Below are 121,309 nucleotides of genomic sequence, written 5' to 3' on the forward strand. Positions count from 1 at the left end.
CATGTAGCTTAAGTGCCTGAGTTACTCAGTAAACCAAGGGAAAAACATGCTTCCTGTATGAAAGTGGCAGTGTTTTTTGGCTCCAGGTCATATGAACCTAATTTGTACCTTGTGCTGCAACTTTTAAATAAAATTTAACTAATTTTCAAGGTAAAAATATATTATTATGAGACAGTACAAGCAATTTCTTCCTCTTCCAATTTCTATGACTTACTGTTCCAAACAGACACAAATTATATAAAATACATCCGAATTGTCAATCTCTCTCTTCTATACTGGATGGCCCAAAACTTGATAGAGAATTCCAGATATGGTCTCCCAAGTGCCAAATAGAGGGAAGTAATAATTTGCCTTGATCTGCTGGCTCTGTCTCGCTAACGCAGCCCAGCCTGTTAGCTTTCTGCTAGCTTTCCTCGCTGCCAGGGCCCTTTGCTGATTCATGACTTGTCCATAGGACCTCCAAGCCCTTTTTGCACAGCTGCTATAAATCTGTCTGCATCCTGTACTGATTCATGCAGTAATTCTCTCTCAGCTGCAGGACTGTGCATTTGGCTTGCTGAATTCTATGATGTGCCCTCCAGCCTGTTGAGGTCCTGCCTTGCATTTTGGGTTGGACTGTTATTCTGCTTTTAGCTTTTCCCCTAAAGATCAGCCCACTCTCCTGGGCTCCTTTGCACTTCAGGACAGCCTCCCAAGACATCTTGCCTACCAGAAGCCAAAGTCTGCTCCTCTAAAGTCACAGCCTTTAGTCTACTACATCTCTTCCTCACTTCTGTAACAGGAAGGCCTGTTTGTGAAACATGTTCTGCTTGGCTTGCACCCAGACACCATAGAACTGCTTGATTCAAAGTAGGAAATACTTTGTAACACCTGTTTGCTTTCCTTGTTTGCAGGAAGACCAAGAACTGAAGGCAACAGTGATTATAGCCAGCAACTTAGCATCAGGCTCATAGTATCATATACCTAATAAGGCTTGACTAATGTTTGATTAATGCTTAATTTTTAGTTAGTAACAGATGGATTACTTTGTGGCTGCAGCATATATCGATGCTTGTCTACTTGAGGTTCACTTGCTGTATCAGAAAAATTCCAAACATGGCAGCCCCTCTTCCCCAGTAATTACACCTGCAGCCTTTCCTCAAGTCTCCTAAATGCTGCTATCTCAGACACTGCAGCCAAGGCTGCCACTGACCATCAGTCCCTGATGAGCTCCCTCCTGAGTCTGAGTAGCAGATCCAGGAGAGTACCTCCTGCATTCAGCCTGTCCAGTACCTTTGTGAAAAAAAATACCTCGATGTCCATAAAATCTCCTGGATTCCTTGTGCCCCCTCTACATTGCTGTGTCAGATCTTGGGGTTGTGAAGTCCCCCACAAGAATCAGGACTTGCAATCATGAGACAACTTCTCCATAGTGGAAGGGGGCCTCACCTGCCTCCTATCCTTGATGAGGTGGCCAGAGTAGGCACTGATCAGGATGTTGCCATTGCAGCCCTCACTGTGATCCTGACTATGAAACTCTCTAAGTCTTAATCCACAGGACTATGTGCATCCCTTTCCATGGATGCAAAACTAGCCCCAGCACTCACCTTTGCTGTCTTTGTGAGAGATCTATGCATTGCAATACATCCTTCACCCAAACTCTCCCATTATGTCTTTAATTCCCAAATCACCACAAATCTTCGACTGCACACGGATACATAGTTTGTCCTGTTCATTTCCCAAACTGCACATGTTAGAATACAGGTTCTTGAGGCAGAACCCTTGGTTGTCCAGCTCCCCTGAGTGGAAGAGAAGCTTCCCTGTTGCTCTGTTTGGTGTATGGTTCCATCTGTGTTCAACAGCATCTATCTCATGAAAAGGGCTATTCATGTCTCTGGATTGGTGAAACAAGTACCTTGTATTCTGAGTCACTGCTGGGGCTCAGTCTCTCTATCTTTTTCTTCATTTTACAGCTGAGCTTTCCCCTCAGCTCTCTCTCCCTATTTATTCCCATTTTGTCCCGTAAGTCATGGTTCCCTTGGGAGTAGTGCTTGGCTAAGAATGTTTGGAACCTCCCACGTTACACCAGTCTCTTCATTCACATCCTACATCACTTCCCATGCAGCTGTCCAGACAGCCAAACACTGAATGGCAATCAAAATCAATGAGGGTTAAAAAATACTCCTGAGGAAAAAAACGTTGAAGTGCAGAGTGTTTTCAACCTGGGCTAATTTTCTGATCCAGCTTTGTGTAAAGGCCCACTAATTATCATATTGGACAATGAAAAATGGCAAAAATAGAGAAGGAAGCAAAAGGCTGAGGGTGGAAACCAACTCCTGTGCTGAGCAAGATGCCTACAGAACTGTGTGGCCTCAAACACAAACCCTGTGAGGAACCCAACTGGAAGAAAAGGAAGGTATTCTGGAAGTTATAAATGATTTTTTCCTCCTTCCTCATACCCTATAGCAGAATAAAGCTGTTCCACCTCACTTTAATAAAGAAAAATCTTGTAATTTTTCAATATTCACTCACCAGTGTCAGTGCAGAAAAGAAACTGCCCAGCTAGCAGTTTTATGCCAGTTTTTATATAAACTGTAGGCTACTGAGCAGAAGAAAGCCATGTCTGAAGGCAGAAATGAACTAGGTAGTAACTCCAGCTGCTGTTGTTGAACTCTGTATGGACACATCCACTGCAAAACAAACATTTTGGTTCAGCTGCAGGAAACTATTTTTTCCCAATGAATCAGAAATGTGCAGCTAATTGCTATTGTGTATTGTAGTCACAAAGAAACACATTCCATTGATTTCTCACCCAGATCTCAAACTGGTTTTAGCTGTTGTACTTTTTCACTTTGCAGTGCTACCCCAAGTGAAACAAAAACCTGAAAATCACATGAAAAGAATCATTAGTGTTAAACTCTATGGAAGGATCACTTAAGCTTCTGTGGGGCTTCTTCCAGAAAGAACTTAGAACTTTGTGGTGAGTATGGTTTTGCCTGTCCAGTAGACAATGGGATCTAAACCAAAAGGAACTACAAAATTGTCAACAGTTAACTTTTAATTGTCTCCTAACAGCTTCTCTCACATCTCTGATCAGAGACTCAATCCAAAAAATGTAAAGCTCTGATTTAGAGGGGAGGAAGACAACTTATCTTGATATTAACAGAAAAAAGTTCTCTTTCAGTGGGATTACTGGACTTGGTTAGATTTTCAAAACTTTGTTGAATACAATGATCAGCTTTTGAAAACATTGCTGGCCAAAAAAAAAAGGGTGACTTTTCAATTTAAAAAAATCTTCAGCATTTTTAACTTACAGTTGTCTTTTCCATAAACACATATATTTTGTTCAAAAAAAAAAAAATCAATGTTTTATGCTCTTAACTGCATACATTGGACAATCACTACTTACATTGGAATACAGAATTCTGCATGACAGCACTTGATTAGAGCTGTCATCTCAAGTGAATTGCAAAATTGACTCCTTGCACAAACAGACAGAAGACCAAGTGATACCAATTCAAGAGAACACAGGAATAGCACTTAAATGGAAAAAGAAACATAATGGGGAAGCTCAGAGACTTGCCACACCTTTATTTCTCTGAAATGATGCTACGGGAAACAGAATGTTACTTAAGAGGGTGGAGAACTCAAGTTTAGAACTTCATTTCCAAGATGACCTTAGTCAGACATTTCCTAGAGCTCCAGAAAAGTCCTGGCTGGCTGTCTTTGAACCTAAGCCTGGACAAAACCAAGGTAGCTCTAAAAACTCACTTGGCAAGGCCACGTCTAAATAGTGATTTTCTTAAAGCAGAGAAGAACGATGGCTTTGGGTGACTGAATGGACATGAGTTCTGGATCTGTTATGAGTTTGAAGCAGGGAAGTTTGGAGTCAGAATAGCAAAGTGGTATTTACTACAGAAAAGTGGCATTTAATGTCCCGTATCTAATAGCACTTGTACATGAGCAGGAATACAATGTCACTCTGGTTGGAAGGAGTTATTGCCATCACAGCCAGTCTCTGCCATTACAGCAATTACTTCCTAATCTGTCCATCAGTACATACCTCATACTTTTGAAGTGTTATAAAGAGTAATGCTAGTAACCCTGTCCCTTTGTGCTTGACTGACTGCACCCATTTACTTTATATCGGCCTGTGAGCAGCCATCAGATATTAATGACTTTCAGTTACCATTTTGAAGCAGACAAAGTAGGAATAATCTGTCCTCCTGTTATTCTCCTGAACTATCATGATTCCTGAGGTCTTTGCTGGTGTGCAGCTGCTACATTTCCCCTTAATCAACAGAGTGCCTTTGTGTTATAGGTGGAAAGATCAATTGTCAGGACTGAGGTGATAGGAATCATCTTAATGCCGTGTTTTGTGAAAGACACTTAAAGCTAGTCAGGTATGGAGCAACAGTTTAGGCCGAAGAGAGATGTGGTGCTACTCCACTGAGAAATGCAGTCCAGCTAACTTTTAAAAAGCAAAATTTGGGTTGGTTAGTTGGTTTGGTTTTTTCCTTTACAAGACTGCAGAAGGATAAATTGACAAGATGTAGGTTTCAGTTTCAGCTTGTGACAGAGCACTGGTTTGTAGAGAATGAAGAGGGTGGTGGGTCTCCGCCCTGCGGAGAGACCTGCGAGGCGGTGGCGGGAGCTCGGTGGCCGCGGGAGGCCGTAGGGTACAGCCGGGGAGCCGCAGGCCCCCTCGTCCGGGGGAGGTGACGGGCCAAGCCGAGCCCCGGCCCCGCCGCCAGCCGGCGGCACCACCCCTTGTACTTTGCGCCTCTGCGGCCGCGGGGCAGCACCAGCCCCCGGGGGGAAACGTCAAGGTCCTTCACGGTTGAAGGCGAAGCAAAGAGCAGCCGCGCGTTTTAGGCCCGGAGAGGAGGCGGGAAACGGGGCTCGGGGTCACCTGGAGAGAGGACTTGGGTCTCCCCTTCTTTTTTTCGAGAAAGCTCGTGGGGAAGAAGATGGGAACTTCCTCTGCTTCCCTGGCCTCTGAGGTGACTGGTTCCTACTTGCCGTCTCCAAACGCAGGCAGCACGCTGTGAGCAGTCACTGCTGCCCTCCACTTCACCTTCCTAATCTGGACCCTCAGTTTTCGTCCAACTTCTCTCATGAGAGAGGAAAGAGCTTCTACCCTCAGGCTGCGAATTGAGCCCTGAGACAAATGGGGACAGTCTGCCTGATAACATCTGTAATATGGAACACAAATGTTGTGTTGGAAAGGTCTCCTTGGGCAAAGATGAGACCTGTGGAGTAAGAAACAGCAGTCTGCAAAACCACATCTTATCCAGACTGGTCTCTTGGTTAAATCAATCATCCATATACAGTCCTCTTGTGAGGCCCATATGGTAGTGTTGGCCCACTAACTCCTCCATTTGAACTCTTCTGTCCCTTTGAAGACATTCACCCTCAAGTACTGGTACTTCTTGGAAACCTGTGACCACAAGATTATTCTTGATACAATCAGATACGACATGCAATGGGGAAAGATAACTTCTCTTTCTCAACAGTCTTGCCAAAAGTGCTCAGGAAAAAAAAACAAGTTAACGGTCAACAGAGATGCCCAGTGTGCATATGACAAGGCCACCTCTAACCACGTAGCTGAGACCTCTGAAAAAAGAAATGAGAATGAAGAGGAGGGAAAAGCTTAAGTACTTCAGTCTCAGAAGCTCTGAATATTTGTCAACTTTATCCGAATGATAATCCCAGCTGTTGTTGGCTGTATCTGCAAAAAGCTGATTATTGTCAGGAGCTGAATACCACAATCCCAAAACAGACTTTTCCCATGCAGTAGCAATACTTTAAAGTCTTTCCTGATGTAGAGAAGAACACGAGGAAACAGGTGTAAGAAACAAACAGTGACAAGGTATACACCTCATTTCAGAGCTCCATGAGAAACGGCAGCCCTGGTGATGGTAATGATGTAGTAGAATTGCTAGTGTCATCCAAATAGATGGAGTCATGTAAAATTTATAAGGCTATGGAAAAGTGATGTCTTCTGGTCTTAATGCTACTAGCAGTTCCTCCAGTCCTTAGCTTAGTGCCAGCAAAGCCAAACTGGTGAGAAAATGGCTGTTATTTGTAACAAATATTGTAACAGTTTTCCTAACCTTTCCGACATCCAAGCCCTTCTTCAACTCCAATGCCTCAAAATAGAAGCATTAAGCTTCAAAACTAAATACAAGCTTAGGGTTTAGTGTCTAGATAATGAAAGTTGATGCATCTGGATTAAAGGGCAGTTTTGCAGGTAAAGGTAATGGGGACATGTGATGAAAAAGGTGATGGTTTAAGTATTTTACAGAAGAAGCTAGAGACATGTACCTTACAGACTCTGGAACTCAAAGGGAAGACAGGCAGATAAAGCTCTGGCAAAACCCAAACTCTAAATTGAGCCCTGTATTGGTGTCTAGCTCAGGTCCTGGTTTTGTTTTCTAAAGTCTTGTTTGGAAGGTATATAGTAGTTTCTTTTGAGGATCAGGTGCAAGATCAAGTATAAGGAGACTGAAGTTGGTTTCAAGGAAATCTGTAACTGGTTTGTAGAGAATGAAGAGGGTGGTGGGTCAGTGGTGCTCTGAACTTCAGGTATAGTAGTTTCATATATGGCATGTGTGTTGTGTGGCCAATTTAAAAGATCAGCTCTAAAAAAATAGACTTTTTGACTGAGTCAATGCACACACATTGCTAAAACTTTTAATAATCTAACTCCAAGAACCTTTTTACCCCTGATGTAATTCCTTTGTGGTGATGTCTGTCATTGCTAAGACAACTTGGCTATTCATTTTGCCTTTGCAGCAAGGTCAGTCCATACCAGTGGCACTCTCTTCCTGTCTTCCCTTTTTCATTAATGAAGCCTAGGCTTACAAACTCATTAACTGCCTTTCTTAAAATGGCCATTTTCACCTGCTGGCACCTGTTATCCTTTGTGAAGTCTACATCACTCCTTCATGAGGATGGTAATTTTATGCCAGCTTCTAGATGAAACTCACACTGAAGGATGCAAAGTGCTGCCATACTGTAAGTTATGTAGCACAATCTCTGTGGCAGCTACTAGAAGATTTAAAATTATCTCATTTAGCAATTTTATTCTCTTCTCCAAACTTGTTTCTCACAGCTGCTTTACTAAGTTACAGGGCTGGCCAGTTGTTGCAGTGTGTGAATAAAACAACTGATAAAACACTTCCTTGGTTGTCTCTATGGACCACTAGTTCCTTTAGCTTTGTATCCAGGCACTCTAATCCAAGCAGAGTTATGCAGGCTGCATCCCAGGAAAGACTGCTGTGGGCAAGACAATAAAACAGGCCTTAGTAAAGGGCTGGGAGTAGTAAATATTTTAGGGTGTTGTGTCAGCATTAGATGATTTTACCCTTTTCAAGAGTGGTCTGCTATATTCACCTAGCTTGCTGAGAACCACAAAATCAAAAAGTTAGGTGGGAATCAGCTGGTTAAGGGCCTGGCTCTGGCTCTGAGATTGCTTTACTAGTGCCTTGTGCTTTCTGCAAAATTTGTATCATTCTTATTTAAACCATAGGGTTTTGGTTGGGTTTGTTTTCTGTTATAAAGGAATATATTTTCTCTGTGGAAGTGTTGCTCAGCATCCCAGCGATGGTTGGAGAGTTCTGAGACAGACCTTTCAGGTGAGGTACAAACAAAGGGAGTGTACGAGCAAGCAAATAATTGTATTCCTTGAATTTTGGGGGGGGTTGCATCAAGGATTTCCCTGTTAAGAAATCTACATACAAAGCCAAAACAAACAAGAAAAACCTTCACTAGAACTCAGTCTCAGGTGGGAAGGAAATTTAGTGTCAAAAAATCTATCACCCTGAATAATTCTTTTAATTTTTATCTACTGTGATATTATTGGAGTTGTTGTCAAGTGAACAACTACTCCCCTAATCAGAGGGCTGACAGACAATGGCCTGATGTTTAACTCTGAGTTATTAATCCAGCTACATACACCTCAGTTTCTTCAATGATAGAATGAGGGTAATAATGAAAACTATCACAGGACAATATAAAAATAAATACATAGATAGATGTTTTGGCAGTGAGAAATAATGTGTGAGGATATTCAAACAGCTCAATTGTAAGGCAGCATAATAAAGATGATTCATGTGCCAAGTATGTTCATTACAGATACTGAAAAATATGGTGTGAACCAGAAAAAAGAACAACTGTAAGCTCCATGCAGGGAATTCATATCCTGTGCATTAATTGTATTGGAGAGGGATAGGAGTACAGATGCAAGCCAGAAGGATGTGTGTCTGCTCTTGTCTCAGCACACCACAGGTAGACTCCCTTTACGTTGAGCAGACAACTTGTGCATGTCAAGATGGGGGGAATCACCTACACCCAGGAAGGGGGATTTTCAATCGTGCAGCAGGGGGGTGAAGACACTTGGTAGTTTTTGACTGCAGAAGGGTGCTGCTGACAGGAAAAATCATGGAAAATGAAGCAAGAGGCAAGAAAGCAGCAGAAATGGGCAACTTTCCTCCTGAGCTGGTGGCAGAAAAGGGTGAAAGGACGTTGTAGTCCCTGGGCTTTGCCACAGGGAAGCAGGACAGGTGTTACAGCAGCCCTTAGTCTACCTGTGGTGGTGGAACTGAGCCATTTGGAGTGAGTTTTGTCCTTCCCTGAGCAGACTCAGCACTGCTCACCAGGCAGGGCTTAGGAGTGTCACCCTTCCTTCCCCAGCACACGCCTCAGTGGGGAGATGGGCCAGGGCCTCCTGCCCAGAGGACGGGCACTGGCGGGAGGTCAGGCTGTGCACTGGGCAGCGGGTGCGAGCGGGGAGGTGGCGGTGAGGCTGCGTGTCCCTGTGCTGAGACTGACTGCCAAAGAAAACAGGGTGTCCCTTTCCCGCCCGGCGTGACTCTAAGAGGTGCAGGTGAGCACCTTTGTTTGCTTTAGATCGTTCCCAGCCCGGCTGTGCTGCTGTGGGCACCCGAGACACCCATCCCAAAAGCTTCCCCATGGGTTTACCAGAGCTGCTGTTGGCAGCGCAGAGTTGGCAGGGACCAGGGCAAGGAAAGCAGGCAGGAGGGGGATTTGAAGAACAAAGGGATGGAGCCTTAATCCGAGGGTGACCCTCCGGAGCACAATGAGCACAGTCACAACAGGCTCCGTCTTCCTTAACCCATGCTCAGGTGTCTCGAGTTTGTTTACACTAACCACCTCTCTGTGGCAGGACTCTGATACGCCCAGAACTTGGAGAGACAAAGGACTGTTCAAACACTCACCCAAGGGAGGGCGATGGTGCCAGTGAGAAGAGTTGTCAGGGCCTGGAACAGGCTGCCCAGGGAGGTGGTTGAGTCACCATCCCTGGAGGTGTTTAAAACCAGGGTAGATTAAGTACTTAGGGATATGGTTTAGCATGGGATGGGAACGGTTGACTAGATGATCTTAAAGGTCTTTTCCAACCTTGTGATTCTGTGAGTTGCCCTGGAGAAACAACAGAAGTGCTGCATCTTGCTAACCAAAGGGGAGACTTCCTTGGAAACTGAGATTTCTGTAGAACTTGTATAACCATAGGATAGAAAACCACCATTGTATCCTCTAGAGAGATGGAAATATGAGGCAACTAACAACTCTTTTAAAAGCAAAACTTCTTTGCTGTATCCAAGGAAATAGGATCCTTCCTAAGGACTGCAGTAAAAGCAGTGTTGTTAAATTCAAGTTCCCTTCTACCTTTCTGAGAAGGAAAACCTACTTACCAGTTTGGTAAGGTCGACAGAAATCACATGAGAGTTCCAGTTAATACACCATGCATCCTTAGCTTCTTGCACTCTTAGGGTGGTTGCTACCACCCTCAATATCGGATGTGACTAGTTGAAATTAAATCTCTTTTTCAGTTGGTTGATCTTTAGCCACTGGTACAATTCAGACCTGCATAAATAAAAGACCAGAGCTGTTTGTTGGTGGATCCCCATATTCTTGTATTTGTCCCACCCCTACTTGAATCAAGAAAATTCCTGCCTTGCATCTCTTTTTCCTGACACTGAAGGGTAGAAAACCGCGTTGCAGCCACTCCTTTGTAGTGTAGTGTACTTTCCTTTAGCTTTTAACTTACTTCATAGTAACTGTAAGAGAACAAGACAACGTGAAAGGTCATTTTTCTGTAGATGCCTGCTAGCACCAACAGCCTCTCCAGCCCAGAAGTTACTTTTCATTCCAGTTCCCTAAATCACTAATCCACAAAAATATACAGCTCATCCCCTATTTCCCTGAGAGCTACATAAAAGAGAGTAAGAGAACTGAGGACTGCATCCTCAGGAAACCTGGCAATTTTGGCTACATCTTCTACTGTCAACATTACACGCATCAAGCAGTGGCTCATGTTCTGGGACTGCAGAGATCGTCCTTCGTGTGTTTAAAGATACCATAAAGAATAAAATTTCAGATTTTTTTTTTTTCCTATTGTAAGCTATAGCCCTTTTACTACTGCTTCTCACAGCAGGTAATATGGCCCTAAATTATACTCTCCCTGTTTCAGAACAGCTTGCAGCAGCTTTTATTTACTTCAGACAAAACCTACTTCAGACAATATTAAAACTAGTCATTGAGATCATTCTGAACTGAGAAAACTTTTATCAAAAGCCAGCCAGCTAAAGTCATCTGACTGTACATCCATACTCAGCATGAGTAAATGCAAGAATTACATAACACTGTGCTAGAAGGTCTAAATTAAATAGAACTGGGTTTATAGTTCCTGAGCAACCACATGAGACTATGTTGTCTTCACAGGAAAATAGAAGAAAATAGGGGCTGACTCAAAATAAATGGAAGAACAATACCTTGAAATGCAGCAGTGATAAAACTAAAGGCAAAACCTTACAGTTTAATATGAAGTAACAGCCACAGCATCAGGAAGGGTTTGAGTTGAACTGGCTACTTTGCATGTACACATAGAGGAAGCAGGCAAGAAGTCCTATCCATTTTGATTCTAGTCCAAGGTAGGAAGGTTCCCAACATGCCATTACAAACCATCCACCTCTGGAAGCATTTCGATATCCTTCACATACTCAGCTGAAAGCTCCATTTAGCAGGTGTGAAAACCTCACTTCCAGGAGCACTCACTTCTCTGGGAGCACACCAGTGCTGCAGCCCGTGCTGCCCTGCGTAGGATTCTCACTGGCATCCTACAGTGGGGTCTCTACTCATGCATTAGCTTCAGGAGCTGTTCTAACTTTAGGATTTGCTGTCAGCAGCAGTCGCTTTGGTTTTCCCCAGTGTATTTCCTACCACCATCCACTTCATAAAATCCAAGAAAGATCTGCTCTTTAGAGAACATGTAAAATCCTTAGTGTTGAAGTGTGCCTGTGCAGTGCCCAGCGTAGCCAGTGATGGGTTGGACAAGTCTGTTTGCGCATGACTGCTGGCCAGACTGAGCAAAACTAATTCAAGAGGGAGATAACATTCCAAACTTGAGAGCACAGAGGAACTCCCTACAGCTATTCTCTGTGATCCTCTGAAACATGTGCTGTGGAAGTTACTGTCCGTATCAAGGATTCCAATCAAACCTTACCTACTTTCCCATCTTAAATGGGGCCTTTCTGTCCTTGTTCAACAGACAGAGCAGCAAAGCCCCAGAGATAGGCATGCATCCTCAGGGCTGTTCAGTTACAGATTTTGCAGTCTGGGTCTTCACTAACAGACTAAAAAATAGAAGAGCTCCATGAACATTGAAGCCTTGCTGATAGCTGTACCAGTCCTTTCTTAAACACAGGTATCCAGGGAGAAAGTGACCCCTGGGTGTTTTATTCTCTGGGAAGAATATAAAATAAGAGAAGTGAAGGATTTGCAGATCCTCTACAGAGTACGTGATGACCAAATACAGGAATGCAAAAGAAAACCCTAACTGGACTGTGTCTGTGGAACACATGGGGCTCATCGTTCTGACCAGCAAGGAAAGAGGAGAGAAGTTTCATGAGCTTTGCACGTAAGAGACATGAACTCATCCATCCACGAGAGAAGATGTTTTGATTTCACTTTTGGTAGGAGGAAGCAGGCTCTACGCCTTTTGGAAGGTAGTTACCTATATTTAGAGCACACTTTTTACCTCCCTCCTGCCCCTGAACAAAGTGACATCCCACTGCACTGCTCTCTTTCCCCAGGTGACCACTGGGAGGGAGGGACTTGCTTGGGAGAAGGAGTGAAGGCCATAACCCTTCAGGAGGACACATCACAACCTGCCTGCTGGCTCACCACCCCGATGGAGAGCCCCACAGTGAGCACCAGCACCTAAACTCCACTCCCTGCCCCTTTGGAAAAGGCCCCAGGCCGCCCCACTGGCTCAAGAGAATGCCAAGAAACAGCTGCCAGGACCTCCCCAGCACAGGGATGTGAATTCACCAGGGAGGGAAAATGCTGCCGAATGAGGTGGGTGTCCTGGTGATGGAGGATGCAGAGAAGGCAGAGTTACTGAAAGCCACCTTTGCTTCAATCTTTACTGCTAAGGCCAGGCCTTTGGAATCCCACACCCTGGAGGTAAGAGAGAAAGTCTAGAGAAAGGAAGACCTTCCCTTGGTCAAGAAAGATCAGATTAGAGATCATTTAGGGAAACTTGACACCTGCAAATCCATAGAACCTGATGGGATTCATCCATGAGTGCTCAGGGAGCTGGGAGATGTTAAACCACCCCCTCATAATCTTTGAAAGGTTGTGGAGGAGAGGGGTCTGAGGACTGGAGGAAAACCAGTGTTGTTCTGGTCTTCATAAAAGGCAAGAAGGGCCCAGGAAACTACAGGCCCAGTCAGCCTCACCTCCATCCCTGGAAAGGTGATGGAACAGCTAATTCTGGGAATCATCTCTGACACCTGTGGAGGAAAGTAAAGTTCTGGGAAGGGGTCAACATGGATTCACCAAGGGGAAATCATGCTTGACCAACCTGACAGCCTTCCAATGTGGAATGAGTGCCTGGGTGGGTGAGGGGAGAGCAGTGGATGTTCACCTCAACTTCAGCAAGGTTTTGACACCATCTTCTATCAAATCTTCATAGCCAAGCTTAGGAGGTGGACAGTGAGGAGGATTGAGAACTGGCTGAATGGCAGGGCTCAGGGGGTTGTCCTAAGTGGTGCAGGGTCTAGGTGGAGGCCTGTGGGTAGTGGTGTGCCTCAGGGGTCATCTGTGAGATGATGAAGGGATAGAGTGTATCCTTAGGAAGCTGCTGATGATACAAAGCTGGGGGGAGTGGCTGTTAGCTGGAGCCCTGGAAAATCTCACTATTGCTTGCATTCTATACCAAGGTTATACAAGTTCTGCAGAAATCTCAGTTTCCAAGGAAGTCTCCACTTTGGTTAGCAAGATGCAGCACTTCTGTTGTTTCTCCAGGGCAACTCACAGAATCACAAGGTTGGAAAAGACCTTTAAGATCATCTAGTCAAACGTTCCCATCCCATGCTAAACCATATCCCTAAGTACTTAATCTACCCTGGTTTTAAACACCTCCAGGGATGGTGACTCAACCACCTCCCTGGGCAGCCTGTTCCAGGCCCTGACAACTCTTCTCACTGGCACCATCGCCCTCCCTTGGGTGAGTGTTTGAACAGTCCTTTGTCTCTCCAAGTTCTGGGTGTATCAGAGTCCTGCCACAGAGAGGTGGTTAGTGTAAACAAACTCGAGACACCTGAGCACGGGTTAAGGAAGACGGAGCCTGTTGTGACTGTGCTCATTGTGCTCCAGAGGGTCAGCCTCGGATTAAGGCTCCATCCCTTTGTTCTTCAAATCCCCCTCCTGCCTGCTTTCCTTGCCCTGGTCCCTGCCAACTCTGCGCTGCCAACAGCAGCTCTGGTAAACCCATGGGGAAGCTTTTGGGATGGGTGTCTCGGGTGCCCACAGCAGCACAGCCGGGCTGGGAACGATCTAAAGCAAACAAAGGTGCTCACCTGCACCTCTTAGAGTCACGCCGGGCGGGAAAGGGACACCCTGTTTTCTTTGGCAGTCAGTCCCAGCACAGGGACACGCAGCCTCACCGCCACCTCCCCGCTCGCACCCGCTGCCCAGCGCACAGCCTGACCTCCCGCCAGTGCCCGTCCTCTGGGCAGGAGGCCCTGGCCCATCTGCCCACTGAGGCGTGTGCTGGAGAAGGAAGGGTGACACTCCTAAGCCCTGCCTGGTGAGCAGTGCTGAGTCTGCTCAGGGAAGGACAAAACTCACTCCAAATGGCTCAGTTCCACCACCACAGGTAGACTAAGGGCTGCTTTAATGCCTGTCCTGCTTCCCTGTGGCAAAGCCCAGGGACTAAAACGTCCTTTCACCCTTTTCTGCCACCAGCTCAGGAGGAAAGTTGCCCATTTCTGCTGCTTTCTTGCCTCTTGCTTCATTTTCCACGTTTTTTCCTGTCAGCAGCACGCTTCTGCAGTCAAAAACTTTCAAGTGTCTTCACCCCCCTGCTGCACGATTGAAAATCCCCCTTCCTGGGTGTAGGTGATTCCCCCCATCTTGACATGCACAAGTTGTCTGCTCAACGTAAAGGGAGTCTACTTATGCTTTTGGAAAAGCCTCTTTATCACAACATAACAAAAGGGCAGCGGTTTTAAGGACCTCCAACCTCCCACGTGGTCATCTGCTCTGACCCTTTTGATGCCCAGGACTATGTCCAGATGGGTTTTGGTTTATCTCCAGAAATGGAGCCTCTGCAACTTCTCTTGGCAACCTCTGTCACTGCTCAGTCACCATCACAGTGAAAAAGTTTTTCCTCATGTTCACAGGGCAGGTCCTGTGTTTCCATTCCTTCCCATTGCCTCTTGCCCTTGAACCGGTCACCACTGAGAAAAGCCTGGCTCCTTCTGCACGTGTTTCACATGCATTACCATTCCCCAAGGCTTCTCTTCAGGATGAAGAGTCCCAGCTCTTGCAGTCTGTCCTCATAGAAGAGATGTTCCAGTCCTTAATCCAGTGGCCCTTCACTGGACACTGTCCAGTCGTTCCATCTCATACCTTTTCAGAGTTTACAGCTGAGTACTAACAGAACAGATGGTGTTTAGCAGAACATCTTCTAAGCCTGTCCAGCACAAGCCCAGATGACACAGAAGTCTTGAGCAGTTCGAGTAGGACTGGTAACTCCTACCACTGATCCAGGCTACGTGCTGGTTGGTGTCAACAGCTGAGCCTTCCTCACAAATGCCCACGGATGGTTTGAGGTTTTCTCTGTACATAACCTGTAACACTGAGATCAGAAAAGATCTTGCTTTTGTGTCCTTCCAGCCCCTTCTCAGGACACATCTTTCTGGAAATCACTTTACAGCATTTAGGGATACCGGAAAAATACAGAGTGATAAAGGATGATTAACATACTTACTTTGATAAATAAGATTACTGATGCTGAATGCAATCAGCTAGTGTGAGCTGACCCCCTGCTGTGTGCTCGTAACAGCAAGAGATCACCAACATATTTTCTATGGAGGGATCATAATTTTCTCACTGTCTCTTGCGGCAAGAACAGACATCAAACTAAGGCTAAAATTGTTCCAGGCCAACAAATCCCCCATCACTCTGTCATGACACCCTCACAGAAAGAAACCAATAAACTCTCTCAGATCCAGTGTATTTATCACTCTGATTTGAGGTTCTGAAATTCTCTCCAGAGTCACAGGTTTCACATAGGGCACCTTGAACTGTAGTTCCAAAAGGCATTTCACATGCTCCAGTGTTTTTTAACTCTCCTTTTTTGTTGTTATTTAGTGATCTGAAGACTGAATAGGCTAAAGCCTTCTGTGAATCTCATTTATTTGTTCCAATCCAGATGTCATCAGTGTTAACCAGCATTAAGTACAAATCTAGGAAACATGCAAGATCTCATTGCAAACTACAAGAGCATCTGGGGTATTTACCAAACTGATTATCAGCTCAATTTATTCATATTTAATTTGTTTTCAGATACTAATTTAGAGAAGAAACAGGAAGTCCTTGACGCCATTGTGACTAGGTTTTAGGATGAGTCACATCCAGCTACGGAGGTGCATACACCTTGTGTTCCAGCTGGAATCTTTTTGGCCAGGCTTGTATTTGCACCCCACACCTGCATCCTGGGCGTCCTACGCTGCCCACAGAAGACCCAAGGGCAGAGAACACCGGTTGTGTCCCCACACTCCATGTCATATTAGCAGTTACAAGGCAGCAGGAAAAAGCAAGACAAGAAATGTAGACCCCACACCCTGAACAGCTCTCATTAGCATAGATTTAGTTAAATGACATCTCACCCTCGCAGTGGGCATCCACACTAGTGGAACTGCTAATAGTAATTCTACTATCACTGACTCCACAATGGTTCAATCACAGCTGGAACTGTTAGTCTGACTGTTAGAGCATCCTTATGAACTCAAGACTCTCCCTCCACCCCTGTATCTGCCAAAAGGCAGCACTTGTGAAAGGATTAAAACCAGCATTCTTTTGGTGTATCTTCTCAGGTTCTGGATTAGTAGGGTGGGGAGTTTTGAGATCTTCAAATTTAACAGCTATTGAAGGATCTGCCTTCCCTGGAAATCCCATCCCTGTTTGCAGTTGTTTATAGATTTGGTTTCTAGCACAGCCCGTGGCAATAAATTCCAAAATTAATTATGTGCAATGGGAAAATCCTTTTGATTTAAAACTGGTACCTGATTTCATTGTAGGTGGAGGGGAAGTTACCAGTAACTTTAGAAGCACCTTCAGTACAGTCTGTCACTTTATCATTACTGTTGAAGGCATTCAAGAGGGCTGATCTTACCATTTATGGATTTAAATATTCAACTCCCTGATGGATGATCCCCAATAAACTGTGGTAGTAAGTGAGCTCTCGTTCTGCTGGGTGTTGGTGAGCACCTGGAGATAAAGGGAACCTTGGCAAGCAGTGAAGGCTTTTTTCTGACAGCCGTAACCCCTGGAAGGAACACAGCTGACTGGGATGGGGTCTGTAGCCATACAAAGACATAACTAGCTCCAACTCTTCTTTCTCCAGTGCTGTGTACCATTAGCCTTCAGGGGAGAAATCCTGAAGCTGTTTACCTGAAACTTAAGGGACTTTGCAGTGCTGCTGAAACCTAAATCAAACAATAAAGTACAACTGCAGCTTTTTTAATTTTAGTACTTCATTTCCAGCTGGCAATAAAGGACATTTCCCAGCAAGGCTAATTCATAAGATGTTCTGGTGCCCCCAGGAATAATCTGTCACATATAATGTCTGCAGGCTGCTGCATACCCAGGGGAAAATTGGGAGCTCTCAGAAGTCTGACAGTTCTCCTTTCTCACTTGGCCAGTAGCAGGCTATGGGTTACTGGGCTGTGGTGGGGTCAGCATTACCTACTTCCTCTTGTCATGAGGATGAGAGTAGAAGCATGTTGACTTCATCAGAGCGTGAGCCATTCGAGTATCTCCTCTGGACAGCAAGCTTTGCCACAGGATGCAGCAGACCTCCCAGGCAGCAGGCAGCACGTCAGCAACCCTCACCAGATGGCAGCACGTGCACACAAACACACCAGGACACACCAGCTAGAAAGTTTAAAAAAAAACCCACAACAAAAACACACAAACCAAAAAAGCCCCAACCAAACACTATGGAAAATACACTCTGCTCCTCTGACTCAATTTCAGTGCTGCTTATGAGCAGTCATGGGTAAGTTAGACTGTTTAGGAGATGCCTTTTGGTTTTAGCAAGTCACCATTTCCTACAGCAATCCCCATCAGTAACAGGCAAAGATTTGGCGTTCTGCCTGTCATCTGCCCCCAAAGCTGTTTCGCTGCAACACTCAGTCTGCACACTCAGCTGAGAAATACTGTTGTCTCAGCTGCTTGAGATGCAGTTTGCCTATTAAGCCTATCTCACTACAGAGAGTGTGATGGTTTACAATTCACAAGGATTAGGAAAAAAGGGTCTGAGGAAGTACTGCTTATAATAAGCCACCAAAATTGCTTATTATCCAGTTGTCCATCTGCTTAAGTACAGTTTAAAATAATTGCTTAGTTTAAACATCCCCATATTTTCCCCAAATTGGCCACTTTTTAATGGCTGCAAGTGAATCTGTTCTTCAGACAGGGTATTACATGATCTTCAAATCACTGAGTGAACAGTGAAAAGATTAGTATTTTTCCTTATACTGTTTTTGTATTCATGTTTCATGAATGCAATCACACAGCACTAATAACTACATTTAGCTTTCAGTGAGCATGACCACACAACAGAAGAGACAAATACATTTTATTTCACTTCTGCATTTTATTCTGAAACCACTGACCTCATTTTTTTTAAGGACTAAAGATCTCACAGGCAGAAATAACAGGAAAGGATGAAACAAAGGTGCCATAAATCAGTAATTAGAAAGCATTCTTCTGCCACACAGGAAATGAAGCCATATGGTATATTTTGCTGCATGAAAAAAATAATGAAAAAACTGTACCCAGGAAATGAAATTCAATTTTGGATCAGGACAGTTTTGATCAGTTTACTCTGGCCTCTAGTTTTGGTTAAGGAGAACCCCAAAGGTCGCTGGGGCTTTCTGAAAAACTAATGACAAAACAGGAATGTGCAGCTTTCAGTTAAAGGCAAAAAATTTCCTGCCCTGTGGCTGATGAGATTTTAGACAGAAAAGGAACAGCTAAGCCTGGGTTTGCTTTGTCTTCACATGTACCTTTCCATAAACCTGCTCAGAAGGATCCTCACAATGAGTAAATTTCTCTGCTGTAGTTCAGCAAACCTTACTTTTTAAACATTAACACATTCCAAACTGTACTTCAGTACACTTACACTAATCTTATGAACAGCCTTGCACAACAAACATCCAAGGCTTATCGAGAAGACAAAAGTAACTTTTCAACTAGTGGTAATACCTCTTCTTCCAACAGACTTCTAGGAACACTTAAGCATTTAACAGAACAAGCTTATGTGGCTGATAAAGGCCATTTCCTTCATTGTCCTGGTTTTCAGACTGCTCAATGATCAGATGAAAATCCACCTAATGGAAAGAAGCAAGGTGAGAGTCAGAACACAGCTTTAGTACTGTTTTCCTAGGTCACACAGGTAAGGAAGAGCGTTGCCAGTTTCAAACCATGCAGGCATTTCAGTTCCAGGGGGAAGATCCCAATCCAAGGCCTATACATTAACCTGTTGTAACAAGCATAACTGAGTAAGAGATTCTCATCTCAATGCCAAGGATAACTGAGTGGAACAGGAAGACACTTTGCCTCCAGGCAAGGTGTGACACCACGCTCTAACCCCGCAGCAAATGCCTACCAGAAATAGGTGCCCTAGTGCCCATTCACTGTTGTCACTCTTTTCAAGAAGGCACCCCACAACCCCTCATTTAGACGCCTCAGGGTGGGAGAGGTACAGGGAGGAGCACACTGCAACTGGTAATTCCTGGCCCCCTTTTAGTTAAGAAAATGCCCTTGTTTGTCAGGAACAGAAAGGAGTGTTGGATTGCTGACAGAGCAGGATGCCAGATCTTTCAGCTTTACAAACCCCTCCTGGATATAGAGAAAACTGCCCTGCTATCTGACCCCACTGCATTCATCCCAAACAAACCACAGCTCTGTCTGCTTAAAAAGAGCAGACACCGATAGCACAGCAACCCCCAAACTGAGATGTGCTGCATTCAGATAGACCCCAGACAAGAAAAATACCATCACGCTGTCTCTCAGGCCACAACTGCTTAATAAAAAGAATGCAAAATTTCAACTTCCAACAAATGTAAAGTTGCTTTTGCAACCTCATTCAACTTAGAAATCATAGAATGGCATGGGTTGGAAAGGACCCAAAGGATTATAGAGCTCTAATCCCCCTGCCATAGGCAGGGCCACCAACCTCCACGCCTGGAGCTACACAAGGCTGCCCAGGGCCCCATCCAACTTGGCCTTGGACACCTCCAGGGATGGGGCATCCACCACCTCTCTGAGCAGCCTGTTCCAGCCCCTCACCACTCTCCCTGTAAAAAACTTCCCCCTAATATCTAATCTAAACCTTCCTTTAGCTTTAACCCATTCCCCCTTGTCCTGCTAGTGTCTACCCTTTTAAAAAGTTGATTCCTCTCCTGTTTGTATGTTCTGGAAGGCTGCAATGAGGTGCCCCTGCAGCCTTCTCTTCTTCAGGCTGAACAAGCCCAGCTCCCCCAGCCTCTCCTTGTAGGGGAGCTGCTCCAGCCCTCTGATCATCTCTGTGGCTCCTCTGACCCCTCTCCAACAGTTCCACACCTTTCTTGTATTGGGGCCCCAGCTCTGGACACAGGACTCCAGATGGGGCCTCACTAGGGCAGAGTAGAGAGGGACAATCACCTCCCTGTTCCTGCTGCCACCCCTCTGCTGATGGAGCCCAGGATACCATTGGCCTTGCGAGCTGCAAGAGCCACTGCTGGCTCGTGTCAAGTTTCTCATCCACCAGAATGCCAGAAATCATGTGTGTTCAGTTTGAAAAGGCTAAGTATCTCTATGAACAAGGTTAAAACCAAAACACCCTCTCTACAAAATAGGGGTTCAGTACAGGTGGGTGTACACACAACAGTTCTTATGCCTTAAATCCAACTCCTCCTCATCCTTTCAGTATCTTTCAATTCAATACTTTCTAAAATTTTTCTCCCCAGGCTTCAAAAATGCATCTTTCCAAAGGAAATTCTCCCTTTGACCCCCTAATTAACTGTACCAAGGTACTCTTAATTACACTTTTTAAGGGGAAACCCCCCCAAGCCTTTATACTCTTACCTGATTCCATGCATATGGCCTCTTATACCATGTAGGAGTAATCTTATGTCGAGGTTTTGATTTGCAGATTAAACTGAAATGACATTAAAATAGACTTCATAAACACACTTATATTTGATTAATTATAAATACAAAGGAGTTTTTCTACTGGATACAACTGGGCATTTACAAGGTGTCTGTGCTGAAGGGAATTTTACATTTCCTTGTTAGTCTCATCTATTTGTTGTTGCCCTTCTAGTGTAAGTAGTCAAAATACACAGGGACCTTAACTGTAGCAAAATGTGTTTTCTTTTTAAGAAAGGGTTTTTTTTTAATTTACAAAGTACTAGAATTTGCAACTGTTATTTATTCTGTAAGCCAAATGCATGCTCATCCACTAGAAAACATATAATACAGCTATTTTTAGGGTATCTGGTTTTGCATGGCAACTCAATTGCTATAGATTGTCTGTCTGCTCCAGTTATTTCCTCAAGCTGTGCAAAGTACAACAGTAGTAGACTTTAATTAATTCTGTCTAGATGTGTTTTTCAAACACACATTTTAGTCTTAAGTAGTGGTGACATGTTGTAAATACAATTAGCTTTCAAAAAATGGAGAAAGTTATGAAAGACTGCTCAGGGTAAATTTTTACATATTCAATCCTATTAATAAAAGGTTATGGGTTGGTTTTGTTTTCTTTGAGACAACCACCAAATACAATCAGGAAAAAATACTAAAAATGAAGGAAGATTTTACACAAAAGGCATCATGACAATAACCAGACAATAAGAAACAGATTGTCTCTTTCTGCAAAGGGAGAAGACAGAGAAAAAGGTTTAGCCTCAGGGACTTTGAAAAAAGACTCCACAATAAAAATACAGAATAATTACTGAATTTGGTTTCTTGATAGGGTCACCCTGTCCGTTTGCAATGCCTGCTCTAAGCTCCTCCACCTCCAGTTTAGCTGCCTACATGCCAAGGCCCAGCTCTGCCACAGGACGTCTGTGCACCCTTGGCTAAGACCACCAAGAGCAAGCACAAAGGTAAGAAAAGCAGAAGCTCTGAGAGGGAAAGCAATATGACAAAAAGGCATAAATGCTGAGGGGAAAAAAGCCCAGAAGGCTGACAAGAATTCCTGGGCCAGGCAGTCAGCACTGGCTGAGCCGGGGAAGTCTGCAAGGCTGAGGACCTGCACCAAGGCTGCTCCTTCCCCTCCTGACTGAAAAGCCAAACCAAAAAAGGGTCCTGAAACAGTAGCAAGCATTTATGTGTCTAAACAAAATGTTGTGATGTTTCTGTGTCTTGAATTTAGCATGTAAGCACTGGTGTCCAAGTAAGAGCTCCTGTTATCACAGCGGTCACCTCCAAAGAGGTTTTGGGGTTTTGCTTCTTTCTGCCCATCCCACTTTCCTTGGCTTGTCCCTACACTTACTACCACGTGAATCACACAAGCTGTCTTCACTCAGCTTTGAAGCCTAAGCAGGTTACTACATGGCAGTGTCCAAAGGCGATGCAGACACTAACTGGCCTGAGGTACCTGGACACAAACAGGAAATTAAATATTGCATCAGCAGTATGCTGGAGAGCTGGGGTTTTACCAAGAGTTTTGCAGACGTGGAACACAAGCAGCTTGCCATCAGCCTGTACCTGTGCTCCTTGAGTTGAGAGCGCAAGCAGCATGCATCATCTCTCCGTGAAGCTGTGCCACCACTTTCTGGAGGCACAGGCAAACCAATGCAGCAGCTGTCTCCAGGCTGCCATGGCTCAGAGAACAGCAGCTGACCCACTGGTGGCACAGCGTAGTGCCCAAACCAAAACCAGCCACCTTGCTCTCTTGTCGTGTCCAACAAGTCTGCTGGTCAGCCAACTTATAATAGTTATCTCCACATCTCCTGGCAATTGTTTATCATCTTTTAATTTGATTTTCAGGTAAGGCTGACTCCACCCACACTTGTTAATTTAGTATAAAATGCATCACACTGAATTTTCTGCCAAGCTCTGGAAATAAGCAGTGTGGGCACTTGCTTTCAACTGAAGTCTTGCAATAGTTTTTTCACAGCTGGGAAAAAAAAATGATCAACTGAGCCAGTACACACACCTGAAAAGTCAGCATAAACAGCTGCTCTGATAATGGTTTTGATAACCTAGGGTAAGGACAGCTATGCTGAAAAGCTGCTGATCTTTATCAGCACCAGTTTGCTTCACTCTGGCACATACAGTTACTTGAGAACAAGGTCCCATTTCCTAGAGATGAGGCCAATACTAGAAAGCGTAACACAACTCCTAGTTTGTAGCTGAGCCAGAGCTCTTTCTGATATCAGTTCAGCACAGAGCCAGGTAAGGATGAGAAAAAGTCTACTGCTGATACACACAGAACTCAAACTCATGCTACGTGTACAAGCAAGGGAAGATTTTTCACAGCTCAGCACCAGTGGGCATCAGAAGGAGCTGTTACAGGGATACTGCATGGAACTGGCACCCCAAAACACTTGCCAGATACCACAAGCTGAAAAAAGTTCTTGAGATTGCCTGAAAAGGGGCTTCCAGAACTGCTGCTTCAGCCAGGAGAAGCAGGGAGGCTTGCTGGAAAAAAGGCAGGTGGCCACACTACAACTCCTAAATTAACTTGGGACTTCCCAGCAATTAACTTGGCCAACACCCACCCTGGTCTGTTGAGGGACTAAAGGCAGCATACACCATTCAAATTTAATGTATAGGGAGAAAGAATTCTAAATCCTTGTGCACTTCGCCACAGGTCTTCATTAGCTTTGTCCCAGGTGTACAAAGGAAAGATACAGCAGAGCAGGTACCCTGTACAACAGGTTTTACAGTCTAGGTTTTCTGACTCTCCAGTGATCAGGCTTCCCTGCCAAACCAGTGCTTCCACAAGAAGCATGAAGTCATTGAGTACACTGCTTTATAAATAAACAAAGTAAATTAAATGCATCATTAAATTAGAACTTATATTATTTCCCCAAATCCTAATCTAAGCTATGCTTCAAGCAATCATTTATTTTCTATTTTGCTGAGACTGTGAAACAGAAGATCTTATTTCTACAAAATTATTACCAGAGAAGTTTCTCACGAATGTCTTCCTGCAGCTGTGTCATTCTCTCTTGTCCAGAATGCTCTGTACATTCACAGAGCAGCTGATTAATGGCAACCCTTAGGATGTTTATCTGCAAAAATATCAGTGACAGAATGTAAGTTACTCTAAACCAGCCCTAGTTGTGTATTATATTATACTGACATGAAGGTGGTCATGGCACCCACACTTCAACCAGAGTGTTAATGTAAGCAAAAACACCTGAAGCTTCAGAAACACTTCTTCCAGATTCATCTCTGCTGTTCAAAGATATTAATGTTCAGCCACCTGTTAATCACAATCTTTCAAGGTGACTCAGACATGCCAAAAACCATACAGGCTACCACTTGCCCACATCTTTTCCACCACAGAGTTCCTTCTGTAAAAGCTTTACGAATTTTCTGTCTGTCAATAATTTTCACGTGTATAACAGATGGTGTTACCATTCTGGCTCAGGCACCATGAATACAGACAACACACAGAGCAAGTCAGTGTTGTCAGAAAACAGCTCACAAATAAGTGCCCCAGTACATCCACTGTGTCCTTAAAAAGACTCCAGAAACCAACTGGTCATCACTGAATGTACCTGCCCTGTACACAGAACTAATCAGGGCACGAGAAGACCTTCATGGCCTAAAGCATATGAAATCTGAAATGCAAGTCAAATACACCTTACTGTCCAGTGTAACAGAGCTTTAGGTTGGATATTAGGAAGAGGTTCTTTACTGAGGAGGTGGTTGGGCACTGGAACAGGCTCCCCAGGGAAGGGGTCAAAGCACCAAGCTTGGCTGAGTTCAAGAAGCATCTGAACGATGTGTTCAGTCCCATGCTCTGAACTGGCTGGCCCTGTGTGGAGCCAGGAGTTGAAGTCTATGATCCTTATGGGTTCCTTCCAACTCAGGATATTACATGATTCTACAATTCTACTTCCCTCCAATAGATCTCTGTCTGCCAGTTATAAAAAGGCTGTAATGAGGAATGCTGAGGGGTTACTGTTTGTTTGATCTGCTCTCAGAGAAGTACCTTGATATGGGTGATCAGAGCCGTAAATTCCAACTGAAGACTGCAAAGCAGTAATGCCAGGCTGAGCAGGAAAACCAGCAATAATCCTAAGAACATAGCTAACGAGGACTGACATCTGGGTAGTGCAAAATTGATGCTTCTAATTTAAAAAAAACCCACCCAAACAAAAAACATACCAAAAACCCAAACCACAAACCAAAACAACACAATGTATTGTTCTACAGCATTTTATTTTGTTCAAAGTGTATGGAGGGGCAACTTTTTAAAATATTAATAACCCTAAAATATAAACAAGTAGTACACTAAAACCCACCCCAGAACCACATCTTAAACCAAGTTTTCTTATGAACTTTTAAGGGTTAACAAGCTTTGATGCACTGAATTCTACTTAAATCCTATTACACTGAGAACTGTTATGCATGTTTTACCTCTATTATGTCTTCCACTCCAAAATGCACATCAAATGCCAGCTCCATATCATTTTCTGGAAACACTGGAGCTCCATCAGCCTGACTCCAACCCAAACCGCACAGAACACCAGTAAAATACTTCCGACTGTCATCAACCCTACACAAAAAAAAGAGAGAACAGTCTCACCTAGAGATGAAGAACAAGAGCTCACATGAAGACAGGCTTAAATGAATTTGTCTAAGCCATTCTAAGCAAGATACAGCTGTTTTAAAGAACCCAAGAGACATTCATAGCTTGTCATACTGTTTTTTAAATACAGCAATGAAACAAAACTCAAGTCCTGGTTAGGAAAACACGTGAGAGTCCTAAAATACTTTAAAGAACCACCACTTTTTAAAACACTCAAATACCTGAGTTCTATAGCAGGAGCAAACAGCATACTGAGGAGTGCAAACAGGCCAGGAACAGGAGGCATCAAAGATGTTTCTTTTAAAATCACAGTAGATCCTGTCACAAACACACACAAATAAATCTAAGGAGTATCTAATGATAACAAAACCTCAAAAGGGTGTTAACTCATAGAAGTAGTCGTATAAAAATAAAATTCTAGAGAAACTGTCCAAGCATTTTTATTACACATTACCAGTTGCATTTGCTGATAAAGTAGCAGCAACCAAAAACTGCTGAAAGGGATCTTCTGGGGCATCATAGACAACAACTGAGTTGATGCTTTCCTTATGTATATGAACATTTCTGTGCAGGAAAGAAGAATGAAAGTTGTCAGTGTTGAAGAAAACAGAAGCCATACAAACATGTAAAAGAATTACTTTAAATTCACAGTGCAGCCTCAATGGACAGCAATTACTGGGTTTGCATGAATACCTCTTGGCAGATATATATAATAATTAATATATAATCTCTCTGTAAGACATTAAAGCACCTTTAATAAAACTGTTCTTAAAATATTACATAGTAACAACATGCATATTAATGCCATTCCAGCCTGGCTACTTCAGTCTTTCCATTGAATAAGAATTCTTTAAAAATCTGTAAGACCAAATGGAATAGTTTTTTGTCTATTAATCGAAAGGAACAGCTGGGAATATGCCTATATTTTACAGCAAGTCTTCTCATACCTGAACTGGGTTACTCTAGTCATACTGTAGAATCTCACTTCATAAGGACAGAACGGGCCAGAAATTACTACCTTCAAAAAGAGAGAACAAATTGCATTCTAGTTAGCCAGCAGGTAGATCTCTCCAAATCAAAATCCTTCATAAACAAAATCCAAAACACCTTTCAGAATGTGTTGAGCTACACTGAATCAACAGATTGATACAGTGTATTTTTATTTCACTCAACTAAAGCAAACTTTGTTTATTGAGGAACCTGAACAAAAACGTGCATCTCCAGCACCTTTCCTCTGGCTTAAAAAACAACTTCAGACTTCATAGAGCACCTAACAAAATCAGGTAATTTTTGTTTACAGGAGCAGGTCTTTCATCTTGAAAATATCCCATTTTATGAAAAAGTAAGTAGTTACATGGGATTAGTCCTGTGGATAAACTGAGCATGATTAGGTGCTTGAAAGCCTGAAATTTTGTCAGGTCTGAAATGGGAAAAGAATTATGATCAGACAAAACTTAAAATGAAGAACAGGACACATGTTTTCATGTTTTATGTTCCAGCTTAGTACTGACTAGGTATCTCAAAATAAGTAAGTAAAAAGAAATTCTTAAGAACTAGTAGTGAAAGAAAACACCTACAGTTTCATTATCATCAGCTTTGAGAGTGCTGTTTAAATGGTCTGAAAATTTGACAGGATTCTAATCTTGCTTTTTGCTATATCTTATATAGTGAAGAGTACCACACATGGCAACACAGTGTTCAGTTTTTCAACTGTATCTTCCTCCTGCAGTGGTTCAAAGTGCTGCCTTAGAGCATGTGAGAAGAAAGAGTTGGTTCACTTGGCTCTTAGCCTATGCCTCAAAACGTTGTTTAAAGCTGCAGCAGATTTGTCTGCAATGGTGGTCACACCATGGCTGTCTACCTACAGAAGGCAGAATGCACTATGAAAGGCATCAAGTATGCTTTAGTTATTAAAGGTACTTTCATTCTTCCTTTCCATTCTAACAATGATGTAATGACATAACCAAAGCTGAAGTTACCTTACAGGCTGGCACACCAAATTTATTGTCAGAAAATGAGTTTAACAGTCTTTCAAGGACATGCTTTTCTTCTTCTCTTGAGGATGATACAGGCATTTTGACTTCGCTCTCTACTTGGTCCAAAAATAATCCCTTAAGCAAATAATGGCTTTGCTACACAGAAATGGAAGAGCATTAAAACCATGGAACAGCTGCTTGTCAAAAACTTCACATGCAATTCCCCTACACAAAGAACATGCATGCTCACATATGAATACAAAACCCAATGTTCTTATCACCTTTCAGATTATGTAAAACATAAAAACCTGAGACAGTTAAAACTATGAAGCAGTTACGGTTTTTAAAGTTTAAAAAAACCAGAGGAGCAGTTCAATTGATGCCATTATCTCCTAGAAAACATCTCTTTCAAAAGGTGTCTCAAAGCAGCAATGATGCTGGTCAACAGCTCAATAGGAATTATGCACACACACAAAAATATATTGTCCCATTCAAGGATTCATCTTGCCTAATCCTACAGCATCGGTCAAGATTCAACTCAACTTCTCAGGACTTCTGGCAGCCCGAGAGGAACTAAGTTAGTGTAAGCAAAGCAGAAGCAGCGTACTCAATCAGGACATACTTGTGACTCGTAGGATTCTTCTGCGAGTTCAGCATAACTCTCTCCAATAAGCACATCTCGGATGTTCACAAGGTCTTTGTCCCTTGAGTAATGGAAAACATCCACGTACAGAACATCACGCACAAGCGAGTACACCTCCACGAGAAGGGTACAGCCGTTCACCAGTGAGGCAAATCTCTGGCTAGCGCTGTAACTCCACCGCTCCCCGCACACCAGGGACTTGGCCGATGGACGCATCTTGCACATCTTGAATTCTAAAGCCTAGAGCAAAGACATCGGAAACAACACTCGCCTGGGTAGAATCAGCATGAATTACCTTTCATCTTCTCAAACTGTTTGCATTTATAAATGACTTCCCAATTATCACAGTGGCTTATGTAAATTCCTAGGACAGCTGTAAACCTACCAGCATAATTCCTATTCCGTTATTGCCAACGCAGCTACGCATTACATCTCATATCACTTCAGTATCGTACTTAGTTGCTAATGAATCACAGCACACAGAGCATAAATAAAAGATAATTTGGTATTAAATCACCATCCACAATGAAGCCTTAGGAGTGTAGTTATGTGTACTCTGGAAGAAACTTCTCAATCCACAGTTCTTTTCACTGTGAAAAGTAAGAAAAGCTTGGCAAGACCACTACAGCTACTGTGGCCCTGGCGGGCAAGGGTAATTAAGTTCTCATTTAACCCCTTTCCACAATGACTATCTGCGATTAAGCTCTTTGAATTAGTATCCAACAGAAACAGTGGGCTTTTTTCTATCCAGTCATTGAAACATTAGACCTGAAGCAGAAATATATCTGAAGATAACAAAAAAAAATGATGATTTTTAAGGTCCCTCCCAGCTCAAACCATTCTATGGCCCTATGATCTCCTCTGTAGCAGAGCAGGAGCTTTGATGGAGGGAATATTTTGCATGGTAACTGCACACAAGATACCTGTTGCTGCAGACTTGTGCCATCCCGACATGAAGACCTACTATGCTGCCACTTACCTGTCATCTGAGCGGAAAGTAACAGAGAGTCTGTGATAGTTTCTCCTCTTTGGGCTGTTTTCTGGGCTGTATAAGTCACCATCATTTGCTCAACAGATTTTTTTATATGCAAGCAGAGCTTATCTACTGCTCAGCCTGCTACTCCAGAGTCTTACATGTAAGTAGGAAATAAAAGAAACAGAACAAGATTCTCCTTCTAGAGAAAAGTTCTAGTTCTCATAAAACTGACAGACAGCAAAGGAACTGATAACCAAAACCAACAAGCAGCAAAAAGCAGCTGTTAAAGCAATTGCCTCTCTCTCTTCCTCTGATTGCAGGTGGGGGGGATAGATCCCACTTTCTTGCCCCCAGAGAACAAGTTGGCTAAAACCAGGTTTGGTTTTGGTTTTTTTTCTTCTCTAGCAAATGCTCCTGAAAGCAAAAGGCTGGATAACATTTTTCTACAAGTAAAGACAAAGAAATTCAGTTACTTCTCTGTGCATACACATCTGTGGAAAACATGTATTCAGTGAAGGTGGCTTGTAGGTATTCCCATTGGCAAAATACATATTACTTCATTATGACTCTCTAAAGCCTCATCATTTAAGGTACACTTCTGTTTGCCAGAACGCACGTGAATATACCTATTCAGCAGCAACAAATAGAATCACCCCTACCTGGAAAGGAAGGTCTCTAAGACAGCTTGGCATCTCTTTTAATTTCTTTAAAGGCACCTTTGATTTACAGCCATAATCCACAAAAAAAACCTGGAAAAACAATCAAGAGCATCTGCAGAGATTCCAGAACATTGAGAGGGCTACTTTCAGTGGCAAGGAAAGCAACAGCCTAAGTTTAATCATTACAGTACAACACAATCTTCAAGTGGAACACAAGCAAATATCTTAGCTCTAAGATTGTTATCCCAATTACCTCCTACCAATTCAACATGACATAACATATTACCATACCTCAGCAAAGTCTCCACAAACATGCAGAATACGAACTCTATAGTATCCTCTCTCTTCCAGATGAGTGAGTGGTGCCAGACAAATCAACTCTGGATATGGAGACACTGACAGTCCCATCAGGTTCTGGTACTTCGTTTCATCAGTTAGAGCCTGGAGTAGAGTCTTATTGTCTTTACCTGTCCTGTAGCCCCAGAAGTGTCCAACTTCTACTATCTTAAAGTATAAAATTTAGACAGTTATCAGAATTTCTTATTCTTCTTCAACATCAAATATAAACAGCATCTGAATAGAATACACAGAAGCAGTCCTACTCCTGACACACATAAATTCTCATACTGCAATAATTCAGTAAAGCAATTTTCCTCTCATAATTAGCTGTTATTTTAAAATGTGTATTTGCTGTGCAACTGCAATACACTTCCCATCTCAACAGACCCTGTGTGCATCACAAAAATACAGAAATTAAGCAAAGACTGCTTCTGCTTTTCTAAATCTAATGAATAAACAGAAAATAGGAGGACCATGCAGTACTGTTCATCTCATTTCTCACACTACAATTCTTAAAACTGCCAGTTATTAATAAGTAAAATGGTCAAAATACCTACCGATCCTTATTTCTACAGCATGCAAATTCTTCTTACTCTCCCACCAATTCTCTGTACATTCATGCCTATTTCCAACTAACAGTTACTGTCAATGAATCCCACAAATGTCAAGTTTCAATGTTTGACATTTATTTGCAAAATGCAATACTGTTAGGAATCACTAAAAATTAGACCAAGAATACCCTCCATACCTCTTTACAGACACCTCTCATCAGGCTTGATGGGGCTCTGAGCATCCTGATCCAGTGAAGGTGTCCCTGCTTCCTGCAGGGGGGTTGGACTAGATGACCTCTAGAGGTCCAACTGTACACATTCTAAGAGCCTATGATTTTATACCCCTGTTCTAAAAGCATGATTAGTATCCATTCTTTTTACTTGAGGCTTGTCAGATAGTTTTGCAGAGATGAGTATATAGGCACCAATTATTAGTTATGACTTATTTCAGATGTAGAACATTCCTACCTCTGTTATCTTGATTGACAGAAGACAATTTGGGATCACCTTTGACTGGTGTGAAGTACCAAATGAGAACTCCACGGGCTCCACTGTCTGCTTCTGACAGTCCACATTTACTCTACAAAGTTTAGGGAATAAAAGTACTCAACTCACAAGCAAGAAACTCAAGAGTTCTTTTTTATGTTGATGTACTTAACTGTTGTTTAGATATATATAAAATTTTAGAACGTAAAATAGCGATGCAGAACCAGAATGCTACAGAGAAATTGATCAAATTCCATTATAACTAAACACAGGAAAATACATATTGAGAAGCAACTGTGCCATCAATTTATTAGAAATCCAGAAAATAAAGGTTCTGAGGCTTTTTGCTATGGCATGCCTTCTAAGCTGACTTTTTAAAAAGAAATTTGAGTACACTACAGCAAAAAGATAAATTCAGCATTTTTTAAAATTCTGTAATATTCCTTTTACTAGAGAAAAGTTAAGAACTCTAAAATTAGTCTTCCAGCCCAGGAGACTTCTTGAGTCCCTCAAGAATTAACTTTCACAAATATTTCAAGTGCTGTTTTGGGCATGGTGAAACTGCTAAAATATTTTATTAAAAGCTATGTAAAATCAACTGGAAGTGTTCACCTGCAGTTTAACCTTTCCATTTTATTCCCGCCTTCCTATTTTGGATTTTGTATTTTAAAATACTAAAATGGCTGCAGACCAACCAGCAGTAAGGCAGATTAAGCAAGATACTTGTATGACCTGAAGCTGAGAATGACAGACAACATATAACAACAGCAAAACCCACATGCTCTGCGTTTCTAGTAAAGGAGTGTGTAATTGGAGTTGTCTTACACAGTAAAAACCTTGAACTATAAAGAAATATTTAGGATAATCATGTTATTTCTAGTCCTGCAAAAATATTCTGCTTATACAATGTTTACAAATCTGGTTTTCTGAATCCAATATGTCTTGGTGACAGTTCAAGGGAAATTCTCACTGTATCCTACAAATCTTATTTCAACTTTACACTGCAGAGAAACCCATTTTTCATATGCAATACCATTACCTTAAAGATTTCACACTTGCAACTCTCACATCTTCCAATTGCCTTTCAATATCACCTGGATAATGAACATTCAGCTCCAGAGGAATTTTCAGCTGTGACATCTTGATGGACATGTACACTGCAGGAAGAATCTTAAAGCCCTCCATCGGGTTACGGGAGAACTCCACAAAAGCCCTGTTCAAACAAGCCCAGCAAATAAGGCTGCAGTGAATATTTGATGAGGAAACAAAACCCAACAAAAACCTTGCAGAAGCCATCATTTTTGCTCCCTGTCTGTCTTAGAGGGCTGGCAAACAGTAAGAAGTAGGTTCCTCACGGGCTTTGCCTATTACTTTCATGCATGTTAAAACTTCAATAATGATGACTGTTTCAAGAGAACTTCTTAATATTTACTATTTAATATTTATTTAATTTATTTAATATTTACTGAGCATATTTAATACAGACAGAATGTGAAAATACAAGAAAAAAACTTCAAGACTGGAAAAAGCTTAAGAAGGGCTATGTAAATTCAACTTTGGGCAGTTGCAGTCTGAAGTCAGGTAGAAGATTAGCTGAAACAGCCAGTCACGTGCATTCTGTGAAAGCCACTTGATTGTACAAGTAAGCTAAATTCAGCATAGAGCCAGTTAGAAACAAATACAGACAGATCATCTGCAGTTAATATTCACTATTATACCACAGAAGAGACAACACAGAAGACTGCCTCTAACTCCAATTATATTCCATTTATCCAATTGTATTCCAACCACTGTACATCAAACCTCAATACCACCTTTCTTACTCTAGCCAAGACACTAAATATAACATAAACTACAGATTTCGAAGAGGTGACAAGAAAATAAACTCATTTTGTTAGTGGACCACAGAAAGAAAGAAGTTTATTACTAAATTCATAACTGAGAACACGAGAAGGGCAGGATTTTATACATACCTTGATCCATCATAGGCAATAGATTTTACCTGTCCACACTGTCTAAACAGTGACTGCACCTGTTTATGGTATAGATATCCATAAGGAGGGATATTCTTCAGCTGTTAAGAAGTTAAATAAGGATACATTCAATTATTTTAATGTCTTAACAACTTCACTGAAACAGTTAGCTTCCTCTTTCACTTGAGCTGCAGTAGTGACATACAATCTAACCCCTGAATTCTAAAAATGCTATACACTATATTAAACTTGAACATCTCAAAAGTCAATAAAACCAGTTTTACTCCTAATGTTGCCCTGCTGCCTCAACTAGGTAGATACATATAATTACAGATTAATCTGCTTCATTTCTACTTAATGAAAACATGTATTTCTTTGGTATGGTAGCTGGGATCCCACAATCTCCCATCCTTGGAGTGTTTTTCAAACCAAAGCGGAAAATGGCCTAAGCCACATGGTCTGAATTCACTCTTAATCCTGCTTCCACTTCATCACCTGACTAGAGGACTTCATAGAGTCTCTTCCAAATGAATCAGTCAACGTTTTCATTATTTTTCTTGAGTTCCAGTCTTGAGTTGTCTTTTCAAAGGGCTTCTGCTAAATGTAACGTTCTATTCAATCAGCCAGATACCCATTTCTCTACCTTTTCCCTACTCAGTCACATGCCATCAGAGATCTTGCTGTAATACAGAACCACACAGCTCCTAACTACCAAGTTAGAACTTCTGGATTTGTAGCTATTTTTCAGGGGCTATGCAACTGTCTGTTCTCTTCAGCCTTTATAATCTTAGGAAAGACAGATTATTTTTAGAAAAATCTTCAAATGCCTTGAAGTTACAGTACTAACATCAGCTGCTGGACAGAAACATGGTCTAGGTCAGAAACTGCCTCAAGACAAGATGATTTAGAGAGACCAGAGAGTGGAAGAATAATTGTCTTTTGTATCTTTGGCACACACAGTTAGGAGCATGATACAGCTATAAGAACAGTCTCTCAAACTGAAAGCTTGAAAAACTTGCAGCACTTGTTGCCAGGACTTACACATCAGTGTAAATGCAGTGCCAGCATTTACACTGATGAGGACCTCTTCCTTTAGCTAATATATGAGAAGATCAAGAGTTGCATACGTTAAAAGTAAATGGCTCCTCAGATCTAACAATTTAATCAATGTTGCTGTGGCAAGACTACACTTGTCCTTCTTCCACATGCTTGAGTCTAGTCTGTTAAACAGGATTTTCTTTTTTATTTCTTCAATATCCCGAAACAGTCTTCAAAATCATACACCTAGGCAAGCGTGTGAGCACACACAGTGCCATCTCAACATCTCCTTCCATGTGGAACTAGTCACTCTTTTTGGGTAAGCTGTGAAACATGAAAAACATAATCCTTGTCAGGAAGCTTTTATGAGTTTCTCTCCTACTTTTTCATCAAGCTAGCTTCTCTTGTGCCAATACAAGGCTATTATTTGAGGCTCACAGGACTGCAGGCTTGATTCCTTTAAGCACATGTCATGATTATTTCAGCATTATACCTAGATCAGTTGTGTACGAGATATGTGGGGTGTGTACCCTTTTGCAAAATCAACACAGCCATTTCAAACTTGCACTTATTCAATCAGATAAAAAAACATTTCTAAAAGAAGATAAATAGAAAGCAGAGTGTGATACCTGAGTAACATCAAAGCAATGAGCATGTATGCCATACATTACCAAGTCAAAGATTACAAACTATTAACAGTAAAGTTGCAACAACACATTTCATAAATACTCACTAAAAAGTATCCCTGGTAGTCCTGTTCAATTTTTCAAGTCTTTTATTAGTTTTATGGAAGTTGTTTGCCTACTCAAAACTCACAAGTTCACAGAGGCAGTTTTCCGTAGGAATAATTCCACCCAAACAATGTTTATTATATTGGAAGAAAGGGAGACGGGAGAAAACACAGCTTACCAAGTGATAATTACAACTACCCTTGCTCAAAGAAGAACAGACCTTGAAAATACCACCCAAACACTACATCTTTTTATTACTCAATTGTCTTTCATCATTCAGCATCTTCACGTACCAATACAGTGGTTTTTGGATCTTTGCCAGCAAAGTGTCTCACAGCAACTTCTTCAACACATTTTCCAAAAGTAAAGTAGTTTGGATAGAAAGCACCAGCTAGTACAACCTGACATCAAGAAAACATCTTGTAAAACACAGCATATTAAATTTAAGTTTCCTGAAAGGAGATGCATTATCAACATAAAGAGATACAAACAGATCTTCACATGAAGACCAATCACAAGTTTTGGACTAAGCATTAACCCTTATAAATGTAAAAATCTTCATAAACATTCTTTCATGACAAGAGTTCAACTTCTGGAACGACTTTACATTTTAGTATTTTTGTATGCAGACTCGCTCTGTGAGAGCTGTAACTGCTAGCCCTAATTTAATCAGGAGCCTTGATTCTAAGTAAAGTCACATAGAATAGCTACATAAATCATGTTCAAGTTTTCACATAATATTTCACAGTATTGAACAACTCAGCTCATAAAAGTTCACTGCTTACACAGTTAAACAAACCTCCACTGAAACAATAAATAGGTCTGTGAATAGAAAATCAGTACTAATCAGTCCAAATAAGACAAGAAATTTAACTGGAAATTTGTCAAAGCTACAATAGCTGAGAGATACTTCATTTTTCACCCCCAATAACTACCCAAGCCAGTGGTGATCAAACAGCTCACTGAAAACAAATGAGAGCATTGTTTTCAAAACTGTTAGCTCTTCACCTCTCTACACAAACCACCCTTTAGAGGATTTTCATTACTATAACAAAGGTTAGTCTAGTCACGCAGTTTAATTCATCCCATTATACCTGGATTTATTTTGATGAACTGTCAGAAGTGAAGGGACAGTGAGAGGACCCACTTGGTGTGAATTCTGAACCACTAAAAGCAACATTAGTTGCTTTTAAGTTGTCAAAAAGAATTACTTATTTTTAAGCTGCAATCTCAACATCTAGAGAATTTTGAAATATGGGTGTAATACTAGTTCATCAATACCAGTGAATGTTGTAAACATTGCTCTCTCCTAAAGACTCAATAAAGGAATTACCTGCAGAATGAAGCGTTGTTTGTATATATATTCCTGATCCATAGATGACTGAGAATTAACAAACATTTTAAACGCTCTGACTCGCTTTTCCAAGTTCTGAAATAACTCTGCCACCTGAAATTTGAACTTTCAGTTACATATTAAGCAGTTCAAAAATATCCACAAATAAAAATGAAATATGCTAGTAGAAGTCTAAGTAAGTGAGCAAACTCCAGTTCCTTTTTAGGTGACATTAGTATGCATTTCATCCAATACATACACTACCAAACATCTCTACACTTCAGAAAATGGTTTCAGTACTGTGACTGACTCAAGCAGCATTTTTTACCTCTCTTTATAAAAAGTAGAATTTTGTAGGTGCAAAGCAATTTATGCACATATGGTATAGGACAAAACCAGAGAAACAACTGAAATAACCTTTTACAAGATGATATATTGACTCTCACTTGAAATAATTTTGGGTCTCTATCTTAAAACATGCTAAGACCAACCTAGACTTCAGCACTTCACTGCAGCAGTCATCACACATGCTGTACCCTCAGTTCAGCAGACAGCTGTGATGGCTAAGTGAGATCAAATTTACCATCTACAGCAGAACCTGTTCAGTTTAGTTCTCAATCCTAAGTGTTTCCAAGAAACTTCCATGAGCAGCCACTGGTCCTCTGACAACACAGTGAATGCCTTCCCTGCCCCAGCTGATTTTGAGGCAATTGTAGAAAAGTACAGTCCCCTCAGCTGCCACAGGGCTACATTCTCCTTTCTGCTACTGGCAGTTTTAGGATACTAAAACTCCAATTATTTTCCTCACAGAACTACTACCATGATCAAAAATCAGTCTGTATGGCCACCTCAGTTCTGCAAATTGACTTCCACTCAAGGAATTATAAAATTAGTATCTGAAAGTGTGGCAAATAGACACAAATCTTCTTAGCAAGTATTGGTGTAGGTGTCGATTCTAAACTCCTGAAGCATTGTATCATACACAATCCATTCTTGTATTATCTGAAACTGGGCTAAGAGAACACCAACCACCCAGGAGGCTTATCATGTAAGACTGATATTTCAGCTCTCAAGTTTCACTCACAAAACTTGTTTTCTTCCCCTATTTTCCCCTTGACACCAGATATACAAGCTAAAAAACTATCAGCATTTCTTTTCCAGACTGTTGCCTACTATGTGTCCTGGTTTTGGCTGGGATAGAGCTCGTTTTCTTCTGAGCAGCTGGTACAGTGCTGTGTTTTGGATTGAAGATGAGAATAATGTTGGTAACACTAATATTTTCGCTGTTGCCAAGCAGTCAAGGACTGTTCATATGGCATCTTGTCCTGTATGTAACTGGGGGGCTGGCCAGCAGGCAGGGCAGCTCAGGAACTTACTGAGCATCACGCTTTACATGGTATAAATTGGGCTGCTCATCACTTGTTTTGTTTATTACTATTATCTTTCTTCTCTGTCCTATGAATTGGTCTGAATCACCAACCCACAAGCTGTATGTTTCTTTTTTTTATCCACTCCTCCCTCCCTCATCCCACTGGGAGAGAGGAGCAAGCAAATGGCTGTGTGGTTGGTTTAGCTGTTGGTTGGGTTAAACCACAATGCTATGAAAAGTTGGTTTCTTTTTTACCTGTGCTTTTTGAACACAGGACCTACATTGCTCATGTCCAAGTTACAACCTGCTGGAATAATGCCAAGGCCATGATCTGCCATCCACATTTCTTCAGAAGTTTTACTTATTTCCCTTCCCAACTTACCACATTAAATATGAAGCCCTCTGTTGTTGTATCCTAACCATAAGACAACAGTTATGTAACAACAGACAGCAGTCACACCACAACCAATGCATCTGTGGGACCTATAGAATTAACAAATAATACAGGAGGTCTCTTACTGTTTAACCTATTTTTAATACCACTTTGTGGTGGAATGCTATTAATATTTAAGATCTGAGGAGTCTGGCTAAGTAGTAACAAAAGCAAAATTTCTTTTGTTTAAAACCCAGCAGGCTGTGACTGTTACCAACCCCCACTTCTGAACAAGGGTAATACTGGATGTGTAGCTCCTACAGGTTCCACCAAGAGCCACAGTATCAACTCTGGCAGTTAACAAGCTACTTAAGAGTCCATCCCTCCCAGGCATACATATCTGGCCTTATTAACGTAAGTAAATTATTATCCAAAGTCCATTCTTCATAACGATGCACACTAGGCTTTGCTAACATTACAGTGGTTTTCCTCACTTCTTTCCTTTTTTGAGATCATATATAAATCTGTTTCACCTTACCTCTCTGATTTTCTTGATATGAATACCATTTGATCGACCCCACTCAAGTTCTTCCTGGAAAAGAAAGTAAAAAATTCAGACAACAAAAATTGTTAGAAACTTCTTTTTTCCACTGCTAGTAAGCTTTCCCTCATGTTCTTCTGTAAACACAAATAATATATACTGCCATGAAAGAACCTGATCTGATTTCACAGCTTCACATCCCTATCAATTGAGTATTATGACATGTATGAAAATATAAGACAATTATATATTTGACCAATAAATTATCCTTTGATTACCACCAGTGAGCTGTGGGTCATTTATTCATGTAAGTCTAAGTCCAACTCATCTGTGTTGCTACTACAGAATCTGCTTTAAGTTAAGACACTCCTTCTAAAAACAGACACTCATCCAAAACCCAGGAATTCTTTATATGGATGCATAACCATCTGGCCATCATTATACTCAATACATGTTACTGACTGGCATTCATAAAGCACATTATGGTCTAAAAGAAGCAGACAAATAAAGAAAAGGTTTTCTCTTGTGTATACAAAAGAAAGACTGGAGGCAGTTACTGTATGCATACTATGGGTTTTTTTTGACTAATGCACATAAAGATCTTTCTTGCAGGTTTTTCTGGAGGGCAGGGGGAAGGATTTGTGAATTTCTTTTAAGAAGAGAGATACTTATGCATATTAATTTTTTTTTTCAACTACAGCTCAGTTTTCCATTTCAGCCTGGATTTCACCCCCTCTGGCCACTGTTGATCCATCTGTGAAAGGGAGTACATCAGAGATTGCTTTCAAATACTCAGCACTGGATTCAAGGACTCATGGTCTCTCAAAGCCTATGCTTCTATTTACCTCTGAAAAAAAATTCAGTATTATAAAGGAGGACTGCTAGCAAAAAATATAAAATACTCCAGCACTGAAGTCACCAGCCTTGAACAGAAAAGTAGAAATAAGCTTTAACTAACCTTGGGATGTCTCAGCTCCCCTCTTTGTCTGCAGGTCTGCCATGCCTAAGAAATAAGTGGTGTAGGTTTCAGACACAAACCACAGTACTTCAGTAACAGTTATTACAAATACTAATGTGACTTTTTAAACTAGCAATGTTTTTTTTCGTACCTATACTGATGATAATTTTTTAGCACCAATTTAAAAACCAGAGATGTCCCTGGGCTTACACAGACCACAATTATTTAAGCACAGAAGAGTGTAAGAAAATCTGAATCGCAGTAATTCAGGTTGGAGAAGACACACCACACAGCAGGGCACCCTTACATCATGTTTTGGCAGACCTTTTCTATAAAACCCCGAGCAACTCTGACTGACCTGCTGAATGACTGAACCTGCTCTGAGCAGGAGACTGGACTATAGACCTCCTTAGGTCTTTTCCAGCCTTAATTATTTAATGACTGTAGTCTAATCTGATGCTTGCCTGGTTGGTTCCTAAGCAAATATAAATACCTCTCACTCTTATGAATTATCTTACTCTATTTTATTGAGGGTGGGCAAGAACTCTGGGTCTTCATTCGCTCATAACTGAGCACACAAAGCTGTGTGGCTGCACAATGTAATGCTAAGAACGCTTTCTGGAGGGCTGAAAGCATGGGAGGGATATAAATGCCCTACCACAACATGCTAAAGAACAAGAATTGCTGTAGGAAGACAGCTATTTTTGCCCTCAAGTCAGCTTAGAGGTTACAGCATGCAATACCACATCTACAGACCGAAAAGCAGTTCATGCACTATTGGATGAACAGCAGTTACACATAGAGCCTCAAACTTGCCATCAGGTCCTGCAACTAAATTGGAAACACAGCATTTCTGTCGCTGGATTTCTGGATGTAGCTTAGAGACTCTGGATCTCAGAGCATTCTAAAAGCAGACCAAGCTTGTTCTGCTCCATTACTCCAAAGCAGTAAGTCCTGATTTGTGTTGGGAGAGGTACAACAGGAATATGCAACAGGCTACCCACCTAGTTTTCTGAGAAGTGACAGGCCCAAGTACTAAAATACATGCAAACCTTCACAAATAAAGAGAACAACTTGGGTGCTTTGAGTTGATGCTGTAATAAAGCAGGCTACTTTCAAAGCAAGGTGAAAAGAAAAGTTTTGAGATAGTAGCAAACTGACTGATTCGGATACAGTTCTGATGTGGACATCTCCCAGAAAACTGGGATGCAAGAGATATTAAGATATCCAGGATACCAGTGAAAATAAACGTCATTATTAGGCAGCAAATCTATGACAAATGCCTAAGAATTAATTTCTTCTAGTTGGACAGCAAGACACCTCATAACCCAGTTTTCCAGCTTACTGTGGACACTATTAGCATAGTTGAATAACCAGACTGCATTTCCTTACCTTGACTGATGATGTCTGATGTACTGAGTTTAAATAATGCTTTTGACATCCACTGCTTCATACCTAAGTCTTCTAATACACCAAAAATAACCTCTCCACTTATTTTGCATGATTGTTTCTTTTTAAAAAGCTCCATTTTAAAATCACATCACTTAAACCACGCCAATTAGCCTTTACTTCCCTGGATTCTCCTCTTTCTACTACCGAAGATTTAGACCTTTTCTAATTCGATGAAACCTTTTCATATGCAAGGGCTTTAAAAAAATCAAGAGACATGCTAATAATTCACAGAACTTCAGCCTACCCTGGAAGAAATCTAATCTGACCAAAGTTCTTTCCTGACAGCCATTCAAAACAAAGCTTTCACATCACTCACACACAGACCCTGTGAAACACAGGAAGCTCTGTTTGAGCTCGTTGTACTCCTTTACAGAAATATCACCTTCATGTTAACAAGACATGAGGGAAATATAGTATACAGCAGAATAAAGGGGATTCAGAAAAACTGGTGCTTGATCCTCAGGTTCAGTGGAAACACGTGGTATATATGCCTGTATGTGCTTCATAAAATTCTGGCTCTTGAGAAAAACAAGAAAGCTTTCAAAGTAAAAAAGACCAACAAAATGGAATAAATTAAACCTGCAACTGAAGATTCTGGAGTCTCCAGAAGTTTCCAGAACATGTCATCCATAATGTAAAACAGTTTTGATTACTAAGTTCCTCCAGCAGAAGCCTTTTCAAGCTGTACCAGCCTCACTTGTAATTGCAGGGATCAGCCTCTGTCCATGGTACTGGGCTGCCCAACAGCTGAGGGTACAGAAACGTCACACTTGGACAGAGTAAAATACTACAAAGTCAACGCTACGAAGTCTGGAGAAAAGACACCAAACTCATCCTGTACTAGAATTTCCCAGTCCAAAATGTGCTTGGTTAAACGGCATCTACCAATATCACTGCGTCTCTGGCATTTTATTTTTGATTATTAAAATAGAAATTCAACAGAAGAGCTCCGAAGTTTTCAGCCCTGAATAAGCTGGACTTAGGATAAACCAGAATTCCCTATGTTCCTCCCTGGATTGGCTGCATTAAAGCACAGTAGCAGAAGAACTACAGTGATTCTGGAAAAGATGTAGAGAGACCAGGCTACTAACATTCACTGCCTGAGACAAAACATCTCAGTCCTGCTTTATGCTGATGCTAACATACTGCACAGCCTACACAGATAAGCTGACTTAAAGCAAAACAGTAAAGGTAAGAAGAGAGGAGCATAAGAAGACACACTACCAGTATTACAGTTAAAAGATTTCAACCACATAACAAGATTTGTAACAGCTGCAGTGGGATCCTCACCAGCACACAGAGAGCAGGTATGTTACATTAAAAGCTTGTTAAACACCTCTAGTTTTCAATTGCAGAAATGTCATTCTGCTTACATTTAGCCACCATTTGTTCTGTTGTAGGCAATGAAACACCAATTTTAGAGTAGCTGGAGGACACAATTAAACCTTCTTGGGTTGGAAAGAATCTGCCTCCCCAGTGTAAAACATCTCCTTTATTTAAAGAATCACAGGGGACCAAGAGAACCTAAGACTCTGGTTCCCATCTTGTTCAATACCTGCTCCAACTTCTACCAAGCAAAAGTCTGGATAAAGTGTGACAGCATGCTGCCTCTCTCCACTTGTGTTGTTTTCCATTTGCTTAGTAAATCAAATACCTCATAAGTCATAGAGACTTAAAAGTAGGGAATATACCCAGAAACTGAGCCCTGTGATACATTTTTACCTGTTTCTTGCCACCTTACATTGGTGTAAACTTCTGCAACTCCTTTACAGTAGTAACTCATCAGGACTAGTAGTGTTATACAGTAGGACATGGCCTTCAAAAAGTATCACTAAGTAGCTAGGAGTAATGTGAAGGTTTTACAAACTTTTAGTAGCTTCAGAGCACAAATGCTGAATTGATCCTGAGAAGCTCTAACTTGGTCTGGAAGATCAATCCAGAAGACAGACTTACTTTAAATGCATTCACAATTGCAATGCAGTCACTCTTACTATTCCCAGCATAACCCATTTTGTTCCTGGAAATAATAATAAAAAAAAAAGGATTATCAACAATACCCTTTTCTCAAATATCAAATGTATTATACAGCTCAGAATGTTACACTATTAACACCTTCCAGGAGTTCAATAAACAAGGTCAATACATTTATTGCAATTATTTGTCCTTATTCACATCTCCTTGCTGAAGGTAACCTGGGAGCAGGATAGCAAAGATTTTTTTTTTTTTTTTTTTTTTTTAGAAAGAACAAAACCACAAAAACCCCACAACATTTAATAGACACTGCCATTTGTTCTTATGTTCAGGCAAAGCTGAAGGATCAGATCTTTAACTCAGAAAGGGATGAGTTAGCTCTGTGATGCTAATTAGTTTCCATAGAAATAGATTTAAAGATCTCAGCTGCCCTGGAAAAGCTTCTTTATGCACTGCTTGCTATTTTGACAGTAAATCAGATTCATGAGATGAAAAATTGTATTTAGTGGTCAACCTAGTCCTCTGCCCCCAAACATATAGTGAGGAAATTTTAAAACATACCTGTATCCATCGACACACTGCTTGAAAGGGACAGCAAAAAAACTCCTCAAAGAGAGTGCTGCAGCTGCAACAAAAACAAATCAAAATTAAAACCTGCAAATCACTTGTTTCTTACAGAAGTGTTCTCACATGTTCTTTCAGTTACCTATAATAAGGCATTCTTCTAAGCATCCAAAGACATGCCCAAGGACTATCAATTTTCCAAGACGCAGATCCACTGGCAACTCTGCCAATACCTTTCCTAAGAAAGTCAGCTCACCATCATATGGATTCTCTTCTCTTTGCACACAAGTTGTAAGTGCTCCCAGCTAAAGAAAAAATAAAATTATTCACTCATAGGAGTTGAGGAAGTAAATAAAAGACGCATTTCTAAGAAAACAAGATAAGAAGGAAGCAATTATCTAAAAGCAACATGAATTAGTATCAAAACTCCAATTAAGTTGAAGTTCTTCAATCATTTTTAAAAGCCCAGTATTTTGAAATCAAAGCTTCTATTACACATACTGGATATAAAAGCAAGCTACTGTATAGAAATGTGCACTTGTGAAAAGAGTAAGCTTAATGCAATGCATGTTCTATCGTGTATCAATTTTATAACTGAAAAGCAGAAATCACCAACTTCCTTGTACAGGTCAGAGGGGATGTTCAGGCTGACCCCTATACAAAGCTGAGCCCTATACACCACAAGATCTGGGAGTAAGATTTTGCTACTTACTAAACAGACCATTTTACTTACAAATTTCAAGCTCTATTACTTTTTTCATGTTTGTTCTCACCACAGATGCTAGTTCACAGACAGTATCAATACTCCCTGATCAAATGATAATCTCTTTTAGTGAAGTAACCATAAAAGTTATGCTGAAGAGGACAGTAACCAAACAACAGCCAAATGTGAGAGAAAATTCTCCACACACTTCCTATTTCAGGTTACAATTAAGAGCTACTACTGCCACCATTACCAAGAAAAAACCCTCTACAGTAGATTTTTATTACCTTAATTTTAACAACATTAAAAAAAATCCCAACCTCTTTCAGCTGAAGTATGGTACGTCCAATGTCACTGAGACTGGGTGGAGAAAGAGCTGTTTCCAGCAAGGCTTTTGGTCCCCCCATATCAAGCTGTTTTATTTTTAAGATCACAGTTCCCAATGGAGAACGCTGAAGGGAAGACAATATTACTGTTATTTCCCCCCTACATGGGAAGTGAGACAAAGCTTTTTATATGAAAAGTTGAAATTAATAATTTACTAAAACCTGAAATTAATTTTGTGTAAGTATGGATAGTTCTGAACAGATTGTGTATTTCTGAAAGTCAGAGAAAGACCATTTACAAGGGCATAGGACACTTTCTTCTACAAAGAAAACTATGTGAAATGTTCTTTGTCAATTTATCATCAACTTGAATTCTGCTCAGAGTTACAATTATTAGCAACTATTCAAACCAGACTGTCATCAGGAAAAGTAAACCAGAATTACTTTGTACTGTCTCTGCTATCACTATGTAAGTTTAAGAAATGATTAGTGTTCCCCAAAAAGTCTTACCAGTATCTCAGGAACTGACTTCTCTGGAATAAAGTTTGTCCAGAAGTCCTTGTGTACAAGCCTGTAACAATACCCTTTGGAAACACGTCCAGCACGACCTTTACATAAATGAACAAATCATCAATTTGTGTTTCAGGCTGTTGAAAACCCACCCACCACAAGCCTTCTGGGCAGCTGAGCAACAGGCGACAGCTGATGCTGCAGGCTGACCGGTGTTGTGCTCTCACGCAGCAGGCGGGCCCAGTGGAGGAATTCTCTCTATCCTTTCCTACCTAAGTATCAGATGAAATAACTTGGGTTTCATAGTAACTATCAAAAGAGTTGAAGTATTTCACCAAAATACCTTTTTCACATAACTGCTCTCAAAACAGCATCCAACTTTTTCAGCTGAAAAGACATGACAAATCCTGGGCTAAAATACAGTTCCCTTAAAAAGAGGGAAAGGCAAGTCCTACCAAATTTAAATTTAAATAGATTTACACAATGGCTAAGCCCAGATTTCCTATTTGCTAGCTATAAGTCAGAGATCTTCGATATAAGGACACCATCACGAACCACAAAACATCTTTATGATCAAGTATTTACAGAAAACACACTGATGCAGAACTTTTATCTTCACAAATGCAAACACGATTCACTTCAACAAACTAAATGGTACTGCATTCAGTGGGGTATTCCACTGCAGAACTAGGCCACATTTTTAAGTCATATGTATATTATGTCCAATTCTGCTATACAAAATACTAGTCGTATGTTGCCTGGTTGCCATAACCTACTTCAATGGAAATAAAGCTGTAATTAAGAAGTTTTCATATTATTTTACAATGAGGATATTTTTACCATCTGAAGATGTCACAGTTATTTTTTAGTGCTTTTTTGATTGAAATAAAAAGATTTTGATATTTAGTAGTACTGTCTAACTAGAAAAGCTGATATGAAATCTTATTTAACCTTGTGCTACAAAGACTGGTGTACACTGGAGACAATGCTTTGGATACTTCAATTGCTTTGAGACATGGCATTTTCTTTTATTGCTGAAACTCACAAGTATTTAATAAACACCCAATGTTATTTTTTTTCAAATGGCCCATGATTTAAATAAACCCAAACAAAATACTATGGAATAACAAGAATCCCCTCAAGTTTCACAGTCCATGAATTTTAGTATTTCTCAATAAAATACAACATGTTTCTCTGAACAAATTAAAACATTCAGGAATAGTTATTTAATCACATTTTAATATCCTGACATGGTAAGGATTTTTGTATAGACTCTTCATGGAAAAAAATATTCCACGCTTTTCACTGTTAATAAAATGAAAAGTAACATAGAATTCTCCATGAAGGTTGGCTTCTAAAATTCCATTACGTACTGTCATCTTACCTTTTCTTTGATTACAGTTTGTTTTAGCAGCCCAGCAAAGTCTCAAGCTTTGATAATTTGTTTCCTCATCACAAACCAAAGTTTTAATTAAGCAGAAATCTATCACTGCAATTAAGAAAAACAAAGTTTAGTATTATTCAAACCAAACTGTCTTCATGGCAAGTGAAAAAAAGCACAGGTTAATTCTGCATTATCAGAAAAGGAAAGGTTTGACTATTTGGAAACCAGTAAGGACAACACTACATTTAAAGCAACCAGGCCAGGATATTCCGAATACTAATAGAACTGCAAATAGATTTTAACATAAATATAATAAACAGTGCAGATGACAAGCCTTAAAAGGCAGTAATTTCACCTCTCTGACATTCTACATCAGAATTTGCTTAATCTGATGCCATTATTTAAAACTGTAGTCAGAAAGTGACTAAAAAGCTTAAGGTACTTGTGACATGAGGTCTGACTCTGATTGTCACTGCATTTAAAATTATCTTTTTTTCCCCCTCCAATAAAGATTAAAGTCAGCACCCTAACTCAGCAGATCGAAATCTGAACCTATGAACAAACAGTAAAGTTGTTTCCTGTTGTAAAAGAGAGAATTCAACAACTGTCAAATTTAAACTCCAGCAACAATGCTTTGTAAAACAGTGACGTGATCACAGAGATTTAGGCTAGGAAAACAGTCCAAGTACAGCATATACACAACTACAGGATTTAGATGACTTACCATACTTAACATCAGGCACTGTTACAGAGCTTTCAGCTATGTTTGTGGACAGAATAACCTGAGTTTTGGAGCAAAACACCGAAATAATGAATGCATAAAGAAAAAATTACTCATAGTAAGTAATTTGCTCAACATACTCATCAGTGACCTAAATGAAGGGACAGAGTGTACCCTGAGCAAGAAAAATAAATGTAAGGGTAACACAGTATTTCTGCTCTGCATATAAACAAGCAGTACAATACAAGAAAAGTGGAATTTCCTTTTCCTAAGATCAGAAACGCATAATAAACTAGTATATGACAACACAGAGGGGGGGAATGAAATATTTCCTTATCATAGAATCACAGAACATTATGAGTTGGAAGGGACCTTTGAAAGATCATCTAGTCCAACCCCCCTGCCAGTGCAAGATCTAAATCACCCAGGAACGCATCCAGGCAGGTTCTGAACGTCTCCGGAGAAGGAGACTCCACAACCATTCTGGGCAGCCTGTCCCAGTGCCCCAACACCCTCCCAGTGAAAAAGTCATGCCTTGGCCACAACAAAACATCACACTACTAGCATGCCAGCCAAAATGTGGGGCATAAAGCAGCTGAGACCTCCATACTGAGGAAGGAATTTTCTACGCAGCGCCACTAGCAGCATGCTGTATGCAGGTGCAATAATCAACACACACAGACTACTCTGAAGGATAAAAACAGTGCAACACAGTAATTTAAGGATAACTTCCAGTTACTGCACTTCTCTCGAGGTCTGAACATCAGTTAAAGCAGCAGCTTCATAAGAAAGGTCATCAGTTTACATTCTGACAAAACAAAACTGCTTTACCCTCATACAATGGTTTGAGTTGACACAGATAATATTAATTTATAAATATTTCTATTATTTGCTATTATTGCTCTAGCAAAAGGTTTCATACACTTTAAAAAATGATGCAACAATATTTACCTTTCTGTAGCCAGGAACTGTAGCCAAAACCACATTACTCTGTTCCTCTAATGTCACACACGAATGAAGTGGGTACAGTTGCCACCTAAAGAAAACATATTTGTGAACTATTTACACATCTAAGAACATAAAAAATTAATTACACCTCTGCTAAACCATGTTATGTACTTAGAACCTGGAGTTGTAGAATTCGAGTTAAACCACATTTTTAAAGTTAAATTGAAGTTACCTTTTGTTAAACATGCTTGAGAGACGTGAGTGCATGTAGCTTATTTCACTCAAACCTAGGGAGAAAGTAATAAAGAGTGTTTTCTTTTTAGTAATTGCTAACAACTAAAACCAATTCTCATGTCTACTTAAATTCTTAATTGACTTCTATTATTACCTTCTTATCATCATGTAATGAAACATTAAGAGTACTTTTACAACAGTAAATGTAATAATGAGTCACTGAAACAATGAGTCATTAAATTTTCAAGAGTCATTTTGCATAATTTTACACTTACTACCGTTAAGCTGTATCAAATACAAGGGCCATCTGCCAGTGTCCCATTATTAGCCCTTGCTTCAGCTCCTTACATCCGACAACGCTCACCACATGCTCAATGTCTGGTCTAGGATAAATTTGGATATTTCAGCCAAAACAAGCTATTTCTGAAAGCACAGCCAAGAAAATAAAAAAAAAATTTAGCTATTTCTGCCTTAGCCATCTTCCCTCTGGTAGTTCTGGTGCCCGTTCTCTGGGGCATGGATTTCACATCTGCCAGGGGAAATCTTATGACAGAGGGATTTATTTTTTTTTTTACTATCTTCCTGAATACCTTCATAGGCATCCACATTTCTGAGGAGCCTAACTTACTTCTTACTTAGACTTCAATTCCAAAAGCCCCATTTTCAGAAATCTGGCCAACACTGTGCTTCCCCAGTTACATATTAAAATTAAATTATTGTGTGAGTGCAGAGCAGGATTGCTGCAATTTTCAGTGAGCCTAAAAGCAGTTTGAGCACCTCGATATGAAAGTTCTTGTGGTGTTTAGATGACTATTACTTGACTTCAGAAGTGAGAAGGGAGGAAGAGAAATGAGAGGGGGGGCAGTCAGAGGGCAACTTAGAAGTTTGAGATGTGCTTTGTGGGAGGCTGCTACAGGGAAAAGCTGTGTCATTAGAACCTAAGAGACAGCTAGGTCGCTTAATTTGTATCACAGCTCAAATGAAGTAAGAGTACTGAGAATGCAAATAACTGGCCAAATAACAAAGTAATGACCAGAAGGATAATGGAAACAACCAACGTTGCTTTAAGCAAATCACTTTCAGCACTGTTAAGAAAAACATGCAAAATGAGAAATATAAAAAAACAGTGCCACATTTAAAGATTATTAGAATACAGAAAAATATGTGGTTTTTTAATGAACTAGAGCATGTAATTAACGAAAACACAAGAACGCCATGATACGGTCTGTTTGGACACAGCCTGACAATACCTACTCCATCTCAGTGGGTACTGTTTGACTATCTTGCAGCCTTATGCTTCCTACATGCCATACTACCTATTTCCATATCTGAGTAAGGCATCAAGCCCTGAATCCAACTTATGTTTAAAAACAATTAAAAGAAGGTTGATACACAAATGGTAGAAGCTATATTAGTTATTAGTCACTCCAGTAATTATTGAATAGACATAAAAGGCAGTATCTGCTGTCCAGTTCTGGAAGTCAAAGGCCTTACAGATGTCCAGATAGATGATACTCATATCTCTTCCCTTGTCCACTGATGTAGTCAACTCCACAGAAGGTCACTAGGTTCATCATTCAGGACTTGTCCTTGGTGAAGCGATACTAGCTGTCTCAAATCACCTCCCTGTCCTCCACGTGCCTCAGCATAACATCCTGTAGGATCTGTTCCATGATCATCCCAGGCACAGAGGTGAGGCTGAAAGATCAGTAGTTCCCAGGGTCTTCCTTTCTATCCTTTTTGAAAATGGATGCAAGGTTCCCTCTTTCAGTCACCAGTGACTTCACCTGCCTGCCATGGCTTTTCAAGTACCATCGAGAGTGAGTTGGCAACTACATCAGCCAACTCAAATAGTTCGGTACTTCAGCCTTCTCTTCATCCTCTGTTACCAGTCTTGTTCATTGGGGGTTCACTTGTTTTGACCTTCCTGTTCTGGCTGACACACCTATTGAAGCCCTTATTATTCTTTGCATCCCTTGACAACCTTGGCTCCAGACAGGCCCTTGGCCCTCCTGACCCCATCCCTGTACAATCAGGCAGTGTCCTTATACTTTTCCCAGGATACTTGTCCATGCTTCCACTGTCTGTGTATTACCAACCAGCAGGTCTTTACTCAGCCAGGCTGGTCTCTTGCCTTCCTTGCCTGATTTCTTTTACCTGGGGCTTGAAAGCTCTTGAACTCTGTGGACAAAGTGCCCTAAAAGATCTGTCAGCTCTTTTCTGCTGCCCTGTTCCCAAGGGCAGTCTCCCATCTGGTCCTATTGACTAAATACTTGCAGAGCCTATTTGTTTTTGTAAAGAACCACTCAGTAACATTAAAAAAAAAAAATTAAGTACTGAACAAGACAGGCAATTACATCAGGAAGGGAAAACATGGCAGCCTACTCTAGACAGCTGCAGCTGCTCTACAGAAGCAGACTCTGCCCCAAAAATGAGTTCCACAAAAGACAGTGGGCAAAAGTCACTTAACAGTACTCCTCAGCACGGCACTACTCTTTCTGGCTCCTGCTGCCTACTCAGCTTGAAATGTCAATGGGAGTGTTATTTTGAATGCACAAAATACTATGTAATTGTAAGCACTCCAAAAATCCAGGCATCTCAAATCAGTGTCCTAAATGTGGAGGTTATTTTTACCCAAATTTCTGTCTCAGCTGCCCTCTTGTGTAACCAAGAGCTCTCTTCTCCTTTCCTCCAGTTGCATATAAAGATTATTTGGGAAGAAAATTTCAAGGAGTATTTGCTAATCCTGTGTTCAAGATCAGTCTTTAGTATCCAGCCATAAAACAGACCAAGGTCAAACACTGCACAACAATAAAAGCAAACCAGTTCATTCAGAAAGCACTATCCTCACTGGTTTTCATAAGTTTACCAAATGTATTTAAACAAACAAAAAATTACTTTTATCAGTTATAATTATAAGTCATCAAGGAGAGCAACATGGTAAGAAAGCATCAAAGACAAAAATTTGGGAATTGAAAACGCTAAAGCAAAATTCCAGCCTGAAATGAAGACTCTGAGGGCTGCAGAAAGTCTGAGAGCACACCAGACAAACACCAGTATGAGAGGCCAAAAGCAACAGAGACGGTCTCCCTGCTTCATTAATGACAAACTGGAATGGGCCCTACATTCTCGTGATGAAGCAATGCCTTCTACCCATTGATTTCATAGAGAAGAACTCTCCACTGAAAGCTACTCCGCAAGAGCAGCATATTTCTGTGCTGGTGTGCTGTGTTTTCAGCCCAAGTGCCAGCATGTCTAGTGCCAAGCTCAACGCAGCAGAGAAACGGCCTTCATAAACATTTTAGAGTTAGAAAGTCCAAGTAGGACAGACCTCACTATGCACAAGGAAACAGCTGCTCCTGACATTGAGGTGAGTCTCCACTGGAACACACCCAATTCTTTTGTAAGTTTTCAGCTAGCTACCTTTCATACTCATGAGGTAAAAGAATGTGTGAAAGCACCAGGTAACACACACCTGATGCTCAGGAAACCTAGGCTGCAGCCTAGTTACACAGAATTATTGTATATTTTTGTTCTGGGAGTCATACTTGAACCCCCCCTTGCTGCAATTTAGAGGCAGTGTAAGATAACCTAGGTTTACTGTTTAAAGATGACTAAAACACATATAATGATCATAGAGCTAGTTATATAAAACACTCAGGGTGATGTATAGAGTGTTCCTACCACACCAGCCAATGTACATGGAAAGAAAAAAGTGAATTTTAACTTTTACTACAGGTATCTATATCCAATCCAAGGAATAGGCTACACTATACATAAGTGAGAAAACACCACAAAGAATCCTTTATGCTCTATTTAGTAACTAATCTAAAAAACTAACTGAATTACTGTGGATTAACTGCAGGATTAATTTTATTACTATAACTTCATTTGTAAAACATAAAAAGGTCTTAATTTTTGTCTCACTGCTCTTACAATTATTGCCATGTTTAAACAGGTTTGCAAGAAAACACTCAGACCAACAAATCCCAGTTAGAGATCTATTTAGTAAATCCTTAGAAGAAGCACCAGAAGAAAGCTTGTTAGAATGCAAATAAGGAAAAAGAAAATTGAAGACATGTACTCACCTGGTAAAAATACAAGCACACTTCCACGTTTTGGTGTAACACTTGGGTTTTTTTCCTCCCTAACAAGAATAACCAGTTTCATTAGTTTTACAACCTTGGTCTAACTTATTACTCCAAGATATTTTATTTTGAAAGTAGCAGAACTCCACACTTTTTGTAATGTGTGCTATTTAACCTTCCTGAAGAAATGGAATTCAGGTACTATTAGCAACTGTGCTTTCTGAAAAACAGATTATATAGAAATTGGAACTAAATCCTTAGGTTTAGTCTTCAAAATTATGTCAAAACCAGACATATTCTTATAGATCAATTTATCAAAATTAGTTTACCAAACATCTTAAAATGAAAAGGTAGTATACTACTGCAGAGTTCTACGCAAACTTACTCAGGTGTTTGTCAAGTATATGTAATACTCCTGTATTTTGAAAGTATCTCTACGCACCTGTCATAAAAGCCTGGCATGTAAGGAAACTGACCATTATCAAGAACTACAGGACATACCATAAACTGAAGATGCTTATCTGTTCAAAGTCAAGAAGCTAAAGTTACCCTAATGTAATAGAGTTCATATTTTTTGATAGCAATCATTCCTGATTACAAAGTTACAAATTTTTTATGCATCCTTAAAGTCTCTGCTCTTGAGCTACACATCAAACAGCTGTTCCTTAACTACTGTCTCACTTTCCTGAAGAATCACTGATTTCAGATCTTGAACTGATTCTTACCTATGGCTCTTCATCTCCAACTCATCAAATGACTGTATCAAAGACACTGCTACTTCATACATTTCCCTTACTATCTCTGGTTTCTCGATTCTTTGAGAAGGAAGCTGTATGGAGAAGAATGTAGAGGTTAACAAAATAAGACTAAATCATGTACATGCCAAATGGTGAAGTGCTTTTCAATTAAAATTAATCCAGCACAGAAGCTATGCAAAGCACTAACTTAATCTGGAGCATTCATTACCTTCTAAACAGATGTTCTCCTTCAAGCATCCTACCAGTTTAATGCAAAAGAAAGAATTCTGGTACTTTCCTACTTAATATAAACACTTGCCTACACTCCATCCTCTAGCTTGCAGGACATGCTTGCTCGTTACCTAGAGACTAAACACAACCCATGTGAACAGGATGAACCCTACTTTGTTCTGGTAGACAATGGATCAGAGGATCAAAAAAAGCCATCTGTAAGCACTTGACAACACTCTTTTCACTTCTCTGACCCCCTTAAATCAACCAACCAGGGAGACTTCAGGCATACAACTCTATCAGTACCAAAGCTTTTTAACTTAACTTTACACCCACTATAGTAACACCTTTCCAAGTCTGATTGTTCCAAGAGAAAACCACAGACAATGTTCCAGTAGCTTTTGATACACAGCCCTTTTCTTTTTTTCTCCAATACATGTCATAAGCTAAGGAATTTATTTTTTCTGGGCTGCTTGAACATAAGATTATTTTTTTTTAAGATTATCCTTGTTTAAATAACTGTCAAATTTGTCTTTTCAATTTTGTTATCTATTGTAACATTAGTATTCTTTAACATGACAAGCCTTCCACATCACTCCTAATAAAAGCTAACACAGTGACAAACAGCAAGTCCAAAAGCCCAGTCAGGGCTGAGTGAAATAATACAACATAGTCTGAATAGCTTTTGACAGCAGTTCATTACCTTTCATCTGTACTCTGACTTCAGTTCTAGGGATATGAAGGGAGTTTTTACATTTTCAAGCCAAAAATGGGACTCTCTTCTTTGCCTTAGGTAAGAAGTAGAGACGTGGGGTTTCACAGATCTCCTACCAAGGACTAACATCTAGTCTCCCAGGCTCCTTACATAATTTAAATCAGCTCACAGAATTAAGCAATGATACAGTTAAATATCCAGAACAGTGTGCTTACAAAGGCCATTATGTAAAAAAAAAAAAAACCACAACCCCAACCTACTTTTTATAACCCTGTACTCAAAAATTAAACAGTAGCACCTATAAATGATCCTGTAAGTGGGCAAGGGTAAACCAGCACCACACTGAAGATTGCTTCTCCCCTCTTATTTTTAAATTCTTTCCTACAAATGAAGCAATTCAAGTGGAAAGCTTTATCTTTGATTCAGCTACATGTCCATCCAGCCATAGAAAAGGCTTTGCTCCAAACAGGCACACAGGGAAAAAAAAAAAAAAAAAGACTGGCATTTCTATTTATCTTCCAAATCAAAACTGGTATCAGTAAATTTCCAAATGATTCAAGTCAGAACTTGTCAAGGATATTTTTTATTTTTAAAACATTACCACCTACAGAAATGAGTGACATATTCAAGTCAGGAGCTCTGAAGGATTCCTAAAAGAATCCTACATCTTATACAGTAACATTCAATTACTTTGAGGTCTTTTTGGGAAGGGACAAAGGCTCACACCTCAGAGGAAATGAGGCAGTTAAAGAACCAAACTGATGCGAATCAAAATGCTTTACGGGCTGCGTTAAGATTTATGTAATCTGATTTTATAAGTATTAGTTTTAAAATAAAAATAAAACTTGGAAATACTCAGTTTATCTAAAAAAAGCAAATACTCTTTCTTTTAACTTGTTTTCTTTTCTGTGAATTTTACAGGCTTTTAGAGACAAGAAGTAAAATGCTAAGAACTAAAGCCTGAAGCCTATACCTCAGGCAGCTATCTCACTGATTTTGATTTTAGCATGATGAAAAGTGTGCCCCTGCTTCCATATGGCAGCATTAACTCATTAACTGCCTTAACACTCCTGCTCTGCTTTCATTTTTATTAGGTTACATCAATCTCCTTAGACCTTCCATTTTTAAAGTATTTTTTAAAAATAAAGCTACTATTCAGTGAAAATCTCCATGCACAGAACCATAAGAAACAAGATCTGAGACCAAACATCAGAGCTTCCTCATGCAATTTCTTCTTATTTCCACACATATTCAACAAAACCCCAAAGAGAAAATCGGGAGCACCTAGAGGCTTCTACCGTTACCTTAAGGTACATGTAACTTTTTGGACAACCATACCCTTCTCCCACTGCCTAAAGCTGAGACAACACAGACTAAAAAAACAGATGAAAACCTTACAAAAAAAAAAAGCAAAATATTAATATACACAAAGAAGATAATTAAAAAATTTAAAAAAGGAATAAGCCCTGAAAGCAGTTCCTCTTGTTCTGAGGTAAAAGGTGCAGCAGCCAACATTCAGCTCCAAGTGCAGCTATGACAAATGCAACTTGGCTGAAGGAGAGACTTCTTCCTGAATTTCTGGGTTATCTTTTTGTTGTCATCTATCATCAAAAACACTTTACAAAAATCATATATTACATAGTTTCCTCCATATGATCTGAGCTGCTACATTAATGTATAAAAACTGCTGGGTCAGCTGCTACATGCAGTTAGTTCAGGGGGGTTTTGGGTTGGTTTTTTGTGGATTTTTGCTGCATTAAGACTTCAGCCTTTTATTTTAGCTTGCCTGTGTTCAGGCATAACCAACGACTGTGCTCTGTTCAGCATAAGCCATTATTTTCTTCTAGGCTTCCCATAAGCTACACATTTATTTTATTTCTCCAATTTAGCTTCTAAAGAATTGAGGGCTCAAACCTAGAGAATCAAAGTATGCTCACATACTGCTACTTTTAAAGTGCATCCCATTTTCTTCAGTGTACAAACAATGTAACAGGACTCTGAATTATCAAAACTAACCAATAATTACTCCCTTGCCTCAGTTATTTTTAGAGTGGCTGCCACTCAAAGACTGAGTGGACTTGTTCCACTTTTGCTTTAACCTGCCTATCTTCCATCAGACCGTAATACCTGAAGAGTTCAGACACTCACATTCCTACACAATTGTTTTTCAACTGTAAACCAAACTCCTATAGATAGCAGATGAATTCAAATTCACACTTACTCCTTCATTACCTGGTGTCTAAGCAGATACATGTTATACAATAGCACATCAATAGCTCCACAAACAAATGTACTGTGCAGTTTGTAAGCTAAAGGTGGACACAGCAAATCAATCTTTAGCCATCACTACCCTCCTTAGGCATTAGAGCAACAATTCTCAGTCATGCAGCCTGTTAAGTGGCCACTATTGATTTGGTGTATCTGTTATTCTAACATAATTTCATTACTCAAAATTACATATTTGCCAAGATGGGCTACATGGCTACAGTAGAAATATGTTCAAAATTACTGCAGAACAGCTCTGGGACTATTAAACAAACCCCAGTCCAATAAACAAAACCACTCAGAACCCAAAACAAACAAGAAGGGGAAAAACCAGAATGCATGAGCCTCAGCTGATAATGCAACTTGATAGCATCAAACTTCTAATTATAAATGCTTCTTTTCTGACAACTCTCTTCATTTGCTAGCTCTTTCTGCCTTTGATACATTAATCTTGGATGCAAACTACGAAACAAAATGCCACATACTATGTAAAATTACCAGCCCCTTCCATTCCATTTCTGTTACATGAAAGAAAAAACCAAGCTGCCAGTAAGAACACTCCTGTTTTACCATCACACATTAATTCTTATCTAGAACTGTAACATAAGATTGGTTATTTGCACTTTCATCACACAGCTTTCAACTGCCAATTCCAATATCTTACTTACTATGTCTAAAGAAATAAAGCTATCTTTACAGTACCTTGAAATCAACAGTGTGCTTCAAGTCATCAAGGTAATATTCTTCAACTGCATAAGGTTTGCCTTCCACCTTAAATATGCAGGCAGGTTTCAGACCATTATGAACTGGAAGTGTAAAGTAATCAGCATATTCTTTACAGTTGATGGAAGCAGACATCAATATTATCTGTTAAAATAATAGCATGCAAATGTAAAGGATTAATTTTAACACAAGATGCCATGCCATGTTGGAATTTCTAATTATTCTTTATGCTAAATCTGTCTAATTTTGGTTACTGTGGGTATGCATCCTAGGCACATTTAAGACAAAGCTACATGCTAAAGATTCCTCATGTATCATGTGGAGAAAGAGCAGCACCTGTAAGAGAACACATCAGGTCAGATGTCTAAGGCTGCAACATGAAAAGGTTTTTCCTGAGGTAAAAATTCAGCTTAAATGCATACAGTACTCAAACTTATCATCTTGTCATGTCCTCAAAATTAAAAAGTATGCTAAGTATTTTCAACTCCAATTTATTACAGCTAGATTATATATTAGTCCCTTTAAAGTCATCAAAAGATGGGCTTACTCCTATAAAAACAGTAACTGTAATTTATAAACCCAGCCTTGAAAAATGTTACTATAATGATTTTGAAATATGTTAAGGAAGTTTTCTTTCACTTTCAATTCCTTTATGCAACTTAAAACTCTCAAGTGTCATACTAAACTCCTTGCATTATTTGCTGACTCTGCCCAGATTCTTAATCTGTATTCACCTGAGCAGAAGAGCAGAAGTCACGTTTGCTCCCTGGTGAAACCTTTCCTTTTGACTATTATGAAATTCTGAATTTACATCTTTGTTGTTTTCACCCCAGTCAGACAGCATGGCACGTACAGAATGAAGGGAATGATGTACATTAGTGGCTATGGCTCTTCAACCTCTAACCCCTCTACGATGAAGAGCCTTGGAGTTATAATGAACTGTGTAGTGTCCAGCTGCGTTATTTTCAGGGCTCCTGAGACTCTGAGCAGTACTTGTAAACTGGGACACAATCAGTCCTCTTTTGCCTGCCTGACACCTTGCATGTATTTAAAAATGTAATGAATTAAAAACATCAAACCCCACCCCCCAAAAAAAGAGACAGAATTAAACACAAGAGCATCCCCTTTATGCAGTGACAGCCAGGCAAGCTAATGAAGTGGGCACTGTACTGCTGTGTTCAGCTCTAAAGCATATGCACATATTTCTTGTGCCTTCCCATGAGACAGACTAAATCATAAGGTCATTTAACATGATCCTGAAAGGAAAAGAATTCAGAAAGGATGTAATTCTGCTAATTATATGAAACCTGGCCCACTACAGCATGAACTGCCTCATGGCTCAATCCTCTGTAGCTCACCTATGTGAGAAGAATAGGCTGAATGTAATCTTGCCTGATGGTTAATGAAACAAAATCTAACCTAAATTATTCTAACTGCAGCTACAGCAAGGAATATTACCTCTTCTTCTAGACCTTTTGTAACTTGCACCCTGTAACCTGCATGGAGTCCTTCCTTCCAAGCTAGATGGAAAACTATAGGTTCCTAACAGAGTGCCTGAACGATCACATTACTAAACTAAGAGTTTGATCTACCTCCAAAGTGGAAATTCATCAAGTACGTATCACTAGCAGGGCAGAGGAATACACTGGAGTAGAGAGTAATCAAAGCTGACAGTTCTTCAAGATCAAGCACTCAAAACCTCCTGCAGAGAGTGGATATATCTAAAGTCTCACCATAGAGAGTATGAAGACACACAATGAGAACAACCTCTCACTTCAGTTTTCCCTAAATGGCAATTTGCTAGAACCTGGAAATAGGACTATTGTTATCCTGTTTTTACCTCCTCTTCCTAAGCAGCTGTCTCAAGCCACTACTGGAACTGGCACTAGTTGGTCTGATGTAATGAAGTCATTCTTGTAGTGGCAGGTTTTCTTGTGACAGCCACATCCCAGCAAGAACAACTTTAGATCTGCCCTGTGATCTAAAAGCAATAATCTGCACCAGCCATTTGCAACAACACTCAGCACAGTTGGCAGGTAAACTACAACAAGCAGATCTTGTCCTCCATGTGTCAGAATCACTCTTGCCATCCCGTTAGATAATGCAATGTTGAATTATCTGTTACTTCTGAGCTCTGCAATGTTCAGATTAGGAGACCAACACCTCCTGTATTTCCTGTCACACCGAATTCTAAATAGACTCTTACCCCTTGAAGGTTCCTTGCACCCTTTTTTTTATGAATACAAGGGGGCTGGGAAGAGAAACTTGCATTTTCTTAATCAATCTGCCACATGATCAAAGCCCCCTTCTTTTACAGCTTTTCAGAAGTGGCTGAAAAGGGATGAAGTAGGAGACACTGGGCTCAGTGTATGAATTCAAACTGCATTACCTCTTCCACTCCACTAAAATCCAGCATCAGAGATCAAGAGCTCCCCCGTCACCAGCATAAAAATTCAAAGGGGGACACACACTCTCCTAAGATTGTTTTGGATTTATGCAATATGAAACTGTCATCTGAAGAAACAACTGCAGAGAAGGGTACAAAGGAGATAAAAGTCTTCCAGTGACAATTTTGAGATATTTAATTAGAACTACAGTGGAGAAAAAAATAAATCTTTCAGGAACCTATAGAAGAAAAATGCTTTCTAACAGAAGACATGATGGGAGCTGCAGGGATTCCTGCCACTGACAACAACCAGATAATCAGCATCAAGGGCAAACTTTCACAAACTGAGTATTAGGCTGCCCAGGGGGGTTGTGGAGTCTCCTCTGAAGATATTCAAGACCTGCCTGGACACCTACCTGTGCACTATGTTGTAAGGAAGCTGCTTTAGTTGGGGGTTGGACCTGATGATCTCTGGAGGTCCCTTCTAACCCCTACAGTTCTGTGACTCTGTGATGATCGAATTATTTGGTATTCTCAGGAGGCAGAGCCAAGCACTAAGAAAGGCTGAACAGCTACACATCACCATGTCTGATGCAAGAAAAGGGGTAAAAGGTAGAAGATGTGAAGTGCACAGACATGCCCTATGCCAACTGGAAAGGTGTTCTCAGTGAGTGAGACTATGCTTGCAAGATCTAAAGACCAAATTACATGAGTTTGAATCAATGCAGTGGATGATACAGAAGAAAAGAGATTCCCTTCCCAAAGCAACAAAAGCAGCCAATGCAGACTCAGGTTACACCTGTTTTGAACAGAAAATCTCCATTAACTGAACAATTAACCGAAGCACGTAAGGGTTATGTACAGTCTCACAAAACTTCTGCAGTCTCAGAAAGCTGCACAGAAATACACCTAATTAGCCTAACTATCACCTGTATTTAACTGCTGGCCATTCATTATTAATTTCAAAGTCCATTACTTGGTGAGCACAAAGACTAAATATGTCACGCTGAACCTCTGCAAACTCTGCTTTAGGACAAAGCACAATTACCAGACATGCAGAGAAAAATCTCAGCCATGTTTTACCACCAGTTCTGCCTAGAAATCACAATACGGCATTTCTGGGTTTTGCTATTTTTCCAAATGTCTTTTCCCATTAAAAAAAAAAAAAAGCAGCCCAGTATTTCCAAGAGTTAATGCTAACATATTTAACCAAGGATAAGCACTGCCCTCAATACCCAATACATAATTCTAGTCAAATATCCATCTTGCATTTTTTAGCCTTAAGCAGACTTTAGAAACTAATGCATTCTAACACAAGGGGAAAAAAAAAGTCTCTCAGAACACATTATAGCAGCCAGGAAAAGAATGCCCTTTAGCTTGCTTGCTTATGAAGAGCAGCAAACCAAATAATATTTTCATAAAAAATCATGACACATTTTAAGGTAAGTTCTTTGAAACATGTCCTCTGTAGATGAAAAACATGCAAAAATTTATTCTTGCAAGAAAATGTAGCAGAATATACTTTGAACCTACCTTCACAGACTGTGAATTTGTGAGCAGGAGTCTACGGATCACCAAAAGCAAGAAATCCATTTCTTCCGTACGCTCATGCACCTGGAAGATGTTATCCACAATGGGACTTTCATTAATTCATCATCTTCTTTTGGACTCTCTCTTCCTTTGCTACTCAATTTCATGCCTTATTTTCATAACTTGGAACAACTATACGTTTTCATAGAAGACACTTTTTAAGACTATGCATGTTAATTACATTTTCAACTCCCAACACAGCTTTTCAGATTATTACAGTGACCTATGTGCAAATTAATAGCCACTATTAAATCATCACATTTGTAGAATGACTAGAAAACAAGTTCTGAGCTCTAGCCACTGGTTTTACTAGATTTGACAATAACAGCTGAAGTGATACTAAAGATGGTTAAGTCAATTGTACTGCTAAGGTCCCAAATGATCCAGGCAGGGCCTAAGTTGATTTGTCTAACAGCTAAGCAAATTGAATTGACTCCCCAGTTCCCAGTGGCTTCAAGCTATGACCACAACACACACCTTTCTAAAACAGTATTTTCCACCTAAGTCTTTACATATTATCGCACCTGACCTTTCTGGTTGCTCCCTGCAGTTAAATAAATAATTCTTCTCAACACAATGAAATAATCGGCATATTCTAACATAATATGAAGACATTCAGTATTGACTTATCACAAAAAAGATTTAGCTGAGACAATTTTCAGGCTAACAGCAAGATCCTACTGTGAAAAGTCATGATTTTCAGACTTAGGTTTGCTTAGTTATGTTCCTAAACACCTGCAGTACTCTAACAGGGCAGAGACACACAATTAAGAATCAACTAGAGAGTATTTGGGTTCTGAAATCATGGAATCTTAGAATGGTTTGGGTTGGAAGGGACCTTACTAGTGGTAAACCGTAAGTGGTACAAGCTGATATCATCAGTTCAAATTATAGCTCCTAAGCAAACAAGGTTTTTCAAGCTGCTACATAAATCTGTTCTCCCATGTAAGGGCAGGGCAAAGCTTAACCTGTTCATGTTCATACCTAATAAAGTATCTTCTCTAAGTAAGCAGATTCTATTACTAAACACTGCAGATCTGTCCAGAAGACAGATTTTTCAGAAGGTTATTTTATTTTTCGGGGTATCAGTGAAGAGTAAAGACTTTCTTACAGGCAGTAATAGTCAGGAGAACAAAAACTACCTGTCTCTTCCTTGCAGGCCTAGTCAGAAACGTTCTTGGAATGCAGGCAGTGGATTTCAGAACACAGTTCAAGGTTTTCATACTGAAAGCTAAGCACACCCAAACACTCCATACCACCCTGAGTTCTAAACTCCAGTGCTCAAGGGGACACAGAGACAAGCTCATCTGAAGAAATGCTAGCTGGGAAAAAACTTATACAAAGCATCTTTACAAGAATGCCTACTGTTCTTTCTTTAGCACTGTCAGAGAGAAAAAGAAGTAAGGTTTTCTTAATATGAAATTTAATTTCCACCAACTTACTTCATCAATGAAAATGTGAGTGAATGCAGATAGACTTTTGGCAGAAACTATTTTCTGAAGAAGAACTCCAGTTGTCATGTACAGCAACCTCGTGTCCCTTGTGGAAACATTCTCTAAACTCACCTAATACAACGAAAAAAGTACAGATGTGAAAAGGTATTCAATGTACTTGCAGGAATGATGCATCCAAATATCCCCAAAATAAAATATAGCGTAATCCCGTAAGAATTACTCATTCAAACTTGTTAAAGCTTCAGTACAAGGGTGTTTTTAAAGCCCAGAAATAGCTCAGGAAGCAAGTATTTTCTTTGCTAGAAATTGAAAAACAACCAACCAAAACAAACCCTAGGATCAAAAGTCTTTCTGGGGAGAATTCTTGAAAGCTTTTTAAAGGCACACACATGGATCTTTCCACTAATAAGGAAAAAGATTTTTCCAAAACATAATTTGCTTACTGGAGAGGAGAAAATCAAATAAGTGTAAGATACCATCAAGACCAGGCAACTTATTCTTCAAAGTTCTACAGCTCCTATGTTAAACAACAGACTTATGACAGCTAAAGTTGCAGATGGACTTTAGAAATCTAAGGTGCTGCCTACCAAGGCAGGTAAGCAGAGGTGTGACCATCTTTTCACTCTCCACTTTTAAAGCAGCCTAGAGCAGACAAGTCTACATTCAACTGCTCTTTTACTTCCCTTTCTGCTCAGTTCACAGAAGGATGTGTAAAACAAGCATAGTACTTCCACATACATCGTCCTGAAGACAGTCTGGGAGCACACCACCATTTAACATCTTTACAACTCACTACCCTAATCAATCACATTTGCAACTTTATAACTACTTAATTCAAGTATCAAGTCACATAAAACACTTCATTTAAACACAACTTAAAACCAGCTACATAAGCCACAGTAATTCTACAAAGCAATAACTGGAGGTTATTAAGAATAGCTTAGTTAAAATTTGAGATTAAAATTAAAAAAAAAATTAAAACTTAAAACATGGGAGTAAGCAAGAAAAAATATTCTGCTATAGCATTTGTTGTAAATACATCAAAACAAACTACTAGAACTTGAGCCTCAAAGAATAGTATTCAGTTGGGATGACAAAAAATCCTTCTGATGCAAAAATGAAGCTGATATATCTGTGTATCCCTGTAATACAGTATTGCTATTGCTAGTAGCAGGCTTGTAGATTTGTATTGAGTTTGCAAAGCCTCAGGAAATAAGGTATGTCAGGCTTCCTCTCTGATCTTTTCTTGATCTGCCTCCATCTTTTGGTCTAGCTGTGACAACAAACTAGTGCAGTTATACAAGCCAGGCACAGGATACAGAACAGAAGCAAGCAGAGATGGGTGACAGATGAGGGAGAAGCATGGCACTGTACACCCCATGCTATCAGCAAGACTGAAAACAGTCAATGTAAACATATCTAAGTATGACTCTAAGTGCAAGAAAGAAGGGAATCAGCAACAAGAAAAAGAATGGAGGAAGAAGAAACCAACATGTATTCTTCCCATCAAGGACTCCAGAAGACCAAAACTCTCCATCAACATCCTACCACCACCACCCAGCCTTAGGACGCAGAGAAGCCAAACCAAAGACAGCTGTCAAACTACCAGTGAAACAATGACTGCAGCAGCTTATTGTGCTTACTGACCAAGAACTGGTTACTCTCACATTACACCAGTATATGTGAAAAGATGAAAGTGGCATCAAGTTTACAAGTGGAGGGATAGAACTGAGTCTGACAAAACGAAAGGAGGAGATAGTTTTAAGAGGAAAAACTAGGTCAAGTTTTTCCACAGCCTAAGAAACAACAACCGGGCATTCAGGCAACATTCTGGCCATAAAAGCACGGATGTTTTGACATAGCTGACAGGTAAATGTAGTGAATTCAAATAAATCAAGTATGTTAACTCATGAGCTTAAATGGAAAGTGACAGAATATAGTTCTCTTGTAACAACTTAGATTATTAGTAATATAAATTTACCCAATTATGAGAATAAAGACAATGAAATACTTCTGTTGGAGTCTCACTTTAGTTGTTCAGCTTTAAAATCTTAAACTTTTCATTATGAATGTTAAACAGGAGATGGCTAGAAACCTGCAATCCCACTTTAAAACCATCTAACAGTTCTTCAGTAAGCTACGTATGCTGATAAAGTAATCAAGACAGAAGATCACATTAAAAGAAGTAATATTTTTTAAGTAGCAATTTGAAATGTTTGTATACCTGGTATCCTACAAATCCACCTAGTGTCCACGATCGTTCCTTGCTAATCCACCTGGCAAGGCTGCTGGCACTGATCTTCCGGGGCTGGGTGACAGCAATGTTGCAGTAGATAGATTGCTGAACGCAGGAATCCAAAACATACTGTGGGATCTGTGTGCTCTTACCACTGCCAGTTGATCCTTGTACAATCACAACTGAATTGTGTTCTATCAGTGACACTATCTGAAATGATTTTTCATGAAAACTCATAAGTCTACAAAGCAACTCAATACAGATTTCAGAGAGGTTTGAAGTAACTATAGCTCCCAGGCTGCCCATCAAATTACTGTGCAACACTGTCATATATTTCCTATCATCTCCTAGGCATCTGTAGGTAGCTGAACTCCTAAAACCTGTTAGAAGATGACAGAAATGAACATAGGCATGCAATCACAATCTTAACATAAAGAGAAAGCGAGACAGCCAAGTTTCTCTTCCTTTAATTAGGCAATGGTTTTGTACAATGAAGAAAGGTTTCATACAACGCTTTAAAGAAAAAACTGAAGTTTCTTTCTGGGAAAAACCCACCAAAACCAAAACACAACAAAACAAAGCAAAACACGATTTTCAGCTTTACTCCATAATGAGAGAAAATCCAAGGAAATTACCTCTTCCTTGTATTTGGCTATAGGCATATCCACACCTTTATGGTTAGTTAGCGGTATAGAAGTCAAATCACTGGAATCATACTGAGATGATGAAGTATCTAGGCATAAAAATAATCAAGAATAAGTTATTCCCTTTAGTGAAAGGGAAAGACCAGCAGGAGAATACAATCGCAGCGTTTGAAAACCTAACTTCTACCAAATTTGCATCACATACTTACGAGTATTAGTATGGGAACGGTTGGACGTGATGATCTTCAAAGGTCTTTTCCAACCTTGTGATTCTGTGATTAAACTAGTAATTTTTGAAACTAATAGAATAAATAATCCTTGCTTGTGCAACCATTGTTTTAACAGCAGCAGCTGTGAAAGACACTGACTCAAAGCCACAGTCAGTATCAAGGATGTATGCAATCCTGTATGCTGTTCTCTTAACTGAAAAAATAGTTATTTTGCATAGTTTGCATTACTACCAACAAACCTGTTTCCAAGAACTTTTTTGACAATACTAAAAAGTTTGCCTTATTTGTGTACCCTTGTGTTGTTTCCCTTGAAACCTATTGGATCCACAGTACAAAATAACCCATACATTGATATCAAGACCATTATATTTCTACCACTTGGCATTAAAAAGACTGGTAAGTATAGTGAACTGTCAAATTTAACACTGTTCCGCAGTCTCTTGGCAGGAGTTAGTCACCGTTACTACTGGGAAACACAGGACAACTCTTACAGTGGTACCATGAATTTCTGCTCAGCAGTCTGCTGTCAGTTTGATCACAAAAAAAATCAAAGAGCAACTGAGCAGGTGTGGAGGCTGGTGCAGAAATGGAAAACCAGGAGAAGAGTTTGGGAAGTGACATTTCTGCAAGTTACAATTAAACCATTTGGCTAAAACACCCCACTACACTGAAATCAGATGTTGATATTCAAATGGGATTCACCAGGTAAAATTGACTTCTTTGCATGCAAATAATAGAAACTTTAAGAAATACCTACAGTAGTAGGAAAGAAATCTAATATTCCTTTAATAAAGAAAATATTTACTGTAAAATAAAGGCTACAAGCTGAATAATTGACTAGACAGTTACAGCTTGCTTTCTTTAGAAAGGTTACTACCCTTTCCAAAGGTAGCAATGGAGTTTTCCTGCCTCCTCCTGTTTCTTTAGTCTCTGTACCTCACCCAAATGTGCTTAAACCCCCAAATTTAAAGACAATTTCATAACTTCATAAAGCACTAAAGAGACTTCTCCTGAGACCACATTCCAACAAGAAAGGTTCTTCACCTTGATTCTGTGCAATGAAACAGTTATAGGTGATCACTGAGCAGTGACTTACTTAGCAGTGCTAAACAGATACAAAACAGAACCTGGTATCAGCATCCTGGGGAAACATTAACCGTCCTCCTTAAAATACTTTTTGGCCAGGTTTCTAAATATATTCCCCAGGAAAATTCATGTATAGTGTTCTGTCACAGCAACACTGTACAAAGGCTGACTGGCTTCCCTCTGGCACAAACATGTCACTACTGAGACATCAGTAGCTCTGCACAGTTTGACCAATGCTGGAAGAAATCTCAAGCTGCTGGGGAAAAGATCCCAGTGTCAGCATATTCCTGTTAAAGCAGCACAGCCTTCCCACCTTTATCAGGTTTTTCAGGTAACAACTGCAACTTTTCAAAACATGATCCAAGTGTACAACAGAAGGCAGGCATTCTGTAATAGTGCTTGTAAAAAATAGTAGCGAGGGATAAAAGAAATTAAAGGGTCAGATTTGTATTATAAGATCTTTATTACTGATTGATGAAAAGCTCAACAGGACCCTGCAATGTGCACCTGCAGCCCAGAAAGCCAACCATATTCTGGGCTGCATCAAAAGCAGTGTGACCAGCAGCTCAAGGCAGGTGATTCTCCCCTTGTACTCTGTTCTGGTGAAACCCCACCTGGAGTAGAGTCTGGCTCTGGGGTACCCGATGCAAGAATGTCATGGAGCTGTTGGGGTGAGTCCAGAGGAGGACACAAAGATGATCAGAGGGTGGAAGCACCTCTCCTGTGAAGACAGGCTGAGACAACTGGGCTTGTTCAGCCTGGAGAAGGCTCTGGGGAGACCTTAACAGCAGCTTTCCAGTACCTAAAGTGGCTACAAGAAAGCTGGAGAGGGGCTGGTTACAAGGGTGTGTAGTGACTGGACAAGTGACACTTAATTTAACCTAAAAGAGGGTAGATTTTTATTAGATACGATGAAGAAATTCTCCCCTGTGAGGACGGTGAGGCTCTGGCACAGAGAAGCTGTGGCTGCCCCTGGATCTCTGCCAGTGTTCAAGGCCAATTTGGATGGGGCTTTGGGCAGCCTGGGCTAGTGGAGGGTGTCCCTGCCCATGGCAGGGTTGGGACTAGATGAGCTTTGAGGTCCCTTCCAACCCAAACCAGTCTGTGGTTCTATACGCTTTTCTAACTCAGTAAAAACCCAGTGTATTAATAAGAAATCATTAACCTAAAATTAAATTAATAAATAAAAAAAATACAAAGGAACAAACCAGAAACTAATAAACAGTCAACAGTATTCATGTACCTGCTGAAAAATCAAGTAAGTTCAATCAGTTTTGCCTATCTTCTTTTTATTTTCACTGATGGAATGTAACCTTTTTTATATTGCTTTTTATATGACAGTTTTATGTCAGTAATATCTTACCTTCTCCTAAGCAAAAATCAAATGATGACCCAATGTTAACCACTGTGAATGTGCAGAGTTTGAGAACTGGCAGCCATATGACCATTTAGTAAATGCTGTAAGTACTAAAAAATATGTATGGTGTGTTCTCGTCAAGACAGGTACTCTGTATTTAAGCTGAAAGAAACATTCCTGTATTTGTCTGGGGAAGTAATACCATGACAACTATAAGACCTGTATCTAGAGTGGACAGAAAGTACAGCTTCAAATGAACGGTGATGCAAACCAAGCAATCATCAAAAGGGCCACACTAACAAGCTACAACTTCAGACTTTTTCTGAAATCCAGTATGTCCATTAGTGAAAAAACACTTGGATAACTACATTAAAAGACATTAAACTTTCACTTTTTGTTTTAAATTAAAGGTGATATTCTAAACAAAGACGACTTGCTGCAAAATAAAAATACTTTAATATGAACTGCTATGAAAGTTCCAAAGTTTTTTTACTCATATAAATAGCTATTTAGCTGTGGAGACTGTACCACACAGTGTAATTACCTTCAACTAGTTTTGGGATTTGGGTTGGGTTTTTTCCCTTCCACACTTATGTAATAAATTTCATAATGAGAACCAGCCTCTCGAAACAGAGAGCACTTCTGCAAACACAGAGCACCTACAGATTAAACTACAGGACTAAAGACTCATCAGCAAGAAAGGCATAAAGTTTTGCTATTTCAACTGCTCATACCTTCTGGAAAACATTATTAAGACTAAGAAAACAAAGTCACATGGTGTACACCTTTGTAAGACATCATGCTCAAACACACATCTTGAATTCTGGTGTATATAGAACACAAGACACTTTCAATCTGAAAACAGCAAATTGAGACAGCGTGCAACTGCCCATCACATTGTTTCATCACAAGCAAAGTATTTGTTTATAAGAAACATTAATGCTAAACCAGAATAATTACGTTAATTTCTTTATTCAGCATGAGTACAGAAAGAAACTGAAAACTCAGTTATGGGAAAGATGAATTTGCTAGCTCATGTCCTTTTCAATTAACATTAAAGTTCTGGAGAGATACGTTGACTCCCATGACTAACAGAGTCTACTGCCCACAGAAAGAGCAATCTTCCAACATCTCGGTTAGCACAGCCCATAGAGCAGACACATTCCTTCTGGTACCTGCTTCCTGAATTACATTTGAAGGGACTATTTACCATAAGAATATATTTTTGTATTCACCAGTTCTGTGACAAGAGAGTGTAAAAACTGGCTCTTGGTATCTGCCACTTATCAAATTGAAGTGAGATGCTTAAAAAATAGCTACTTTAAAGTACTGGTTAGGTAAGTCAAATGAGATGCTTACTACATCACTGATCATTCTTTCTTCCTTACATCTAATCTAAATCTGCCCTCTTTGTTTAAACTTGCTACCTACTGCCTGTCCAGTCACTACATCCCTCTCCAGCTTTCCTGTAGGTCGATTCCCTAACGACCTAAGTTTTCCTGACAGAGGTATTTATACTTATTCTCTCAGTTTAAAAGCATGTGCTCTTTCAAAGAGACTGGAAAGCACAAAAATTCAATTCAACAGAACTTCATAATACACCAAGGGGCAGCAAACACCACAACAGTTTCAGTAACTCCACAATATTTAAAATAGACTCTCAGTGTATACCAAAGATACCTCCTGCAGTTCAACAGACATTCAGGAAGTAAGTAGTAACAGAAGGGGTACAAGGGATGCAAGAAGAGAGTGACACACAGAAGAGACAAAACACATAAATGTCCTTTTCTTGGAAAATCAGCTACATTAACAAATCTGAAAATTAAGAGGCACAGTGAAGGTTTGAAGCTGAGCTGTCCTGACAAGTGAGTCAGCCTCATACTGTTTTTACCAGAGCTCCTCGGAAAGAAGTGCAATCAAATTTCTCTCTGAAGGCAGATGAAGGCAGCAGTCAAATATACACAAAAATAACATGGATAGAAAATGGGAAAACAGACTAAAAACTTTTATCCAATGGGTGGTTTTTCCTTGCAAATATATTTTAGTTATATATCTACTTTCAGCAATGCAAGAGACCAGATGAATGCACATACATCTATGCAACAGCATTATATAGTGGCTTCTGGAAAATAAGGTGTTTACCATGAATTATACAAAACAAACAAAGACACATACATTAAAAGAAACAAAAGGTAAGGTTTCATAGTTTTGTTTAGAGAAAGAGATGGGGGGGGAGGAAAAGGACAGCTTTATCTGAGTTTATAATAGGAACCAAGTATGTTGGGATTTGGCATTGGTGTTTTGTTTTTTTTACCTGGTTTACAGACAAGCTGATCATTTTCAACTGTATCTGGCTCCTCTGCCTCTGCTTGTCCGTGTTTTTCAGCATATTCAGTTCCACCACACTCTGTGATAGGGAACCTTAAAAGGAAAAACAAAAATCAATTAATGCTTCCTGATCTAACAGTCATGGGTATCTCTGGGAATATGGAATATTATATGGTGACTTCAGAGTCTATGTGCCATGCAGGAATTACTTCCATGAACAAACTTCAGAAATAGATTTTGTCTCTGTGTTAGATGCCAGCCTGAGGAAAGTGCCACATTGAATCTTTCAGTTTAGATTAAAAAAAAGAAAAAAAAAAATCAAGCTCCCAAAATATCATCCTCTGAGATTTTTAATACCTAGGAATGTCAGTCCTAACAAGTTTATGAATCCTTCTGAACAAAGATGAAATAGCTCTGTTTCACCAATTCTTGACACAGCACAGTTAAGAAAATACACGTAATTCTTGTATGATTCTCTGGAGGCAGGGGACACAGACAGGAGTGAACACAATCATCTTCAAGGAAAGAACTTTTGTCTTTAAGCCAAGAAATGATGGTGGCCAAGGAAAAACAATTAACACAATCACACAATCAGTGAATTTTATGGAAGTGTATTACATGCAAGACAAAGTCTGTCCATGACAAACAGACATACATACATACTCTGAATAAAACCACATGGATTTCACTCGTAAATAAAGCAGCAGATACAATCACTGTATGATCATTAAATCAAATTAGCCTGAAAGTAGGAGTTTTGGAGACATCAAAAGCTCCCTCTTTTTGCCTTTAAAAAAAGGCAAATCAAACCAAAACCAAACTAGAAGTCAAAACTACAGTTTTGCACTTAAATTTAAGTTCCAGGCCCAGTGCAAGCTTTAGCTCTATCTTTAAGACACTGTATAAAAGGATACTGCTGAGAAGTACCTATTCCCAAATAATAAGCAACACTGACTCCAAAAATACTAAAGCTGGAAACAAGAGATTCGTAGCATGGCGCTGTGTGACACAGCTCTCATTACAGAGTAACTCACAGTCTCTTGATGTCACAGAGCACACACCTTCTCTAACGAGACAAACCCTTTGCCAGCTTGGCTCTGCCTCATACTACTACTCACTCAGTCCAGTCATCATTTCCTCCTACAGTAAACGCCCAGTATTTATCACCTACTGCTGCCAACAAACCAAGAAATGGCTTTGTGTCCTATTTTAACAATATTTTAGGCACAGAGCCAAGGCACTTTCTCCCTGGGTCTCTAGTACCTCTTAATGCAGGATTCAACAGAACTGTGTACACCTGCACACCTCAGTAACAGCTGCCTGCTGTTGGCAAGCAAACTGTGACACTTCCATCCCTCTAACTCTCCTGAAACAGCTGGGACAGCAACACCCCACGCAGGCCTGTACCCAAGGTACACTTCAGACAAGTTCACATGCATCATGTTAGGCTACTTGCTCAATGGGTTACTCCACAGAGTGTGTATTCGTACAAGTAAAACCCAAGCATACACCAAAGGTATCCAAGTCAAGCATTCAGCAGTTGGAATAAATCTGTATGCATAAATCTGTATGTGCACTGTATGCACATACTAGGCCAGTTTTAGTGATTTTTCATTTATTATTTTTCATTTCCCTAAGACTGCAGCCCCACTGAGTGCACTGGGCCCACATCTTCTGACAGCAAAACCTGGTCATGCCGTAAATACAACTTGTCCCTCACTCCTCCACAAGAGAGAAAAAGCTGTCAATTAGACAGCAAATGCTGTCACAGAGGGGCAGGTACTACCTGACTGTCAGAGCCCTGAGTAATAGCAAGCAAATCACGTCAAAAAGCTTGCACACAAGGGCAGGGGCTAGGGGTGAGAAAGGTAGGACCGTGTTCCTCATTTACTGTAAAGACTTTGCAAAAACATCAGTATTTATGCACCAGCCGAAGTGACCTATGAAACAGTTTTACATAACACCAGGTATATTCAATTAATGCTCCTGGAGACGGGAGTATTCAGCATTTGAAAATGGATTCACAGAAGTAGGTATGTGCTTTTGACCTTCACCTGTACAGCTCCAGGAAAACAAGGACAGTACAACATCGGTGATTTCTGAGAAAACCAACAAAATTAATGTAATCTGGATATTTTATTTCAGAAATTAGGTTTTCTGTCTTCAGAACAGAACATGCAGTAAATAAACCTCAGGCTACAGAATGAATAAATAAAGTATTTAATAGCCAGTTATTAAGAATGAACATTGCTCACTTGCTCACTCAATGCATTGAATCAGGCTATTTTTTCAGGGGGAGGGGGAAGTAGGGGGGAACAACCCAACAAAAATCCCAAGTCTCACGCAATTGGAAACCTGCATATGGGCACATGAAACAACCAACCAACCCTCATTACATCATTTCTTGATGTTTTAATGCTGAAATTTGCAGCTTTAATAAAATTAAAAGGTGAAAGAAAGATGTTAATAAGGAAAATGGAAAATAACAGAAATCGTTATGAAGACCTCTGGTGCTCTCCTAAGTCATCATAACAATACAATCAAGTAATCACTAGTAAGCCAGAAGTATCATCCTACATATACCTGGACAAACAGAACGGAACATTTTTCTAATGAGCTTCAACAAACATTTGCTGACAGCAGAGGAATGACACGATTCAGAAAATTTAAATCCATTGCAGGGTAGGAAAGACAACACTAATGAAGGGACTTTTCTGGATTCTACTTATGAAGCATGTGTCTGCCCGATACACCAGCTCTCTCTTCCCCATTCCTATTCCTTCTGACACAGCGAAACCCCACATTTCAGTATGCCCGTTACAGCGTATATTCCTTCAGCATTCCACATTCCAGCCTTGGTGCTCACATATTTTTAGACTCCCCCGGGGTCTTATGATCCTCCATAAACATTACAACATCAGAAGCAACACTTCAGCTGCACATACGAAACATTCAGAATTTTACCAAATTAAAAGGCAATAAGAAGTATTTCTGTGACTAACACAGTTACTGCAAGCAAAGTCATTGATTTTAGGAAACGCAGGAGACTTCAGATGATCTCATTTTCTTCATCCTTCCCCCTCGTTTAAAAAAAGGTGAGAGTTTGATCTTATTCAAATCCAAGGGCACGTTTGATCCCCAAAAGATTTCTGTGGTTGTACCTGCAAATATCTGACAATTATGTTCACACTAAGTGGACAGAGGCAAACTAAATAATAAAGCTCTGAGAACATGATCAATCTGTAACGTAACTAACCAAGAGATAATTACTAGTATGTTCTAGCATACCTAAAACATAGCACGTCAGCTACCTTTGAAAGGGTACACACTTCAAGACCTACCTGTTCTGAAATACTCTCAAGTAGCAGATGTGGGAACTCTGAGCTGTCTAGCAGTGTGGCTGATAGGATGCTTTCTATACAGGCAAAAAGATAGAACATGGCACTACCTTTGCAGGAGAACCAATTCTTCTTCTTACAAGGTAACAGGATATTTTCCTTATTCCTTGCTACGAGCTTTAGCTACTACAGTATTTTCTGTAGCGTGACTGATCTTGGTACACGTGACTACTTAAACTAATTTTGAGTATATGATTGGGGCAAAATCTTCATAAATATTTCTTATTTGGGTTTAAAGGGAAATTCAATGTCATAAACATAACACTAAATACAGCTGCCACTTCAGGGGAATTACTAGAAGGGAAACATGGTTTAACACCAGAAATGGTTGACACATCCAATTGTAAATGTTCTCAAATACACTGAGGATGCCTTTAAATAAATTCAGCTAGAGAAAGGTCTTCTTTTTCTTCAAGCTATAGAATGACCTCTACTAAGCCAACAAGGCCATCGTAACAGTATACTCTGTAATGTTTTTTATTTGAGCATTTGAATTATTAACCAAAGCATTTTTGCATACACTTAGATATGAAAAATAAAATTGCCTTATCTCAATCACAACTATGACAGGTTATTTATTTGGCTCTTTTCAGTGACATATACAACCATGTCAACACATGCGCTGATCACAGTTAACGTCTCTAGAAGCAAAGCTCAGAAAACGGCTTAACAGATACATACAGTCTTATTCCCTGAAAAACCAACACTGCTTACATAGCAAACCTGATTGTATAAAGAAAATATTCAAGTGTGTAATGACATTCCAACTATTAAGACGCTTGCTTCTTGAATTTCAGATAATTTCTTTTAACTATTTAATTTTAGGGTAGAAGCTCCTATTCAAGGGCGTAAAACTTCGAGAACGTTTCCATCAGAAAAAAGCAACTGAAAAATCAAAGCGTTCTAGAGCTGTGTTTTTCAAAATTCTTAGAGGCATTCATTTTGCTTATTTATGTTCTATGTGACTTACAAAAGTTCCTGTTGATATGGGGCTGGGAGTTGAACATAAAGCTAGTGTCACTCATTTCACAGATCACAAGATGACTTCCCCAAGTCATGGCTTCCATCACACACACAAACTGTCCACCTACTGAGATGCTCAGCAGGGAATCACTTGAAAAAATCACTATGCCTTATAGTGTACAGAGCAGTATTTTGCTGTACAATTTTAGTACGATATATACAGTAGTGTGTTCCAAAGCCTCTTTTCTGAAACTAATGTGACACTTTACATAACTGAACATTTGCCATGACAGTAAATAACCTTCCACTGGGTTTACTGAAGGACATACTAAAAATTACTTTCCTTTTAACTGGCAGCTGGCATTCCATACTTTTATAAGATGGGTCTTACCTGCTGAAATATACTGACTTTAAAGAAATAATGTACTGTCATTCAAAACCCATAATGTTTTAATCACAAAAATAGATGATTATTAATAGAGTTCAGAAGTGAAATTATTAAAGACTAAAATGCAGATTTTTACAAAGGAATTTACAGATTTTAAGACTGAGAAATGAGGTACATGCTTTTTTCCCCACTCAAGAGAGTGGTTGTAAAAAGGTAATTAGCTAGATTTAGCAATAAAGTCTTCATATATAGGGATCTTAAAGGCTTGCACTGCTCGCTCTCACAGTAGTTATTCAAAGCTCCCTTTTTAAAACCTTAGCTAGCTGAGGACATGAAGAGAGAAAGGGAATGCACTAAAACTACTTTGCAAAATCATGAAAATCTCTTAATGCAAATGCCTGGATTCAGGTATCATAGAATCATGGAATCATAGGGGTTGGAAGGGACCTTGAGAGCTCATCGGGTCCAACCCCCCTGCCAAAGCAGCTCCCTAGAACATATCACTCAGATAGGCGTCCAGACGGGTCTGGAATATCTCCAGAGATGGAGACTCCACCACCCCCCTGGGCAGCCTGTCCCAGGGCTCTGTCACCCTCACTGGGAAGAAGTTTTTCCGCATGTTGGTGCGGAACTTCCTGTGCTCCAACTTGCAGCCATTGCCCCTTGTCCTGTCCCCACAGACCATTGAAACGTAAGACTATGAAAACTCAACATCTCAACGACATTTCTTCTAACAGTAGCTCTGGAAGACCTTCCATCTCCTACCTCATCCACAGTTAAAATCCAAGAAAAAGTAACAACAAATAACAGGATGGAACAGCCCAAATCCTCAAATTTGCCATCTATTGCTCTGGGATTTTATGCCATTGGGGAGACTGGATTAAACTGTTGGGCTTCAAAGAACTGCACTCCTTTTGGAGATGAGCTGTTGATGAGCTCCTCTTTCAGCAGCCATAGTTCAAATAGGCATGTATGAAAGAGGGCAGCTATTTTCTGTGGCAGATGGTGACAAGCTACACAGCAACTACCTCTATACCACACATGAAACAATTTTTTTAATTAATATTATTATATTAGTTATGAATTAGAATTTAAATGGGTGTTTGTATTTATTAACTTAAACCAAAAGCACAGTTCCCCTATCAAGCATTGTTTCTGATGCTTTAGCAACATTCAAACCATGCACACTCCTTGGAACTTCAAAGTTCATCCCTCCCCTCTAACCACAAAGGCAAGGAACTTCACTAAAAAAAAACAAACCCAGCAAAAAACCCTCACCTACCAAAACAAAACACACCCCAAAAAAAAACCCTACCAATCAAAAAAGCCCAAATTCTTTAACAAGCAAATTAACACAAAAGCATCTGATTATTAACTTGGTAAAACCCAGTTTGAACACGTCTTTGAATAAAATATAATGTAAGTAATATACTGCACTGAATTAAATAATGCCCATGAAGACCAGTATCAAATCCAAGATCTCCTCAATTTCCAACTGGTGCCTGCAAGTCCCCTGCCCACTGAAGTGTCACTAGTAGCAGAAACATTAATGCTACAGACAGTCCGACTGGAAGAAATGGGCTTCAAACACGTCCCGATTTTATTTGTCACAGCAACAGGAGTACAATGATACCTTACACAACGCTGACAGTTAACACTGTTAAAAGGGAATTATTACTGTTGTAAGCTGTCACAGCAAAGGACCAAACAGAGAGTTTTAGCAAGAGGCCTCGTGTAGGCTCATGGCAAGTTTTGTTCATAGTTGTTAAAAAGCAAAAGCAGTAGTCAAACGCTGTCTGAAGCGATCAGAGGAGGTAGACTCACCATCTGTCTGGAGCCTGAAACAGCTACAGTGACTCGTTCTGTCAAATCAAAACAAAAAACGCACTGCAAAGTTGATTTAAAAATCTAAAGAGAGGGGCTATGTTTATAAATGGAAGCAAACCATCTGACCTGCCAGCTACAGACAGTGACAAAAATGACACCTTGCAATGACCAGTAGCTTTGGTAACCTTGCTATGTAACTGTTCTGGGCCTGGCTGGGATAGAGCTTGTTTTCTTCATAGCAGCATTATCACACTGTGGTTTATATTTGTGGTCAAAATAACACTCTTAACACATAGTTTTAGCTATTGCTGAGCAGTGTTTACAGAGCATAAACATCTCCCTTTCTGTGATGGTGAGACCCTGGCTGGAGGCCAGACACCCACCAAAGTCGCTCTATCACTCCTGTTTTCAGCTGGACAGGGGAGAAAATATACATTGAGAGACTCCAGCACGGGGTCCCAGCCACACATTTCTCACCTCTCTCAATTGCAAGAGTCAGATAGTAGAGATGCCATAAAATCTTCCAAAGTATAGAGCAAGAAGCTTCTCTTCCATCTGTTCTCCCCATTCGTCAGCTTCTTGCTCACATCAGTGCTGTATTTGGTTAAATGGAAGCATTTTTGAAAGGTTGGTTTTGTTCTTACCTAAAATCACTTCAGTGAAGCAGGTAAAAGCACAGTCCCATGGCACAAGACAGAAGTAACTGCTGTGCAGCACCAACAACTTCCCAAACTTGCTTTCTGTCAAAAAGAAAAAGCAAGCCTGTGGCCCACAGAACACTCAGAACAAATCTAAGTATTGAAATTGTAGTTCTTACTGATAAGCATAGTAGTAGCTCCAGGTTCTTCTAGACTGCTTTTTTACTATAGGACCCAGTTGCCAGTTTAAAAAGCTCCTTTGCAGCATAAGTGATGTTAAGATCAGTCTTCTTGCTGTACTCAGAGATGACTTTGATTTGCAGAGTTTTTTTTCCTCCCAGAACAGTTACAGAACAATACTTGTTCACAAGAAAACACGACACTGGGAAAAAACCAAACCTGATCCTTTGTGAGAATTTTAGATTTTGCAAGAATAAGCCTGTTTCAAGAACATGCCTTATTGATTACAGCAAATTATTACAATAGTGTTGAAAGGTAATAAGAACATAAAACTTATTTAATCATACAACATGCAAATATGTTTCCTGTGCTAAAGAGATTATCAAAGCTTTCCAGAGATTTCAGAAAGCATCAGACAGGATAAAATAAACTGTTACCTCTTTTTACCTAGGAAATATTACCTTGCCATAAACAGTCCTGACTTCTAAAGTATCTGATAGTAAGGTTAGTTATGATCATCTTGAAGTAAAAACCCACTTTTCTCTAATGTTACCACTTATACCAGAGGAAGTTTCCTGTACGCAACCACAAAACCACTTCACTTATTCTTCAAGCACTCTGGTATCTCAAGTACTTTTCCACTGTATCAAAGGTAAAATCCAGGTATACTCAGCACCCTCAAGAACATGCTCCCCACCTGAATCATTCTGTTTCCCTGGACTAAGTTTCAGCTATTTAGATCCACAGCTTGTCCATTATACTTACATCGTAAGTGTACATAAATATTCCTGCTCTGTAGTTGTACTACACTTTCATCACAGAACAGAGGGCCCCTAGCTGATAACATAAAAAGCTGTAAGAGTACTGATAAGCAGAAATTCAAATGTTTTAACCCTTTAAAAGCAAGCAGTACTTCTACTTAAGTGCTAGCACTTTGCAGCCTCCCACCAGTTTTTGATTCCAGAAGATCTTAATCAACAAGTTCCCCCCTCACAATTGTGATGTTAGAGAAGAAAAAGAGCAATTCCTTCAACAGGTGAGAGACATTTTAAGTACCAGACATTTTCAGGTTAAAGATTAGAGCCCTGAACTGGACTTTCACACCTTCACACTAAGCCACGCACATGGCTGAACAAAACCACTGTGAGGACTGTCACAGCAGACGTCAGGTCTAGATGCACCTCTCAGTACAAAACATATCCAGAACGTAACTGCTACCTTGGATGCAGCACTGTCGTAGGAGGAATTCTGTAACAATCACATGTACTTATACCACACCAAATTCACACACTTTCTCCTCAGTTGGGTACATACTAGTAGCACACTTCCTAAACATGCCTCATGCAGTAAATGGAATGGTATCTCATATTTAATTTTTAGTGTGCACAAAAACAATAGGATAACCAGAGCTCACAGCCCCAGCAGGAACTGTTCTGCCACACGCACCAGGGCACGCTCATTGCGCTGACTGGTGATTCACAGGTCATTCAGAAGATCCCCTTCTAAATCAGAGACTGTGTCCATGCTTACTGAAGCCAGCAGGGGAAGAACCCCACACATTTCTATATTTATCCATTCTAGAGTAATTTCATGTAAGTTACGCTTACTTTTTGTACTCTCATAACTATGGGAGCATAGCTTAAGATACCACAATGATGCCTCACTTCTGTACTTGCAAGCCAAAAGCAATGAGGAACCCAAATATAGCCACCATAACCCCTAAGAGATCCTCACCACAACAAAGCACAGTCTCCAATGCAGAGATGTATTTAGATTGTTCCATTGTGTGCTTGCCTACACTCACCCATACTGATGCAAAAGTTTAACAACCTCCTTCCACACAAGCTCTGCCATGCAAACCTCTATTTTAGATGGCCTAGCTCTACTCAACCATTACTGAGGTGAAGCATTTATACTTTGTATGGTCTGAAGACACATCTGCTTGGCTGTGCAATCAGAGTTTCTCCACAGGCAACCTTTCCTACTGTTATTTCAAAAAAAGGCTTCCGAGAAGTACGTGAGTTTTTAACTTACATAGCCAGAGTAATCTGCAGTGGAAGCTGTACACAGTGCAATATAATTGTTATTGTCTATGGAATTGCTAGTAAAAATGATTTGTACTCTCTTAAGAAAGAAGGAATACAAGATACTCCTTTTTTCTCCTCCTCTTGCCTAGCATCGCCACAAACCAGCCAACTCCTTAAGTGAGAAATATCTCTGTAAACCTGTAGAACTGACAGTTATAAAAGTAAGAACTGTTTGCTGTGAACCTCCTGTTTACTTGGGGTTGGGTGAAGAACAAGTATACGAGGAAGAGGAACACACCGACAATTTGAAACACATTTTTGGTGCCAAGTCCACAGGATAAAAATGAGCTATCACCAAGGTTTTAAAGTCTAGTACGTAGTTCTGTGTATAGATATTGTAAAGTAGAAAGTACCTGTATCTTATGCAGGAAAGAGATTCTTTATTTAACCAACCAAGTTTTGATTAGCAGGTGCTCTTGAAAGGCTATTGTTTTGGATTAAGTCTTTTTGCTGATGAACCTGGACCTACCACAGCAAGAAAGGAAAGATCACTAAAACTGAATTGATTTATGAAAGGAAATCTGCACTTTGGCTCCCTCAGTTCCATTTAAGAACAGCATCACAAAAAACCCACTAAATATGCTACAGAAAAAGGAATCATTATCTTAACCATTTCTTATGCTTTTTCTTACATGAAAAGACACCCTTTCTGATTTACCTAGGGAACAGATCTCGTTCATGGCAGTTCAAAGAAAATTATTGTTACAGAAACAACAGATGCTTTAGGAATTCGTTGCATTCCTTGCCTTGAAAATGATGAAAACAAAGTACAAGAAGGAAGTTGAAGGAAAGTTTAAAAAAAAATCTTCAATTTCATTTTATATTATACACACAGACAACTATGGTTAATTTATGGGGGGGTAGTATGGTTCAAAACAACTACTCTGCTTCAGAGACAGAGTAAACCGTGGCTTATAAAAAAAGACAAAATTACTCATCATTATATAACTAATGTTTTCATCACACTTAAGTGTAAGTGTGGTTTAGTCACCAATACCAACAAAGAAAAAAAATTCTGAAAAGGGAAATTAAAATTATAAAAATATTGCTTTGGCATGCTACAGTAAGAAATTAAAAGTGCTAGGACTAAAACTTTTAGAAAATTTATGGAAGCAATGAGATGAATTGCCAAAAACAAGGGAGAATCTGAAGCTTTACCATAACTTACTTACTAAAACACAGCATCTCGTGTTATCTAAATTTACAGACTGAAGGAAAGTGCTAGATTGCCTGATGAATGTTAAGGAGACTAAAATGTTTTTTTTCTCCAATAAGGAGACAGCCAAAGAACATGCAAAAAACCTCCAACACACACACACACACACAAAAACCCAACCAAAACCTGCCCCAAAGTCCAGTAAATGTAAAGGTACTTAGTAAAGACTTTGAACTATTTGTAACTTTTATTATTACAATTTAAGGAATTTCCTAAAAATTAATGAGAGGAGTCAAAATACAGCCTTCTCTCCCCAAGTTAAATCATAACAGTAACTGTAGTTACTAGTAAAGGCAAACTCTGTAATGCCTTCAGGGAACAGACCCGCTATCAGTCAAAGCTTCCATCCCGAGAGCACTGCAAAACCACAATTAGGGATAGTTCATTGGAATTGTAACTCTCCACAAAGTTTCCAGGATTAACCACTGTATAAGATGCTGCCATACTCTGAGGCTGCAGGTCCCAATGCCAGCCTCACACAAGCGGTCAGCCCTTCCTGAACACAGATCTGAAGTGCATGCAAAACTAAAAGCAATACAGATTTTCACTGTTAATGGAAAAATAACTATCATTCTCAGTATCATGAAATTTGATGATACAGCTAAGGATCAGTTAAAAAAACCCCACCACAAACCCACCACAAACCAGAAGACACTGTTGTATGTTTCTCAATTAATCTGCACACCTTCCAGTATGCATCATCTTAATTTGCAAAGACATTAGACTCATCTCATTCTGTACAGCAGTTTACTTTCCGATTTGATACAGTTTAGGAAAAAAAAGAAAAACAAAAGTGGTGACACGTTAACTGTGCAGTAAAGGAAGTGGAAAGGAGCATTTTAATTTCATCTGAAAATCTGTCAGGACAGTTCTGTCATCATAAACCTAGCTCCCTTCCTCTTTCATAGTACCACATACAATGCAATGTGAAAACCTTCCAGTTGATGAGGATTAATACTGACATTTGAATTTTTCCAATGTATAAGTAGTATCAGCTTTAATAACGGCCATACACGTCATCCTTTATGTTGTATGACATCTAGAACAAATTTACAGAACCCTTGTTCTCCCAACAGTTCAACACACCAGCGGAGGCAAAAAAGTAGGAATAAAAAATACTTAAGAGGAGCGAAGACAATCGTTAGAGCAAGAAGGAGCAGAAGAGAAGGCGTTCTGCATACCATGCCTACTGTTTAAGATTAATAGGAAGAGACCAGATAACTGGAACGGAAAATGGCTGCTTCAGCGACCTTTGGCGTGCACAACACCATCCCTGAGCACGAGTCTTAAACATGGATACGCTCAAAACACTCATCAAGGAAAGAGGGAGCAGGCAACTGACAACCAGTTGAGAGGGGAGCAAAGTCCATGGTAAGATTTACAATTCTGGGCTTTTTACATCGGTTTGACCTCAATTTGCATCTCCTTATCATTCCATTCCTTTAATTAGATTAACGTGTCTTTCATGGCACGCTGTAGGTGTTACAGACTGGCTTCTTTAAACACATTTGAAATGTTAATTAAAAATGCTAACAGCTATGCACAGTAATGAAAAAGTGTAGTACCATGAGATTGATGAAATTCATCTGGAAGAAGTATTTAATATAGCAACTAAATCCTGAGCAACTGTCAAATAGCTCTTTTCTGTCAACACTCACTTAACAAAAGCTTTAGATGATCTTTACTAGAAAAAGACTATTCTTAGCTGTTTAAAAATGACATTAGAACAGCCTGATCCCCCTCTAATGGGAGAAAAGTCTTCCAGCATCTCAATGGCCTGAAAGTTTAGTTTGATGATAAAAAGCAACATAGCTATTTTTAGCACTCTACAGGCATAAAAATACAGCTCTAAACTGTGACCTAGAGCTATGCACAGCCGAGCATCACATCATACGACAGCCTTAACTTTAGCTAGAAGCACGTCTGTAGTTGCTTCAGACTATCATTATTCATCTCACTACCAACAATACCTTTGGATGGATTTAGCAACAAGCATCTGAAATTGTTACCATCTTTTCTTAAATTGCTGCCATCGGCAGAACGCAATTCAAAGGTAGGAGATCTTAATGGACTTTGCAGAAAGTATTTGAGAGACCATGTTAGGTTAAATGGATTACTACTACTTTCTGCTACAGAGGTTGAAAAAGAACCTTAAAAGCAGAAAAACTTAAACTGTCATATTCAGTACAGAAAGTCATTTTTCCAACCCCAGTTTGAGTAAATAAAAAAGAGAGAGGAAAAAAAAAAACCCCAAAGAAAAACACTTGTTTTCTTCCAGCAGTAGTAACAGCCTGGAAACAGGATATGCTAGAATAAGAGACCTTCAAGCAAACTCACCCGAAACAACACTGTTCACAGACAACTGCAAAGGTAATTTATGTTCTTTTATTCCAATAAGCATGCTAGTGTCTGCATGATTTGTATCAATCTGCAATTTGAAAGCCTATTCCACCAGATTTCTGTTTCCAGGTTATGTAAACAATAATTTATTTTAAATAAAAATGGATATATAAGTTTTAAAAACAGATCATGTAGGGTTCCAGCACTTAACTTTATTTCATTGCTTTGAAAATGTACAGGTTCCTTCAAATTTTGAAGGTTTAGGGTTTTGTGTTGTGTTGGGGTTATCGTCAATTTGTTTGGGGGGGGGGGGGGGGGGAGTTTCTTGTTTGGTTGAGTTTGGGGGTTTTGTGGCATTTTTTTCAGTTTAGTTTTCATCCTGTTTTTAAAACCATACATACCACCAAGATAAAAAATTATGTCTCTCCAAGATGAGAGATACGCACTTTTAAACACTGAAAACTTCACATAGTTATCTTAACTCAGAAAACAGATGGGAAATCAGATTTAATTATGGCTCAGCAATATTCTCACTGCTTAAATGCTACTTCAAAATATTTTAAAATCATTAATAAAGTTTCCTTTAAACATTCAGCTGCTGAGAAGAAAATCCACAGATATAAATACTACCGGTTGGACAGAAATTAAAAACCACAAGGTTTTTTCTCTGCCCCCCCAGCTTAAAAATGCCACTTTTTGGCTGGATGAAATGGTCAAAAAATGATTCCTACAAACCCACCAGCTATCCTGGATCAGAAGTAGTTACAAAAACTCTACTGAGGGAACTGAAGTGGCACCTGAAGGAACGTGAAAGACTAGTGCAAGAGATCGAAAGTGAACAGAAAGTCCAGAAGACCGGCATGGATTACAACTGGCTGAAGAACCACCAGAACCCTCAAGCGACGATCCCTGCTACTGAGCAGCGGCAGCTCGAATCTCTGTGTTCACAAATCCAGCCTTGCCAAACAGGAACTGTTCTCAGCAGGTAATTGTTTTGTATTTCTCTGAGCATCATGTATGTTTCTTCTATACTTAATCCAAGCTTGCATTTGGCTCTGGTCTTTCATCCAAATTGATAGTGACCAGCAACTGGAACACATTTTTCCAGGTGTTTTAGAAATTACATCTTTAATATATTGTACTTAAAGGAAGTTTTTAATCAGGCTATTCCTGGTCAAAACAAGGGAAGTCTCACAATCTTAAACACGACCTCTCAATACTTTCATGCTTTCCCCCTGTTATTTTTCCACAGTATTTAAATAGTAACCCAATAACCAAAAATCAAATTAAAGCACTAACGCAGTGCACTATTATGCAGAAATCCAGCCTAACTGTCCAAAATAGCTGAAAGTTTATAAACTATTAAACCAGTGTAAAAAACAAACAAAAAACCAAACCCCAAAACCAACCTTTTTTTTTTTTTTTTAATCAAGAAAGCAAAAACCCCCACATTGTACAAAGAAAGCCATCTCCTATGCCTGCATTTTAAATACATTTTCTGTGGACACACAGAAATGACAGAATAAGTCTATGTGCCTTTTAAAGCCCTGAACATACCTAAGGGCAAAGTCAGTTTAAATCAAGTTACCCAGATGGGCCAAAGGAGAAAAAAAAAAAAAAAAGAGCATACCCAATGACAATAGCTTTCAATCCTCATAATAGCTGGACTACATCCAGTGCATTGTTGTTAGAGCTCTTTTCCTCTTAGAATCTTTTGGGGGAGGTTTGTGGGGAAACATGGCAATAAATTAGACAAGAATACAGTCATTTCCTCCTCATTCCCCTCAAAAGCCCAGAGAGGAAACAGAGGAGTATTCACCACTGATGATTAGATTTCAGTTTTTGTTTTGTTTCTAGATTTCGTGAAGTTCTGGCAGAAAATGATGTTTTACCTTGGGAAATAGTCTACATATTCAAGCAAGTTTTGAAAGATTTTCTTACCGCCATTGAGAGAGAAAACCAACAAGACCAACTGGTAGATGATGCATGGAATATAAACTGCTCTGAACATTTCAGCCTGCATGGAGACAGCGCTAACAAACCGGACAAAGATGAAATCCCCACCGTCTCAAGTTATGTTGACAAAAACACACAAAGCATGTTTCCTACCTTCTCCCATAGAATCTGGAATCTACCCTATTACTACCCATCAAGTTAGGATGGTTTGTGCTTCTTTCAAAAAGCTATGTAGCCCTTTGTATTCCTTTCTTGTGATTGCCACCCACAAACATAGGGATAAGAAGTGTGACATGCTCCCATTTCCTCCAAGTTCAGAAATTAAAACCTTTAATTAGAGCTAGGCTAAAGTATACAAATTTTAAATATGAACTCTCCTTTTATCTTTATAGTACCCTGCAGACGTTGTGTTTGAAGGCGCCTTTTAACCAAAACCATAGATGTTTCCGAAAAAAAATGGATCATTTTATCTTTTAGCTATATGCAGCTAGATGTATTTAAATGAGAAAAGATTGCTTTCCATATTTTGAAATAGCATCAATCCACAAAGTTTTTTGCCTAAAACTTCTGTATTTATAAAATAGCTTTTAGGCTTTATGGAAACTTTATACTGTGCAAGATAAATGGTTTAATATATTATCAGTTAAAACAAATAAACTGATAAATACTTACTGGAGCTGAATAGTTATTTCTTAACTTACTCTTGAAGTTCTAAAATTAAAATTATGTCAGAAAATATAACATGCTGCATGTACTGTTTCTTTATTTTTCCAAACTGCATTCTGCACCTGCTGAACACTGGGAAGAGAGACAACTAAATGAAAATGGTGGGTATTTGAAAGGCACTTAAATATCTCTATTTTATTTGAAAAAGTTAATGCATTATTTTATTTCAAATAGTTATATTTCTTCATTTAACCCAGGCTCTTCATTAAATTTACAGGTTTTGATCAAATCAGTACTTTTCTAGAATTGCAAGAATTCCAAAGCAAGAGGGGGGTTGTCTTAAATTTACATTAAAAAAGTTATTGGGGTTTGTAGTTGCCATCATATTAGGAACCCACAGCAACAGAAACTTTTACAAGACTGATTGAATATACAGCAGTTACAGCAGACAATTAGAGCAGAAAATCAATGAAAACATATGCCAGAACTCAGTTTGCTGTATTTCCAATTGGGCTTCAATTTGCATGTAACAAATTCTTACATAACTTACATAACCTCTTCATCTCCAGACAACATTTGTCTGCAACATCATTAAAAAAAAAAAAAAAGGGTGTGATTCACATGGCCCAATTCACAAAATGCATTCTTCTGCAAACACAGAAGAAAACTGCTTCCTCTAATATTTTCTTCAAACATACTGATGATGACAATCAGATTTGCTCAAGTTGGCAACAACCTTGTGCTCCAGTTGTATCCCTCACCCAAGTCTAGTAACGCAACATAAATTTGGTGAAACAAATGGCAAAATGTTTTCATAAAAGATAAAAACACTACTTTAAAAAACCCACAACTTTGGGAAGCTTGTACTGTAGATAACATTCCATGCAGAAGAGCAAAACGTTACACAGGTGAAAGAATCACAACTCTTGCACACACCAAACTGACAAAGCACTACAGGACTTGAGTAAATGGGCTCCTGAAGGTTTAGAATAATTAAAAAATTGCAGCTCAATACAAAAAGCAATCAGTTCCTCCACTTTCCATAAACTAAATACGTACAACTTCACAAGCACACGCAAGCTTACTCCATCTGCTCTCAGAGCTGGTGTAACTCCTTGCCCTCTTCCTGTGCAGCAGCAGGTTCTTTTAATGCAGTTCCAAACAATCCAGATATAGATCACTGCATGAAGGCAAGATGGCTTTAAAGAAAGGTTTCTCCTCAGTGATTAAGCTCTCCTAAGAGTTAAGCTTCAAGTACATTTTGCCATAGAAAAGAGGGTAACAGGTACTGAGCATATAAAAGGTATTAGGAGAGTATTACACTAAAAATTATCATCCACAATTCTGGTTTCAAAAAGTAATTTTAATTTTGTCAAATATGCAAGATTCCTACAATGGTAATTCACATAAATTAATTTCTTAAAACTGTAGCTTTACAGCTATTAGAAAATCAGTTTTAAAAAAAAAATCCCTAAAAAGTTTTGCTTCCAAATTTTAGTTTATGAAAAAGGGTAGGTCAGTAGACATGCAAGGTCCCCTGAGCTTTATGATTATCAAAAACAGGTAGGGAAAAAACACATCAACAAACCAACAACCAAAACACAACCCCACAAGATGACCACAGATAAAACTTCACCAATTCTTTATACGTTTCACCTCAGTTTCACTTCAATATAAGCAAATGCAGTCTTCCAAGTCTGGAAAGTAAGGACATCAACTACAACATACACTAAAAGGCAGCCACTAAATAATAGTCTAAAAAATTATCTAGGTATCATAGACAATTCAGTGTCAAATTCCAATGTAAAACTAAGGAAAGGCACAAAATAGGCTTAACTACTTTTATATGTGTTTTTTATTGATGAAACTGATGCTAGGCTACTGCATCCAGTTCTAGTGTCCACACTTGGTAGGAAAGGAGAGAGATAAATCAAACTGAGAACTGGAGGGGGTACAGGAAAAAATTATCTAAACGGCTGAGAAAATGACATTTGCTGAGACCTCACTTTGTCCATTTTCTCAAACACAGAAACAAGAGGTAAGCTTAACAGAACGCAAGCACTTCCATCCAATGAAACCATTAAGCACCCTCTCATTAAAAAGCATAGAAAAAGCATAGAAAAGGCAAAGGTGTAAGAGCACTAAGTCAAACTAAAAAAATGTGTTTTGAAGAAGTCTCCCAGGTTTACAGCGACGTGCTACAAAAAGAATCTGTACCTCAGTCTGCCGGTACACGAGTTACTTTCTAGAATTTAGATTTCAGCTGGACCAGACAGCAGTAACACTGCTGAAATCCAGTTACCACTTCCCTGCTAAAGACTTCTGAGAACTCAGCTCTTCCTTTAAGCACTTGATATTTATGGCCTACACGACCTGCATGATGTGATCTGAAACTCCGTTGTTCCTTACAGTAGCCCAGCCTGGCACAGGCAGGCAGCTGACACAGGCCCTGCGGTGACAGAGAGACATGTGGGAATAATCCCAAAGGGCATCAGTGGCTCCCACCTCAACCAGCACCAGGCAGAACAAACAGCATGAGATGGTTTTTGCCAAATAAAACTGGCCAAATACAAGGAATGGAGAGAGAATAATCACTTTTTTCACACCTGCAAGTGTTTTAACCTGAACCACGATTGTCTCGATAACAAGGAAGGATTTGAGTCTCTAAATTTCTTTTCATTCAGCTAAACCTAATCAGAGGAATTAAAATTCAAAAAGCTATTTAAGGATCAAAATTCCAATCCCAAATTCTGAGAACGATTACATTTCCCTAACAATCTCAGTTACTAATACTGCTATCTAGAGGTAGTTCAGATAAAATAGCCTACAAAGCCTTAGAAAATGAGGCATCACTGGTAAAGGATAAGAACATATTCTACGTGTTTTTGAGGGAGATAGTCTCATTAACACTTTTGCAAATTATTAGTTGTTACAGACACACTTCTCTGCACTAACACACCTGTTATTACCATTACAAATTTAGTATTAATCCTACACATTCTTACATATAAATTTAGATGAAACTAGTCAAAATAGTCTCCATCAGTAATTGGATAAGCAGCTTGAAACAAACATGTTTGAAAAATGTGAAATTATTTTGATTTACCTAATAAACCAAAAGTTTTGAAATAATTAAAATTTACCATTATGCTACAAGCACAAGGAAATACTTTTATTTTCAGCTCTTCAAACTTAAGAGGCCAGCGAATAAAATCGAAGCATTTCCAACACGTCTCAAGACTCTGCAAGTTCTGCAAAAGCTCTCTGAATGTAAGCACACTCCCAGAACAGTGAAACAGATGTGTGTATGGAAACAGAACACAGCTGAGCAAACACACCTTCTTATAGAGGTTCTTGTCATTTTGCAGCAAAACACACTTGCAACTATTACCTATCCTCAAAGACTGTACACATCTCTCATGATGAGCAAATTCTGTCCACATATACAGAAGGCTCCTTAGGATGCCTATCCCAAATATCTTTCTGATGTGAAAGGGAGGGAAAAAAAAAAAGGAAAAAACCAATACAATTTCTCTGCTAAGGTCTTTGATTGGAAAGAGGTATCTGCCTAACTGAAGATGAGGCTTGATGAATCTTCCTAACTTTTTTGTGTTTAGTCGGTTTTGGTGGCTCAATAGGGTTCAAGAGTCTCATCAAACCCTTCCCAAGAACTGCCAAAAAATTACTGGCATCTAAATAAAGACAGAAGTTCCAGACATCTCATACAAATTCAGTTTAGAAAGTATATTCACAATAAATAATCTTTCTTTAAGAAGCCAAAATTTACACAACTCTATTCACCTCTGGAAAGTTTTAACTACTTGCATAAAACTCAGCAGCTCTCAGAGCCTGGGAGCCTGCTAATGGCAGCACTTTCATACTGAAGGATGAGAGGGAATAGGTATTTTGCCATGCCAGTTTTGTTCTTTCCTTGAAGCAAAGGCAGAAACTGGTAGCCTGAACAGTCTCTAACGTACTGTCAGCGTTAACTGCTGTTAAGGTGTTAGGCAAAAGATTTTCTCTTGCCCAGAAGCCAATGTACACCCTTTGAGAGTTCCTGAAGCTCAGCAACCAATACAGCAATCCATCATAAAGGAAAAGAGAGATACTCACTCTAGACTGTATGGCCAGCTAATTTTGGATGAGACTTTAGCATATAAAAGCACTGATAGCCACCATGGATACATTAACCAAACCTGACCTAAATACTGAATTATGATGCACTGCCAGAACACCTTCCAGTTTACACAGCATCCAGGGGAAAGTCTTCCCCCCAGCCCCCAACATCCAGACTCTACTGAAAACGAAATGTACTTGGCTGCTACACAAATACAGTTCTCCTTGGCTTTAAATTCTGCCATCTGAGATTAAAGCACATCCAAAAAGTCACAGGCAAATACACCTTGAACTCACTTTATTCTGCTAGCTTAAATGCTTCAGATGGGTCACAAGAGCAAAGAACACAAGCAGTTTAGTCAGAAAACACATACGAATTGGTTCAGAAAAAGAGACTGTTAATTGCTGCTCAGAGAAAACAAAAGGTTCCTGTAGGGAAGCAAACAAAGCTTTAGTTTGAAATAAATGAGAACATCTGTTGCAGGTGATACTGGTGTCTGAACTGCTGAAAAGTTGCTGGCTGGAGATGAACAGTAGAGGAATAACAGCTAAGAAATAAGTCCACTTTTCACAAATCTGTAGCATAGTAAGTAAAATTTGCAGTCATAAGGTAGGGAACACTTATTGCTAAGATGTTTGCTTACAAAGTTTGGTATAAACAAAGGACAAGTCTACTCCGAAAGAAAAGCACTTTGTTACACATCACGTACGAAAACACTACCAGTAAGAAAAATTATGTACTATGAAGTAATTATTCAACATTCAAGGGTCAGCCACTGAAACAACACGATAAAAGCCGAAAATACTGTTAAAGGGAACCCAGGTCCACCTAATTCAGCAGTATCACTCAGTGGTTTAGTAGACACGTGAAAACCCCACTCTGAGACTGCTATTCCCTGCTGAACAAGTAATTTTACTCCTGATTCTCATTTTATCGCTTACCACTGCCAAAACTCCTAAGCAAGACACCTTAATCAGAACGAACCAGGTGTCTTCTAACTGTTCCCCAGTGGTTCGGTAGCACTTCGCGCTGAAGCGCTCCAGAGAAAGCACGTTCTGTGCGCACACCACGCCCAGCGAGGGTCGAGGCAGCAGAGGCAAGAAGCAAATCGTGAAACAAACGCGGTGTTCAACCCGCAAAACCACCCCTGGGCGGCAGCCGCAAACGCTACGGCGGCGCCAGGCTGGAGTCCAGCAGCCACCCCACTGAGCCCACGCAGAGCAGGGGGAGCCAGAAGGGGCAATCCAGCCCCTAGAGAAACACCCTGCGCACCCAGGGCCGCGGGCACGCTCAGGAAAGGAGAGAGGCTGCCGGTACCATCGCGGACAGCCCAGGCGTGAGGCGCACCTCCCGGCTGCCGAGGGCACAGCCCCGGCGCCTCACACTCACCCCTCGGCTGTTACGGGCTCCCGTGCAGCGAGGGGGCCCGGGGGCCGGTGGGGAGGCCCGCGCGGAGAAGCGGGCTGCTCCTCCTGGCCCAAAAGCTCGACGGCGGTCACGGACTTCCCGACGGTGAACCAGTCTCTGATCTGCTCCCGAGTGAGCTTCCGCAGCATGGCTGCAGCCACGCGACCCCCGGCGCGCCACCCGCGCCTCGCGCCCCGACTCCCGCCACGCGCGCGTGCCGGCGCCGCCCCCTTCCCGGCGCCGCCCCTGGCACGTGACGCAGCGGCGGCGAGGCCCTGCTGCCGGGGAGCTGCACTCGCTCAGCTGTACGGGCGCTTGGCCCGCGGGTCCCTCCTGGACCCTTCCCGGGACAAGGGTCCCTCCCCTCAGCCACGGGAAGCGCGGGGCCGCCAGTTTCCCCCCTCGCTGCTATAGGGCCATGGCCGAGAGCTCTGGAATCCCGGTCAGCCTGGCCTCCCCCTGGCCTGCAGGAAGCGGCTCACAGGCTCGTAGATGCCTCAGCCCTCCTGATTCCGACCCAGCGGGCGCCTCCCGGTCCTCAGGACAAGCTGTTCTCTCAGTGACACCCCGTGTAAAGGCGTGGCGGGCCCTTCCCGGCATTGTCCCTGCGCGGGACGCTTGCTGTATCCGTCCCCTCCCCCTGGGAAGTGGGAACGTGGTGACAGGAACGCTGCGAGGGCCGGGCAAGGCCCTGGAGCTGCCGAGGGAAGCGCGGGGAGGTGACGGGACTTGGCTGTTGGGCGAGGCTGCCCGGCACGAGGAGCGGCGGCCTCGTGCCGATGGGAGGAGGGACCGCCGCACGGGGCCCCGGCTTTCGTCCTCCGCAGCCATAGGGGGCGCTGCGCGGCGGCGGTGCATCTCCAGGTCAGGCGGCTGCGCTCGTCGGTTCGTCCTTTCCCAGCATTCCCCGCGGCGGTAGCGGCGCCCGTCCCCACTCGGTGACCTTCGCTGGCAGCTCCCGCTCTCCCGGCTGTAACGGTGGGTTTCGGCCCAAGCGAGCGCTGCCGGGTGCTGGCGGGCATCGCCCGGGGGTGGCTCGGGGGGCAGGCCTGGTTCAGCCGGGGAAAGCAGGGGGACGCGGCCTAGCGGCGCTGGAGCTGCGCCGTTACTCGCCTCCCCCCAGCGCGGAAGGAGCCAGGGTCAGGCTCCGGGCGGGCGGCCGGGCGGCCGGTTCCCTGGGCTGCGGGGCGCGGTGGCGGGGCGGTCAGTGGGCAAAGCAGTTCAGCCTTGTGCCGTGGGGGGGGGGTGGTTCCGAAAGAGAGGCCTGAACGATGCCGCCACAACGACCTTGGGGAAAAGCCTGTGCCGGGTTTAAGCGGGGCGTTAGTTGGAGGTGGCGTCGTTTGCTGCCCGTGTTTCGCGGTGGTGGGGGAGCCCGTCCCTCGCCTCAGTCTCCCTGGCAGTGCGTCCTGATACTGCGCTGCAGCAGATGTAGTGCTGTCAGGGCCTGTGAAACTACAGCCTCTGGATCGGGGGAGGCGCAGTGTTGTTAACAGTACCGGAGGAAGCACAACACTTAAGGAAATCTGCCCACAGGAATAAATCTGATGGAAACGCCTGTCAAACACAAATGTGAGCTTGTCTAGAAGCCTGCATTAATTACCATGATGATGGCTTCTTTAAGCACCACCTAGATTTTTCCAGTTATTTTGACGCTGGATACTCTTGCATCCTTTTCCCTTTGATGCTTGCCAAAGGGTGCTTTACCTTTAGTAATGGCAAATAGGTAAGCAAGCATAACCTCATGAAAGTTTAAACCTACTTTCCTTTCCTGGGACTCTGGTTTACCACATGCTGCCCATATGCCTATATAGCTGACTTTAATTAGGTTGTAATAAGTGTGAGTAGTGATTTTGCAGGGATGAAGTGCTGAAAGTCAGACAGTAAAACAGGCAGTAGTGTTTCAGGGCAGTGTGGTGAAAATGGGAGTTAGGTAAGCTTTATTTTAAAATCTCAGAGTCTAACAAAGCTGTATAGAAAAGAAAAACATCAGTAGGCTTCCTCCTCTTGGGGCATATTTTGAAAGTAAAATATTAATGATGAATCATTAATTCAGTAGCTTAACAACATTTATTTTGCTATTTTGAGTGGAAATTACCATATTGGGAGAGACAGCTGGGGGGGGATGGAGGGAAAATAACTTGGTACTGCAAGGAAGGAGCCTCTAGCTTGTCTGACACAAGGCTTTCTTCCCGAGAGAAACTGAATAAACAGCTGACACTGACAGAGAGGAACCTAGCTATTGCTATTCTGTATATGCTCAATTGAATCATCTTTGAACCCTTCTATCAGCTGTATTTTTTTTATTGTCTTAGCCTGTAAGTTGTGACCTTAACTCTGAGTTTTCAGTGCTTTGCAGTAAGTACTTCTGCATGTGTGGGGATTAATATTTTTTTTTAACCCATGAACTGCTGCTGATCTGTATCAGGAATATGTATATACAGAAATGTGTATATATATATATATAAAGAATACAGCAGGTAAGAATGCAGTTGCAAAACTCACTGTGGCAACACCTCTTATAATTTTCAGATGGTGCAGACCATGCTTCCAAAGTCACTGAGAACCATGAAACTCTACTTCACTACCGTGTATCAAGAAATATGGGTTGGTGTAGCATTAACAGCTTACGTCTATTACAAAATTTCATTTGGTGGTAAGTTATGCATTACAGCCTTCATTTGCTGTTACTTCATAGATAAGGATTTCCCCTCTGTAAAGTGTAACAGTCATAAACAGCACTGAAAATATCCAGCAAGAACTCAGTGCTTTTTTTACTTAAGGCCAGGTCTTTGCCATATAGATTTTAAATTTTAAGATGCTCAGTGCAGAAGTTTGCACTGACAAACATACTCAAATACCAGCATAACTGTTTGCCTACCTAATGAAGATTAGGTAGTGTAGGATTTGCTTTTAAAAAAGCACATCCTGCTTGCAATGTATAGCCAGAGGCTTCTGTAGATTTGTCCTGAAGAGAGTGTAAGATTGTTCTGAACTAGAACTTACTTTAATTAGATTTTTTAGAATACTTATGTTTTAGAGTTTTCACTTAAGTTCTGCAAACAAAGTACAGTTTTTAAAAGGTTTTAAAATTGTTTTCCCATGTGAACTTGTGAAAGTTTTAAGCACTTAGTTTATTTTGGGCTGATGCACCTCTAAGCATGAGGTGCATCATTGAACATTAACAAGTTTATTATTGGTGATACAAGATCACTTTTTTAAAGGAAGAAACAGAACATCTAATGTAAAAATAATAATTTGAGTGGACCAGATCCCTAAAAATAGAAGGGTACAAGAGATTATGGTGTATTAAAAGTCCTGTTCTTCAATTTAAACTATGCTGAACCAAGTCAAACCCTTCGCTAGGATTGTAATGAACAATTAAATGTTATCAATCCTTAGACCAACTTGAGGGATGGGAACCCCTCACTGTGGAAACAGATGAGAGATGTTACCTCACCATTTTCTAGCTCCAAGTAACTTGTAGCATGTCCAGAACTGTTACAATACACTTAGAAGCTGAAGCAAACAGAAGCAGTCAAGCAGCCAGAGTCAGGGGTAGCTTAACTTCTGCTTTAACTTCTTTAATTTCAAGGAAAATTCAAAACTAAAAAAACTTTTCAAGTTTGTGTTCATGTCAAGCTACTAGATGAGGTGGTACAGGGTTCTGAGTGCCCAAAAACCATGATATGGGGTAACTATGCTCTCTATGCTAAACTTTATTTTAAAGTCAAAATAGCTTCAAATAGCTGCAGCCTTTTCTGCAGTTTGGTGAACAGTAATTGAAATAAAAATAATATATATATATATTTATAGAATAGTATGTTGTAGAATAACTTGTAAGGGACCTCTTGAGCTCATTTGGTCCAAAGCACTGCTTAAAGTAGTTAGATCAGGTTGTTCATGGCCTTTTTAAAAAAAACTCAGTATAACATTTACTGACAGGTACCAAGTACATGTACACTTAAAATCTTGTTCAAGCTAAATTAGCAAATCATAAGTAGTATAATGTAATTAAAGTTTATTTGCAAATAAAAAGGAAATACTTTTTTAAACTGTTGTTGTTCAGCTTTTTTCTTTTTCTTTTTTTTTCCAGGCAAAAAAGCAGTGGCAGACAGTGAGTATTAAATATCTAATACACTGATGTATTTTTGTGAGTGCAGTAAAAATTAGCTCAGTGTGTTTTATGTAACTTTGGAGTTTAAGTTACGGATTTAGGAATGTTCAAAGACTACTTCAAAATACATGGTTTTGGTTGTATTCATGTTTTTTTAACCTAGAAACATCTGTGAATCTGCACCTCTGTCTTAACTTATCCTCTGCATAGATTTTAGGAATAGAACTGAAACTTGCAGGGAGGAATTCTTTCAAATAATAGTAACAACCATTCAATGGAATTACTTAAATCAGCACAACAACCTCAAGAGTAGTTGCTGTTTTAACAGTCAAACATAAGTTTAAACTTGGATTTTTTTGTATCTTCTATAAAGTAGTGTTTATATATTTATGGACAGCTGCTTCTGAAATCACATCAGAATTTAATTTTTCATGAGCTGCTCTATGTGCAGCATGATAGTCCATTTGCTCCGAGCTAATTTGTATATGCAAGCATTATTTACATTTTTTAATGTGTACTTAATGAAAATATTGCCCAGTAGACTTAAGGAAGATTGCATAAATAAACTTTAATTTAGAAAGAACCATAGCAAAACTGAGGAAAGAATGCATGTCTGCCTTCAATAGCACTTTAAAACTTGCAAAAGAGGACTTTTAGTTTATGTATGTAGTTTGAGGCTTTTGGCAGGGTAGTTGAATCTGCCAATTCTCGTGCACAGATTAGGTACAGTGCTCTGATTTAGGTTCTGAACTACGTTCCTGCATCAATTTGCTGTACTGTTTGAACAGTGTAAATCACATCTTTGTTTCAGAGCCCTCTGGTGCTGGCCATCATTAAAGACCTCTTCCTGAAGTATGAATTTGGTGGTTCGTCATCTTTACTGTAAATGAAGCAAGTTTCAACCATGGGGAAGTTAAAACTGTACCCGATGCATCTGCTGTGATTAGAGAAAGAATAAATCCATTGAACAAGGAATTAAACATGTTGGAAAAGTATGCTGGAGTGTATTGGTAACCTAATTTTTTGAAATTTTTTTGTTTGTTTTCTACAGTTACAAGTTCCATGTTAAACTTTTTCAGTAATACCTTGAGAAAACCCCAAATTTCTGTAACTAAACTTCTTAACAGAATTAGCCAGTGTTTCTTAAAACAGCCTTAAGCTTCTTGGGGTTTCCCCCCCTCCCCCCCAGTGATTTTGGGCTGGAACCTTAAATACTCCATTCACTGTTAAAGTGTCCTTAAACAATACACTGTGTGATGGCATAATCCTCAGATTTTTGTCAACTTGCAGTGCAGTAATTAAGAGTACAAAAAGTTCTTTTTAAAATGTTAAAGTTTTCAAAGATTTTAGTTTTGCAAAGTTTAAAAGCAAAAGCTATATTGCTATCAAAACACCATGCAGAATTGTTACAGGCTTTTTCAAAAATTACATCATTGGCGACTGTCTTGTTGTCCTTCATATTTAGAAGAGCTAAGGAATTACTCTGAAAGGCTCTTCATTTAGTCACAAATTTTGCAAAGGAGTAATAGTATGGCCATGTTGTATGAGAACATTTATATTCCATGGGCCCTCATCTGCCACTTCAGTTTATGCAAATCTCAGGATAAACAATGAAATCACACACCGTGGCTGCATTTAATGTGAACATAAACAAACATTTAATTGACTTCAGAGTCACCCTTTTTCCTGAAAATTCAGAGGTAATGCATGTATATTACTAGGATGGGTCATTGATGGGTTTTGCAAATAGCTGTTGAAGTAACTCCACAGCTAGTTTTATATTTCAGACACTCCAGCAACTTAACACTATCTTAAAGAAAATCAGTTTTCAGAACTGTACATACCGAGTTCTGTACCAAGGATACATAGTGTATAAAACCAAAATTGGACTTCAATGTCATGTTTTGTTTAAATTTAGACTAATCTGCTTTTGAGAAGATTAAGAGGCTTAAGTCATTTTAATGACTTAATGCTTACGTACATCTTTTTAACTACTTCATTGAAACATCTTAAATCTTTCAGCTTGATTAAAGTTTTGCTTTTCAGTCTCTCTGACTGCAGTATCTGGCCATAACTTAAATATTTTGTATTTGAATATTCAGGAGCTTGATAACCTTACTTGCTGATGGTAAACATTTTAAACATTCCAAACACTCTGTTGCCTTTAATTTCTTTAAAATTTATACTTCTGCTTAAGCTTAATAGCTGTAGCTACAAGTACAGTAAAATTACTGGTCATATTTCTCTGAAAGCTTTTTTGAAAAAAGGCAGGTATAGCATTATTCAGTTTTGAATGAAAAGCAGAAAGAAGTTGCTATTTGTTTCTTTATATAAAATCCAAGAGCATCCTGAAGAAGGAAACAAAGAATAAAAACTAGAAGAAAATCGAGCTTCAAATAAACAGATATTAGGCCAGTGGTGATTACAGGGTGGGTCAGAGTTGTGGTATAGTTAATAAGTGGTTCAGACTGAAAATGTATGCCAGGTAAGGAGCTATACATGCATTTGTAATGCAAATTTATCATCACTAAGTTACAGTTCCTAAGATACTACACATATTTAGAATTACCTGCTTTAGCAATTTTCAATTACAGGGCTGAGGAAAACAAGCTAGAGGAAAAACATTAATCATTGCAGGACTTATTTCACCTTAGCTGGACCTAGTACTGAGCTACCTCAACATGCTCTGATCTCCTACAAGTCAGTGCAAAAGGAAGAGGAGCTTCTGCTAGCCTGTCTGTGGAGCACAGTTAACTGCATTCATAGGTGAACTTAACCTACTCCATCCAACTCCCATGCTTCTTGGTGTCTTACTTGCTTTTCCAGTAGGCAAATAAAGTATATATGGGCAACAACAGCTGGATTACTAAAACTACAATTTCTACTGAAATAATCCTACCTGCAACTGGTTCTTCCATTAGTGCGTCTCTGTCAGAAATTCCTGTGAAGGTTGCAGAATATTCTTTCCCATTTGTGATTCTTAACACACAAACCCCTACAAAAGATAAGGGAAGTAAAATGGTATCTGTGGTCAAAATGTTTGTTCTTCGGTTTTTTACTGGTTTGGCTTTGTTTTTTTTTTACTTGAGTAGGATACATAAGGAGGAAATTAATTTTCAGCCAGTGGTTTGACCCAAAACCAAATCAACACACCTATGATACATAATGCCTCTAGTACTATCTGTATTTTAAGTGCCATCTCTTACTTACAGGGAGGTGTGAGAGGAGTAATCAGTTTTCTTTGCAGCACTAGCATCTAGAGTGTAGCATCGCAGAGGGGTATTCTGGAAATGAATATAGAATATGTGACTTTTCTAATTTAGCTAAGGTGATACCTAAAGCTAAGTTTAAAAAGTTTTCCTTGTTCCAGGTAGTGTATATATAGACAAGCCTCAGCTCCTTGAACAACCCCATTTTCTAAGCAAGTGACTATTTAAGATCAGGATTTTAATCCGTGGAGGTAATATTCATCATGATTCACAATTAAAACGCTGCTGGAGGAAATGTGTTCAGTGACAGATTATATTGTTTCTAGCTGCCTCTTTATATTGCTGACATTTCTAAAACAAGAGAATTACATTTAAACTTTGTGTAACAAAATAGTTCAGCAACTGCCTTTTTCATTTGTTGCCCTGAGATAAGGCATCAGCCATGACAAAACCCAGTTGTTTACTACCTGTGTAATGTTAGTAGAACAGCAAACCTCTATAGGGGTTGAAAAACCTCACCCAGTTGCCACAGATCCAATCTTGACCAAGTTTTTCTGTGGCACTGGTAATTTTTGAAAAAAACAATACAGAACTTTAAAGCTCAGCAGTGGGGAGTTGTATTAACAATGATGATGCTAATGTAAGACGTGGTCTTTTTTACAGTACAAGTACTTGTGTATTTGCTCCTCCATGCAAAGTATCAAGTCCAGGATTTCTCTTCATGAAGCTCTGAGATTTCTAGAACATTTTCAAGTGGTGTCTTACAATTAGGAGTCTCAGAGCTAGCAAATACTATGGAATACTCTAGGGGAGCAGCAGAACACCATTGGAGCCAAGGAAGCATTAGTCACAGGGACCAACCTACTTAACCTCTTTAATGGCTAACTTGGAAAAAAAACCTGAATGCATATTCATGTTAATTGGGAGGATGAGTAAAGTTGCAGGAAATGATCTAAAGTAACTAAAACAGCTGAACCAGTCTCCCTATTTATCTGAATCATGATAGCAAACCACTATTTGTAGTGCAAATAGAGCAAGTATGTGTATGTGTATTGTACTTTCAGTCCCCAAGGAAGGAAAACGATCAGGTGCTTGTTAGACACAGGTGATTATGTGTGACATCACCACCAGATGGCTGAAATGAAACTGAGGAAATCATCGTGTGAAATCTCTATTGTTTCATTCACGGAAATCTGCAAAGCTACTAGGAAGGAAAGAATAGTAAGATGGAGAGTTCCCTGAGGTGTTATATATGCTGGTTAACAATTTGGTAAATGGAGGAACAAGAAGTGACAAGATGGTGCTTGAACAGCAGGCTTTTCATACTATAATTCCATGACCTTTAGCAAACATCTTTTAGCAGCTCATATTCTCTTTAAGAATATAGAGCCATGTGACTGATTCGGTAATGTATGAAGAGCTCATAAACAAGAAATTCCTGTAGTCTATTCCACAGCTGCAGGCAAATTACTTACTCTCCCCTAACTCAAAATGAACTGACCACCACAAGAATGGAGTATTTGGAAGTTTTAATTAAATTCTGCTAAGGGCACTGTGATTTCTTTGGTTGTGGTTACACGGTATGAGTTACTCTGGCAGCTACACGAGCTTGTGGGGTTTACACCCTTACACCACACAGTGCCTTGCTCCTCATAGTTGTGCTGATATAACTGAATCGGATCAGGCAATTTTTCAGCATTTTAAGGGGTTTTTCTGTCTGGAAAAGGCCAACCGTACACTGTTTTTTTCCTGTTTTAATTTGGATCACTCTGATCCCATTTATAGCAAAGCTGCTTTGTAACTTGCATTACAGCACAAGAGCTTTTTTTTTTGTCTCAGAAAAGGGGCTGAAGAATCAGAATTTCTAGTCTCCATTCATTCACCCAGCTTTCCTAACTCATTGTGTCCCTCAGTTATTTAATCTAAGTTTCCTCCTGATACCCAGCTATGCACATGATCAAAGCCCTGTCTCTCCTCTAAGAGCAGCAATCACTGTCAACAGTCGCAGGAATAAAAAGAATGCAGAACTCCACCCTGTATACAAATCAGGAATGTCAGCTTGTGCTTCAGCAAAAGGCAGAACCTTGCTTCCTTCCTCCATGACAGCACATCCCCTTCTCAAGTTTATAGTATCTATTAATTGTGAAAAACAAACAAACAAATAGGGAACAGGGAGAACAACTGTACTACAATACCCTAATGCTCAACACTTGCTGAAGGAATACTTTTAGTAATAAAGGATAAATCTGGAAGTTGTTCTTCAAATGATATTACTGGCTTTCATCAAATTTGATGAAACACAATTGTTACGACCTTCAAAAACATATTACTTTGTTTTTAATTGACATGACCTTTAACTATTTTATACCCATATCATCCCAGCAGCTTCAGCTATCTGCTGGAACAGACCACGGAGATTTCTTCAGAGCTAATGAAGTGTGTTTGCTAGGAAATGATAATAGGGGTTCTGTGGGTGGTAGAACTAACAGCAGTATACTCAATGAATCCCATCTGTGATGACTACTTCTGCCTACACAGATTTTTCCTGCAGTATCAGTTGTAGTCTTCATTTCTTGTTTTAACCTGTTGTGTTTAGCATGCTTTTGATAATATTAAGAGTTGCTTAAATTAGGGGGGGAATTATTTAGGAATGCAGTAGAAACTGTTGTGAGGTATTTCATATGGAATGCTATATAAACAAGCAAAATGGCAACAGCTAAACTGTGAGTACCACCAGCGAGCTATGGGACAAGAAAGTAGGGATTAATAAAATGGTGTTTGGTACAGGACCAAGACTACAGGGAAGAGTACCCTTTTTAGAGGGGCTCTAACCAAAAGAATTTCAACTTCTATAATTAACTCCATTAATTACCTTGAGAATTATATACACTGCAGTCTCAAGCTATACTTTATTGCAGCATAGATACTGAATCTTTATTCTTGATGCTTCAGGTATACCTTAAATTTAGTGTATTTGTACAGAAAAATAGCCTTATTTAAATTCTCTTATACTTGACACTACCATTATGTTGTATTCCACATTATCATATCACATATAGCTTGAAAAGAAAATTCTTTTGCTCCCAGGTAGGAGCTCAAGACACCTCTTTAATGCAGCAAGCAAAAAAATAAAATTATGCCTTTCTTTCAGTAAGCTAAGAACTGGAGACATACCAATTTTAACAAAGGATCCGACTCCTGTTTCAGTAAACACCGAGACAAATACTGTTTGGCATACTTTGATTTAGTTAATTCTTTTGGAGTAATGCAACTAGAAAGGGAATCTTGCCAAAAGTATTTTTACTTTGCTTTGAAATTATGTACTCTTATTAATGCTAACTATCACACCTCTTTTTAAATTAAGGCTACTAATTTAAACATGGACTCAGGCCTGTCTAGGAGGACAGAAAAAAAAGGCAAGAAAAAAAAATCTGTAGAACTTCCACATAGCAATTGGAAGAAAAAGAGGAAGGATTCAAGTTACTTTACCTTGTGCTGTAGCTTGGCCTTTTATAAAACAGAAATACTGGTTTTGAATTTGAGACATAAGCACCAGACAAACCTTTAAAGCAGCATCTAATCATCAAGGAAGTGGGTTGTTACTGTGTGTACTCCTCCATGATGAACACACTCCAGTCTTTCAAATCTTCTGAAGTTCAGCTGCATATTATATCTTCTTTGAATAAATCAACCTTAAAATAGATTCTAAACACATACCAGTGATAAATTTTCTACTGTCACTATTTCTCAGGGTTTTCATGGAATCATTTTCAATAGGGTTCCATCAATACCCCATACAATCATCTCCCTTTACTGCTGACATTCAACTAAGTTAATACAGCTAAGAATTGCAGTAAACTTTGTCATAGGATCAAATAAAAATTATTCAGAAATATGTTTCTGGAAGATTACAAACCAAGAAACTTAGAGGCAAAACCAACTTGTCTCATTAGTGTTCCCAGGGCTAAAACAACATTCCTCTATCTGGAAAAGCATCATTTATACTAACAGTTAGAAAGGATGAACCTTAATCATCAGTAAGGCACAGAAACAGTATTTTTGTTTATAACAAAAATGTGATGAGTATACACCAAAAAAAAAAGTAAAGATCATTAATTCCAGTCTTTAACAGAGCTGTGTAAATACCAAGTATAAACATATTACTATTTTCTTTGAAAACAGACGTTCATATTAGTTTATAATTTCTTTCTCCTACTATAAGTTTCTCCTATATATAAGTTTCCTTCAGCTTAGAAACATGTTTTTCTCTTTGGGCCTCCTTTGCATATTTCCCTGTCTCAGTAATTGCCAAAAAAACACTTTCCAGTATACCCCAGACTTCAGAATCAGAGGAATTCACTAATCTCCCCCTTCAAACTGGAGTCCAAGTTCACCCATTCGAGTCCACCAGATACAACAGCATGAGCTCCATTACATCATACCCTCTGCATGCTTTGTTTTATTAGATGTACTTACCTCATTTAAGCTAAGAAAAACACATATTTAGCAGAATGTACACACTTCAAATTGGGAATTACTGGATTTGAATATAGGAATAATACAAATTTAACATTAAAACAAACCTGGATCTGATGCAGCAGTAAACGTGAGAAAGAAAGCAGAGTGTTTTCAATTACAGTGAGTAGTTTTCCCATCTTAAACAGGGAAGTGATGGTTTATAGAAAAGTTGAAGATTAGCAGCCCATTATTTTTGCAGGCATGGGGTAAAACCTAAATATGTATTACAGAATTCTTCATTAGGCCTTTAGCTGATATAGGAAATATTTGAAATCACTTCATACAGAAATTGTCAAAAACACTTGAGTATTTTACTCATTGAATTACAGCTGAGATACCTGAGAACAATTTTAGACTTACAGCAATGAATGAAACAGCTGGATCCAATGTTAAAACATGACCTATCCTTTATTCCCCTCTACCTTCAGGGAAGTGATACACCCAAAACAAAGTGGCATATAAAATAAACAGTGAAGAGTGAAGGATTGACTGGTTATCCTATCCCCTTATTAATTAAAGTTTCAACTAGCAGGTCGACAGGTAGCTAGTCAAAGGTACTCACACTCACAATGGACATAGTGAAAATTTAAGAAAAGAGATCTTTGTAAAGAAGTATCATGAGAGCACAAATGCTTAGAAGCTTGTGAGAACCTCTCCCACAGCATTTTAAGTTTTTGTTTTCTCTACCCCTTCAAATATAGTTAATGGTTTCATCATTACAAATTACAGGGGAGCAAAACAAGATTTTCTGTCTGTAAAAATGATGGCATGTAATGTCTCTTAGACAGCTGTATCTGCTGTAGCTCCAGCATGAAAAATTAACACCACCTATTAGCGTATTATGAGAGTGTGTGACGATGCATTCCCAGTGAGGCCACAGCATTCTCCACTAAATACATTCTTTTTGCATCATGTGTATTGGATTAAGCATACAATTTATGTTATTGTTTAAAGAAATTGCATCTCTAATCCACCAAATGCAGGGCTGAAACACATGATGTATCAGACACTGAAATCCCCAGGAAGTACACACAGCTATGCTATATACAGATCGTATGGCTTCACTCCTGCTTCAATCATTATACTCCCTTTTCAGAATGATGCATCGAGTGGATTGTGCTGTGGAAACTTTAGAACATGAGTCATCTAGTCCAGCATACATTACTTTAGAATATTACTAGGTAGTGATGAAAAAGTATCTGTCTCCTGTTCACGTGTCTCAAATACTGTATACAAAACAGACATCAAAGTGTTTCCTTTAGATTGTTATTTATAGTTTATCTCTGAACAGGTTGGGTGGGGTTTAAAATGCATTGGCTGTGTATGAATCCAAACATGGCAGCATATGACTATTGTTCAGTATGAATTCCTTATTGTTGCAGCCTTAGGAAGTCAGCTTAGTTCTGGAATGAGAGGTTACTTAAGGCTGTAGCAGCAAATTAAAATACCTTTCCTTTAAATATAAACACTTACTTTACACAGTGTTTCACTAAAGATTTTAAGCTACCTGCTGTGAAACTCTGCTTGAAATAGTCTCTTTCTTTGCATCATCTGTTACATAGCACTGCACCTGCAAGTAACTGCCTCACAAGTTAGTACTTCTGTGACTCAACTTCTAAAATTGCTTACCCTGCTTACTCATGGCCAGTTCCTCCTGCATTACAGCCAATGCAAAAATGTAAGTTTTGAAAGGAGAGTTGTGTTCTGTAATAAAATAATCAATTAATTTAGAAAATATACTTCTTTTTTTTTTTTAATACGCACACACACAAACTCCCAACACTCCTATCCATACTCACTCTTCAGAGATTGCATTTTGCCAGCTTTGAGGAAACCCATCCTAACTGGAGCCATCCAGAAGTCTATTCTCTAATCTGAGCTAGTCATCCAGACTCCCATCTGTAATCAATAAAGAGATAGGGACCTTCAAAGACCAAGAAATTTAGATAATGGGGTGAGTATCACAGCATGGAATGTGCTGCCTGCAGAACTGCCTCTCTCCCTAACTTCCCCATCCTGATTTTTCAATAGAAAGAGCCTGGATGACTGATTGAGATTATGTACCTAATTTCTAGATTACTAAAGTTAAATAAGGTGGATCCTACCCTAAACGTTTTACATCCAAGACTCATTCTTTCTGGCTATAAATAAGTAGCTGTTATTTCAAATAATACCACATTAAAAGAAAAAAACCTGTTAAATTAATTAAAAATAAACACTTTCCTGTGACACCTCCAAAGCCTGAAAACATTTTTCTGTGCTCCAGAAAATCATGTTAAATTAATGCAAAACTGAAGAATATTTGGATCTGGGAAGGTAGGAATGCTCCTTTTCCTCCTTCTGTCCATGCATAGAAAAGTAGCAGGAGAGATTCAGACTTGGCAGTTTTAAAAACTTTAAAAATCAAAACAGCATTTGAAAATCTCACTAGTAGAGACTTAAAAAAACACAAGTAGGAATTGGAACTTTATCAGGAACGCTACTGTAAATCTCATTGGTGTCTCCTGTCTGTAGCTTTGGGAATCTCTGCTTGTCCTAAGAATAATGTTGTGCATGATAAAGAGGCCTGCCAATTTATTAACTGTAGTTAATATCCCTTTTTAAATAAACAAAACAGGTTAAATACAGTCTGTGTACCCATACATTTCAAGTATTTTGGCAAAGCACTATAAGGATAGTCTATACATTTCAGTTTCTAGCTGAACACAAGCTCAGCACAGATCTCACAAAACACAATATAACTAATAAACAGTATTCTTTTATTTTTTGATGTTTTAACTTGAGGAAATGTCTGTTACATTGCAGTGGCTTCAATTTGCAAAGTAAAATAATACTGGTCTGGGGTGTTTTTTTGAACCAAGAGGAATGTAAAAGATATTCACATAAAATGTTTTAATACTTCTACCAGCAAATGAGCACAGACCCTTTTCATTAGAAAAATGCCAACAAAATTCAAGAACCTCTCACTAAAGCAACACATTCGGAAGCAAGTAATTTGGGTTTTGTATCTCTGGCTTTATCTGCTTCCATAACCAAATGCTCTTGCCTTATCTGCTTAAGCATTCCCCAAATGATGTGTCCTTCCACACATCCTCGCTTATCTAAGACAGGCAACTCACTTGTAGATATCACTGTCCCCTTTGGCCAACTGACACAATTACTACAAAGTCAGGCCAGTCACTCGGTATGGAAACGCATGAGCAACGGAGGAAAAAAACTCTACATTATTGTAAGTGATCATTTACCTGCTCACAGTAAACAAAACTATTACAGGTATTTTAGGTTGGAACTGAGAAATTTTAGGATGTCCGCTCTGTCAAACAAGTAGTTCCCAAAGAGTTTCTTCTGTGGGAGAGGAGATGCTAATTCCCTATGCTACAGGTAGAGTTTTAAGTCTTCGCTTTGGTTTGGGTTTGTTTTTCTTTCTTTCCTCATTTCTATGGAAAAATGGGAGATGGAAAGGGATGAGGCCACGGATTTTTTCCAAGGGAAACACAAATAGGAGCTGGGACAGACTTGCATATAAATTAAGTACTCTGGCTTTTGAAGATGTTATTTCCCCAGTCCACAGCATCCAGTCTGTCTGGTTGCTGCATTGGCGGAACCAGCGTCTGCCAAAAGCAGCACAAAGTCAACAAACTTTTCTACTAGAGGCCATTATTCCAATAGAGGCACTGCATGGAGGAGTGCCTCCCTTCCTCCTGGCAACTGTCGACACCATATTCTCCCATTTTGTCAGCATTCCTGCTGTTGAAATGGAAAAGTAATAGTGGGGTAGTATCTACAGTATTTTTTTATTATCAATCACTGAAAACAAGGAAAAAAAATCAGCTGTAAGTATACCTGCAAAGCAATTCCAGAGCATTGCTTAAGAATGCCTGGAAAAAAATCTAACCTGGTTAACAAGACAGACATTTTTAAAGAACAGGCATGTCAAAAGGCACACCATTTCCTTGTTGCTAGAATTTCACCACAAATAGTAAGACAACTGTAATAATAATTTTCTACTAATAAAGTTCAGTATGAATTTGATTAAGCTCTCTTTTTTTTTTTTTCTTAAGATACATAACTATGAGCACATCAGAGCCTGTTTCATTTCGGGTCTGCCTAGTTCCAAGGTCAATACAGGTTCAGGTTCCTGTAGGACAGGAAGAAACAGCCTCAGGCTATGCCAGGGGAGGTTTAAATTGGATGTTACGAAAAATTTCTTCACCAAAAGGGTTATCAAGCACTGGAACGGGCTGCCCAGGGAAGTGGTTGAGTCACCATCTCTGGAGGTATTTAAAAGACCTGTGAATGTGGGACTTGGGGACATGGCTTAGAGGTGGAGTTGGCAGTGTTAGGCTAGCGGTTGGACTCCATCTTAAAGGTCTTTTACAACGTAAAGATTTCGTTATTCTAAATACACTAACACAGGGAAGCAGTAAAATCTTTGCCATGCACATGCTAAGATAGTTTACACAACTCTTTGTCATAGCATCTTAATTAACAGGTTACATTTAACGTAAAATCTTGTCCTTGAGATCAATTCTCGATTATCATTTACCCTCAGCAGTATCTAAGCTCCTCCAAGCAACTTGCCAAGTTACCATTTTCCCACTCCTTGCTGGGCTCTGTCACGGTGTTCTACAAATAAAAGTAACAAAGCCTGGAAACCGGCCATCTACAGAGATAGTCGAAGCACGGGGTAGGTCCACGTCTTTTGTAGATCGGGATTTTAAGCTTCACAGCAATATGAAATTTGTCTACATTACATGTGTTGCAGTACTAACATATGGTGATGTTTTGACTTCGAGTTGAGCTTGACTTCTTCCAAGCTGTTAACTTTCAGCTTGCTGTTGCAGCTCTACAGCATGAGGCACCAGACACGAAGAAACTAAACCTCACCTTCCAACACCAGACCTCACAGGAGGCCGAAGGCAGGGTTCTCCTGGACAGGAACGCCTTCTCTCCCGCTGTTAGGGAGTTTTGTACCTCAAGGCAGATCTCACACGTAATGCTCAGGAGGGGAAGGGGCAGTAAAACTAGCGTGACGCCAGACGTGACGTCGTTCTAGCCTCAACGAGCAGCTATGCGCCGGGCTGTGTGTCAGCAGAGCCTAACGAGCTGCTGGAAAGCCAGTTCCCCCGCTCAGCCGCCTGCCTCAGCCCCGAGTCACGGGCTGACACCGCGGCGCGCCCGTCCTCCCGCGGGAGGCCCAACATCCCCCGCGTTAGCTCCCAGCTCCCGCCCGCCGCGGCCCCGCACGCCTGGCCGGTCGCTACTCGTCCCTCCGCGCCCCAGCCCGCGACTATAGCTGCCGGACTCCCGGCCGCTCGTCCGCACAGCGGTGAGGCCGAGCCGAGAGGAGCGGAGCCGCCCCGCCCTGCCACTACCGCATTCCCCGCATTCCTGGGGCAGAAAGCGCCCAAGGGCCCCGTCCCTTCCTCCACCGCCGGGGCCCGCGGGAAACCGAACCCGGGCAGCCCGCCCAGAGGCGGCGGCGCCCGCCGGGGGCCCGGCCCGGGGGCAGGGCAGCACCAAGCGAAGGAGGAAACCGGGCCCGGAGCGGGGCCACGGGTAGAACCGGAGGGACGGGGCCCACACGAAACACGGTGGAGGAGGAGGAGGCGTGGGGGGCCACGGCGGGACTCTGAGGAAACCCGCCCTCAGCCTCGACGGCGAGAGGAGAACGCGGGTCCCGGCCGCGCACAGCGCTCGCGGTCACGTGCAGCAGCGCAGCGCGCCCCCGCGCCGCTCCCTCCTCACTTGGGCCGTGCGCGCACCTCCTGCCGCCCCGCCCCCGGCTCTTCCCGCCGCGGCCAATGAGGCCGCTGCGGTGGTTAACCCCTGGCTGGGCGGTGCGGGCGGAGCAGAGTAGGAAGCGTTGAGAGAAGGAGGCAGGGAGGCCGCCGCCGCCGCGCTGAGGAGGAGAGGGAGGGGAGCCGGGAGCCCGGCCGCCGCCTTCGCCTCTTCCTTCCGCCCGCTGTGGGGAGCGAGGCGCGCGGCAGGCACCTGTCACAGCCGCCGGGGCGAGCGCGGCGTCCTCTGCGGTGTGAGGCGGCGGCAGGAGAGGCCCGGCACGGCACGGCGGTAGCCTCGGCGGGGCTGGCTGGGGGACGGCTGCGGAGATGATGCCGGTGAGTCGGAAAAGGTTGAGTTCGCGTCGTCGCTTTCCTGGCCTGGCGCCGCTCTGCCGGACGGTGGGACGCCTTGCCGTTTCCTGCGGTGCCGGCGGCGGCGGATGGAGTGTGAGGCGCCGCCGCCGCCGTCCCTGCCTGTGCCCCGACCAGTGGGGCAGAGGGCGACTGTGCCGCGGAGCGGCCGTCAGGCTCCCCGCAGGGGGTGGGGCCGCTGGTCGCCGCTGACCCTGCTTTCTGGGGGTGGGACACGACCCGCTCCCGCTCCTCGCCTCAGCGAGGGGCAGCACCCCCCACCCCCCCCCCCGCTTCGCCAACCGAGCCGCTCTCAGCGTCGCACCGGCCGTGACAGGTCGAGGGCCGCGTCCCCCCGGGCTCTTCCCTCGCATCTGCCTGACAGGACTCCTTCCCCGCCCCCCGTCGCCCTCTTGCGCCCGCGGCAGTTTCGGCGGGGGGCAGCGGGGAGCCCGGGTTTCGCCGTCCGGGTATCGGTCGGCGGGAGGACCGACTGCTGCCGGCCGAGGCCCGCCGTGACGCGTGGGTGCGTTTTCTGTGTTCGTGTGCGTGGGGGGTATGTATGTTTGTTTTGTTTTGTTTCTTCCAAACAGGGATTCTTGGCCGCCCGCCTGTGGGGCAGGGTTAACCCGTGCCGGGGCAGGTGGCTCCGGCCCTCCGGCCGCTTGTCAGGCGAGTGCAGGCGGCGGCGGCTTCGTTTCAGCCTCGCCACCGCCGAGGGAAAGGCGGTCTCCCTCCTCGGTTTCTGACACCCCTTTTGTGAAACCGTCGCTTGTTTATCGAGGATAAAAACCTTTCGCTTCCCACAAACAACCTTCATTGTCTTATGTGACAGAATCTCTCTCCGTTTCCTTCCCCTCTCCTTCCCTCCCCCTTTCGCTAGGGGCTGATGCAGTGGTCAGAAGAGAGTTGTTCCTGATGACTGTTCGTTTTATGACGGATCCTCTCGAGACTGAGTAATAAACAACCGAAATCTTTTTTTTTGTTGTTGATTTCTTTCAAACTCTGATCTCAGATGGGGGCTTATGAGCTGCTCCATATTAAGGGAGTATCTCCCCTGGTTTCTCTAATTCCAGCAGAAATGAGCTTTTTATTTACAGTTCCTCTGCAGTGTTTGCAGCCGAAGCACTGCAGCAGAAGGCTTTTCCCTGAGAATATTAAAGACATCTTTTACAGAATTTCATTGCTCTAACTTTGTTTCCTGACAGAGAGGAGGAGGAAATAAATAGCTCAAACTAGATGTGAGATTTCAGATTCAAGAGTAAAGGTAGTGTTTAAAAAGCAGGTATTGTGACAGGCTTTTTAGTGTGACATGCCATTTAACTCCCGACTGCTAGGTACCAGCGTTTTCTATTGATAGTGTAGAAGGATTTCAGTGCAGTAGGCACAGTAGAAACCAGCAATAGAGTTCATTGTGTTACAGACTTGTCCATAAACATATGTATGTTAACTGGTAAGATAAAAAACAAGGTAGCTGTCAGCTTTTTCAGCTCCCATCGCAACTTTGGTTATGCTTTACATATGTAAAATTGTTACTGAAAACCTAGCGTGTCAATGACAGGCTGAAGTCAGAACTAATGTGTTTGCTTCTCACTGCTAACCCATGTGTGGGTTTCAGGCTAGGGCCATAACTTCTGTAGTGAAGTGATGGACTTTTTATAAAAAGTTGGGGGATTTTATGTACTTGAGTGTTTCTGTCAGTGTCTCCTGTTACCTTGGTGGCTGTTGAAATGTAGCAGGTGTTTGTGTTTATTGTAAGTGGCTGATAAGATTCAGACTTTTTGTTATGTTTTCTGAAATGTGCTTCAAAGCGTTTTTGAACGTTGATGGCTGAATTTTAATAAAAACAAATTACCTTGCACAGTGGTAGTAATGTTGCAGATTACAGCTTATAGAGTCTGAATCCTAAAATGATAAATATTTTACTTACTGAAGAGCTTTTAAATGCTGTTATGGACAGTAGTCTGTCATAAGGTAGTCAGGAATATGTATATGTAAATGGACACTGTGACAGTGCCTTTAGTCTTCCAGTTTCTCATGCCAGCTCTTTCATTTCTGGGCTGCAAGAATAAAAAAAAAAAACCATTTACTGGAATAGCATATAGAATATCAAAATAATGTGAACATATGGCTGTAGAACTGGACCAAATGTTTTGGGCTTGTTTTACTTGAGATTTTATATTCTGAAAAGGGGAAAAACTAGGGATCTAACTTGTTATGTGATGGAATTCCTTGAAGTCATATTCATAGAAGAAGCTTTTTTCCTCCCTGATCCTGTTTGTGGTTTCTTGGGTTGTAGTTTTGGGTCTTTTTAATAAAAACCATAGGAAGAGGAGATAACTTTAATGTTACTGGGCTTGAAGTTTTATAACCTGTGGGTATCACTACAGTTTTGTGTCAACAAATTAATATGAAATTTTATAAAACTTTTCTAGTTTCTTAGGACTTGCATATATCATATTTGAGGTAATTGAGGCCGCTTTTGGATTGGTAATTTTTCTACATTCTGTGTGACCATCTTTAAGAATGATCTGAAGCATCAGAAATGGAATGATCTATTTTCCTTTCTTCTCATGTTTTGTTGGTGGTGACTTTTTCCCCACTTTCCACATGGGGAACAGGGTTCCTTCTGAGGGGTTTTACTACTTCCAATTTCTTTTGTGGCCAGGATACAGAATACATCATCCTTCTCTGTTCTTTGGCATCTTTTCCATATAAATTCTTACTGCTTATTTTACTTAATTAAAAAAAATACAAAAATAACTATATTCTTAGCCCTGAACACAGTTGGGTTTCAAGAAGTAATAACAATGTGGACTGTACTCTTCTCACCTGTTGTTTTTTGCTTTGTTGACAAGGCATATCCATCATAAACTCTTTCACTGCCTTCAGGACATAAGGACTATGTGTGTGATGAGCTTATGATGCTGCACTGAATATCGCTTCCACTAAGGAACTTTAAAGAGTTTCTCTAAGTATGCCTTGAATATGATATTTATTTTTATTGAAAAAATTATTAGGATTTATTGCATTCTTAGAATAAAATATGCAAGCCTAGATCTATGTCATATCCTTTCAAACAGGAAATCTTTTGTATTAAAGCAGACACAGTTGTATTTTTGCAAAAATATTGTGGATGGAGCTCTTCTTTCAGCTTCATTTCAGCCTCTGTGGAGGAGCCCAACTATCTTTTTATTTTTCTCTCTTTCTTTTTTTCTTCCTTTTGCCCCATAGGATTTTTTTGTGGGACTTTGGATTTAAGTTTAGAAAAATGTTGGAAATTTTTCTTTAAAGAATGCAGTTAATGCTTTTTTCTTCATGGATGGTAGTTCCAAAATTGCTTCTGTTGACAAATACTACCCATCTTCCTTGGACACTAGGGTGCAGGCAAGAAAAAGCCATTTATAAGGACCACTGTTTTCCTACTTAACAAGAGATAGGGAAGAAAGAAATGCTATAGGTAAGGAGTATGTAACACTTCCTATTTGTTCCCTAGACTTTGACTATCGTTATTTTTATGGCATATGTCAGGTAACGGTTCTGTGCCTTTTGCAGGATATATATTGAGTCTGTACAGCATCAGTAAAGTGATGGGAGAGGTGATGGTGGGTGCCATGTAAAGCAAAAATATTAAAAATTAGATGGACTGAATCTCTTAGGAGGAACAGTTCCTATTGCATATTCCTCTAGCACCAATTGCTGCAGAGCTGTTCTGGGTTTGCCTTTAGTTTAATTGGGAGAAACGAGTGTCACTGAGGTCACAGCCCACGTCCGTGATTTTGCACCCAGCTAGGAGGACTCTTGTGGGACTCAGTGCAGGGCTTAGCGTTAGAGACATCCGACCCATCTCTTCCTGCGTGTCGGGTCGGGTGGTTGTGTCTGTTGCTCTCATGGAAGGGAGAGTGAAAAGTGGAGAGAGTGTTTAGTGATTTCTTTTTTTTTTTTTGCAACTCCTCCCCAAAGATGACTCTAACTGATGCATATTTTATGTTGGACTAGACAAACGTACAAGTGGATCTCGTCTATTACAGTGTGCATTAGTATCTTAACTGCTACACATATGTCTGACCTGTGAGGACACATAACCTGACTGATAAAACACAAACCAAAGACAGGTATCTGCAATAGTTATTTTTGAATTAAGCTACCTTCCAGGTGAAGTAAGAAAAATGGGGGTTGTTGATGTTTTTGTTGTTTGGTTGGTAGGTTTTCAAATGGGTACACACATACCATGTGTTCACTCTGAAACCTTTCCCAAAAAGCCCCAAATGGGTATTGCTTATTCCTGTTGTAAAACCAAAATATTTTCAAATTGGTGCACACTGTTCCCTTCCCTTAGGAAGGTCACAAGTAGTATAATTCCATATTTAAAAGTCTAAAAGAAGATGTGTCACTTTCAATATGCTTAAATTAATACTAGGAATTTTCAGTGATGTTGAGATAAAATATAGTGCAATTAATTCAGAGCTGTATAGTTATCAGCAATACTGATATCATCCTTGCCTAGTGAATAAATCTGAAGTGACTGTAGAGAACAATTTGCAAGTTTATCAGCCATTATTAATGAAGTTATTTATTGCAGCAAAGCTTAAAGGCCATTTTGTTGGTTTTTTTGGACCATGTTACTAGCTTTTCTAAGATGATAGAATATGGCCTATTCTGTGGTAAGAATAACTTCACCATCTCAACAAAAAGTACTATTCATAGGCTACTCTGTTAATGGAATATTTGAATATGTTTAATAGATACTTATTGGTGCATACTAATGAAACATGAAAAAATGTTGAGGGAAAGGATACTCTCTATTAATTTCCCTTCATAGATTAACACAGATGAAATTTTTGCTTGTTAGAGAGAATAGGTAGTTACTTGACCAAAAAATAACATTCCACCAGATTGAACTATGTTAATCTACAAATTCCATATTCATGTATAGTATAGACCTTTTTACTGCATTGTTTAATAAAAAAGCCCCAAACCATTCTAGCTTATTCTTTTATTTTTCTTAGGATCGCATACAGCTGTGGAACAGCACCCATTATGCTGAGAGTTGTCAACACATAGAATAAAGATAGTACCTTTTATGAAGAATTTGCAGTCTAACCCTTGGTATTAAAATCAAAGCTTGCATTTATTATCTTTTCTAGCATTCAGAAGAGTTTAGATCTGTCTTTTTGTCCTTAAAAACTGGAGTCAGTTTCAGAAATAAAAAATAATTGTTGAGGACAGAAGTTTGAAGAAGCAAACAAATTATTGCCTAGTTGGGGGTGGGGTGGGAGAAGGTGTCTTGCTCCCTCTCCACCATGACATCACTATTGGAAGTGACAAGTCTTATATGTTTGTCTACATTAAAAGCTTGTATTACCATACATTAATTACTAGCACAGGATAGCTCAAAATATGTTGACTAATTGAATTTGTTATCCTGGGATATAGGAGATTCTTTCTTGGGCTTGTACCCCAGCAAACCAAGATTTTATTTTGTTTTTCTTAAATTGGAAAATGATGGTATTAGGTGATTTCAAATATCTTTAAAATCTTACTTTGTTTCTTTTATGAACACCTTTGCTATCAGAATTGAATCTTGTATCTCACTGATTCTTGTAAGCTTTTAAAGTAAATATAAATATTAATTTTAACAGTTTAGGTTGGTACATTTTTGTGGTAGTTTGGAAATCTGTCATTAGAATCAATTAAACGTGGAAACATATAATATTTTCTAATGTATTAGCCAACATATCAATGGAGTGTGCTCAATGTTTTCAGCTTCTGAAAGCGATTTTTTTATTTTTAATGACAGATAATTATAGAATTCAATTATGCAATAACAGAAACTATACTTCATTCAGAAGTAGATTTGTGTGTCAGAAGCAACAGTGCTGCCAAGAGGACAAAGTGTAAATTCTGCAATACCTCAAAGGACAAGCAAGAATATGAATAGCTCAGTTGAAGAAAAGAATTGTTTAGAATGTAAATTTTCATTGACTTTACCCAGATTTTAGGTCACTATCCATTTTCTCTATTTGTGTTTAGAAGCAAGTACGTGTAATCTTGCTTGTATTGGAGACAGTCCATGTTTATCATGGTGGTGCAGTAGGTCTTTGGAGCACCTGAATTCCTTTCAGGGCTGAGCTTTCACAATAGGGATGAGCCGGGTTAACCATTTCCTGTGGCTGGTGGAATTTCCTCTTCCTTGCTGCTTATTCCCACCAATTGCCTTGAATGGACTGCAGTGCTTTTCTCAGTGTAGTGATCCAGGTCACTAAAAATGTAAAGATTAGTTGTATCCAAAGCATACTGAAGAGAGATAAATACACTCACATATATATGTGTGTATATTTTCCCAGACTAGTGCATTCAATCAGCTAACGTTGTGACTGCTGTATTGTCCGAGCTGGTACAGGAGGGAGCAGATCGCTTGGCTGAGATTTGATAACAGAGAAGGGGATAGGGAAGTGGAATCTCTCCCTTTCAGTGTTCTTGTTTATTCAGTTTAGTTGATTGTGGACCTGTATCCCAGGCAACATATTTTGAGTTTATTCTCTGTCTACATAGCAGGTGAGTTGAACAGTTAAATGACACTCAAGCTCTTGGCAGTGCAGTAACATTGTGACTTCAGAGATAAGTTATGGTTTCATCAGTTTTCACATCTTTATTGGATATCCAGGAACACTTTACGTTTAACCTGAAACAGAAGAAAGTGAGGGATATTGGGTTTTTTGGTAAAATATGTGATCTTTGAGGAAATCTTGCAATAAACACAAAGTTGGGACCAAAAAGAAAGGAAAAACAAACATAGGTGGTAGTTGCTAGTCTGCTGTCATTTTTCCCCTCACTTTGCAGTATTGCATTCCTTCTGAACGTTATTTCCTTATCCTCAAAGATTCTTAGTGTAATTTAGCCTAGCTCTTCAGTAGTGGAAGTACAATTAGGATTTTTTTTTTTAGTTCCCAATTCTTTGCTTTGCTTAGCTGCAGAATTCTATTTATGTGTGATGAGACTGGAGCTATAAAATGAATATTTTTCTTTAAAGAATTCCAACTTCAACAGGAAGCGATGTAATCTCAACTTGCACGTGTTGCAGATGCTCTATTTCACCTATGCTTTGACAAAAGACTTTCAGCTTTCACATGACTAAACTACTGTTTATAAGTTGAAAATGGGGGAAACTGAGGCTTCAGTTTCGTGTGGGTGAAATTGATGTGACTGCGGGGGCTGCTGTCCTGCCTCCTGGCTGCCCCCTCTCTTGTCTTGGCTCTGGCATTTCTCTGATTCTGTGCTGAGCAGTTTCGGTATGTGAACTCAGCAGGAAGCTGTTTGCTTCCACCCCGCCCCCCAGGATACCTTTCTGCCAGCTGAGCACACTGAAACCAACTCAGAGCAGTGTCAGATAAGCACTGGAACCAGCACAAGAAAGGGCAGAAATGTGTAGAGTGCAGGAAAGACATAATCAGTGTTACTAGTTTAGGCTGTAGGCAGCCCGAAACAACTCCATGGTGGTGAATGAATGTGGTGGGCTATTTCTAGGGGATTTGGTATGCAATCCATGTCCCAAGTGACAGAGTAACAATCGAAACAAGGAAACAGTGCGGTGTCCAAGGTCTCTTCTGGGCTGATCCATAGCTTCTCCAATGACAAATCCCATGGGTTGACCTCATGCACAGTTCATTGACTAACACTGGAATTAATTCTGTGTTCTGCTCTCCTGGGAGCCAATTTCTGAGACTTTGAGACCAACAAACCTCATTCTCCTAAAAACCAGAATGCATCTGTCCAGACCTACTAAGGTGAATAGCTGAGAATTGTTGAGAGTTACAGTATTAGATGAAAAAGGCAGGAGACAGGGCTGTGCTATTAATCTGCAGAGAAAAGTATTGCTTGTGTTTCTCTCTGATGTTTAAAGGAAAAGAAGTAAGGTGATTTGAGAATAGCCATTAAGTACAGGTTTACCTGCATATAATTTTTTATTATTCTTTATTTTTCAAAGAAGCTGGGTTACATCTTAATTTAGAGTAAGAAGTACAGTTCAGGAAACATACTTTAAATGCGTGTTTGCATCAAAAAAACCCTTTTTAATCCTGCTTCCTAATGCAATTTGTGTATTTTACCATTCAAGGTAGTGCTGTACCTGTTGGCATTCTTACTCCTGTTCTGGAGATGATTCAACTTCTTTTTCTACTTCATCATCCTCCCATGCTTGTTACTTTAAAAACCAAACCAAACCAAAACCCCAAAACACCAACAAAACCTGCACCCCAGGCTTCAGAAAGTGTATCTGTCTATCTTGTAAAATCTTAACCAGTGTGTAGGCAAAACCTGACCTGAATCTATCCCATCTAGCCAAAGATAGGGGCTTTCAAATTACTTGAATTGAAAACACTGTCACAATATGTCTATAATAAATGTTACTAATATCTCAAACATTTCCTTTGAAAAGGCATAAAACAGGGAGAGGATATTTGTACTTTGTTATGGTATAATTGATGTCTGTAACATGGTTGGCCAGCTGTTAGCATTTTGCAGAGAGGAGCGTGATAGCTACAGCATAGACTGTGTGATGATGTGGGCAGCATGGGAAACTAGTATCTCTAGTGAGTTTAAACACTTCAACTAGTGATTAGTTGCATGAAACTTTTAAGTTCAACACTGTCAGCTTAGCTAATTATTTGTGCACCTGAGAAAGTACGAGCATCTGTGAACCAACAGCCATTTCTTACAAAACCTGGAAGATAATTTTTATAGTACGTGTGTATTTTAGATACTCAGCTTAGTCAAATATATACTTAGAAATAGTTAAAGAGGATTCTTGGTGTTAAAGTTGCTATTCAGACCACACTGACAGAGAAGTGGTTATATTTTCCTGCTGTGTATTTAAAAACAGCAAGTTCTTGGAATTGAAGTTTTGGATGATTCTTCAGGCTAATAAATGGGTTAATTACTATTCAGGCTCCAAACAGTTAGACTGTATGTACACATTGGGAAATTATTGAATTCTTGAAACAGTGCCTTACAAAAATAAACTATGAAACTCATCTTTCTGTGCAGCTTCATCTCTGCATGCAGCTCTGAATGTCACAGCATGCCTGATGCTTAGTTTCCTTACATACTGCTTTATTCTCCCAAGTTACCTACATTTCTTTAGCAGCAAGCCTGAATCATGTACTTCTGATAGTGGAAAAAAGATCTGTAATGATTGACCTCCTTTACCCTTCTGAGTTATGTCAGGATCAATGCAATTATTGTAAAACTCTATCACGTGTATTGCTGTGTATCCTAGCCCACGGCACTTGGAAATCTTTTCAGTCCTTTTTCTGACTAGCTTCTTGGTGTACTAACAGTGCAGTGTGTTTACCATTTTATTGTCATATATCACCACTTCAGCAACAGCTTGTTGCATATTGAAATATGCTATAAAAATCCATGCTTTACATTGGATCAGATCAGTTTCTAGTCTGTTGCTTGCAGTGCCTTCCCTGCCAAATTCCTGACTGCAGCACCTTATTTTTACTTCTCCAATCCCCCAGATGGTGAAGAGCAATAGTATTTGTTTTTGAAGCACTGATAAGAGGTGAAGTGGTGAAGGGGGTTTAAATCAGTTTCAACTCTGGATTACATACTGCTCTGTTTACCCAGTGTGATTTTTTGAGTCCAACTCAAATACTTGCACTAGAAAAAAATAATTTCTTTATCAACTACTGTGCTTTTGCTCATTTTTAGGTAAACATAAAGAACTTGATTCACGTTCATCCACCTTAAACTACTTTGATACCCTTTCTATAGTGGATTTTTTTTACTTACTGTACAAATTTCTAGTCTGAAAAACCACTTTAAAGGATATAACAGACACACTAAATAAGAGTATTTACTAAATAGTGTTTCAGATATGGCTGTTTTGTATTTCTGGGAGTTTTTCTAACATTCAGCATAACAAATTTTTGTGATTTGATCAAGTTGGACTTGATCTCTTGAGGTCCCTTCCAACCCCTACAGTTCTGTGATTTGTGTCTTCACCACATTACTGGATTACCCCCATTTACTGCTGCTCCTTTCTCCCAGTCATCTCAAGCTACCAAATATTGCTGTGTTCCCTCTCTGAGTTCTGAAGAACTGAGAAGCCTCAGCAGAAAATTACAAGCTTGATCTGGAGTGTGCCTGTACTTGCCTGTATCTTTACAGAAGCAGGAAAAAGCTTTTGGTCATCTTTTTCTTATTATGTTACAAACGATAAGAAATTTTTCAAGCAGTGAGGTCTCAACAGTCCCTTTTCTTGCAGTGCTCAGAGATGAGAGTGTTCTGATTGTGCCTGAATTTCTTCATAAACCTTTTGTCTTCCATTCCTCACCTGAAGTAGGGACCTAAGTCATTCAGTCATCCTCCTTGTTCTGTTAAGTACTGCAGTATTCCTGTGAGGAAAAGATGTATTTATATATTAACTGTCTGTAGTCATACTGGAATAAACAGTCTGATATGCTGGGGACTTAAGGATGCTGCTGTGTTTCTAACATGATTTGAGAAGCAGTTGGTAAAATCCCTTCTGTATATGCTTCCCCAGCAAAGAGTGTGCTAAGCACAATTTCTGTTTTGAATGTGTATGTTTAAATGTGTGTATATGATGTCTTTAAATCAACTTCTTTTTCACTTTTTTTTTTACCCTTTGGCAAAAGGCACTGTGCTCATCACAAATTGTGCCGTGCATAGGTCCTTGAGCATGCAGTTGTTACAGTGTAGTAGAACATTACATTTTTTTTTTACCTCAGCAAAATAGATTTAAGAAATATCTAGATTTACTTACCACTAAGGTTAAGTATCTGTTTCATTAAGTATTACTAATTACAATGGCCTGCCAAAAATTTGCTGCTGGGGGGGAGGGGTTGTTGTTTTGAACTTTTCCTGGTATGATCCATGGATGTCTTTATCTGATCATGCTAGAGAAATGGAAAGACAATGTATAGAAAGCAGGCAAGCTGGGCTTTTTTAACCTTTATCTTGTATGCAAATTCTCATAATTGAATTTTGATCTGAAAGTAATCTTAAAGTGTCTGTTTAATTTTTTCACAAATGTTAAAAAACTTTGCTTAAAAGGTCTCTGTACAGTTGTGCATGTTTGTAGTTAAGCATGTTCAAAAGAAATTGGACATTTGCACATTAGACATTTACAATATAGCTTATTATAGTAGGAGGAAAGAGGTGAAAATAGAGAAAGGGTAAGGATAGGGTGGCAAACCAGAACAAATTTATTAAAATGCCTTAATTTAAAGTTAGGCATGCAGTGTTGTATTTTATTCCTTCTGAACTCTTGCTTTTGTTTATACTGAGCACTTACTATTCTTTATTCTTACATAAATAAGTCTGTTACTTTAGCACCAATTTTAATTTGTAGCTTTATGTTAAGTAATTGTCCGTTTTGTGCAGAAACTTGATGTAAAGTCATGTACATTTTAGGGAATTAGACTTTCAGTTTTACTTTCAGATTCTTTTTCCTGCATCATTCCAGGTTATTTTCGGAGGTCATGAGCATCGTCATGTTAAAATGCTTTAGTAGATCGTGGACTGCCTGTACTTTCCTGCTGAGTGATTTACGTAATCTGCAGATATGTGTATTTACTGAGAATGAGCTTTGTCACACTGGGCAGGTCCTCTTGGATTTTACATGGTTTTTGCATTTAATGTAGGATCACAACTTAGGTCTATGAAATACTGCATATGCCTCACCTATTTCATTTAGAACATTCAAAACCTCTATGTTTTTGAGAGGAAAATCCCCTCCTTAATTTAATTTAGGATTTTGAGACTAATGATATATTAAGCAACCAGAGATTGTGGTATCCTTATCTCTCTACATATATCTTAGATTTATATTTACCTATCTAGCAGTAACAGTTATAAATCAGCCAGGTAACTGCACTGGATCCGATGCTCAATGTGGAGACAATACCTCTACAGACTATATGAGAGAAAGTAGTAGACTACACTGTGCTTGTATTTT

The 121,309-nt window shown here is 40.0% G+C and overlaps 2 protein-coding genes across 2 annotated transcripts; one reads left to right on the top strand and one right to left on the bottom strand.

Annotated features, from left to right (window-relative positions):
* Positions 1 to 18,812: 18,812 nt before the first annotated feature.
* Positions 18,813 to 91,494, bottom strand: TDRD9 (tudor domain containing 9; the record flags this gene model as incomplete). Its single annotated transcript, XM_084270704.1, has 36 exons — positions 18,813 to 18,908; positions 20,647 to 20,719; positions 23,695 to 23,804; positions 25,162 to 25,300; positions 25,555 to 25,651; positions 25,788 to 25,897; positions 26,281 to 26,351; positions 27,313 to 27,465; positions 27,932 to 28,192; positions 29,588 to 29,677; positions 29,879 to 30,091; positions 30,946 to 31,057; positions 32,003 to 32,176; positions 32,937 to 33,037; positions 34,999 to 35,106; positions 36,039 to 36,152; positions 38,319 to 38,372; positions 39,280 to 39,324; positions 42,685 to 42,748; positions 43,264 to 43,327; positions 43,409 to 43,571; positions 44,290 to 44,421; positions 44,806 to 44,903; positions 46,190 to 46,294; positions 46,914 to 46,971; positions 47,862 to 47,946; positions 48,091 to 48,145; positions 52,181 to 52,239; positions 52,906 to 53,009; positions 56,831 to 56,995; positions 60,771 to 60,851; positions 62,270 to 62,392; positions 64,506 to 64,727; positions 65,153 to 65,250; positions 70,149 to 70,255; positions 91,328 to 91,494. The coding sequence occupies 36 exons, from the start codon at positions 91,492 to 91,494 to the stop codon at positions 18,813 to 18,815; spliced, it is 4,071 nt and encodes a 1,356-aa protein (XP_084126830.1).
* RD3L (RD3 like) lies at positions 83,886 to 85,357 on the top strand (the record flags this gene model as incomplete). The annotated part of the gene is made up of 2 exons (XM_084270586.1): positions 83,886 to 84,184; positions 85,057 to 85,357. The coding sequence occupies 2 exons, from the start codon at positions 83,886 to 83,888 to the stop codon at positions 85,355 to 85,357; spliced, it is 600 nt and encodes a 199-aa protein (XP_084126712.1).
* Positions 91,495 to 121,309: the final 29,815 nt, after the last annotated feature.

The sequence above is a fragment of the Gallinula chloropus genome (genome assembly GCF_964237585.1).
Source record: "Gallinula chloropus genome assembly, chromosome: 14".
Taxonomy (NCBI): domain Eukaryota; kingdom Metazoa; phylum Chordata; class Aves; order Gruiformes; family Rallidae; genus Gallinula; species Gallinula chloropus.